The 112,336-nt window shown below is 38.4% G+C and overlaps 1 protein-coding gene and 1 long non-coding RNA gene across 2 annotated transcripts; one reads left to right on the top strand and one right to left on the bottom strand.

Annotated features, from left to right (window-relative positions):
* Positions 1-25,248: 25,248 nt before the first annotated feature.
* Positions 25,249-53,916, bottom strand: LOC124713208. Its single transcript, XR_007005632.1, has 3 exons — positions 53,783-53,916; positions 48,859-49,141; positions 25,249-25,416 (listed from the first exon to the last, which is right to left on the bottom strand). It is a non-coding gene; the product is annotated as an uncharacterized LOC124713208 (long non-coding RNA).
* An 8,070-nt stretch (positions 53,917-61,986) lies between these two features.
* LOC124801834 lies at positions 61,987-65,878 on the top strand. Its single transcript, XM_047263103.1, has 3 exons — positions 61,987-62,034; positions 63,499-63,594; positions 65,213-65,878. Exons 1-3 carry the CDS (start codon positions 61,988-61,990, stop codon positions 65,436-65,438), a joined length of 369 nt encoding a protein of 122 aa, XP_047119059.1. The 5' UTR covers position 61,987; the 3' UTR covers positions 65,439-65,878.
* Positions 65,879-112,336: the final 46,458 nt, after the last annotated feature.

The raw sequence follows: 112,336 nt of genomic DNA, 5'->3' as shown, positions 1-112,336 counted from the left end.
TTTATATGAATTTGCAAAAAATTGAAATTTCACAAAATGTTAAAAATTTCATACACTAATTATTGCACTTGATAAATGTAATTTACTTAATGTTAAAGCCTGTTTTAGATCTAATATGATGCTCAAACTATTGTGTCACAAATATTTATGTTTTACTGACAATGTGTATCACACTGAAAAATTTCTGTAAATTTTTCGTCAATAAAATCCAAGGAAAGAAATAATAAGGAAAAGATTTCTATCTACATCAAAAGAGGCACTACCAAGCATAACCATGCAAGCAACTTGCATAGCCATCCTACCTTTGCCGTGCCGAATTAAACAGCGTACTATGGAAAAATTTTTCATAACCTGTGTCCAATTCTTATTCTTTTCAAAATTTTTCTCCTCAACTTTTGCCTTTTTGCATTACTTGCCTCCCACTGTGATTCATGCAAACAGAAAATATAGGTAATTAATTTTTATAATTCATAACAACGTCATAGAAATTTCGTACTATAACAATAGTTAACAAACATTACTCACGACCGGTGCCCAGAAGTTCTGGAACACAGGTCAACAGTTGTAATATAAAAAAAGGATTTTTGAATAAATTATAATGATTGTGTTGTTAAAATGTTCTGTACTTATTGGTACTCTTTTGGGCATCAGACTGCCTTAAATTTTTGTTGAAGCTGCAGCCAGCGGAGGACTCCAGGGACACCAGCGCTTGTCATAATCACAAAAATCCTCTACCTGTAATTTTCCTCTTCACTTACTTCAATAGAGAAAATGTTTGATACGGTTCTTTAACATTATATTATTCACTCACACACATAATACTTCGAGATCGCAATACTTCATCTCTAAAATCGCACATTCTCATCATCCTTCTACATACAAGAGAGTTAGTTTCTGTCTGTCTAAAACAAAAAACTGTACAATAAATTGAATGAGAAAATGTTTTCATTTGTCTGCGCTTTACTGCACTTTCATAATTATCGTCTTTGTCAACCCTCTTGTTACTCAATGTTTCAAATTTTTTTTATATAAATCTTAATTTTACGGCATCCTGGGGGCCTTGCATCATGTACTTATACAATTGCCCCCACACTGTACATTGACATGTTATGGAGAAAACAGTGTTTTTTTTTTTCGCATAAATTTGCCAATAGGGGTCCTTCTACATAAAAGAGAGTTAGTTTGTGTCTGTCTAAAACAAAAAACTGTACAATAAATTGAATGAGAAAATGTTTTCATTTGTCTGCGCTTTACTGCACTTTCATAATTATCGTCTTTGTCAACCCTCTTGTTACTCAATGTTTCAATTTTTTTTTATATAAATCTTAATTTTACGGCATCCTGGGGGCCTTGCATCATGTACTTATACAATTGCCCCCACACTGTACATTGACATGTTATGGAGAAAACAGTGGTTTTTTTTTTTTGTTTTTTTTCGCATAAATTTGCCAATAGGGGTCCTTCTACATACAAGAGAGTTAGTTTGTGTCTGTCTAAAACAAAAAACTGTACAACAAATTAAATGAGAAAATATTTTCGTTTGTCTGCACCTTACCACAGATTCATATTTAATGTCTTTGCCAACCCCCTGGTTACTCGGTGTTTCAATTTTTTTTTTTTCTTTTTTACAGCGTCCTGGGAGCCTTTCATCGTGTACTTATACACATTGCCTGTCACTCAACAAGGCCTTTTTAACTTTCTTGAATACACTCTGACACTCTTCGATCCAAGCAAAAGACACATTCCTCCAACACAAACAATGCAACAGTGTCACAATCTGGGCTGCGTTGGGTACAAACTGGGTATAATATGTCATCTTCCTGAGAACTGACTACAACTTCATCTTGTTCCACATGGCAGGGAGGTGCTGGACGGCCAGCAAATGTGAGTGAAGGGGATGAACAGCTTGGCCATAAGAACATGGGCCAAGTCCTGAATTTCAGTCTGAAAAAAGGCACATTTGTCCAGATGTCACTTCAAACCTGCAGCTGAAAGTACTTGAAAATGTGTATGAAGGTTACTTATATGTTCCTCTGATGTACATCCTGACACCATGATATTGTCCAAGTAATTTGAATAGAATGGAACTTTTGTAGTAAGGTGTTCTAAGTACTGTTGGAATATGGCAGATCTGGAAGTGCTGCCACAGGGTAAGTGCAAAAATTTGAAGAACCCTAAATGTGCATTGACCATAAACACATTCTGAGACTCCTCATCTAGTGGAATTTGCCAATACACTTTGCATAACAAAGTTTTTGAAAAATAGTGGCCTGCACCTAGCCTGTCCTTTAATTCCTCAGAGTGAGGCAACAAATAAGTATCAATTATTGTTTGTGGATTCACAGTATATTTAAAGTCAACACAAAGATGAAGTCTTCCAGAAGGCTTCAGTAAGATTAATAAGGGAGAAGCCCACTGACTAGCCTGGATAGGAGCAATAACATCATTGTCTTACCAGTCTTTAAGTTCACTTGCAACTCTGTTTTTAAGGGCATGAGGGTCAGGACATGCCTGAAAATACTTAGGTTGTGCATTTTCCTTTATTATAAAGTGCACTACAAAATTATTTGCTCTGCCAAGTCCTTCATAAAATAAATCAGGAAACTCCTTAAGCAAACGAGCAACACACTTTTTTGGGCTGAAAGCAAAAACAGAAAGTACATTGTCCTGAATACAAAGACCAAACAGATCAAATGAACCTAACCCAAAAATATTTTCACAATCTTGTGAACACAAATTGCAAATGTCAGTATTGTAGTGCGAGACTTGAATATGGCAGGCAGACTATATGTACCAAGCACTGGAATGTCCTGACCATTATATGCAGTTAAGTTGCATGCAAGATTTTTACAACTGTGGTGAGCCCAGCTATTTGTAAGGGGCATGATTAAAGAGTGTAATGAAAGCACCCTTGTCTAAATGAATTACACACAGCATCTGGCAATGATGAAGTTCACAAACAGTTTGTTTGACTGTTGTTGCACAGCACTTGAGCAGTTTGAAGACACATCCTGAATTTGAACATTACTGGTACTGGTAGCTGGTTTAGAACAAACTACGTTTACTAAGAGATAAGGCACTCCACACTTATGAGAGTGAATGTGGATAGAGTTCATTTTCTGTTGCCAGGACGCAAAGTATATATGACCTGGCTTTCCACAAGCAAAGCAACTCAGGTTCCATGAAGGGCAATTTTGTCTTTCATGCCTGGAAAAGCAGCAGGGACATGATTTTACAGCAGACACTTGTTTACTGTGTCCATGGCATGGTGGCCTGTTTGAAGGCAGTGGTCAGTTGCAAGGCCATACCTATTTGTCATTCTGTGTTACACTGCAGATGGAAGCTATCTCAAAGCTTTCCACAGTACTATCACAAGAGTCCTTATGTTCAATAATTTGTAACACTTGTTTCAAAATAGGATGAGAATGCTGGAAAATTTGTTCATGAATCCTATTGTCTGGCATATCGTACGTAACTTCGTCTCTGTAGTACTGTCCACAGCTACATTGTAAATGACACTGCTGTTTCAAACACTGATGTTCAGTAACACACTGATTACGCATCTGTTCTGGCTTTTTCTGCAATTGAAAGAACTTGTAACGAGCTGCAGCAACCTCAATCTTCAAAAGCTAGCAACTCTGGCGTACTAGTTGGGAATAACTTCTGACCAAGGCAGTATACTTCTGTGCTGGCCGTTGACAAGAAATAAGAAAGTTACACAGTACCTTGCACTTGATGTGTAGCACAATGAGCAATGAACTGAGTTTACCACTCATTCTGTTCCTCTTGTTATTCAGTGAAATTCTGGAACGGTGGAATGCACAAAGGTGGTGCCGTGGAAGTGGCTGGGCATTGGGGTGGAGTTTATGCAGCATCAGCTTGTATATTAATGAGTTTCTGGACTGCCATCATCAACTGCAAGATTTCATGGTTCTGAAACTGAATAACCTGCATTATATCAAGGCCAGCAGTAGCCAGGGGCATAGGTGCAGGTGGTGTAGGAGATGGGTTAGAGGCCCTTTTAATGAGAGGAGTGCTGCAACGAAAGAGTTAGAAGGAATGCAAATACACAAATAACAGAAGTGTTGGGGCTAGTCTGCAAGAGAGAAAACAAATAGTAACAATGCCTCTCTGAAAGAAAAGGGAGAAATATTAGTGAAATGCTGTGACAGAGCAGTGAAGAGCGAAGATAGCATTGGTTCTGGAATCTGCAGTGCCAGATGTGTTGGCTACTGTGGGAATTAGCATCAACACATACGAGGAAGGAGAGAAGTTGAGATGGCTGGTGGCAGGAATCCAGAATGATCTGCACATACACATTCAAATTAATAGGACACTTTATTTCCAAAAAGAAAAGAAACATAACTTAACTTCTCGATAAGAAGTGGCTTGATGTGCTACTTGTGTCTACTGTATGCAACTACTTATACTCTCTATTACTAAATGCAGAATGCAGGCCAAGTATCATCTTCCTATTTCACAGTAGTGATGCTCTCAAAGTCTGCGAGCGAACTAAGGCTGTCCAGCGACGGGTGGCTGGTTAAGACAGCATTGACATGGGGTGCTGAACTATGTCTCCCTGGAGGTATGGTGCTGCCTGCTCTTTCCACTGGCATTGGGGGCAACGCCTTCTTGATGCCATTTGGCAGTGCTGCACTGGTCAATGTGCAGTCAATGCTTTAGGACTGGACACCCACAACATACAAAGTGTAATTGTCTCTGTAAGGCAATTTTTCATTATTTTGAGTATGCAGTTCAAATCAGTAATGACAATGTGTACAGTATCTCACGACAACAATGAGGTTAGGGGTGTGACAGGCAGAACGGCTAGTCACACCACTTTTGTTGTCATGATGACTGTGTGTCCAGTATCTCAGATCCTTAGCATGTGTGAAAGAATGTGTAAAATTGTCCCTCAGCACATGAAGAAAGTTTCATCATCTTGCACTATGCCACAACTGTATAGGAGACTGCTGAGTTCATCTATAGTAAGTGCAACATTCTTCACAGACCTTCTGTCAGTATTTTGGTATTTGTTTGCACTTTAGCATGTCCTAACACAGTGCTAGTTTGTCTGTGCCTTAACTTTTCACTATATGTGTTCAGCAGTATCTGTATCTTTGTCTCATTCACACTAACACATGACTTTTTAGAAACAAAGTTCACTACATAACAGTTCATCAGTACATATTACTTCTTACAGTACATGCCTTCATGACATCCCCATGGATATCAGTATTTCTAGTAAAATAAAACACGTAGTAAAAATGTTTACAGAACTATTGTATACATCTTCCCGTAGGGAGTAAAGCCATACTCCATTACAGAAATAAGTTTGCAATCATCAAAATCATTTTCTTTTAGAAGTCTGGCCTAACTTTGTAAAGCCCTAGCATTCCCAATGAATCAAAATTTATGTGTAAGGCAGGACATCATCATCTAAACATAGGACAAAATCAACCTTTGCGTAAGTGATATAAGTCAAAATCACTTGAAAAAATTGGCAAAATGTACAGAAAGAACAAAAAACTCACTCAAAACTGAGCAGAACGCTTATTTTGAACTCATGAGATACGAGGACAAATGTAGTCGTTCAAAAAAAGCCAGCTTATATGGCTAATGTTACTATTTAAATGGCTTTGAATACTATTAATAATTAATCATCTTTCCATTCTTACCATATAGAAACATGACATGTTATGCATTTATAAGCAATTGGTAATGAAGTCATGTCTTTCTTGTGCCAGTCTTCCATTTCATTTGTGTTACAAGTACAGGAAAAACACATAAAGAAAAGTTACTTACAGTTGAATATTTGACATTACAAACAAAATAATATACAATTTCCACAGGGAAGAGTCTTGCCGTATATATATTGAGACATAACAGTCCATTACAACACATTTTAAAAAAATATTTTTCGATCATAAACAGAAAATTTCTGACGTAATTACTATAGGGTTGTAGGTAAACATGTACTTGTGGAATAGATACAAAGAAACTAGTTATTACATTATAATTGCATTGAAGGGTATAGGTCCTGTAATTGGTAGGACTATTCCCCTAAGTATGAATCTTCCGTAATTAATAAAAACAACCAAAGTATTGTTAACTCTTGATACCTAAGCATTCGTACAGGCTTAAATTAATAAACACGCTAAGATTCACTCATATGTTTAATATATAAGAGTCAATGTAATTAATGAAATACTGTACTATTTTGGAGAGATGAATTTTCTTTGTTATTTCTTTAAAAAACCATTTACAACAATACAGTGAATTGTTAAAGAATATATAAATAGTGGCAGCCATGTTGGCATGGGAGCTTAAATATTCATTTAACTTTACAGCTATTGACTAAGAATCCAGGACCACGGCTGCATCTGGTAAGGTTGAGTACAAACCCCGATATTAACTTTAACTTCAAAACAAGAAACGTTTCAATATAGAATGTGTTCCTTTTCTTTGCAGAACACTAGAATACTCATCTCAAGTAGAATAGCTCCACAACATGTAGTTTCTATTTATCATAGTGTAGTGCACATGCATTATACATACAGACACTAAAATGTCTTTTGACCTTACATTCCTAGTACCTACTATTTATGTACACATTTCAACTAGTATTTGTGCAACACAGGCAGTTTAGGGCCTAGTAATCAGTTTATTTGACATATACAACTAGTGTAGAAGAGTTCGATCGAACTAAATACTACCAGTCAAAGTTTTTCCCCCTGTAAGAGATGTCTAAGTACCAAGAGTACTAACCACATAGTTTCGTTTCAATCAGTATCGATACCATGCATACATATTATGGCTCCCTAAGTTTCTACAAACATCTCTTATTGAGTTAATTGTTAAATCACATATTATAATCATGTATACATAATTACTTAATTTAATATACAAATAATTTAATATACAAACATAATTAATCATCCACATAGATATTTTTAAATATCCTGGTAGGAATACAATCCCTTAAGTTTGATGGTTTTAGGGTAAGCCACCAAGTGGCTTCCTTTGTATGGAAGCCTGACTATTTTAGAAGGGCCTGTGTAAAGTAGCTGTCACTTACAATTCCTTTTGTGTAGAAGTGAAGATTTTAGGTGAGTTTTCAAAATAATAGTTTGTCCTACCTGAAATCTTTGCATTTGCTGTAATTTCTTGTTAGGTATAATAAGGTTTTCTCATGTGTGCTTGTTCTGTGAGTGTGACTACGGTTTGCCTTACCTTTTCTTCTTGCTGAAGACATGGAAACAGATCTACCCATTCATTCTTTTTCATCTTGCTTACTGGTTCAGCTTGAGTGTATTTTCTTGTGTTCAGTAGCAAATTATTTATGATCTCTTCGAATAACCCCAGATATTCTACACAACGTGTGTTGACTATGTGCATAAGTGCATATAATCCTATTATATTCATGGAAAATTCTCAGTGGGGGGTTGCTTTGTGGGAGAAGTCTAGTATTTGTTTAATCTGGTGTTCATGTAGAAATTTTCTCCATGCTTGGCAAGTGAAGTCTGACGCATTGTCTGACAGCAAGGCAGCAGGCTTGTGAACTGTAGGCATGTAATCATTTACAGTTCTTTCAGTGATTGGGCTTGCTACAGTAGACCTTGCAGCATATACACTGAAGAGCCAGAAAAACTAGTACACCTGCCTAATATTGTGTAGAACCCCACAAGCATGCATATGGGCCACAACACGGCATGACGTGAACTCAACTAATGCCTGAAGTAGTGCTGGTGGGAACTGGCACCATGAATCCTGCAGGCCTTGTGACATTCACCTGCTTTATTTCTTCTTTAATGGTCCTTGGTGTTGATGTACTGCATTGTTATACTGGCTGGAAAATATGGGGTGGGGGTGGTGGAAGTTCAACACTGAATACTTGAAATGATGTAGCCGACAGTTGCACAGTTGTGTTTTGTAGTTCTCTACTTTCACTGTTCACAACCCCCCAATAATACACAATCATATGACTGGTTAACTGTTGGCAAATTTTGATAAGCCACATTAGTAGTTTGCAGCCATGTGTCAGCATATTGCTGCAATAGTTTGGTGTTGAATATATGTGAGCAGTAAAAACTTAACCACACAGTTCACAGTTCTTGCAGAATAATACCGTACATATTGAGCAGACACTGTCATTGTTTTAACACATGGCCTATTTGTGTTACACTTATTTCACAGTTAAGTTGATGCATTGTTTTTGATCTAACCAATACAGGTTCCTCGTCTGAAATTCGGCTGCCGACTGACTGTCTTGGGACCAAAAATTGGGCCATTATATATCATCACAATAATAGGTACTGAAACTACACATTGTTTGATGTTTAAGTTACAGAAATTGCAATAAAAAAATATACCTCTTTCAATTAATTGAATACAAGGAAAAATTCTTTCTTTTTAACAGTTTCTTCTACTACAAGGGTTTAGCCAAATTATTTGTTTAAATGATGAAATTAACAGATATAGTTATACAAACAATACTTTTGACAAACCTGGTAATTACTATGGAATTAATTAAGCACTGGCTTTGCTAACATGTTTTTGAACAGAGCCAAATAGATCCTTTTAGAATACTATTAGTTGTTCCTCCAAATGTTTATATTTGGTACAAAATTTATATTTGTTTATGTCAACAGTAGAATTTAAGTTATGAAATGGTTACTGATTTCACCCTATAACAAAAGATACTAACTAGGAATAGTCAAAATAAATTAGAAAATCAATTACATTCGAACAACTAAGCACAAAATTAGATCTTGTGTTATATTCTTTAAGACTGAAGGACAACCTTTCTCTTTTATGGAAAAGCAGATTATACTCACATATGTTAATGGTAATTAGTCAGACATGAAAAAATAGATTTTAAAGAGGCAGATGGCAAAACAAGAGGGGAAGTAAAAATATCTCTGATTGCTCTGTCACATCACCTCCTCATTGGATTGATCAGATAGATATTGCAAATAGCTAATTAGGCAATTCAATGACCACAAGTGACCTCAGACACACGAAAAAATATTACATAAGAAATCTTATCAAAACTACATTATATATGGTTTTCAAATTTCTACTTACACGAACTGGCCATATGAAAATCCCCATACAAATTATTTACATACACTGTATTTTACAATTGCACAAAATATCTACAAGTTATACTTTTAGTAAAATTTAATCATCTTCATCATAAGTGATGTCCTTTTCAGGTAAACAAGGATTACATTCTAAAATACATATCACTTTATACAAGGCCTGTCTTGCTTAAAAAAATAAATCCTCGTGGGTTGCAAAAAGTTACATTACACTGTGCATTGAAGATCACTTTTTAGACAGAAAATTTCACTTGCTCAAAGTTTAGTATTTTTCACAAGCACTTTCACACTTTTAATGAGCTTTTACACATTTTTTTCACCAAGTTGTCCATGACTTCGACAGGTCCAAGTGGCAGTTTGTTCATTATTGTTTGTTGTATTTGCTCAGGGCAGAGGTCTCATGACACCCATTCAAGTAAATCGTAGATTCATTCACTCAGTTTTTTATTACAGAGGGCAGCTAACTCTCTGACGGAACACGCTGAGCTACTGTGTCAGCAATACCCTACTTTAGTACACTTACTTTTACTTCTGAAGTATAAGAAAAAATGTTCCACACTAAAAATGATAGTTGTTACTTCATAAATAGATACATTACATGGTTCTCATAACATCACAATAATTAGCTCTACAATTGACTATCGTATAAAAGGTGGTGACTAGAAAAAATTTTAAAATCAAGTACGCATTACACTACAAAACACTACTCTAGGTCATAACTCTGTCTGAAACTGATTAAACTTGAAAGATTTGGGTTTCTTTCCCATTTGCAAAATAGCAAAAACTCAAGATGTGCAGCAGCATTGATTTACTAATGATTACATTATACAAAAAGAATAGAGTCACCATCACACAATTTAATTACTATTCAACTCAAAATTAAGGGGATGGGAGTTGTACCAAATCATTGTCCTACTTCTCCACTCGACTCTGAATCTACTCTCATTCAATGAGAAAATTAAATCACCGCAAAATGCTTACCAAATAGTTGGCCTGTCAGAATATTCACACCGCTCTAGCATCACAGTTATCAGTTAATCAGCAAAATTACTTTTCATTGTTCCAGTATTACCACTTTAAGCTCATAATTCCTCAGAACACAAGTGGAAGCTTTCAGATAACCTATAGATCCAATGCTGCAGTATTATATGACTTGTACCTCACCAAAATGGTTCAAATGGCTCTGAGCACTATGGGACCCTCACTAAAATATTGCTCTTTCTGTTAAACTCTCATTCCTAGCTGTAGTGTCATGAATTGCACATTATAAACAGTACCCAATGTTGCCTAGTTCAAAATTTAGATCCTCAATACAGTTACACCACAGTCATTTGTATATGGTTATCTTTTCCATTAATCATGTCAGTCAGCTCCATTAGTTTTCTTACCTTACCTTACCTTACCTTGTTAGCCAGTGTAGTGAATTCTCAAAAAATATCCATACTGCAGAGGTAGGCTCCCTAACCATTAAGACCCTAACATTATCCATTTTTATTATTTCATTATCTAATAAATAAACACCTGCTCTGCTTATCTAATGTAGAACTGATTCTACTGAGAAACACTCCACAGTAACAAATCCTTATGCTAAGGCAAACTTAATTCTCATTACTGATCAAACAAAATTATCACTTAGAAAAACTATTATTTCACTGTATTCCATTAAACTGTTTGAGATTCTAGCCTGAAGAGTGATATCCATATAAATCTTGCTCATTCTTTTCACAGATTACTCCAGGCAACTATGTTTAAAGTCCTATTTCCTTAATGGTAGAAGAGGCTGTACCATGACATACTTCTATACTGATTGCACTGAACACAAACACTTCTATTATACCACAATTAATGTTAAGACCTAGTATCCAAGATGGTTTTTACTCTATACTGCCTCTGCTGTTGCACCAAATTATACTAATTTCACACATGAGCTGATTACTTCAGATGTTAATTATAATCCACGTATGCTGACACCTTTCATTGTCTGTTCACTTTACCTCTTTGTCTGATAGAAATTCTTCAACCATGGTACCAATTTACTTTCTTCAATCCTCTTATAATTCAATTACTTATCACCAACACAACATAATATATACACAGATACACTGGAGAAACTTTTTCTAAAATATTTCCATATTTAACTATCCTGCTGCACAAAATCCAATGAAAGTCAAAGCTAGAATGTTTCTGATTCACTTATAAACTACAGACAGTATAGAAGAAAAATTTGACTGACTCAGGAAACACGAAAAATTAGACAGACAGCTGGGGTAAGCATTATCGCCACATAATGAATCCCACACAGAATGCTGAACTGAACCCGCTACTTACCTGTAGGCATTACTTCTGGTTCAACGCACATTATAGTAAGTTCCTCCTCTCCTTTTATGGAATAAACATTGCTACCCACACCATCATTCAACATCTCACTAAAATTAGAAATTACACTCGTCTTACTATTATCATTTACACTACATTTACCTGTGATTACAGCACTGTTATATACAAGTGGCTCTTCATCATTATCTGCTCTAGTGCGAGCCAAAACTGGAGCATTCTCTAGTTTGAATAGTTTAACCCAGAATTAAAATCATCCTCTTTCATTCCATTTACTCTAATTTCTCCTACCATTTCCGTGCCCATTCTGGCTATCCTCCGCCCAACCATTTCTTGAATTTCTACATAATTAGTCGAGTTCATCCTGTTTACCTGAAATTCTCTCCCTGATTGATTATTGTCATCAAAATTCCTCCTATAGTCATCCACTGAGGGCTCCACCCTCTCCACTTTATCAACGTAATTCAAAAAAATCACTAATATTACCCCTAGGGGCAGGTACAAGCAATTCTCTAGCCCTCTGAGGCAACTTAGTTTCTAAATCCATAATTAAAGGTTCACTACCTAGCTCTTTGTCCAAATATTTTACTCTGTTTATCCAATGCTGACAGAAACCTTGTACAGTACCCTTCCTAGAGTCAAATCTCTCTCCTCACCAAAGTTCACTCAGAATTCTCTGCTGCTTCTCTTTCGACCAACATTCATCTAAAAAGGCTTTCTCAAAGTTTTGATACAGCTATCAGCTACCTGAGCTGCCCATCCATAAGCATCCCCTTTCAAAAAACCTCTCAGAAATGATATTTTCTCTTTGTCATTCCATGTTTCAGGCAAATCATTAAATTCCCTAATGAAATCCAGTGGATGCACTTCCCCATATGGTTCAAATTTATTAACTTTCTTACATCTAACAAATGAACGACAGCTTGGGACACTACCTACTCTATGCTTTAGATTTTGCACCTCTTCCATCTTTTTCTCCATTACAACCAATTTTGAATCTACATTTCCTATACCACTACTGCACACTTGGTTTCTACCTCCATTTCCAAATCATTTTTAATCTGATCGATTTGGTTCTCAAGTTTAACCCTCTTTTCACCACAAAATTTCCTGGCAGCTTTGACTTCATCTTTACACTGTTTCTTGGAAGCCACCACCTTCTTACTGTAGTCATCACAAAGCTACTTTCTCTCTTCTACACATTTACTGCTCATTAATGTTAATTCCTTCTTTATCTTTTCATCACAATCTTTAACTATCACCTCAACCTTCTTATTTAATTCTGAAAAATTACAGTTGACTACCTTAATTTCTTCTTTAATTTCTTTCTTCAGTTCATTCTTTAAGCTAGTCATGTCAGTTCTAATACTACAAATGTCTTCTTTCATACACACACTACTCAAACTACTTAACATTGCTTCCACTTTCCTGTGTGTCATCAATTTTTGCCCTTGCTGACTTTTGCTACTAGGTCCCTCCCCCTTAGCCTTAATGATTTCATCCGCTTCAGCAACTGTTTTCATCCGTTTCGCTCACCTCACCATACATTGTAGATGATGCTTTTATCATTTCATCTACAAAAGGACTTTCATCCCCAGCATTCAAAGTTACATTCATGTCTGATTTTTAACCACTATCATCTACAGAACCAGTACTCCATTGTCCCTTCTCTCCTATCACACTGTCTTGTTTGTTAAGGTCACTCATTATGTATCACATAATATAAACGGCTTTCACTATGTAATTACCTTATTCTTATTCACTCACCTCCTCTGCTGCTGCTGCTGCTGCTGCTGCTGTCATCTCGATTCGTCATCTGCACAGTTGCTGCGAGTTGTAATTTTCTCGGCGAGGCCTATTGTTTATCCCAGTCAGCTGTGCTGATGGGCTGCTCCTATACTCAATAGCTGCTTCCATAAAACCTGCTCGCTGATTGGCTGCTGTCCTACTGTCGCCATGAAACCCAAGTGCTGATTGGCTGTTGCAACTCTTTCATTAAAATCACTGTGCTGTAAATTGCTCTTGAGTTCACTGTTCAAAGTTCATGAGCCCTAGTTTATTGTGCCCAACTACAATAGTCCTCACCCAGGACACCATATGTGACGTTCGCCAGCTTTATTTCTTCTTTGAGGGTCCACGGTGATTAAAATGGGGGGGGGGGCTCAACATTGAATATTTGAAATGATGTAGCCAACAGCTGCACAGTTGCGTTTAATAGTTCTTTACTTTCACTGTTCATAACCCCCAAATAATACACAGTTATATGGCCAGTTAACTACTGGTAAATTTTTATAAGCCTCGTTAATAGTTTGCAGGCATACGTCAGCATACTGCTACAATAGTTTGCTGTTGAATACCTATGAGCAGCAAAAAACTAACCACACAGTTCACAGTTCTTGCAGAATAATAAGGTACACATTCAACAGACACTGTCATTGTTTTAAAACATGGCCTATTTGTGTTACACTTATTTCACAGTTAAGTTGATGCATTGTCATTGTTCTAACCAATTGTTCCTCGTCTGAAACTCGGCTGTGGACTGACTGTCAGGACCAAAAATTGAGCCCTTATATATCATCACAATAATAGCTACTGAAACTATACGTTGTTCAATGTTAAAGTTATAGAAATTACAATTAAAAAACATCCCTCATTCAATTAATTGAATACATGGAAAAATTCTTTCTTTTTAACAGTTTCTTCTACTATAAGGGTTAAGCTGAATTAATTGTGTAAAAAATTAAATTTACAGATCTAGTTAAACAAACAATACTTTTGACAAACCTGGTAATTACTTTGGAATTAATTAAGGATTGGCTTTGCTAACATGTTTTTGAATAGAGCCAAATATATCCTTTTAGAATACTATTATTTGTTCCTCCAAATGTTTATAATTAGTACAGAATTTATATTTGTTTATAAGTCAACAGTAGAATTTAAGTTACGAAACAGTTACTGATTTCACCCTATAACAAAAGATACTGACTAGGAACAGTCAAAATAAATTCGAAAATCAACTACATACATAAAACTAAGAACAAAATTAGATCTTGTGTTATATTCTTTAAGACTGAGGGCCAGCATTTCTCTTTTATGGAAATGCAGGTTATACTAACGTATGTTAATGGTAATCAGTCATACATAAAAAGATGAATTTTAAGGAGGCAGATGGCAAAACAAGAGGGGAAGTAAAAATATCCAAGCTTGCTTCATCACAGGCTGCCCATAAATCTGTAAGAGTCAAAGGGATGGAGACCTCTTCTGAACAGCAAATTGCAGGGCATCCCAGATATGCTCAATAGTGTTCATGTCTGGGGAGTTTAGTGGCCAGCAGAAGTGCTTAAACTCGGAAGAGCATTCCTGGAGCTACTCTGTAGCAATTCTGGACGTGTGGGGTATCGCATTGTCCTGGCGGAATTGCCCAGGTCCGTTGGAATGCACAATGGACATGAATGGACGCAGGTGATCAGACAAGATGTTTACGTATGTGTCACCTGTCAAGAGTCCTATCTAGATGTATGAGGGGTCCCATATTACTCCAACAGCACATGCCCCACACCATTACAGAGCCTCCACCAGCTTGAACAGTCCCCTGCTGACACGCAGGGTCCATGTATTCATGAGGTTCTCTCCATACCTGTACATGTACATCTGCTTGATACAATTTGAAATGAGACTTGTCTGACCAGGCTACATGTATCCAGTCATCAACAGTCCAATGTTGGTGTTGACAGGCCCAGTCCAGGTGTAAAGCTTTGTGTTGCGCCATCATCAATGGTACACGAGTGAGCCTTCAGCTCTGAAAGACCATATTGATGATATTTCATTGAATTATTTACACGCTGACACTTGTTGATGGCCCAGCATTGAAATCTGCAGCAATTTTCAGAAGGATTGCACTTCTGTCACATTGAATGGTTCTCTTCAGTTGTCTTTGGTCCCGTTCTTGCAGGATCTTTTTGCGGCTGCAGCGATGTCCGAGATTTGATGTTTTACTGGATTATTGATGTTCATGGTACACTCATGAAATGGTCGTATGGAAAAATCCCCATTTCATCGCTATTTTGGAGATGCTGTGACCCATCGCTCATGTGCCAACTATAACACCACGTTCAAACTCACTTAAATCTTAGTAACTTGCCATTGTAGCAGCAGTAACTTATCTCACAACTGCACCAGACACTTGTCTTATGCATGCATTGCCAATCCACCGTATTCTGCCTGTTTACATATCTTCGTATCTGAATATGCATGCCTATGCCGGTTTCTTTGGTGCTTCAGTGTAGTTTTATGTATTGTGAGGAAATATCATGAACTGCTACTACACAGTTAACTACACCTCTTGCTGAAGGCAAAAGTTCTGTAATATCAACTGAAATGATTTGTTGTTGTTTTGTTGGTGATGTGGGATGAAATTCTGTATGAAAACATTTGTGTGCAGTTTTGTTTTTTGAGATATACAACATGGTTAAGCAGGTGGCATTCTGTCTCCTCATGTTAGCAAAATAGCAATACAATTAGTCTTCCTTGTACATTTTGTTGTGCCATAGTACCTCCACCAGTGATGAGTGTACCAAATTAAGGTATCCTCATATTCGGCTGGAATGGAAACACATTATGTGTCAGATGGTACAACACATTTATAGAATGGAATCTCATTATGTACTTTGTAATGTTGATTTATTTTTCAGTAAGGTTTTGTGAAAGTAGTGTTTTAACTTTTCACCACTGCTCATCAACATTTTACACCTTGCTGATATTTTTCACGTACCTTAAAGATATTACCTTTCATTATGTCCTTCATTAATAGTACATGGGAATCTGTGGTTTGTTTTGTAAGTTCTGAACACTCCAGTGAACCGTGTGGTAGATGAGATAAAGTGTAGTCCTCAGTAGACCAAATACTGAATTTCTTAGTTCTAATGCCAGATTGTCTAATTTTTGAAATATTTGTTCTGTCTCTAACTTTGACACGCTAATATGAGTATTTAACCTTTCTGTATTACTGTCTTTCTTTTCCAAGAGCTCTTCCTTGACCTTTTCCATTTGTTGTTTGATCTGTTCTTTTTCAACCTGGACTCCCAAATACGAACATTTAACTGTTCAGGTTCATTAGCCATTTCCTCTTGAACTCCTGTTACTTTCTGTGTCATTTCTGTCCAAAGATTATTATCAGCCTGCTCCATTTTATTACTAATTCTACTACATTCACTTACCTCTGTTGTTATCTTAACATTACTAATAGCTCCTATATTACTAATAGCCCCCCTTCCCTGTTCCACTGGCAAATGATGCATAGGAAGAATAATTGTCAATAAGTCTTTGTTCAGCTCTAATTTCTCAAATTTTCTCATCATGGTCATTTTTTCAGATATATGTGGGGGAAGTAATATGTTGTCCAACTCTTCCTGGAGGGTGCTCTCCGAAAATTTCAGTAGTAAATCTGTCATTCACAACACCTTTCTTGCAGCACCTGCCAGTGGAGTTTGTTGGGCATCTTTGTAATGCTCTTGCACTGACTGAATGATCCTGTGGCGAAACACACTACTCTTAGTTGGATCTTCTATATATTTACCATCAATCCCATCTGGTAATGGTCCCAGATTGATTAACAATACTCAAGAATTAGTTGAGCAATCACCTTGTAAGTTACTCTTTCCTAGATGAGCATCAAACAAAGGAAATCCAGGATGGAATGTAACAGTATTATGAAAAGGATAGTTACTACTCACTATTTAGTGGAGGTGCTGAGTTGCAGACAGGAGCAACAAAAAGACTGCCACAAAGTAAGTTTTTGGCCATCAACATGCAAACACAACTCACACACACGTGACTGCAGTCTCTGGCAGCTGAAGCCGCTCTGCTGGATGAGTGCCATTTTCATGTGATTCTTCCTATGGGTTTAGTCTGGCATCTGCTTTTCCTACTATTTGTTTCATTCCACTTAAAATCACTCTGAATAGTTACTCCCAGATATTTTATGGTAGACACTATTTCCAGCAGTTTGTCATCAATAGTGAAGTTGTGAATTTCTTTTCCTATGTATGCTCAGTATTTTACATTTATTGACATTCAGGGTCATCTACCAGAGCCTGCACCATTCATCAATCCTCTGTAGGTCGTTATAAAAAGTGATAGTGCCTTCTGGGATTCCTATTTTTTTTTTAGACAACCACATTATCTGCAAACAGTCATAAAGGCTTCTGATGCTTTCTACTAGACCCTTTATCTACAATGTAAACAGTAACAGTACTACCACACTTCCTTGAGGTACTCCAGAAATTACCTTTATATGTGTTGATTTTGTTCCATCACGAGCAACATGTTGAGTTCTGTCTGCAAGGAATCTTTGAATCCATTCACAAATGTGGTTCTTAACTTGGTGAACTCATATTTTTTTCACTAAATGACAGTGTGGGACAGAGTCAACTGCCTTCCTGAATTCAAGGAACACAGCATAAAGCTGAGTGCCATTGTCTGTGGATCTCATGGATCAACAGAGCAAGCTGAGTTCTGCAAGATCTTTTTTCATGGAATACATGTTGATTTTTATAGAGCAGATTTTTGTTCTACAAAAATGTTATAATTCTTGAGCATAAAACATGTTACATTATACTGCAACAGATTGAAGAAAACAATATAGACCTATAATAATGTGCGTTTGTTCTATGATCCTTTTTGAAAACAAAACTGGTGGGCATTTTTTCCAGTTGTTAGTAACCCTCTGTTATCTCAGTGAACTATGATAAACTGCTGCTAGAAGGAGAGCAATTTCTTTCATATTATCTTTGTAGGATCTTACAGGTATCTCATCTGGTCCTGATCCATTTCCACTGCCAAGCTATTGAAGTTGCTTTTCTATTCTATTATTTTAATATCTGCCATTTCAATGTTTGTATGATGACTGAAAGGAGGGATCTAATTATTAAACAATTTTGGAAGAACAGAGTTCAGTATTTCAGCCTTCTCTCAGTTGTATTTTGTTTCAGTGCCTGTATGGTCACTGATTTTGAACTGCTCACTGATTCTACGAAAGACCAAAACCTGTTAGGGTTTTTAGTCAGATGGATTGACAAATTTTACTTACAAAGTGACTGGATTCATGTCTCATTTCTCTAATTATGCTCATTTTCATGTTACTTAGTTTTTGTTTGTATGCTAGGTTTTGACTTCTCTTGAATATGTGATGAAGCTCTCTTCATTTACATAGAAATTTTCTAATACAGCTATTAAACCACAATGGATCTCTCGCATCCCTTAAGACCTTGCTCAGAATTTACTTGTCTAAGGCATACTGGATGATGCTTTTGAATTTTTTTCCATTTGCGCTCTACATCTTCATCCTTAGCACTGAAGATTTGATGTTTACTACTCATATACTCTGCAATTTGTACCCTGCCACATTTGCTAAGCAACAATTTTTCCTATCTTACTTAACATTCCTTATGATTCCCATAATTATAATCACTTTCACAGCCTTGTGATCACTGATACTGTCCTCTGTGTTAACTGATTAAATAAGCTCTGCTCTGTTTGCTGCTAGGTGGTCTAAGATGTTACCTTCTTGAGTTGGTTTTCTAATTATCCGTTTGAAGTAATTTTTGGATCAGACATTCAGAATAATGTCACACAAATCCCCGTCTCTGGCATCAGTTTTGATAGTATGACTCTACCATTCATGCCTGGCAATTTGAAGTCATCCCATATAATTATATTCTGCAAATTCTTTCTGAAGTGCTCTACCACTACAGCTCCTGATCCATGCACTCTTTTAAATCATCTGATTACCATTTTTGATTGACCTATGTTGCTTGACTTCACCTAGATTACTTCACATTCAGAATCTATGATAACTTCACATGATGTCATCAGATTCCTTACTGCAAACATACGCTGTCACCATTGGTGACTAACCTACCCTTACGAGAAATATTCCAGTCTGATCTTAAAATTTTGTTGCTATTCATTTCTGGTTTCAACCAACTTTCAGTTTCTAATAATATCAGGGCATTATAACCTTCCATAAGTGATACTAATTCTGTGACCTTTCCTTGGTTGTGGGGGGTGGGGGGTTCATCTAACCTTAAAAAAAAAAAAAAAAAAAAAAAAGAATTGCACACCACACATACTTTACTACCATAGAAGCTGCTTCCTGCATGTAATGCATGCCTGACCTATTAAAGGAAACCCTGCAATTCTCCATCCAATAGTGGATGTCAAGAAATTTGCTTCTGGTATCATCACAGAATTGTCTGACCCTCTGCTTTAGATCTCCATCTCTGCTCCAAAGCAGATGATCGCACACAACTCTGGGTATGATGTTACAAATAGTGGGCTTAGCTGGCAGCTTACATGTGGTGCTAGTTACCTTCACCAGATCAGCCATCTGCTGAAAGGAACTGAGGCTTGCCATAGAATTCCAGCAGTAGGGTTCATTTGTGATGTAATGTGCCACTATTTGCAACCAGATGCACCCATTGTGCTCAGTAGTTGCCAGCAGGGCCTGCTCCACATCTTGGAGAAACCCTCCCAGCAAATATACCAAGTACACACTGGCATTTTTTCCCAGCCTGCCAGTTATTTCCCTGAGTGCTAACATTACCTACCTAAGGTTGGAGCTTCCAATGACTAGCATAACCACCCTCTGCATTTATCCGGAATGGACAGGTCTTCCTATTAGGCACTTCTTACATTATACCTGACATTTCTGTTCTCATTTCTGTACTGCTAGCAGCAAAACTATTAGTAAATTCCTTTATTGCATTTTCTTGCCTATCAGCAGTTCCTTTCATTATTTTTCCTTGTCTATCAGCAGTTTTCTCCAAGATCTTTGCTATAGGCTACTAAATATTCAGTAATTTCTTTCATAAATCAGGACATTTCAGAAAAATATCCCTATGTTTTGATTTTGAGCAAATAGTATGGTGGAATATTCCATCAAAAAAGAAAATACTACCCACAACAAAATTTCTTACTATTATTAACAGTCCAGCTAATAGCTTCCTATACTCTCTTCTAGGTCTCTGTTCTCAATGTATCTGTTCAAATCTCCTCCTATCAATCTGACTCACCCCATGTAGAATGTTTTATCGAGTTTGTAGTGGCTGAAGTGCTGCTGGCAGCAGCTGGAACTTGATGGCGAATTACTGCATCTGCCTTGCTGTAACATGTTGTAGGTGAGTTGGTTCAGTGCTGTGGACGCTGATGGCACTGACTCAAAGAACTGGTAGTGGCTGGATGTCTTGGAAGTCCACCTTGCCATATTGTTAGTATCATCTGGACAAAAATATTCCCTTTTTTCCCAAAATAGCTTCTTTTCTTGTTACTTTGCTTGTGTCTTCGTCTTCTTGCTTGTGTCTTGTCTCTTTAGGATGTATCTCTCCTCCCCCCCCCCCCCCCCCTCCCAGCCCACAATTTTTCCCAACTATTTTAGTTCACTTCAATGGACACCACATACAGTAGTGAGGTCTTGTCACATTGGGAACCACATAAAGTGTATATGTATAAACCTCCTGTGAAAGTAATGTAGCAAAGTTGCATTTCTGAGTGCTCTAAGTCTCACCACTTCAGCATTAAATAAGAATGCCAATCCAGTTAATAGTTCACTTTTTACCTGAAGATTGTTTTTATAATTCAATAGATTCTTTTTGTTTGCTAATGTCATAAAATGTGGGCTCAAAATTCTTTAAATAAATGCGGTCAAAAATTTTCAATTATGTTGCTGTGGAATATTAGCACAGTTGATTCTTGCAACTACAGAGACCAGAGATGCTATAACACTGGCTAATTGCTGCTAGCTTTTGTCTGTGTATTATATCAGTTTCACTCAAATATTTCAATATTGTAATTTAAATGTGTTGAGTTTCCCTCTAGCCACTGCTACTATTACTAGGGGTGTTCAATAAATAATGCAACAAATGAGTTTCCAAAAGCATGTTAGGTTTATTTAGAATTCCAGTACACCATATTATTCCTGATTCTTTTGTCTACAAAACCCTATTTTTAAACATAATCTCCATTCAATGCAATGGGCTTATGCCACCATACTGGGAAGGCCTGTATACACACATGGTGCTTCACCAATAACTTCCCCATCATCCACGTACTGCTTCTCACAGAGTGCATCCTTCATTGGGCCAAACAGATGGAATTAGGAAAGTGTGAGATCTGGGCTATAGAGTAGATGAGGAAGAACAGCTCAGTGAAGTTTTGTAAGCTCCTCTCAAGTCCGTAGACTTGCAGGAGGCCTTGCATTGTCATGGAGAAGGAGAAGTTCATTTGCATTTTTGTGATGATAAGCACATTCCAACCTGCAGGAGGCACAACAGTGCGCAACTGGCCAGCACACAAGATATCAGAAGTGTTTGCACAACTTTGCAATGACAGACACCTCGCCCAATGACTCACTGCACTTTTGTTCACTGCTGGGCCTCCATAGACATTCTGCAGGTGTCTGTGAAATATCTGTGATGCTCTGGTTTTCTACCAGAAGAAACCCAATGACAGCTCTCTGCTTGTAATGCACATCAGTTACAGGTGCCAATTTGAAGATTATGTATAGCACTGCCACCTATCAAAACTTCATGAATCTATAGCGGCTGAAGAAGGACTAGCCCAGAATGTCTGATAACAAATTCTATATTCTTTCAACTGAAATTGGCTGAGGAAAAAATTCAGTTGCATTGCTTACTGAATGCCCCTCATAATTGCACCATGTTGCAATATGTCAAACCAATTCACTGAGACTGTTAAGAAGAGTTCCAGTAAGTCTACTCCCGACATATGTCACACAAGCTACATCAATCACCCAAATTCAGACTGATCCCACAACTACAAGATTACTATAATCTATTGGAATGAAACTCAATGTGCGAGGAAACCTCTGAAGCAACACATACCCTACCTTCTCTAACAGCCTCAACAAAGAGAGAGAGAGCGCTAGCCTGAATTGATGGAAGAACTGGATATGGCATGGAGTGGTCAGGAGGCCTGGAGACTGTTAAATAAACTGAACAGAGATCCAATTATGAGTAATACCCTCTCGGATATAACAGTCAAGCAAACTGCCAATCAACTTCTCCTAGGTCACAAAATATAACAAGAATCCAAAACCAAGCCACTCCTAATTAAATTAAGGAGTTGTTAGCAGTTGAATAATGTAGCAGACTAATCTTTATTTTTAAATGACCATGACTGTTTCACTTCACTTAACCCAAATTAATAAAATAGCTATCACTACAGAATACAGTCAGTAATCCTCATGAGCATACCAAAATCAAACAGTAACATCAATGTTCACAATTTTATCAAAGCTATTTAAATGAGATATACACCATAAATCAATAAACATATAAAACTATAATTCACAATAAATAGTCCCCATAAAATTGCTGTTGTCTGCTACATTCACTGTTCAGTTGTGTAAATATGCACACTTAAATCTACCATACTTTACAGCAAAATTTCGAAAAATACCGAAAACATTGTTTATAAATATATGAATTAATGCAGAACACAATTTGAAATCTGTTATGTATTCTGAAGATCGTGTGATATTGGTTATTATAGTGCCAGCAGGTCATCTTCACTCATCCATTGATGCCATGCAAGTCCTCATGTTTATGACAGCTGATGTGGTTGTGCCTTTTTTTACATTTGTGCTGGTCACATCATATGTCTCAGTTGGGGTGTCATGCTCTGGGACAATCTGCATGATGTACCAATGATGCTGTTGTCTGGCACAGTGGTCATAGTTCACAGATAGTCACTCGATGGAGCTGTGGGCCCTGAAGTTCATAGAGCCATTGCCAGGTGACACTACTGCTGTATCAGTTTGGAGTTTCATCATTAGAAATCAAGGTCAGCACATGGCATTTCTAGTTCTGACACTTGAAGTCACTACTACCACACAGAGTTGTGTAAATCATCTGCAATGTCCAAAATCCTTGATCAGGTCTAGCATGGTGTAGAATATCTTTGCCACTCTCTACTGTTTAGCTCAGCTTCTCTGAGCACCCACATGATGTCACCCAACAATTGTGTCATTATCAGAACTCGCATGGGTCCATAAACTGATACTAGCAATTTAAAAAGCAATTTTGGGCATAAAATCACTAGAAAAACATCTCTAATATGTTCATGGTGAATATTTTATCTGTTTCATCGCAATAAGTCCACACATGTCTTTCTTTAACACGTGAATTTCACAGTTTTACATGCAGACTTTCACATTCACACTATCAGATACTGTTCTTTGACACTATTCATTAACATTCCTCCTGCTGTTTGATATCATGAAAACTACTTCATTCACAATATGCAAGCTATTACTGCATTATACTATATGATGATGATTCTTCCCACTTTTTTTTAAATTTCAAAATTAGATTTTATCACTCTCTCCACAGTTTAATATTCATTATAATTTGATCCAAAGAACAGGGCTTGGACACAGTAGCCAATATGAAACACTACTGTGCCTAATTACTATTGTTCACTGCAAATCTGATGTCATTTCATGTGTCGCCAAGATGAAAAGTTACTGTTCCTGTCACAGTCACCAAGATGAAACACCCGACTTGAATTAAAGTATTATTATGGGTTGAATACTGTACCAACCTGACCTTTATTTTTAAATGACCATGACCTAATTGATAAGTGCTAATTGATACTGACTGCTATGAGAATCATTTCAGTCAGAGTTTGGCTGTTCAGTAATACTATTTCAAAGAACATGTTTTTGTATTAATCACAGTCATGAAAAGGTTTCATTAAACACCAAAGAGACAGTCACTATTATTGTCATACATTTCTATTTACGTTTAATCTCAACACAGGTTAAATGCATAGAAATACCGTCACACGCTATTGTAAAAATCTGCACATCCTATCCTTCACTACAATCACTGGCCAGCATGGTAGACATAAACACATAACATTGGCACAATGTATTTATAATCACTTCTTAGCAAAAAACTTGTAACACTTTTAACAACCTCCTTTGTTACACACATTGTATGACCATTAATCGTAATAAATTTTCATGGAGTAAAATTATTGTTGGCTGGATCTTGTGGTAGTATTAAAGAAAAAATACTCATCATGTTTTTTTAAGGATCTCCTTCGATCTGTTGCTTGAATTTCTTCTGTCTGGAAGGTAGGTTCTCTTGTAGGTCTGGAAACCCTATAGGATGACGTGTTTCTTGAAATAACATAGATGAGAAACTGATTCATATGTAATTTCCAGGTTTAATAGTCCTAGATGCCTTGCTGCCAATAGTTTCAATGTTCATTCAGTGAAATACAATCCATTTGTAGGCACTCCAGAAAAACTTTACATCTCTCCTTCCTTCCTTCCCACCACACAACCTGGAAGCAAACTGCACCCAGTTAACATCATTCCAAAGTACATCAGTAAAGATATAGTCATACTAAGATTGAAACAGAGAACATTAAATAGTAGATAATTTACAAAAAATGAAATTTACTGAACAGCACAATAGAACAATTATGATAACATATATTTACATAAACAAAAATATCTTTTTTATAGTACAGTAATTTTATGAAATTTGATTTTTAAATTACAGGGGTTAATTGTGTTATCACGACATATACTGCTACACAGTCAGACTTTAAGACATTTCAAATATGATCGAAAAAGGATAAGATCATAAATCTGATAATAAACATGATCTAGACAGCTTATCGCATGTTACACACCCTCCAAGGGTTTCGCTTGCATCCCACTGTGAGAGAAAGTCTCGCAGGCATGCACAGTGTTTACAAATTTGAAAAGTAGAACATGCAGTAACACACATGTTCATGAAATTGTAGGTTTCTGTGGTCTGAATAGTTGAAGGTTGGTAAAAGGAGGTGTCTGGTGTGCACTGAATTGGAGGGTGGTGTCCGATGGTCCTTCATACTGCTGATGGTCTTGATGATTTTTTTGGTGTGGCCACAGCTCCCAGAGTATTTCCTACAACATTTTGCAGTGTATCAGCTTCAGAATCCAAGGTTACATAATCACATATTTGAAATACTTCACGAGAGAAATTGCAAGATAAACAAAGGCTCAAAAAAAGAAAAAAAAAAGAAACCAGAGAAACGTCAAAATGACGTCTTAACTGATTTGAAGTTAAGTGAAAAGAATACTTGGCAAACCCTTAGGCAAAAGCAAATACTAAGTTATCTTGAAAAAAATAATATTGAAAAAGGTTACTTCTCTCAAAAATAATTTTAGATTTTGTCAATTGTAATTATGCTACTGAATTTTGTACAAATACTAATTAGCAATATTAAAAAAAATACTTATACTAAGACAAAATTGTAAAGCAAATATTAATGCATTAGGGATAATAAGACTGAAACTAACACTGAACAATCAGTAAATTTTAATTTGGATGCAGAAAACAATAAGATAAATGATTTGTTATCTTATACAATTGACTTCCTAAAGTTACTCAATTTTTTGAAAAGTTAATACTAATTTAGAGACAGTCTTTTCTATTATTTTGATCATAACTGTAAAATATGATACCACTTGCAATATTGTAGATTACCATACCAATTATACTACCGAAAAATGTGATACCATATCTCAGAAGCAAGTCCTCTGTGCTTTTTGGCGCTACCACAGCTCACAGTACCATTTTATATTGTTGATAGTTCATGTAATACTGTGTGCAGCATAGACACTACTAAAACATCAGAGCATTTGATAAATTCTGTGTGCTACATAAGCACTACCAGTTCCAGGATACTAGATTATGTGTATAGTAGTTTCAAATATAAGTCCACTGTGCCAACATGGCACAACTTCAATTGGGAATACCATATGGTAAAATCTATCACATAACTAAAAGTTCCTTATGACAATTTAAGTTCAAGTCCAGTTGAAGGTAACATGTTCACTATCAATTTGGTTCAACTCATGGTTGAGAATAGTATACAACATCAATGAAATAACTTATGTTTATAAGCACTATGGTGAATGTCCATAGAAACATGTCATGTAAATAACACTTTAAGCACAAAAATGAAAATGTTGGCCCCAGATCATGGAGTTGTCTGAAATTTACACGCCATTTCTTGTTGAAAATTCACTTAAAGCTAGATAGAATTGGAAAATGTCTATTTAGATAACACACAATATTATATACTATACACAGATGATATTATGTATGAAATTTTTGGAAAACAAGCGCCCACAGATTTCAATAACTCTCCTGATATCTTTTACACACTTCAGGGAAGATAAGATTTGTTTGTTTCAGAATTCTGTGTCATTGACATTTACATAAAATTTCATGGTGCATTCTGCACTGTTTACAATTATTTCAAAGACAAAGAGTAGTATACAGGGTGGTCCATTGATAGTGACAGGGCCAAATATCTCACGAAATAAGCATCAAACGAAAAAACTGCAAAGAACGAAACTCGTCTAGCTTGAAGGGGGAAACCAGATGGGGCTATGGTTGGCCCGCTAGATCATGCTGCCATAGGTCAAACGGATATCAACTGCGTTTTTTTCAAATAGGAACCCCCATTTTTTATTACATATTCGTGTAGTACGTAAAGAAATATGAATGTTTTAGTTGGACCACTTTTTTCGCTTTGTGATAGATGGTGCTGTAATAGTCACAAATGTATAAGTACGTGGTATCACGTAACATTCCGCCAGTGCGGACGGTATTTGCTTCGTGATACATTACCCGTGTTAAAATGGACCATTTACCAATTACGGAAAAGGTCGATATCGTGTTGATGTATGGCTATTGTGATCAAAATGCCCAATGGCAGTGTGCTATGTATGCTGCTCGGTATCCTGGACCACATCATCCAAGTGTCCAGATAGTTCATTGGATAGTTACATTATTTAAGGAAACAGGAAGTGTTCAGCCAAATGTGAAATGTCAACCACGACCTGCAACAAATGATGATGCCCAAGTAGGTGTTTTAGCTGCTGTTGCGGCTAATCCATACATTAGTAGCATACAAATTGTGCGAGAACCAGGAATCTCAAAAACGTCAGTGTTGAGAATGCTACATCAATTTCCATTACACCCGTACCATATTTCTATGCACCAGGAATTGCATGGCGATGAATCTGAACGTCGTGTACAGTTCTGCCATTTGGCACAAGATAAATTACGGGACGATGACAGATTTTTTGAATGTGTTCTATTTAGCGACAAAGCGTCATTCACCAATAGCGGTAACGTGAATCGGCATAATATGCACTATTGGGCAACAGAAAATCCACGATGGCTGCGACAAGTAAAACATCAGCGACCTTGGTGGCTTAATGTATTGTGCGGCATTATGGGAGGAAGGATAATTGGCCCCCATTGTATTGATGGCAATCTAGATGGTGCAATGTATGCTGATTTTCAGCGTAATGTTCTACCAATGTTACTACAAGAGCATGACACAATGCTGATGTACTTCCAACATGATGGACGTCCAGCACATAGCTCGCGTGCGGCTGAAGCGGTGAATAGCATATTTCATGACAGGTGAATTGGTCGTCGAAGCACCATACCGTGGCCCGCACATTCACCGCATCTGACGTCCCCGGATTTCTTTCTGTGGGGAAAGTTGAAGGATATTTGCTATAGTGATCCACCAACAACACCTGACAACATGCATTGTCAATGCATGTGCGAACATTATGGAAGACGAACTACTCGCTGTTGAGAGGAATGTCGTTATGTGTATTGCCAAATGCATTGAGGTTGACAGACATCATTTTGAGCATTTATTGCATTAATGTGGTATTTACAGGTAATCACGCTGTAACAGCATGCGTTCTCAGAAATGCTAAGTTCACAAAGGTACATATATCACACTGGAACAACTGAAATAAAATGTTCAAACATACCTAGGTTCTGTATTTTAATTTAAAAAAACCTACCTGTTACCATCTGTTTGGTTAAAATTGTGAGCCATATGTTTGTGATTATTACAGCGCCATCTATCACAAAGCGAAAAAAGTGGTCCAACGAATTCATATTTCTTTATGTACTACACGAATATGTAATAAAAAATGAGGGTTCCTATTTTGAAAAAACACAGTTGATATCCGTTTGACCTATGGCAGCGTGATCTAGCGGGCCAACCATAGCCCCATCTGGTTTCCCCCTTCAAGCTAAGCAAGTTTCGTTTTTTGCAGTTTTTTGTTTGACGCTTATTTTGTGAGATATTTGGCCCGGTCACGATCAATGGACCACCCTGTATATATGTTACTAGTTATCAGACAGTATCTTCAAGGTATTTATAGAAATTATAAAATATTATGCAGTTTTTATGGGGTGTGAGTATAGTATTCAGTGGCAAAGTGGTCTTTGTACCTGTTTAGTATCTTTCAAGAAGGCCCCCATACTCATAGTTGGTCACATGAATAACAAAACATCAAAGAAAATATGTAATAGCAGTAAGATATTTACAACTCATTGTGTGAGATATGGTTGTGTTGAAACACTCAAAAACTAGAATTTCTGTACAGATAAGTGTTGATCATTACATGTTTCAGTAAGTCACTAAATGGTTGTATCACTTGGTGCACATCAAGCACAAAACTAATTCAGTATAAATTCTCCCATCTGGGGTAGCATGTTTCAAAAACTTAGTATATACCTCATCATGTTTTAAGAAAATTAACAAAATAACTCCCACCTCTCATTAGATATCTGTCTCAAGTGTATAGTCTGATAAAATAAGTAGTTCAACTCATACAGCCTTTTGAGTACAGAATACATCAACCATCAAGTATTCTAATATGTTGTCCTGACTTTCCTTATATGATTTAGTGTAAATATAAAAAATTTCATAATATCAGAAGTAAACAGTTTTCACTCCTCATTACCTTTCAGCAGTGTACAAGTATGTAGTGGTGTATTGGTGCAATTATTAAGTCACTAAAAACATTCTCCAGTTAACTTCCTATTTTCAAGTGTCATGTTTTTCACCTTAATTACCAGCAAGATGATTGACCACTTTGCAGTGTACGGATTATTGACATGTTACTTAATTACAAAACATGTCACACTGCACATAGAATCAAACTTTCTGTATAAATACAATTGAGTTTTACTTCCATCTGTTACTTCAAATCAAAAACAACTTGCATTACAAACCTTGCTGACTAAGTGTGTCCTTCATAAACTTTCTCCACAGTAATAAAAGACAGGTTCCATAACCAGTCCCTCCCTAACAGCATTCTCCTCATTGCATCAACATAATAATTTCACCTCATTACTCCACTAAATACTCCATAACAATAATCACCTAAGAAAATTCACCTGCTTCATATTACACAATAGATCAACCTCACAAAATAAGACCACATAGCAGCAGACCTCACAAGTAGTATAACTTTTTTCTAACAACAGAATCACACATTATACTGTTTACATATTTTATTATTTTACTGTATGTAATCATTGCATTGCTTGCACAACTCATTACTGTATACAATCTTATTACTATAACTTATGGGTCAGAAAGGTAATACTCCCCACAATCACTTCATTACTTTCAAATATATTTCACTATGCAACTGCATTTTCCCCTGTTGCATTATACAAACAGTTTGAAAACTAGTGTATGACACAAAACATCTCAGGTCTACTCTTCTTATATATATATATACAGGAATGGGATTACCTTGGCAAACTTTGTATATAGTGTTGTCTGAAAGCTGACGCAGTCCCTCAGCCACATACTCCCAACAATCATGTACCACGGTCGTGGAACCCTTGTCCGCCGGAAGAATGAAGATGGTTTGGTCAGCCTTCCGATCATGGATAGCTTGGGCTATCAACATACTATCAACATACCAACACTTTCATTTGGTAAGTTACAGCATATATCCGTCCACACATATACAGGCACAAGCAGACATATTTAAAGGCAAAGAGTTTGGGCCGAGATGTCAGTCGAGGGGGAAGTGCAGAGGCAAGGATGTTGTTGACTGACAGATGAGGTATGAGTGGCGGCACCTTGAAATTAGCGGAGATTGAGGCCTGGTGGATAACGGGAAGAGAGGATATATTGAAGGGCAAGTTCTCATCTCCAGAGTTCGGATAGGTTGGTGTTAGTGGGAAGTGTCCAGATAACCCGGACGGTGTAACACTGTGCCAAGATGTGCTGGCCATGCACCAAGGCAAGTTTAGCCACCGGGTGATCCTCATTACCAACAAACACTGTCTGCCTGTTTCCATTCATGCGAATGGACAGTTCGTTGCTGGTCATTCCCACATAGAAAGTGTCACAGTGTAGGCAGGTCAGTTGCCTGCCTGGAACAGTTCCGTCCTCCATCACAGCGGGACCCACCTCCTCTTCCTCAAAATCACCCTCTCCAAACCTTCCAGGAATTTCTCACTTCCAGCCTTGCCTCTCAATCTTTCTTGAAAAACCTTAATCCTACTCCCAACATCACCACAGCCAAAGCCAAGGCTATCCGTGATCTGAAAGCTGACCGATCCATATGTGGCTGAAGGACTGCATCAGCTTTCAGACAACACTACATACAAAGTTAGCCAAGGTAATCCCATTCCTGATGTCCAGGCGGAGCTTCAAGGAATCCTCAGAACCTTAGGCCCCCTACAAAACCTTTTGCCTGACTCCATCAACCTCCTGACCCCACCGACACCTCGCACTCCTAGCTTCTACCTACTTCCTAAAATTCACAAACCCAAACATCCCGGCCGTCCCATTGTAGCTGGTTACCAAGCCCCCACAGAACATATCTCTGCCTATGTAGATCAGCACCTTCAACCCATTACATGCAGTGTCCCATCCTTCATCAAAGACACCAACCACTTTCTCAAACGCCTGGAATCCTTACCCAGTCTGTTACCCCTGGAAACCGTCCTTGTAACCATTGATGCCACTTCCCTGTACACAAATATCCCACACGTCCAGGGCCTCGCTGCAATGGAGCACTTCCTTTCACGCCAATCACCTGCCACCCTACCTAAAACCTCTTTCCTCATCACCTTAGCCAGCTTCATCCTGACTCACAACTCCTTCACTTTTGAAGGCCAGACATACCAACAACTAAAGGGAACAGCCATGGGTACCAGGATGGCCCCCTCATATGCCAACCTCTTTATGGGTCACTTAGAGGAAGCCTTCTTGGTTACCCAAGCCTGCCAACCCAAAGTTTGGTACGGATTTATTGATGACATCTTCATGATCTGCACTCACAGTGAAGAAGAACTCCATAATTTCCTCTCCAACCTCAACTCCTTTGGTTCCATCTGATTCACCTGGTCCTACTCCAAATCCCATGCCACTTTCCTTGACTTTGACCCCCATCTGTCCAATGGCCAGCTACACACATCCGTCCACATCAAACCCACCAACAAGCAACAGTACCTCCATTATGACAGCTGCCACCCATTCCATATCAAAACAGTCCCTTCCCTACAGCCTAGGCCTTCATGGCAAACGAATCTGCTCCAGTCCTGAATCCCTGAACCATTACACCAACAACCTGAAAACAGCTTTCGCATCCTGCAGCTACCCTCCTGACCTGGTACAGAAGCAAATAACCAGAGCCACTTCCTCATCCCCTCAAACCCAGAACCTCCCACAGAAGAACCCCAAAAGTGCCCCACTTGTGACAGGATACTTCCCGGGACTGGATCAGACTCTGAATGTGGCTCTCCAGCAGGGATATGACTTCCTCAAATCCTGCCCCGAAATGAGATCCATCCTTCATGAAATCCTCCCCACTCCACCAAGAGTGTCTTTCCGCCGTCCACCTAACCTTCGTAACCTCTTGGTTCATCCCTATGAAATCCCCAAACCACCTTCGCTACCCGCTGGCTCCTACCCTTGTAACCGCCCCCGGTGTTAAACCTGTCCCATGCACCCTCCCACCACCACCTACTCCAGTCCTGTTACCCGGAAGGTGTACACGATCAAAGGCAGAACCACGTGTGAAAGCACCCACGTGATTTACCAACTGACCTGCCTACACTGTGATGCTTTCTATGTGGGAATGACCAGCAATAAACTGTCCATTCGCATGAATGGAAACAGGCAGACAGTGTTTGTTGGTAATGAGGATCACCCTGTGGCTAAACATGCCTTGGTGCACGGCCAGCACATCTTGGCACAGTGTTACACCGTCCGGGTTATCTGGATACTTCCCACTAACACCAACCTATCTGAACTCCGGAGATGGGAACTCGCCCTTCAATATATCCTCTCTTCCCGTTATCCACCAGGCCTCAATCTCCGCTAATTTCAAGTTGCCGCCACTCATACCTCACCTGTCATTCAACAACATCTTGGCCCCTGCACTTCCGCCTCGACTGACATCTCTGCCCAAACTCTTTGCCTTTAAATATGTCTGCTTTTGTCTGTATATGTGTGGACAGATATGTGTGTGTGTGTGTGAGTGTATACCTGTCCTTTTTTCCCCCTAAGGTAAGTCTTTCCGCTCCCGGGACTGGAGTGACTCCTTACCCTCTCCCTTAAAACCCACATCCTTTCATCTTTCCCTGTCCTTCCCTCTTTCCTGACAAAGCAACCGTGGGTTGCAAAAGCTTGAAATTTTGTGTGTGTGTTTTTTTATTGTGCCTATCTACCAGCGCTTTCCCGTAGATGCTGTAACTTACCAAACGAAAGCGTTGGTATGTTGATAGGATGTTGACAGCCCAGGCTATCTGGGATCGGAATGCTGACGAATCCATCTTCATTCTTCTGGCGGACAAGGGTTCCACGACCGTCGTACATGATTGTTGGGAGTATGTGGCTGAGGGACTGCGTCAGCTTTCAGACAACACCACATACAAAGTTTGCCAAGGTAATCCCATTCCTGATGTCCAGGCGGAGCTTCAAGGAATTCTCACAATGTTAAGCCCCCTACAAAACCTTTCACATGACTCCATCAACCTCCTGACCCCACCGACACCCCGCACGCCTACCTTCTACCTACTTCCTAAAATTCACAAACCGAATCATCCCGGCTGCCCCATTGTAGCTGGTTACCAAGCCCCCACAGAACGTATCTCTGCCTACGTAGATCAACACCTTCAACCCATTACATGCAGTCTCCCATCCTTCATCAAAGACACCAACCACTTTCTCGAACACCTGGAATCGTTACCGAATCTGTTACCCCCGAAAACCATCCTTGTAACCATTGATGCCACTTCCTTATACACAAATATTCCGCACGTCCAGGGCCTCGCTGCAATGGAGCACTTCCTTTCATGCCAATCACCTGCCACCCTACCTAAAGCCACTTTCCTCATTACCTTAGCCAGCTTCATCCTGACTCACAACTTCTTCACTTTCGAAGGCCAGACATACTAATAATTAAAGGGAAAAGCCATGGGTACCAGGATGGCTCCCTCGTACGCCAACCTATTTATGGGTCGCTTAGAGGAACCCTTCTTGGTTACCCAGGCCTGCCAACCCAAAGTTTGGTACAGATTTATTGATGACATCTTCATGATCTGGACTCACAGTGAGGAAGAACTCCATAATTTCCTCTCCAACCTCAACTCCTTTGGTTCCATCTGATTCACCTGGTCCTACTCCAAATCCTATGCCACTTTCCTTGACTTTGACCCCCATCTGTCCAATGGCCAGCTTCACACATCCGTCCACATCAAACCCACCAACAAGCAACAGTACCTCCATTATGACAGCTGCCACCCATTCCATATCAAACGGTCCCTTCCCTACAGCCTAGGTCCTCGTGGCAAACGAATCTTCTCCAGTCCTGAATACCTGAACCATTACACCAACAACCTGAAAACAGCTTTCGCATCCCGCAACTACCCTCCCGACCTGGTACAGAAGCAAATAACCAGAGCCACTTCCTCATCCCCTCAAACCCAGAACCTCCCACAGAAGAACCCCAAAAGTGCTCCACTTGTGACAGGATACTTTCTGGGACTGGATCAGACTCTGAATGTGGCTCTCCAGCAGGGATACGACTTCCTCAAATCCTGCCCTGAAATGAGATCCATCCTTCATGAAATCCTCCCCACTCCACCAAGAGTGTCTTTCCGCCTTCCACCCAACCTTCGTAACCTCTTGGTTCATCCCTATGCAATCACCAAACCACCTTCCCTGCCCTGTGGCTCCTACTCATGTAACCGCCCCTGGTGTAAAACCTGTCCCATGCACCCTCCCACCACCACCTACTCCAGTCCTGTAACCCGGAAGGTGTACACGATCAAAGGCAGAGCCACGTGTGAATGCACCCATGTGATATACCAACTGACCTGCCTTCACTGAGAAGCTTTCTATGTGGGAATGACCAGCAATAAACTGTCCATTCGCATGAACGGACACAGGCAGACAGTGTTTGTTGGTAATGAGGATCACCCTGTGGCTAAAAATGCCTTGGTGCACAGCCAGCACATCTTGGTACAGTGTTACACCGTCCAGGTTATCTGGATACTTCCCACTAACACCAACCGATCAGAACTCCGGAGATGGGAACTTGCCCTTCAATATATCCTCTCTTCCCATTACCCACCAGGCTTCAACCTCCGCTAATTTCAAGTTGCCGCCGCTCATACCTCACTTGTCATTCAACATCTTTGCCTCTGTACTACCGCCTCGACTGACATCTCTGCCCAAACTCTTTGCCTTTACATATGTCAGCTTGTGTCTGTATATGTGCGGATGGATGTGTGTGTGTGTGGGGGGAGGGGGGGGGGTGCGCATGTGCGTGTGCGTGTGTGTGTGCGCACGCGAGTGTATACCTGTCCGTTTTCCCCCCTAAGGTAAGTCTTTCTGCTGCCGGGATTGGAATGGCTCCTTACCCTCTCCCTTAAAACCCACATCCTTTCGTCTTTCCCACTCCTTCCCTCTTTCCTGATGAAGCAACTGTGGGTTGCGAAAGCTTGAATTTTATGAGTGTGTTTGTGTTTGTTTGTGTCTCTATCAACATATCAACAGTTTCGTTTGTTAAGTTACACCATCTTTGTTTTTAGATATATACTAATCTCATTACTCCTGCAATTATATAACCTTCTACACTTTCATGTTTACTGTTTACTTAGGATGTTCAACATAGTTTGATATACTTGTACATTTTGTAAAATTCCATTATCTTTCATTTTGGTATAATCAATATACTTTTCTTTCACTACAAATAGGGAAACAACCTCCTGCATTATAATAAAATAGGTATTAACTCTCAACCTTTAACATAATCAGTGTTGTATAGGTTTTATGTTTCTGTTTACTGCCAAAAATGACTGTTCACCCATGTTTCTGCCAACGAGAGGGTTTCAGTTTAACCTATCACCTCTACTATCATTATCTCACATACTTGTGGGGGACTGGTTATTATTTGTCCACTGCCCACCTCTATTTTCAAAATTCCTATCACCATTTCTATTCCCAGAGTTTCTATTCTCATAAAACTGTTGATCCCCACGGTTTGGTTCTACATTCCGATAATTTCTAAAACTATTTGGATTCCTGTTATTCCTCCCTAGGATGGTGGTGTTATTAGCTTAAAATTGACATTATTATCAATATTTCTATCATGATTATGGTTATTCCAGTTTGGCCTCCTGAAATCAGTACTTTGTTGGCCAAACACATTATATGCCCTGTCCAACTTTTCTACATATTTTAGGAACTGGTCAACAGATCATCTGGCCCATAAACTAAAAATGGTTCAAATGGCTCTGAGCACTATGGGACTTAACATCTGTGGTCATCAGTCCCCTAGAACTTAGAACTACTTAAACCTAACTAACCTAAGGACATCACACACATCCATGCCCGAGGCAGGATTCGAACCTGCGACCGTAGCAGTCCCGCGGTTCCGGACTGAGTGCCTAGACCCATAAACTAACCCTATATGAATTCTTTCTGGTAGCCTTCTCTTAAGTGCATCTATTTGAGTTAATTCATCAAAAGGTTGGTCTAAGTGTGCAAGTTTCATGATCTGGTCTTTGCAAAATTCTTTCATACCCGCTCTCTGCTCCTTGTACGTCGGACCATTGAAAAACTCCCTCTTTATCTTTGCCTGTTCAGTATCGGACCAAACTTTTTCAAAAAACACTTTTCAAATTCATCTATGGATAAATTGCTCCAGTCAAATTGGTTGACCCATGAAAAGGTTTCCCCCTCTAATGATCTTTACATAAACTTAATTTTTAATTCATCACTCATACCTGGGAGAAAACTATCATGTTCGTCACCAGAGAAACACTTTAGTGGCATAGTAGGATAGCTTTGGTGTCCTACACTACATAATGTTTTTAGATATGCTCCATCTTGTAACTGTTGTACTTGTTTCTTGATAATTTTGACATCACTATGCAAGTCTGACACATTTGAGTCTGCTATCTCAGCTATCTTCTGAACTTATTCATCTACATCTGAGGCGCAGATGTCCATTTTTTCATTTAGCTTATTTATAAAGGCTACAGCTTGTTTACTAGTGTCTCCAACCGCATCTTTACATCTAACTTCACCAGTATCTATCTCAGATCTGAAATCCTTGTCTACTTCCCCTATTTTTGTCTCTAAAGACTGTGTTTTGGATTCTGAAGCCTCTACCCTCCCCTCTAGTGTTTTCACATGTTCATCTATAGCTTTCACTTGAGAAAACACACCAACTAAGTCTTTTTTAACATTAGAAATTTGTGCATTAAGCTCTGCTCTAATGAGATTACATTCTGAGACTATTTACTTTTCAAGTTTTTCACAAGGTTTTTTCCCATTGATGACAGTTTCTTTTTAAGTTTTTCACTATTTTTTCCATTGATGACATTAATGTAGTAAACATATCTTGTAAATTTAACTGTTTGGGTTTTTCACTAAGCATTATTTCACCTACGTGCGACTGTACTTGTTTCTCACAGTCTGGACTCGAACCTAACATGCTACTGTCTGAAAATCCCAAGTCTGCACTGATTTCATTTAATAGTTTTGGTTGACAATTGTCTAATACATCCTGAAACATGTCTTTATCGACTATGTCCTGTTTAAAGACAATAGTTGAAGTTTGTAGGTTTGGCATATTTATTTTATTGTTCTGATCATGATGCATTTTTAGTAAATTTGTTCATAAATTATCAATGCAAAAAAAAAAAAGAAAAAAAAAATAAACTGGCCAATGTTCACACAACACTGCACTGAGAAAATACAAAAAGAAATGTTTTAATTGATTGGGTTGGATTGGGTTGTTTTGGGGAAGGAGACCAGACAGCGAGGTCATCGGTCTCATCGGATTGGGGGAGGATGGGGAAGGAAGATGGCCGTGCCCTTTCAGAGGAACCATCCCGGCATTTGCCTGGAGTGATTTAGGGAAATCACGGAAAACCTAAATCAGGATGGCCGGACGCGGGATTGAACCATCGTCCTCCCGAATGCGAGTCCAGTGTCTAACCACTGCGCCACCTCGCTCGGTTTTAATTGGTCCTTAGCTTATTTTTGTCCTGGATTGGGTAGTTGGCATCAACTTTAGTAATAATGCTTCAACCTTTTGCAACTATGTATGTCCATAGTGTTGCATCATTCCAAAACTTCTCCACTTGTATTATGTCAAATTATATTAGGTTTAAAATCATTTCACTTTGCAACACAGTTTTATGCTTTTTGGTCACCTGAAACATAAACACTGTCAAAAATCCAAACATAAAAGTATCATGGTCACAATGGCACCACTTTAACCTCCTCCTTTGTTACACACATTGGATGATCATTATCTGTAAAAAATGTTCATGGAGTAAAATTATTGTTGGCCAGGTCTAGTGGTAGTTTTAAGGATATCCTTCGATCTGTTGCTTGAATTTCTTCTGTCTGGAGGGTAGCTTCTCTTGTAGGTCTGGAAACCCTATAGGATGACGTGTTTCTTGAAATAACATAGATGAGAAACTGATTCGTATGTAATTTTCAGGTTTAATAGTCCTAGATGCCTTGCTGCCATCAGTTTCAATGTTCATTCAGTGAAATACAATCCATTTGTATGCACTCCAGAAAAACTTTACATCTCTCTTTCCTTACTTCCCGCCACACAACATGCAAGCAAATCGCACCCAGTTAACATCGTTCCAGATTACAGGGTAATCATAATTAAAGTTAACCTTTCAAACAGCTGTAGAAATAACACCATTGGTCAGAATGACTTCAAATTGAGATGGAATATTATCAGAGAAGGGGTAAACATATGGCAGAAGAAAAATAAATAGTTACAAAATGTAGCAATACCTGGCACTATAAGTATCATAATTTAATAGTGATTGACTACAAATGACAAATGAATCATACAACAATACCTAAGGCATAGTTTGACATTAAACAAACTGTAGTGCTCAGTGTGCATGGCTGTACAGAACTGATACCGTTAGTTACGTAAGCCCATCCACCACGGCAAGGTCATATCACATCGGATGGGCAAAATCAGTTTTTAATAGTCCTGAGGCCAAAAACCACATAAAAAAGTATCAATCAAAATCAAATCAGATTATTAATTTCCATGTGACTGGCGCAAAACATGTTCAGTATGCTGTCCACTATTTTCTGGAACAAGTTGAAATCAAGAAGCAGTATGTTCCACAACTGATCGAAGTGTTTCGGGGATTACCTTCAGAATGTGTTGTGCAATGCATGCCTTCAATGTAGCTAAGTTTGCAATCAGAACACTGAACACAACATCTTTCAGACAGCGCCACAGCCACAAGTCACATGGATTAAGGTCAGGTGACCGGGACGGCCAGCGGCCAGGCTGTAGCAAAATGGTGGCTGATAATTCTAGCATTTCCGAAATGGTGTTTCAGCAACAGCTTAACCAGACATGCAATGTATGGATGTGCGCCATCTTGCACATCTTGCATAAAAATTGTCCCATCCACACATCCATGCTGTTGGAGGACTGGAATGATGTGGTTGCATAAAAGATACTCATGGCACTTACCAGTGACAGTACAGGTAACTGGACTGGAAGCACCTGTCTCTTCGAAAAAATATGGCTCTATGATAAATGCCGTAAACCCACACCACACAGTGACCTTTTCAGGATGAAGTGGTACTGGTTGATTTGCATGTGGATTGTATGTTGCCCATATTCGACAATTCTGCGTATTGACATACCCTATCAGGTGTAATTGGGCTTCGTCTGTCCACAAAATCTTCCACAGCCAATCATTGTCCACTTCCATGAGCGCAAGGTCTCTCTTTCTGGCAGGTCAACAGGAAGTAGCTCGTGCACCAGTGGTGTTATTTCTACAGCGTTTTGAAAGTTTAACTTTAATTATACTAGGATTACAAAAAAAAAACATTAAATAAAAATAATTTACAGACAATGAAATTTACACAACAGCACAATAGAACAATTATGATAACATATATTTGCATAAACAAAAATATATCTTTTTAGTAGTACAGTAAATTTATGAAATTTGATTTTTAAATCACAGGGGTTAATTGTGGTAGCATGACATATGCTACTATGCAGTTGGAGTTGATTTCAAATAAGATCAAAAAAAGGATAAGATCGTAAATTTGAGAATATACATGATCTAGACGGCTTACTGCACATTACACAGTTCAGTATAATTCAGTTTTCTAAGGGGGGGAGGGGGGGGGGGGGCAACCCATCATGATGGAGACACACTCTCAACCTGTACAATATTCTACCTCCCTCTATGCTGTTACAACCATAACTCAACAATCCCCACTCCTCAACTGTTCTCTCAGTGCTTGACCATCGATTCTTGACCTATGCCCAACCTGTACAAGTAAAATATGGTTATCTTTAAGTAAGGGACTATGGTTCCCTTGCAAATAAGTACAATGAAACATATAAATTTGTGCAGTATTTTAACATGATTGAATTGGAAAATGCAATAATCAAGTGCAAATTTGGTAAAGCTGCTGGTTTGTATGATATTTGGGTAGCAAAAGTAAAGAAATTTGGAAGGTCTATGAGTGACTAGTTGCTACAGCTTTATAAAAACTGCCTAAAAACATCCAAGATCATAAAATCATGAGGGAACAGTGGAGACCCAATGAGCTATAGACTACTATCTCTCCTATGCCTCCAATATAAAGTTTTCAACGGACTGCTATTTGACCAACAGACTCATCCGGGCTATTGACCAAAATTCATTCGACAAAAGCAGGTTTTAGGATGGGCATAAATGTTGTCACACAAGTTCTCAACCTTACTCCCTGCATTGAGGATGGATTTGAAAACTGACAAATCACAGGAATAGCTTTCATTGACATCAGTGCTGCATATGATACAGTAAACCACCATATCCTGTTACAGAAGATGTTTGCACTCGCAAAGAACTCCAAAATCACCAAACTGATGTCGATCTTGTTAAATGATTGCAGATATTATGTCGACTTCCTAGGTCAACAAAGTAAATAGAGAGTGCAGAAAAATGGATGGCTCCCAAAGAACCATACCGGCTCCTTTACTATTCAGTATTTACACTAATGATCAACCACTCCCAAACAACATAATAAGTTTTACCTATGCAAATGACCTTGCACTAGATTGTTAGGGCACACCCTTCAAATAGGTAGAACTTGCCTAACCAACTACAGTCAAATCCATCAAAATCCCAACACTGTATTTTCCACATCAGGAATGGAGAGACTTCAAGGATATTAAATATTTACTGGAATAAAACATCGTTTCTCCCCAAAGCACCCAGAATAATACTAGATCACTCCCTAACTTTTAGAACAAATTGCTCCAAGATCAAGCATAAATTCGGTGCCAGAACTAACATCCAGAAGAAGTTAAGAGGTACAAATTGGAGTGCAAACCCACAAGTTCTTAGAACCACAGCATTGGCTCTGGGCTACTTTGCTGCAAAACATGCATCCCCTGTGTAGTATAGGTCAACTCATGCCAATACTGTGGATCCTGCCTTGAATGAAGCTTTCAGCTTAACCACCAGATGCTTAAAACCCATCTCTATTAAAAAGATATGTGTCTTCCTGGCACTGCACTTCCAAAAGTTCACTACTTATCAAGAATGACTCAAGGGTGAGGATGCTGAATCTCATCCACTGTTTGGCCATCAAACACTCAACCTCAGATGAAAAGGAATAGTTTCCTCCAGACATCAAAGCCTTTAGTAGTACTTCCAGATAAGGTGAGACTTTTATCATGGAAATCTAAGCCCTCTCTGCCCATTTTCATGCCCAGCACAAGATCTATTACTTGACACTGACGATGCCCGAGATGTGGCTCAGTTTTGGAGAAAAGCTCTTTGTCTTCCTCTTATAACTCAGTACTGCTTAGGACTGGAGCAACTGAATTTAATTCTCCATTCTCTGCAAGGGTTTCAGCTACCTCTTATGATGCCCTGAAATGAGAACTGTCCTGCCACAATCCTTCCCATCACTACCACAGTGGAATTCCGCCATCCACCAAACCTACACAATATGCTCATCCATCCCTACACAATCCTTGCTCCCAACCCCTTGCCTTATCCCTGTAATAGACCTGGATGCAGGACCTGTCCCATACATCCCCCCACCACCACCTACTCCAGTCCAGTTATAAACATCACCTATCCCATCAAAGGCAGGGCTACCTGTGAAATCAATCATGTGATCTACAAGCTAAGCTGCAACCAATGTGCTGCATTCTATGTGGGCATGACAACCAACAAGCTGTCCGTCCACATGAATGACCACTGACAAACTGTGACCAAGAAACAAGTGGACCGCACTGTTGCTGAGCATGCTGCCCAACACGACATCCATCATTTCAGTGAGTGCTTCACAGCATGTACCATATGGATCTTCCCCCCAACACCAGTTTTTCTAAATTGCACAGGTGGGAATTCCCCTGCAGTATATCCTATGTTCCCATAACCCTCCTGACCTCAACCTTCATTAGTTATTGTTCTCACCCACGCAGCCCTTTCTCTGTTCCCATTCCAGCACTAGATAGTTCTCATTACACCAATGTACCCATTCTTTTTACTTCTCTCCCTTTCTTCACCTCATCCCTGCATGCTCCCCAGCAGCTCTTCATTATATCCCACCCTACCCTACTATCCCTCCCCCTCCCCACCCCAGCCTCCTCCATCACCCACCCAGTTGCCACTCCCATCATGCACTACTGCTGCTGCTTGCAGTGTGGCTTCAGCTACCAGAGGCTGCAGTCATGTGTGTGTGTGTGTGTGTGTGTGTGTGTGTGTGTGTGTGTGTGTGTGTTCATCTATTTTGGGCAAATGCCTAGTTGGCTGAAAGCTTATTTGTGGCAGTCTTTTTGTTGTGCCTATCTGCGACTCAGCAGCTCCGCTATATGGTGAGCAGCAACTTTCCTTTTCATATTATTGTAAACATATAAAAAATATTTTTTAGTCTTTTAAATTTAAATAACTATAATATATTAACCAACATAAAAATAAATGGTAAATATGGCTTACCATATATCATAGTGGCTCCCCAACTACTGAATTATGTAACAATTTACGATGTATCATTAGAATAATTCCACAACATCCCTATCATCCTATGTCACAAATGCTTAACTGTAAGATATATTTTGTGGACAGTAATTATATTGCCAATATTTATATATTTTTATACCAGTTACGGATCAAATATTTTGTATATATCAGGTAATTAATTTCAGTCTGTAATGACCATCTTTGGATCTGAGTACACACAGTTTGCTAATCAGATTGGGACAACATATGTAAAAATGGTACAGTCACAACAATGACACAAACAGCCATTGTCATATATAGTACACATGTGTGATCCACCTGTAAAACTAAGTGTAGCAAAGTTGCATATCTGAGTGTAATACTTTGCACAGATATGAAATGGAATGATCACATAGACTCAGTTGTGAGTAAAGTAGATGGCAGACTTCGGTTTATTGATAGAATACTTGGGCAGAGAAGTCATTCTATAAAGGAGATTGCTTACAAATCACTTGTGCAACCCATTCTAGAATACTGTTCAAGTTTATGTGACCCATACCAAAGAGAACTAATAGAGGTTATTGAGTGTATACAGAAAAGGGCAGGACAAATGGTCACAGATTTGTTTGACCAATGGGAGAGTGTTACAGTGATGCTGAAGAAAGCGAACTGGTAGACTTTTGAAGACCAGTGTAAACTACCTACATCTACATCTACATAGATACTCCACAAGCAAACACATGGTGCATGGTGGAGGGGACGCTGCATGACTACTTGTAATCTCCCTCCAGTTTGACTAGCAAATAGAGCAAGGGAAAAACGACTGTCTGTATACCTCCTGAGAAAGTCTACTAACAAAACTTCAACAACCAGCTGTAAATGATGATACTAAGAATATACACCCACTATATATCACTCACATGGGGATCATGAGGACAAGATTAGAGTAGTTACAGCACACACAGATGCATTCTAACAATCAGTCTTCCCACACTCCGTACATGAATGAAATGGGAAGAAAACCTAATAACTGGTACAATGTGATGCACACTTCACGGTGTTTTGCAGGGTATGGATGTAGATGTAAATGTATAGTTTGGCTGCTGTACAGCAGTGACACCAAATGTGCCATACTAAAGGCACGTCAGTCATTGCCACATGGCAATCTAATAAGTTTCTTCATATAGTCCGTATGTCTATTACAACTCTGCATAGGGTACTTAAATTTTCTATGTACGCACTATAGGTGACATACTCATCAGGAGAAAAATCAGCAATTGTATTGATATTATAAAATTGCTGTATTATTTGTTTTTCAGTTTGACTAGTTTTGATATCCTTGGATCATTTTTCAGATCTAAAAACAAAACTAAATGTATACTATCAATTATTTTACAAAAAATAGAGAAGTGTTGTACATAACTGTTGAATTTACTTTTTATAATTTTAGCAAAAGACTCTTTTTAAAGAAATTACTATAATGTTTTACTCAGTGTAAACCCATTATGTTCCTGACACTTCCTCTTGCAATCCCTGCCTTCTCTCCTCCCTCTCAATCCCCTTTGCTCCACTTTTTCTCCCCTCTTCCTTCTTCTTTCTGTCTCCCCATCTCCCGCAGTTACCTATCTAAAACAAAGACCACGGTTGCATACCTCATTATTCTGATGTGTAGTTCTGATGCAGACATGATGGGTTGCTGATGCAACTGTTGTGATATAACATATTACTTTGGTAAAGTGATGTATCGTACAATATCTATAGCACTGACAAATTATGATCACCATCACGGAAATTTCTTTTAGTTTGAATAGTGAGTTTAGTCTGGGAGTTATATCTCACTTGTACATGAAATTTGGTATGGATGAAATGGCATTTCTGCAGAGTGGAACAAAGTATAGCTGCTTTATCATGCTTCATGGTATCTGCTGGTTTGGGCAGTTTATTCCATGTAGTCTCGACCCACCTTTATCTCTGCATTTTCTTCTGCAGTCGTAGCTGAAATGTTTTTGCAGTTCTCTAGAGCTCTACTAAATTATCTACACCATTTCTCCAGAAACACTCATATATTGACTCTTGTTTACAATCAGGAAACTCTTTGTAACTATTCATGCTAATTCATGTAGTCCGTCTGACATGATACGTTGTGAATGACATATGTCTCAAATCTTAATGACAGTTCATCTTAGTTTCTTGTTCACATGATGCCATACCAAATGTCAATTTCTCCTTGCTCCATGAGGTGTGGTGCAGATCAGAGGCTGGGCAAGACTGCATGGAATAAAGTATGCAAACTAGCAGGTACCATGAAGTGCAATGAAGCAGCTGTAGTCACCCCATCTTGCAGAAATTTCATGCACATATGAGATAAACCTCCCAATCAATATGCCAGTTGGAACATTGTTTATGTGGTTTCTGGTACGATGGTGCCCACACTATATACGATCTGTCACCTTTCAGATGTGTATCCCAACTTTTAACTTAGAAAGTATCTTCGATCATGATTCTTGAAATTATTTGTTGTAGTGGACCTGCTGTGCAGTGCCACTGAACGTTGCTGTTGGACTATTTCATCTTGTTGTGATGTGTGGGTGATAGGAGAAGAGCTCTGATCCATTCAAGCTACTAAATGACAAACTCACTTCTTTGTGAGCTATTCTATATTTACAACATAATCTTAATGCTTTGCAAACTTGACTAGAATTTCTGGTGAACAGATCTTTTGTTATCTGTAGCTCTCAATTGGTAATGATACATATCTAATCAACATGACATTTTAGAGCGAGAGACAGATCTGCTCTATGTCTGCAACTGTTTCGGCACTTACATTGTTGAACACACCCAAGCCACATCACCCAAAGAATAAGCATTCTGTAACAGCTGATGGAGAAGTTTATTCACTGCTGCACCTTGTCGATGTCTGCAGCTGACATCTTTTATAGCTCATCTGTATATATAACAGAGCAGATCACGCACAGTGGGGTGTTCTACATGCAATGTTACTATTTATTTGTTCCTGAAACTCCAATTGCTTTGTGACATAACATCAACTTATTTAAACTGAGATGACTTTACATAATTTGCTGCAGTTGAAATGATATAAACTTGCTTCAATTTTAAACTCAGTGATATATGGACAGTCCTTATGAGTGATGCATCTCAGGATAATTAACTTGATATCTCACTGTCCCAGAATTCTTCCTGAGAACTGGATTCACATTTTAAACCCATTCAGCACGTTGGGCATCAACATCGATGCCCAGTAAGCTAACTCTCATTGTTATATACCCTTTTAAACAATGTGTTAGTTCTTAATATTACATTTTTGATATTACAACTAAAAATTACCACAACATATCAATTTGATGTACATACAAAATAGTTTCAAATGTACTTAACAGTTTTAGACATACACTTCTGCCAAATTACAGTGTTATTACAGAAGCTAACATCAAATGTGTAAAACAAACAATGAATTTATTAGTTTTCTAAATTTCATGAAAATATAACTAGGTTGAACGTTCCTGCCATGTTTTTGATGTATATGTGATTAGATGTTTCTATCAGAACAAGCAATAGTCCAGTCCTTCAGGTTAAAAGTACTTTTTGACAATTATTGTGACATGTGGTAAGCTGCATTATGCTGCAAACTATTTTAATTACTATGAAAATTAAATACATATATCACGTACATTTTTATAGATTGACTGTAGTAGTTCAGATGTTATATATATATATATATATATATATATATATATATATATATATATATATATATATATAAAAAGAAAGATGATGAAACTTACCAAACAAAAGCGCTGGCAGGTCGATAGACACACAAACAAACACAAACATACACACAAAATTCTAGCTTTCGCAACCAATGGTTGCCTCGTCAGGAAAGAGGGAAGGAGAAGGAAAGACAAAAAAATTAAAACCCATATCCTTTTGTCTTTCCTTCTCCTTCCCTCTTTCCTGACGAGGCACCATTGGTTGCGAAAGCTAGAATTTTGTGTGTATGTTTGTGTTTGTTTGTGTGTCTATCGACCTGCCAGCGCTTTTGTTTGGTAAGTTTCATCATCTTTCTTTTTAGATATATTTTTCCCATGTGGAATGTTTCCCTCTATTATATATATATATATATATATATATATATATATATATATATATATATATATATATTATAATTTCTGACATTCCTATCAATTGACTAGATTCTATAAATAAGATGTTTTGATGTTTCATAGTTATTTACATTTTATATCATTCTCAATGTAAAGATTACTGGTTCCAACATTGTTCTGATATTATTATTATCATCCTGTAAATTGAAATCGGGGTAATTACATGTCCTAAATGTACTAATAGTTGTATTGATCAGTGCAATATGCTTCCAAGACTTGTTTGTTACATATGACACATTTAACAACTAAGGTAAACAATATTTCTTGATTACACAAACACGTTTTGTCAACCTGAGTGGTCAGATGTCAAACATGGTATTCCATAGGACAGGGATGCTACACCACACAGTTTTAATTAACTATTCAAACTAAAAAATATTTTCATGGTGGAGATCATCATTCTTCAGTACTACAGAGAGTGTGGAACACATCACTTTACAAAAGTAATGTTACACCACACTAGATAGATAAATTCTACAGTTACATACAATGTTTTCCTACTTTTTGTAAAATAATAGATACAGTTTCAAATACAGCAATTTCTAGCTCTTATCCAGCTAATCTGTGACCTACATGCCTCATCAGCAAATTTCCACTCTACCAGACTTCTCTCCTTCCACAAAATCCTGCAGTTATCTGCCCCTCATGTCTCCTTGAATGGTATCATCCACCAAGCCAACTTCAAACTGCAACAACATGCCAGATTTCACCTCAAAAAGCTATCTCACCTTCTCCTAAGCTACCTGAACAGTGGTGTTTCCCTTCCTGTCCCTCTGCAACTCCCTGTAGTGTCACACCATCAACCACCACTCCTCTCCTGGAAACTGAACTTGGCCAACCTCCTTAACATCGCACAGCCTTCACTACTGCCTCCCAGACCAATAATAACCCATAATCCCAAGAACCAGTCACAGCAGTACAGCGTCCTTCACCTCTCATCTAAAGCACTATCCCCTCCAGAATTATCTGTATTATCTAAGGGCCTCACTTTCAGTCCTAAACCTGGATTTGATCATGCTGCTTTGGTGAAGGACCTACTTTCCTTCACGATCCAATCCCAAAACCTTTCCAACAGCAAACCTGACATTGAACCCTGCCTCAAACAGTTCAGACCACAATCCCAAATTGGTCCACCACCACAACCTCAAAATCATCCCTTAATCCCTCACATCCAGCACTGCTTCACAATCCTTCCTCAGGCCCCTACAACATGACCCTAAACTGCCCTCTGCAGAACTCCAGGCTCTATGTTCCCTAAAAGCTGATGACACCATCATTATCCTCCCAGCAGACAAAGGCTCTATCACCATGGTATATGACTGAAAGGAGTATGTCAGTGAAGGTCTATGCCAACTGTCTGACACCTCTACACACACCATCTGCCATCAAGATCCCATCCCTGTGATTCATACTGACCTGCTGTCCCTTCTTAAAACCTCAGGGCCCCACCACAAGGATTAACACCTCAATCCACAGAACTCGCCCCACCCAAACCATGCACACCCATCTTTTACTTTCTTCTTAAGATCCACAAACCCAGTCATCCTGGCCGTCCTATAGTTGCTAGCTTCAAAGCACCCAATGAACATATATCTGCCTTAGTTGATCAGCACCTGCAATCCTTAGCACAGAGATTCCCCCCTCCATCAAAGATACCAACCATTTGCTACATCATCTCAAATCCATGCCTGTCCCTCTCCCACCACACACCTTGCTTTTCACTATTGATGCCACCTTCCTCTATACGAACATCTCCCACATACATGGTTTGTCTGCTAATGAACATTTCCTCAGTCAGTGCCCACCTGATTCCAAATGTATGACATCCTTCCTACTCACCTTAATCAACTTCATACTTGTATCTTCTGAGACTCATGAAGCACCCCTCACAAGTAAACAACCCATTCACCATAGACTGCAGTTCATGAGCACACACTTGAAGAAACCAGTGTCACAGAGTTCTGACTTGCTCTGCATAGTAAGGATGGAGCAACTGTTCGTGAGGGACTGTCCAGGCAACAGACTTCTGCAATGCCTTCCACTGCAGCTGTCCTTCAGACACTCCTTCCCGTGTTGTCCTCTTGTTGCTCCATATCAGGTGAGTGAGTTGTCTGTCTTGGTCCTATGTTCATGGTGCAAAGGATCAACAAATTAGAACAGCGTTGGACAAAGTGTATAAGTCTAAAAGGAGACTGTGTCAAAAAGTAAAAAGGTTTACTCCAAACACGTAAGTAGTTTTTATTTTTGCACGCACTTTTCAAACTCCCCTTGTAGTTTTTAAAATACCTGGCAAATTCAGGTGTTGTGAGACATATTGTCATACTGTAACCAGAATCAAGTCCAAATCCAAAAGCACGGTAATCAGTGAAGTACAACATTCACCACTGAAAGCATGTTTATTAAAAACACCAATGTGTAGCCAGAACAGAACAGAACTTAACTCCAATGACAGAGAGTGCTACTATTTATAAAGATATCCAGTATTTCAGAACATACAAACATAATAACTTCTGATAACATTCTAAAAATGGTAAATAGTAAATAACAAATCATTTCTAGGGGTTTGGAGTTACAATATGACCCAAGAATTTAATCTGGTTTCTTCCAAATTTGGATTTCGCTAAATTAACCGTAACTCCATACTATAGGAATTTTTCAAATACACGATTCATCAACTCAGTGTGTTCTTCCAATGTCTCTGTGGCGATCAATAAGTTGTCAACATATACCGTGACCCGCTCTAGTAACCTCAGACTGAGCACTGTATCTAAAGCAGTTATAAAAACACTACCACTAATGTTCAGCCCAAACGGCATTACTTTAATTTGGTAAGTATGTCCTAGATAAATGAATGCCGTATACTTCTTTGATTCTTTAGATATCATAGTTTGCCAATATGAACTTCGGAGGTCAAGGGAGGTCAGGAACTTCACCCCGTGAAGATTCTGTAATAGTCCTTCTAAATCTCCGGGTGAGTCCTTACAGGCTTAATAACCTTATTAATACCACGAGCGTCTAAGACTAGCCGAATGTCACCGTTAGGCTTAGTCACTGCCAATAATGGGCTTGAGTATTCAGATGTGGAAGTCTCAATAATTCCCCAGTCTATCATCTTTTTTATCTCTTTAGTTACAGCTTCTCTCTTCGGCCAAGGGACTAAATACGTAGTTTCACAAAAAGTGCCAGTCTCGGTCCGGCACACAGTTTTAATCTGTCAGGAAGTTTCATATCAGCGCACACTCCGCTGCAGAGTGAAAATCTCATTTCTGATAAAAGGAATGTTTGAGTTTTGTAATATTTGCACCACTGGAATAAATGTTTATTTTATTTTCAAAGAGTGCATAATCAAACAAATTCAGATTCTGTTGAATGCTTTGACAAATTTCAAACATTACAGGAAGCAGAAGTTTCCCTAATTTTACACCATTAGATTGTTTAGGAAAGTTAAAAGCAGTGGAACCCTCCCTGACATGTAATGTAAGAAATATATTGGCATTCCTTGTTATAAAAGATTATTTATCCCATCAAGAATTATAATTTGTAAATGTTACACTCTGTGGTACTTTGGGATTGTCACTGACATAAATACAACATAGCATTATATAAAGATTTTCAGTATGTCACATCTTGCAGCTCTCAGATATTGAAGAATTGTTTGCACTAAAGCTGCTATTTATTCATTTATTGGATAACTAGATTCAGGCTTTTCCCCATTTTCAAAAGCCATATATTTTGCATGCAGGGTATAGCTGAAGTGGACAGTTCTACCTATGTCACCACACTTTGGATGTAGCCCAGATCCCCATTATCCAGAATGACCTGATCCATTTGACAGCAATATTTAATATATAACGGAGAATTTGTTCTCCATGGAGTTCACAGTGTATCATGGCAGCATTTTCTTTGCAACAATATCTATCAAATTCACAATAACACCTATGAAAAGTAAGCCAGTGTGACACTCAGTGAACTTCAGTAAGAACAAATTTTCCATTATATGTGAAATATCATTGTCATGTGGATCAAATCATGTTGGACAATGAAGATCCAAGCTATGCCTGAAGTGTGATGATATAAACAGAACTGTTCACACCAAATATATCCCGACTTCTTAGAATACTAAGAAAGTGACAATTCTAATTTTCTTAATAAGGAACTAATATTTGAAAGTTGCTGGGTAGAGCTAGAACAACATATTATCATCTCAGTATAAAGGATTCCAGGTAGTGGAGTGACTAAACTACGTTTAGAGAAATTCCACCGTCTCCTACATAAATTCACAAAAGAAAATAGAAAAAAATAGTAACTGCTGCTGATTGTAACATAGATATGGTGAGTGAAATAAACTTGTCAACTAAGTTTGTTGGCTTAATTAAAAAATATGCCTTTAGACTAAATTTCACTAATTTCACCAGAGTAAATTAACAAACTGCAACGTGTACAGACAATATTCTAACAAATTATGTATTTAATGGCACTGCCAAATGCTCTTTTGACCTAGATATCTCAGATCGCTCTGCTTTGCTTATTGAATTACTAAATGTAAATAAAGAAAATGGAAGGATATGTTTCGTGAAAAGACAGTTCAGTGAAGAAAGCACACACTCTTTCAGTTGTAGACTGAGTGAGGTAAACTGGCTATTACAACATGAAAGCTCATATTCAAAAAATTTTAAACAGTTTTTTTACAAGTTTTCAATGAAACTTTTTGACCCATAGTCTGTCACAGAAAGGCAAGTGATAAACTAAACTGGATTACTACTGGCATAATAATATCTAGTAATCGATACATACTCAGCTGAAAGCCAATAACACTCCTGAGTTCATTAACTATGTTAATCATATAACAAAATATTTAGGAAAGTTGTAAAAGCAGCAAAGAAAATGGCAAATACTAAACTTATCAGCAAAAACAGAAATAAATCCAAGGCTGAAGGAGTTGTCAAATCTGAACTTGAAATCAATCCTAGCCACAAGGAAATTTCTAAAATAAAGACAAAATAATAGTAAATCCTGGTCAAATATCAGAAAATTTTAACAAATTATTTATAATGGTAGCAAAATCTGATGTTGATGTAGACTCCTATCAAGTTAATGTCAGAGCAAGAATCAGAGTCTAATTAAATTTGACAAAGTAACAGTAAAAGATGTAGAAAAAACTGTATTCAACCTAAAAAATAAAAATTCTGTGGCATGGGATGAAATATCTGCAACATCATCAAAGCAGCTTCAATTATAACAGCACATCCACTGTCTGAAATAATAAATCAATCACTTGAAGAAGGCTGCTTTCCAGACATACTAAAATATGTCAAAGTGAAACCATTATTTAAGAAAGCCTCTAAAAAGATATGGCAAATTACCATCCTGTTTCCCTTCTTCCTGTGTTTTTTAAAATATTTGAAATGATCTTTGCAATCTAGATTCCAAATTTTTGTCACAAATTTAATATAATCTCAAAAAGGCAAAAGTACAATTCATGCAATTAATAAATTCATAAATAAAGTTAGTTTCACCTTAGATAAATCACAAAAAGTTGCAGGAATCTTCTGTGACTTATCCAAAGTGTTTGACTGTATGAAGTGCTCATTATTATTATATAAAATGCAAAAATATGGAATTACAGGCAGAGTCTTAAAATGATGTAAATCATATTTGACAGAGAGACAGCAAAGGGTATTGATAACATCCGATAAAGGAAAATACTCCTTGAAAAGGAGAACTATCTCGCATGGGGTACCAAAAGGATCTGTTCTAGGCCCAGTACGACTTCTTTTTTATATAAATGACTTATCCGTAAATATACAGTAAATCATCATTCAGTTTTATTTGCTAATGACACATCAGTACTGATAGAAAATAAAAATGCAGAAGAAATTCCCAAAAATGTCATAGATGTGTGGTTTCATATAAATGGCGTAAAACTAAATATTTCAAAGCCACAGCTTATGCAGTTTCAGACAAAACAGTCAAAAATAAATGATACCATATTCAAATTATGCATGGATGTCTGGAACTAAAGGAAACAGAAGGTTTTAAATTCTTAGGAATGCAGTTGGGCAGAAATCTGTCATGGTCCTCTCATATAGACTATTTAAAAAATAAACAGAGCAGACTGGCATTTGCTATGTTAATCTTAGCCAATGTCACTGCCCTAGACACAAAAAAGGCAGTGTACCATAGCTACTTTGAGGCAATAGCGAGATACAGCGTTGTCTTTTGTGGAAATGTTAGAAATTTGTCGAAAATATTAATTTTACAGAAAAAATTTATAATTCTCTTCACAAATAATAATCCGGAATTGTTTGCTCCAAGTAACTTCCGGCATTCATATGGAACTAGAAACAATGAAAGTTTCATGCTTCCTACACATAGAGACAATATCTTCGTGCAGACCTCACAATCTACAGGAATGAAAATATAGAATAATTTAAAAAACACATAGTAAAAAGAATATTATATAGCAATCTGGTACAAAAATGATCTGACCATTTGAGCAGGATAAAAATTAATGGTATATATAATCAGATACTTTATAGTTCTAGTCAAGAATCAAGAATTTTATTCACCATAGATCATTTTACGATATTGACTTCGTCATACAGGATGTAGTATAATAATAAAATAAACTAATGTCAATATATTACAGCATACATTTTAAGCACGGCAGTGAATAAAATTACACCGTTTCTAAAATTTAATGCAATAATCTATACTATAACATTTAATATAATATAGAATAATATAGCATATTATAGTATACCTTGTACATAGTGATGGCAATGGGCTTGCCGCAGTGGATACACTGGTTCCCGTCAGATCAACGAAGCTAAGTGCTGTCGGGCATGGCTGGCACTTGGATGGGTGACCATCCGGGCCGCCATGCACTGTTGCCATTTTTCGGGGTCCACTCAGCCTCGTGATGCCAACTGAGGAGCTACTTGACCAAACAGTAGTGGCTCCAGTCAAGGAAAACCATCATAACAACCAGGATAGCGGTGTGCTGGAATGAGATTTTCACTCTGCAGCGGAGTGTGCGCTGATATAAACTTCCTGGTGAATTAAAACTGTGTGCCAGACCAAGACTCGAACTTGGGACCTAGGAGACAAGGTACTGGTGGAACTGAAGCTGTGAGGATGGGTCGTGAGTCGTGCTTGGGTAGCTCAGTTGGTAGAGCACTTGCCTGCGAAAGGCAAAGATCCCGAGTTCGAGTCTCAGTCTGGCAGACAGTTTTAATCTGCCAGGAAGTTTCAGAGCAGTGTGCTGACCACACGCCCCTCCTATCCACATCCTCAGCTGAGGATGATACGGCAGTTGGATGGTCCCGAAGGGCCACTTGTGGCCTGAAGACAGAGTGCTTGTACGTAGTGTATTGTATATACTATGTAATTAAACACAACTTAACCACAGCACACAATAATGTGCTTAACTACAGAAAGCTTTTAAATGCTAATATCCTCCTCAGGCACCTCAAAGAAATCATTAATGTCATAAAATGGATGATCTGACAGCCAGCTATACCACTTAATTTTATATCCATGGACTGAACACGAATTGACAGTTCACTGAACATTTTGAGTTGGTTTAATTTGTGGGAATTTTTTAGTCTTGCTAATCTGTGGTATGGTATGTCTAAATTACCCTTAGCTCTGGTGTTGTTTTCTTGTATTTCCTCGCTGGCAACAAATTCTGAAATGTTATTTTTAATATAGAGTACAGACACATAAATGTATAAATTTATAATTGTGAGTATTCTGAGTCTGGAATAAAAGAGGACAGCACTGCTCCCTATGACTTCTTTTACATACTGTGCATAAGACTTTTTTCTTTAATTTCAAAATGTTCTTAATGTGAGGGGAGTACCTCATATAATCAGACCATATGAAACATGAGACTGGAATAGCCCAAACTTTGTCACCCTAAGGTACTCCAAGCTCACTATCTCCCTTAGTGATTGATTTGTTCCTCCCAACAGAGTTTTGAGTCAATGTAAATACCTAAGAGTTTTACTGACTTATTGCCTTCTTTATTTGATATTTCCAATAAAAGTTGTTGGATTTTATCAGGATTGCACATGAGCTTATTGACTGCAAACCAGCCCAGGGCCTTATCAAGTGTTTCTTTTATAATGCTATTCACATCTGAAATGTTCTGATGTGTGGTAAGTAGAATTGTATCATCAGCATAGCATACGACAGGGTGGACTATGTTATTAGCAAAATCATTGATAGCTACAATGAAGGAATGTTGTAAATGTTGTATTCCATGTCAACCTATTACAGTTATAAGCTTGACGAGTCTCCTGTACAAGAAATCAACGATTTGAAATGTATGCTATAACACAATAAAATTCTGATTCTATGAAAATGGGTGAAGCCCAAAACTAGTCAGCAAATTAATAAATAGCAGCTTTGGCAGAAAGAATGAAAAATTCTTTTCTGCAGCATAGCGTGATATTATTGTTCAATCTGTGTGACCTTAGGACCATTGCCACTATTCTGTTAGACATGACAATAGAATATTTGCCTTATGCTATTTGTCATGTACATGCTGTTTCTGATCATCCTACAACAACAACAAGAAGAAGAATTTTTTAGGAGGGAGGGAGAGTGAGGGGAGGGGAGGGGGAGGGGGAGGGGGAGGGGAGGGGAGGAGGGGGGGGGGGGAGAGAGAGAGAGAGAGAGAGAGAGAGAGAGAGAGAGAGAGAGAGAGAGAGACTTTTTTATTATTTTGATTTTTTCAAAACTGATGATAATGTTTTAAAGTTCGATCACTTCAAATATCAGTTTTCTTGTTATAATCATATGCTCAAGGACCTATGAAATTACCTGCTCTGACTTGCTCTGTTATGAATCAAGTCTGTTGCCACTAGTTCCTTGTTTTTTTTAAGTAAATTATTATGCATTGAAAAGAATAACACTGAAGTTGCAAATTGTAGAGAGCAGGAACTCAAGTGTCATCCCTCAATTCCCAAAATAAGACTAGGTTATTATTCTGGACTATTACTGATTCAGCCACGACTAACATGGGGAACTATCTTGCCCTATGTCCATTTCAGCTTTGGACAAGAGGTTGTCCTTTTCCACCTGCTCTACCATAATTAAGTTCACCTTCTTCATCTTTGCTGTCATTGAGGAAGTACTGTAAAAACTGGAAACAACAAAAAGAGGAACTGAAGTTGTTACATGATCCAAAATGGTAAAAATGATCTGAAAAACTAATTTTTAAAAAACAGGTGAGCTATAACAGATTTTGACACACACCTGCAAAGGTGATTACAGTACCAGGTCAGACAGTGACACACATGTTAATCATTGAAACACCACATTAAGCCAAATAGGTGTATATCATGCAGGAACAAAACAACACAACAGATTACCAATACATATAAAATCTCTTCCTGAACTACAGAGCTTTAAAAAGTCTGTGACAGCCTACTTTCTGAAAAACTGCTACTATTCAATCTCACAGTATCCTATGGAAGAAAAAAATGTAATTTGTACCTTTAACTGTAGAAATAAGTTATAAAAATACAGTATTTAAAAAAATTGTCATTATTAACTGTTACAAAGATTTAAATAATGCATGTTTGACATTTGAAAAACCAATAGATAAAAAGGGTTTCTGTCCAATATCCTGTGTACGATGTATGTACTGCAAAAGAGATTTATATGGACAAATAAGTAAATACATAAAGAAAAACATAAAATTTCCAATATAGCAGGGAAATATAAAACAAAACACAAAACTTTAAGCCTAAGTACGCATTTTTTATGCCTTTGTGAGTTTATTTGAAAGTAATTTGTTTTCAGAATGTTAGCTAGCCATTTTGTCCCACCACAGTATTACAAATCTGAAGACTTCCAAAGTTTAGAATCCCATAAAATGAAAACAGAGAGAAATTAAACTGTGAAGTTTTGTATGGATATTTACCACTGTATGCAGAACAAATAAGCCAAGTTTCATTCAAATCTGAGGTAAAGGATGAGATGAATGGGTTGACTTGATACTGAATTAGCCTTCCCACATGCAGGGCAGGCAGAAAAGTCTGGAAAGTATGAAATGTGTATTGGCAGACTGAAGGTGTGGATCAGATCTGGGTAGCTAAATTAGCAAGAACATTGCTCTCAACCACAAGACACAACATTCAGGGCTGGATTACCATCAATGCACATGTTCTTATTCTGTTAGGAAGCTTATTAAAAACATATACACTACTGCAGTGCAACATTCATTCAGTTAAAATCTGAATGTTACACCAGCTGCAGCCTTGATCCAGTGCATCTATTGCAGTGGTGCTTTTACCTGGATGTCTAATGCTATTAATGATGCAACATTACCATCATTACACAAGTAACAAAGGGAAAGAAAAATCATTGAAGTAGTCTGATAAAATTGCAACATCATGTAGGGTATACCAAAGTCAATACATCACCTCTTATCAAAAGGATGTGTCCTTTCAACACAATGTTACTAAAAAAAAAGATCAGTTTTTGAAAATGTAACATAACTGGAAAGGTAAAATAATTAAAAAAAAGATTACAGTACTCAACTGCCGGCAGCAAGAGAACACACACATAAAGATACTCAAATCGGGAAACCTTGTTCCAAGTAATTTGCCTTCTCTGAGAGAACTACAATGTTGTTGACAAACCTCAACCTTTTATTTCTTCTCTTTGAACTTTAATTCCCATTCCAAATGTGTCTGTGATTTATTTTACTCCTTGCTCAAAATACAGATTGAATAACACTAAGGAGCCAGAAAGGTACATGAAATGAGAAACACAATGACTGTAATGCCTTATTGGGTACATTAAAGATGTAATATTTTCAAAGTCATATAGAAATGACCACAGCCGCAAGGGGTTAGGTGTTAGGTACTGAATGGGATTCTTCTTCGTATAAAATATGTATTGTAAATTTTATAAAATGAACCAGGGATTATTTGTAGGTAGATGCTAAGTAAGTGATTAAAGAGACCAAACAGTGAAGGTCATCAGTCTCCTATTCACCAGACAGGACAGAAGCAGTGTACCCAATCTCTCTACATATGGAGTATATTCTGCTTGCAAGTGTGAGAAAGTGTATTAAATATTTGTGTAGTGTGTACCTGAGGTGGAACATGAGAACCTGCCCATTATTCGCCACGTCGTATGTAGGAAACTGCATACCACTCTGTCCTGGAAGTGCTTGCATTAAGGCATGTGGCTCCCCATGTGGGTTAGTTGTAGTTGTGGAAGCATAAGATTTATTATGAACTCACTGAAATCATTCTAGTAAGAGGAAATTTCATGGTATGTTAGTGCACTAACAATGATTCTGCTGCCAGCAGAATGTCTATATGTCTATTCAAACATTGTGTTGTACACTGAAGAGCCAAAGAAACTGGTACAGGCACACACATTCAAATATAGAGATATATAAACAGGTAGAATATGGCCCTGCAGTCGGCAATGCCTATATAAGACAACAAGTGTCTGGTGCAGTTGTTAGATCAGTTACCAGTCTAGCAGTGGTCGGTTTTAGAGATTTAGGTGAGCTTGAATGTGGTGTTATAGCTGGCACATGAGTAATGGGACACAGCATCTCAGAGGTAGCAATGAAGGGTGGATTTTCGCATACGAGTGTACCGTGAATATTAGGAAACCAGTAAAAAAATCAACTCTCTGACATTACTGTGGCCAGAAAAAGATCATGCAAGAACGGGACCAACGACAACTGAAGAGAATCGTTCAGCGTGACAGAAATGCAACACTTCCACAAATTTCCGCAGATTTCAATGCTTCGCCATCAACAAGTGTCAGCGTTTGAACTATTCAATAAAACATCATCAATATGGGATTTCAGAGCCAAAGGCCCACTTCTGTACCCTTGATGACTGCACAACACAAAGCTTTACACCTCACTTGGGCCCATCAACACCAACATTAGACTGTTGATGACTGGCAACATGTTGCCTGATTGGATGAGTCTCATTTCAGATTGTATCGGGAGGATGGATGTGTATTGGTATGAAGACAACCTCATGAATTCATGGACCCTGCATGTCAACAGGGGACTGTTCAGGCCAGTGGAGGCTCTGTAATGGTGTGGGGCGTGTGGAGTTGTAGTAATATGGGACCCCTGATACTCTAGATAAGACTCTGACGGGTGTCAAGTACGTAAGCATTCTGTTTGACCACTTGCATCCACTCGTATCCATTGGCATTCCAACAGACCTGGGCAAGTCCAACAGGACAATGCGGCACCCCACACATCCAGAATTGCTACAGTGTGGCCCCAGGAACACTCTTCTGAGTTTAAACACTTCTGCTGGCCATCGATCTCCCCAGATATGAACATTATTGAGCATATCTGGGATGCCTTGCAACGTGCTGTTCAGAATAGTTCTCCACTTCCTTATACTCTTACGGATTTATGGACAGCCCTGCAGAATTCATGGTGTCAGCTCCCTCCAGCACTGCTTCAGACATTAGTCGAGCCCATGCCGTGTCATTTTTGGGGCAGTTCTGCGTGCTCACGGGGACCCTACATGATATTGGGCAGGTGTACCAATTTCTTTGACTCTTCACTGTATAACGTAATTGGATAGATTAAAAAAGAAATCTACTCACCAAGTGGCGGCAAGAGAACAAACATATAAAGATATTGAAATCGACAAGCTTTCCAAGCCAGTAACTTTTTCTTCTGGCAGAAGGGTTGACGGAGAAGGAAGGGCGGTGTCCTTTCCCTTCCCTCCATAATATGCTGAAATTCAGTTTAAAACCAATTGACATTATATACGATTATCACTTATCGGTAATGTTCTATAATATTGTACTACCTGTAAGTAAGTTTATTTGGATGGCCATCTTACACAGCAGTTGTTATGTAACAATTATTACTCGGATTTTCCTGTATTAAGCGGCCTGCAAACTAAAGTTTTTCACCAAACGCATTTCGCTTAATGGTAAATCATCATGAGTGGAGATTCTGCAAACATCTTGCATATGAAACTTATTTTTCCATTTCAATTGCCATAGAGGTAAAAGCAGTTTTGTTTCTGATTGTGATGCGCAAATAAACAATAAAACAGTATTCTTTGGTGTGAATACTGTACTACAAGCAACTCTGATTCTTTACAAGTAACTAGGGACAAAACTGTGTTGAACGACGCAATTTTCAAATACCAGTACCTCATACTACAGTTTTGCGACGTTATTACGTCGGTCAAATGCAAGTTGTTGAGTCTTACAAGATTTTAGCGTCGTCATTTGCATCATATGTTAATCTTATGTAATTACACATTTTTTCTACATTTATTCCGTTCACCAAGTAATATGTGCAATGGATTTATTATGTTTCTTATAGTGCCTCAAATTGTAGGGTTTTGTTTACACTACCTGTTACCATAGAAATTTACTGGATAGCGCCTACTGAAATATGTTTCTATTAACTTTATTTTACTGTCTGTCCTTTATTGTATCAAACTGTCTGTTTATTTGACGATTACTTTGTATCTAGATAAATAAACGAAATAAAAACTATTATTCATGCCAAATGCATACAGAATGAGGATCTTACTCTGCACCACGTTTAATACAGCGTAAAGCCAGTACCGTAGTTCGTCCCTTCGTATATTTCTCTACTTCAAATTCGATTACAGACACTTGCACTCGAATGCTCGCGAGTAGTCGAATGAAGCGGTAGACTGGTGACAGCAAGTGTATTTTGTCTCGTGACGCTGTTCTTAGTCGGGTTAAGAACCATATTCGTATTTTGTTATGCCTCTCCATGCAGCCGGCATGCCAGTTTTCTGTTCTCCACAACTGCGATGATGCAAGGGGGCAACACTCGGAGATTCTATTAACAGGAGATTTGGTAGATATGTACGATTACCATGAAAAAAAGTCCACTTTCGAATAAATTTTCTCATTCCCTTAATCTAGGAGTATTCGTTTAAATATTAAGGTATGTCCACGCGATGCCTCTCTCCTCGTGCGCAGTCGCAATCGCAGAGGCACGGGAATAAAAGGCCATGCACAAAAGTGTGTGAAAAGGACGCATGTGCTCATGAGCTTTCTCGTAATCACGTGTTGGCTCATTGCGCAACCACTCTGCGCAGTGCTTATTCCCGAAACAGGGTGATACTTACGGGGGTTTCTTAGTCGTTACGTGAAGTAATTAATTTTCAATGTGTAATTTGTTTTATTTTTTAAAAAAGTTGTGTACATGATTTTAATCATCAAATACTGTAATATCCTCGGACTCGGCAAATTTGGGAATATCGTAGACGCAAAAATCCACTAGGACGGAGGTTATATTTTCTAGTTTTGTATTTGCCACATCATCAGTGTCCGTCGTTGCTATTTCTAGTAGTTTGCAGGGGAGTTACACATACCCCATCATTTCTTTTCTTGATATATCACTCCAAAATTATACATACATGCGCCCAGCTGCCTGTCGTCTGCTAAAAAGTGTTAAGTATTCCCACCAAAGGTGAGAAGCAATGCGTTGACGGCATTTCCAGGAAAATACGCATTCGCAAATGCGCACACGTAGCTGCGCTGCTGGAAATTTATGCGCATGCGTAAAGTAGAACAGCGAAAATGGCATCGCGTGGACGCACCTACCGCATACACTAGTTGGCCTCTGCAAACTGCGCACTTTAAATTTTTCCTGTAAATATAAGAGCCTGAAATATATCAGTAGTATGCAGACACATTTCAAGTTAATTTTTAAATCTGAGAAGACCCGCAAACGCTGATAAGCAAATACTTCTAACGAACGTCCTATGACATACCGTACATTTATTCCGTACAACTTCGATCTTACAAGACGCAAAATAGAAAAATTTTCAGCTTCTAGGCACAATTTCTCAGACATCTCCAACTCAATTGCAACGGAAATTAGGAGTTATCATGGGGATGACAGCGACGACTGACTGTCTTTCACCAAGATATCAAATCTTCACGTTTACAACCAACTATGCAGACTTCATTGCAGTTTTCCAGTCGTGGTCTTGAGGTTGCTTGGTAAGGCGTGTATCGTCGCATTCTGGGCTCGAGTGTGATTAAGTTTTTCACCATCAGATTTACTCCGTGTTGCGATAAAATTAGATTACTTTAAAAATAATGGAGCATATGGTAACACTTTCTGATACCCCTATGTGCGGGTCGTATGCTTCACATACGGTATGATAGTTAAAAAGGAGAAAAAAGAGGGGGAAATTGCTTGTCGTTCGTTAGAAAAACTTCAGTACTGGTAACATTTAGTGTTGACAATGTAGGTACACTACAGACTCATCACGTTGAAAGTGCCCATCAGCTCAAAGAAGGAAAAATATTCGTATAATCAGTATGGTTGTAAATAATTAAAGTGACTGTGTCGTATGTGCTTTTACGCTAAGTTGCAATTTTTGAACCTGCGACAATAGAATAAAATGCCGACGCATCCAGGTAATAATTTTATGTTTAAAGTGTCAGAAGCCTAAGCTAACTCCATACAGTGCTCATGATTTTTAAAGGGATTAAAAATTACTAAGGCCCCGTATACACAAACGTTAAGTCATTAGAATAAATTTATCGCGGTTCGAAGGATAAAGTGAAGGTTCCAAAATACCTTTACATTTGCGCCGATCTTTCATTTTGATACAGGAAACTGTTTTTCTTGAGAGGACAGTACACTAAAAACTCTATCTTTGCTACACTTTCATCGAAAAATTTCCGCGAAAAATCGTCTGTGAATGAGTTATCAACACGTTATGTCGTACTGAGAGCTATTTCGTTCTGCTAAATTTTGACGTACATTGATTGAGAGAGGGTTAAACAGGTCATGGAAAGCAATTAATTCCGAAATAAAAATGTGAAACATAGCAACCACCGTCAAAGACAGCTGATTATTAGGCATAGTAACTATGGCTTAATATAGCCACATCGCTGTGTCGCATTCTTCGATACGAAATGGAAAGAATGGTGTTAATGAGCTATTAATAACGCTGGGGAAGTGGTTGGATTGAGACCGAACATAAGAACTTTTTCGGTATGGCGGATCTGATAACGCTGCCGATTTTCTTAACTTGCGCAGCACTGTGAATCCCACTTCGAAACGAAGAATATAGACATTCCCCACTGAGCTGGCTGCCAAACCCATCACGGACGAATCGCGAAATTTCCATTATATCGAGGTACAGGTACTTAAGGCGAACTCTGAAAAGTAAGGAGTTTTTCCGTATAGGGTCTGCGAGAGTCGACACGAAAAGGGTGATCTGTAGGTAATGCTATTTAACTACTATCCTTTACCCTTCACTCGATTGTTGGAGAGGGTAAAGAAATTCCTACAGAAACCTTGACTGCGATGCTTTACACGCCAGAAACAAACCGTTCAAAAGTGAAATACTGATATATACTTTAGTTTCTAAGACATACGTAGGATGACGCCACCGTAGATTACGGACGGCTGAAGTTGTGTTGGAAGTAACCGTATTTCCCCATTTCCAGCGGCGAGTCGTACGGGATACATCGTGGACGAAGCATGGAAGACGCGTTTGACGTTCTGGGGCATTTGGTACCCGAAGTATCTATCAAAATTCTGAGGTAAATTGTTAAAAATACAATTAGTAGGTTATTTAAGGAACATAGTAAGAGTTCATGTATAGTGATAGCTGACAAAGCCTTTAATCTAATGAATGTTGAGCCCATCGAAAGTGCACGTGGTCCTCCAGACATGGGTATTACGTACGTTTCACACGTTGTCTTATGAAAGGTTGGAATTCAGTTGTTGCTGAAGTCACCGTTCTTTCTTGATGAACAAGTGACGGCAAATTAAAAAATAAATAAATAAATAAATACCTGTAGCAATCTGAACTTCGTCGCCCCCTGCAATGTTTCATTTTATTCATAGCGCAAGAATTTTAGGTATAAGAGCAGATATTTTTAGTAAATGAAGCGAATAATTATTGATGAAGGAAATAGGCGTTGGGATTCACGTAGATCTGAAAATAGCAGGATCATAGCCATTATCTTATTACGCCAGATAAGATAAACAAATTAGAAGTCACCAGTTAGAAACTCCTGCTATACGATACATGGACTAAAAGATTTGGTATAGTTGCGATATAAACTTGTAGAGCTTCCATAGTAACCCTTTGCTGTAACTACTAGATAACACGCAAATGTGGACATGTATAGGGAGTTGAGGGAGGAAACGGTGATCAGAAAGAGCGCCCATGAATTTCATGACTGCAAATTGCTAGCAACTTTGATACTCAAAACATTGATTAGTTGATTACATATGGTTGTACAAACATTACAACCGAAATACCGTCAAACCTATGTTGAATGTGCCTTGGCCCTCACATGTACCCATATTTGGGCAGGTCAGAAAATATAAATGAATATTAAATTACACACCACCTTAGGAAAAATGTTTCCCAGAATTTTATGTGGTAATTCACTGACAATGGGATAATAGGACAGGTTTTACTGTTACATGAAAAGTGACAGGAATTGCAACGCTGCCTGAGTTATGCAGTCTATTACTCATATAGCTACAGACTAACACTACCCCCCTTCACGACCACTACCACTCCTATCTTTCGACCTCCTCCTCCGGTTGCTGTAGAATATAATAGATTCTGGTGCTTGTGAAATGCTGTTAAGTAGGTTTAGTTCACTAAATTGAAGTTCACAGTAGTGTTAAGCACTGTAGTTACAGTGTGATGATGTGAGAATGCCCACCTTCCTCTCCCTTACCAACCTGCACTGAAATCTTGATAGTGGCGACAGGTTCATCTGTAGCGAAGCCAGACATCCTGGTTAGATTAGGTGACAGTTTTATTGAACATTCAGAAAGCAACAAATATAAATGTGAAATAAGGGTCATCGTAACAGTGATATGTAACATAGCTAGATATCTTAAGTTTATGTATATTTGGTTAGTTTTGCAACATTAAATACACTGTTTGTTACTAGTATTAAAGTAAAACTGCAAAGTCTATACAAGATAATAGAAAAGTCTTAAGTTTTTCAGTGCATATTGTGTAAGTATTGTTGATAAAGTACAAGAATACAAGAGAGTTCATTAGGTAAGTCTTGTTGCACTCTAAATCTCTCAGTACATATATAAAAGCTTTGATTCTATGTGATCTCTTAAGATTTCTGTTTAAAAACACAAGTAATTCATGTTTTAACCATTAATTTTTTAATTCTGCAGGATGCTGGATATGAAATCACTTGGGTCCGCAAGCAAGGTTTGCAAACAGTGGAGGGCACTATGCTATAGGGATACTATCCTGAAGCGAAGAATGAAAAGATTTAGGGAGCTGCAAGTACTGAAGAAGAAGCTGCGGAGAGTTAGAAAAAAACTCGCGTATATTAAGAATGAAATAGCAGAATTAGGAAATAACCACAGCCTTAAACTAGTTTTTATGGAATCGTAGTGCCAGGAATCTAATTTTAGTTAGCTCTTGACTAATAACAAAGCAGTGACTGAATCTCTGCAGTAATTTTGTACGGATGATGAGACTGTACTTTGGAATAACATGCACCACTATTGTACCGTAACTCGAGTAAGAGGGGTCTTGAGCAAACTGAGATTTCAAGAATTGCTTCTGCTAGAGAACAGCTGCAATGCTGACTTTGACTAAAGGGAAGAATTTGTTGAAGTGGAAAATATTGATCGTGAAGTGTGTTGCGTAACTGCCTGAATAAGCAGTTTCACCATACTTGTTTGTGAACTTCCATTTGCATCATTTGGGATTTTCACCAACTTCTGAAATGCAGTCCTTACTATAGTTTGTGATCAGGTGCCCTTGAATACAGGGCATCAATTTGTGACAATGTGTAATGGTTTTAACTTTATTTTGTACGTTTATTTGTATTTGAGGAAATAAAGTAATTATTTCTGTCTGATCTCAATATGTTTGTTCTTCTGGAGTACGTAATGTTATTTGTTACTATCAACCATACTAGGTTTCATCTGTATTGAGTCTTTTTCCAGAACAAATTTATTATCATTTAATGTAGAGATATTTCCACTGTGTTACATCATACATTGCACAGCAGTAGCAAGACCAGCAAATTAATCAATACTTAGTTTATGAGTGATTTTTATTTAGCAATGGGACACACAAATTTTTCTTGTGAGTGAAGGCTTTGGAGATAACGGTCTATTTTTAATTTTTGCAACAAGTGTTTGAGAAACGTTCTAAACCCTGTCATATTTTCTGATTAAGGGAATGTCTTCATCCACAGACAACATATAAAAAAAAAATCCATTTCTGACAGCAATGTAACTCATTGGATGAGTTTTGAAGATGGTATAGTTAGTTTAATGTTCTTTCGATTACTTGCACAGTTGACCCTAATGTGGTGACTGCCAGTGGTGCAGCAGTCACCTGCTTGGCTGTCATCTGGCACATTTCACTCAACTTGTTACTGTCATAAAAAATACTCATTATAAGGTATCTTTTTAAATAAAAAAATGTGAAATAGTAACTTGTACCCATTAAAGATTACACAAATAGAAATTCTTCAGAATAGCAGTTGTCAAAGTCAAACTGTTAAAATTTGTTGTAAAATTTAATTTTCCTGTCTGTCAGACATTTTATATCAGTGGGTAATTTATTGACAACAAAGTTCATGAAGGAATAAATAGAATGCGAAGAAGTAAGCAAAACTCGTAACTCATGACAGACAAAATCCAATTGTGGGTGAACACCACATAGTATTCTTACAGCACATTTTTTGAGCAATGAAAGCTTTTTCTTAAAAATGTTACCCCAGAACATTATTCCATATATTATCTCTCCCCAAGATTTGCTGCATTTTCTAGTGCAAATGTGTGTGAACAGAGTTTTAGGATTTGAAATTTTTCTGCAGTTTAAGTTCTCACCAATATGAACATCTAGAATTTTTTAAGTTGCTCCAGAGTCATTTGTCTGTGTGTGATTGTGATATTCCAATACTTGTCATCTGCAAAATGAAATATTTCTGCTGCTTGTGTATTGAGATGGAGGATTGCTTACACATATGAGAAACAATAGTGGACATAAGATTGAGACCTAAGGAGTTCTCTAAGTGATATCACATCCCCTTCATTCCTACTCCTGGTCATAATAATCTCCCTTGTGCCCATTGGTTTAATTATTAAGTATAACTTTTCAATAATGGAAATTCCATGTTGGAATATCAACAATGAAAAGTATAGATTGCTATTTATCGTAAAGATGAAACTAGTTGCAAACAGGCACATGGAAAAAGACTGTTACACACTGTGCTTTCAGACAGTCTTCTTCAGAGAAGAAGAGAAAACGCACACATTCACACAAGCAGGCATACCTCACACACACATGACCATTATCTCTGGCCAGAGCAGCTGGAGATAGCGATCACGTGCATGAGGTGTGCCTGCTTATGTGAATGTGAATATATATGTATTTACTCTTCATTTTAGAAGGCTTTCAAAGCTCAAGGTGTAACAGTCTTTTCATTGTGACCGTCTGCAATTCAAGCGTTATCTTTATGGTGAGTACCAGTCTATCTCTTTCACAATTAAGTACAACTTTTTACAGTCTTTTTGTTAGATATGACACATTAGTTTGGTCAGCATCAATTTCATAAAACCCCAGTTTGAGTAGAATGATTGTGTGATCCACACAATCAAACGCCTTAGATAGGGAAGGAAAATAGCCAAAATACCTACACATTAGTGCTTGTAAAATTTTGTGAGTGAATGTGTAAATGGCATTCTCATTTCAGTACTCTTCTGAAATCCAAACTGTGATTTACTGAGGATATTATTGTTCAGGTGGGGTACCATACTACAGTACATTACCTTCTCAAACCTTTTGGATAATGATGCAAACTGTGAAATAGACCAGTAATTATTGACATCTTTATCACATATCTTATAGAGGGGTTTAACAATGGCATATTTTAATCCATCTGGAAAAATATCATGAGTTATTGGTACATAATTAAGTAAAGGTGACACTTATTAGGCAGGAAGAAATCTTTACAATGACACCTGTACTCCGCAAACCATCATGAAATGCATGGCAGAGGGTACATCCCATTGTACCAGTTTCTTCATGTAGCATTTACATTTGGAGCACGGGAAGAATGATTGAATGCCTCTGTGCATCCTGTAATTATTCTAATCCTATCCTCACGATCACCACTTGAGTTTGTAGTATATTCCTAGAGTCATCATTTAAAACCAATTCTTGGAATTTTTTTAGTAGGTTCTCTTAGGATAGTTTGCCAACTTCAGGAGTTTGTGAGTTCCGTTTCTTCAGTAACTCTGTGACACTCCCACAGATCAAACAAACCTGTGACCATTGGTGCAGCATCTCTGTGTAGGTTCAATATTCCCCATTAGTCCTATTTTGAATGGCCATACACTTGAGCAGTATTCTAAAACTGGTCACATGAGCAATTTGTAAGCAGTCTCTTTTGTAGACTGGTTGTCCTGCTCCGGTATTCTACCAATAAGCTAAAGTTTACCACCTGCTTTACCCACAACTGAGCCTACATGATTGTTAAATTTCATATCCCTAAAAAGTGTTACACCCAGGTATTTTTGTAAGTTGAGGAGTTCAAGAGTGACTCAGTGGTAGTCATAGGATACTATGGTGGTTTTTTTTTTTTTGTGAAGTGAAAAATTTTACATTTTTGACATTTAGAGCAGGTTGCCGATCTCTGCACCACATTGAAATCTTATCAAGATCTGACAATATTTTTGCAGCTTCTTTCAAATAGTACTTAATTATAGATAACTGCATCATCTGCAAAACACCTGATTTTACTATTAATATTGTCTGCACGGCCATTAATATACAATATGAACAGAAAGGGTCCCAACACACTTCCCTGGGGCACACTCAAAGTTACTTCTACATCTGGTGATGACTCCATCCAAGATAAGATGCTGTGTCCTCCCTATCAAAAAGTCCTCAGTCCAGTCACAAGTTTCACTTGATACCCTTTGTGATCATGCTTTTGACAATAAGTGTAAGTGTGATACTAACTCAAATACTTTTCAGAAATCAAGAAATATGGCATCTACCTGACTGCCTTGACCAAAAGCTTTCAGCATGTTATGTGAGAAAAGTGCAAGTTGCGTTTCACATGATCGATATTTTCGGAATCCATGGTGGTTGGTATGGAGGCAGTCATTCTGTTCATGATATCTCATTATGTTTGAGCTCAGAATACGTTCTAAGATTCTACAACAAATCAGTGTCAAGGATATTGGAAGATAGTTTTGTGAATCACTTGTACTACTCTTCTTGTAGACAGGTGGGACCTATCCTTTTTCTAAGAACTGGGCATGGTCTTTTGTTCAAGTGATGTACAATAGTCTATAGTTAGAAGAGGGAATAACTCAGCCACCATTTCTGTATATAATCTGATGGGAATTTCATTGTGCCCTGGAGCTTCATCGAATTTTAATGATTTCGGCAATTTCTCAATACCATGGGCACTTAACACTTGATCCACTAACTTTCCCAGTTGTATGAGGATTAAAATAAGGCAATTCTCCTTGGTTTTTCTTTGTAAAGGAACACTTGAAAATGGAATTAAACATTTATGCTTTTGCTTTGCTAACCCCCAATTCCAGTTCCCGTCTCCTCCATAAGCAACTGGACACTAATTTTGTTGCTACTTACAGCCTTTACATATGATCAGAATTTCTTTGGATTTTGTGAAATATCACTCAACAAAATTCTGCTGTGGTAGTCATCTGAAGGCTTCATGCACTACTCTCTTGACGGCCAAATGCATTTCATTCTGTATCTCCCTATCCATATCCCTATGCAGTAGTTTCTGTTTCTTTATAAATTTCTTTACAGTGACTATACCATTGAGGTTCCCTCCCATTATGAACTGTGGTCAATTACTCTTTTAAACATGAGATAGAGTCCTCTAGATGCTCCTGCCCTTTGCTGAAAGTTTAAAGTTCCTCATTGAGACATGACATTACAGTTTTTTATTTAGTTTACTTAACAGGTATGTCTTTCTGCTTCTTTTAGCCATTCTTTTTATTTTGATAATCATTGTTCCTCCCCCCCATGAACCATGGACCTTGCCGTTGGTGGGGAGGCTTGCGTGCCTACCACGACGGAGGGGTATCTGTTGAGAGGCCAGACAAACGTGTGGTTCCTGAAGAGGGGCAGCAACCTTTTCAGTAGTTGCAGGGGCAACAGTCTGGATGATTGACTGATCTGGCCTTGTAACATTAATCAAAATGGCCTTGCTGTTCTGGTACTGTGAACGGCTGAAAGCAAGGGGAAACTAAGGCCGTAATTTTTCCCGAGGGCATGCAGCTTTACTGTATGATTAAATGATGATAGCATTTTCTTGGGTAAAATATTCCGGAGGTAAAATAGTCCCCCATTCGGATCTCCGGGCGGGGACTACTCAAGAGAACGTCGTTATCAGGAGAAAGAAAACTGGCGTTCTACGGATCGGAGCATGGAATGTCAGATCCATTAATCGGGCAGGTAGGTTGGAAAATTTAAAAAGGGAAATGGATAGGTTAAAGTTAGATATAGTGGGAATTAGTGAAGTTCGGTGGCAGGAGCAACAGGACTTCTGGTCAGGTGAGTACAGGGTTATAAATACAAAATCAAATAGGGGTAATGCAGGAGTAGGTTTAATAATGAATAAAAAAATAGGTGTATGGGTAAGCTACTACAAACAGCATAGTGAACGCATTATTGTGGCTAAGATAGACACGAAGCCCACACCTACTACAGTAGTACAAGTTTATATGCCAACTAGCTCTGCAGATGACGAAGAAATTGATGAAATGTATGATGAGATAAGAGAAATTATTCAGGTAGTGAAGGGAGGCGAAAATTTAATAGTCATGGGTGACTGGAATTCATCAGTAGGAAAAGGGAGAGAAGGAAACATAGTAGGTGAATATGGATTGGGGCTAAGAAATGAAAGAGGAAGCCATCTGGTAGAATTTTGCACAGAGCATAACTTAATCATAGCTAATACTTGGTTTAAGAATCATAAAAGAAGGCTGTATACATGGAACAACCCTGGAGATATTAAAAGGCATCAGATAGATTATATAATGGTAAGACAGAGATTTAGGAACCAGGTTTTAAATTGTAAGACATTTCCAGGGGCAGATGTGGACTCTGACCACAATCTATTGGTTATGAACTGTAGATTAAAACTGAAGAAACTGCAAAAAGGTGGGAATTTAAGAAGATGGGACCTGGATAAACTGACTAAACCAGAGGTTGTACAGAGTTTCAGGGAGAGCATAAGGGAACAATTGACAGGAATGGGGGAAAGAAATACAGTAGAAGAAGAATGGGTAGCTTTGAGGGATGAAGTAGTGAAGGCAGCAGAGGATCAAATAGGTAAAAAGATGAGGAGTAGTAGAAGCCCTTGGGTAACAGAAGAAATATTGAATTTAATTGATGAAAGGAGAAAATATAAAAATGCAGTAAATGAAACAGGCAAAAAGGAGTACAAACGTCTCAAAAATGATATTGACAGGAAGTGCAAAATTGCTAAGCAGGGATGGCCAGAGGACAAATGTAAGGATGTAGAGGCTTATCTCACTAGGGGTAAGATAGATACTGCCTACAGGAAAATTAAAGAGACCTTTGGAGAAAGGAGAACCACTTGCATGAATATCAAGAGCTTTGACGGAAACCCAGTTCTAAGCAAAGAAGGGAAAGCAGAAAGTTGGAAGGAGTATATAGAGGGCCTATACAAGGGCGATGTACTTGAGGACAATATTATGGAAATGGAAGAGGATGTAGATGAAGATGAAATGGGAGATATGATATTTCGTGAGGCGTTTGACAGAGTACTGAAAGACCTGAGTCGAAACAAGGCCCCCGGAGTAGACAACATTCCATTAGAACTACTGACAACCTTGGGAGAGCCCTGACAAAACTCTACCATCTGGTGAGCAAGATGTATGAGACGAGCGAAATACCCTCAGACTTCAAGAAGAATATAATAATCCCAATCCCAAAGAAAGCAGGTGTTGACAGATGTGAAAATTACTGAACTATCAGTTTAATAAGTCACAGCTGCAAAATACTAACGCGAATTATTTACAGACGAATGGAAAAACTGATAGAAGCTGACCTCGGGGAAGATCAGTTTGGATTCCGTAGAAATGTTGAAATATGTGAGGCAATACTGACCCTACGACTTATCTTAGAAGAAAGATTAAGGAAAGGCAAACCTATGTTTCTAGCATTTGTAGACTTAGAGAAAGATTTTGACAATTTTGGTTGGAATACTCTCTTTCAAATTCTGAAGATGGCAGGGATAAAATACAGAGAGCAAAAGGCTATTTACAATTTGTGCAGAAAGCAGATGGCAGTTTATAAGAGTTGAGGGGTATGAAAGGGAAGCAGTGGTTGGCAAGGGAGTGAGACAGGGTTGTAGCCTATCCCCGATTCTATTCAATCTGTATATTGAGCAAGCAATAAAGGAAACAAATGAAAAGTTCGGAGTAGGTATTAAAATCCATGGAGAAGAAATAAAAACTTTGAGGTTTGCCGATGACATTGTAATTCTTCAGAGACAGCAACGGACTTGGAAGAGCAGTTGAAGGGAATGGACAGTGTCTTGGAAGGAGGGTATAAGATGAACATCAACAAAAGCAAAACGAGGATAATGGAATGTAGTCGAATTAAGTCGGGTGATGCTGAGGGAATTAGATTAGGAAATGAGACACTTAAAGTAGTAAAGGAGTTTTGCTATTTGGGGAGCAAAAAAACTAATGATGGTTGAAGTAGAGAGGATATAAAATGTAGACTGGCAATGGCAAGGAAAGCATTTCTGAAGAAGAGAAATTTGTTAAGATCGAGTATTGATTTAAGTGTCAGGAAGTCGTTTCTCAAAGTATTTGTATGGAGTGTAGCCATGTATGGAAGTGAAACGTGGTTGATAAATAGCTTAGACAAGAAGAGAATAGAAGCTTTTGAAATGTGGTGCTACAGAAGAATGCTGAAGATTAGATGGGTAGATCACATAACTAATGAGGAGGTATTGAATAGAATTGGGGAGAAGAGGAGCTTGTGGCACAGCTTGACTAGAAGAAGGGATCGGTTGGTACGACATGTTCTGAGACATCGAGGGATCACCAATTTAGTATTGGAGAGCAGCGTGGAGGGTAAAAATCGTAGAGGGAGACAAAGAGATAAATACACTAAACAGATTCAGAAGGATGTAGGTTGCAGTAGGTACTGGGAGATGAAGAAGCTTGCACAGGATGGAGTAGCATAGAGAGCTGCATCAAACCAGTCTCAGGACTGAAGATCACAACAACAACAACAATCATTGTTATCACAACTACGTCATGGGCACTGATACTAGTTTCAGTGTGGACATCCACAAAGAGGCCAGGTCTAATTGTTGGAATTAGATTCAATGTATTTCCATCACTAATGTGTTTCCAAACTATCTGCTCTAGGTAGCTTTCAGAGAAGGCTTTTAAGTATGTTTCACAGAATGTCTTACCAGGCCCGTCAGTAATAAAACTGTAATTTTTTTTCAAGTGATTGTTGGATGATTAAAAGTCTCCACCGATGATTACAGTATGATTGAAGAACTTATCTATGAGTGAACTGAGGTTTTCTGTAAAGTTTTTGGTTACATCAGGAGAGGAGACTGGTGGGCAATAGAAGTGTCCAGTTGTCGTTTTATGACCACCCTTCATATGGAGTCATGCCCAAATAGTCCCACATGCAACTTCAATTCTCAGTGGATTTGAGTTTCTTGTCTGTTGCCTTTTTTACTTCAGTATTTTGTAAGAAACATTGTCAGATCCAGATGAGTTTTCATTTTTGAAAGAATATACAATTTTCTTAATTTTAGAAGAGGATGTTGATGAGATCCATATGGTTAAATTTCATGTGACTTGCTTATTCAACATATTATTGTGATATCTATTGAATTGCCACATGTAAGAACTAATTATATCTGTTGTCTGTGACTGACCATTTATATCAATTCCATTTAAAAGACCAGTGATTTTATCCTGTTCTGTGACCTTTTGTACTGCCCGTCATTTCACAGCATTCTGCATAGGCGTAAGTCTGTTGTTGGAATTAATGATTTGTGCAATAACGTGCATGCCCATTGATTTGTCAATAACTTTTCTTAAAATTTTGAGTATTTTTAATGTCCTTTTCGATTAGTTTTTGAAGAAAGATATTCTCAAATTATGATACAAATCCACTACGGATAACTGAGCTGGATATAGGATTGATTCATGTGCAGAATTATTTGTAGTGATATACAAAAATGAGCAAAGAGGCTGTACCTCATCCTTCTATCTGCTTGCCATCAACTTTTGTATCACTTCTTCAACACATTAATCCATTACAAGTTTGTTTCTTTGCTCTGGGAGAAGGAAGCAGGTCTTGTCTCAGCAGCCAATGTGCTGTTAGCCTATTGTAAGCTTTTGCTCCCAGCATCCTCTGCTCAGGAGCAAAGTTACAGTATGCAGTCTATACTCACTCACCTTTGTTGTTGTTGTGATTGTTATTGTTGTCGAGGTCTTCAGTCTAAAGGCTGGTGTGGCGTGGTGCAGTTCTCTACACTGGTCTACACTGTGCAAGCCTCTTCATCTCTGCATAGCTACTACACCCTATGTTCACCTTGAATTTCCTTACTGTATTCACACCCTGTACTATTTTTACCCACCGTATTTCCCTCCATTACCAAATACACTATTCCTTGATGCCTTAGGATGTGTTCTATCAACATCTAATCTTTGGAATGCTTTTGTATCATCACATTTCAAAAGTTCCTATTCTCCTCCTTTCTGAGCTGCTTATCATTCATGTTTCACTTCTGTACAAGGCTTCACTCTAGGCAAATACTTTCAGACTTCCTAATACTTTAATTTATGTTAGCTGTTAACAAATTCCTCTTTCTCAAAAATGCTTTCCTTGCTATTACCGGTCTACATTTTCTTCAGCCCTCATCAGTTATCATGATGCCCAAATAGCAGAACTTATCTACTTATTTCAGTGTCTCATTTTCTAATCTAATTCCATGTTAACATCCCCTGATTTAAGCTATTTAAATTGACTACATTCCATTACCCTTGTTTTAGTTTTGTTGATATTCATCTTATGATCTCTTTTGAAGACACCATCCATTCCATTAAAATGCTCTTCTAAACCATTTGCCATATCTGACAGAGCTACAATGTTATGGCTCATAATGGCTCATAGTCTTTTTTTTTTTTTTTTGTCTGTGAACTTTAATTCCCCTTCCGTCAAAAGTGATAATATGTAGTAAATTTATGAGTTAAAATGTAACTATCAATGGAAATGACAGAAATACATACTTCTAACATAGCCATTGCCACACTAAATCCCAAGGAAGGATTGGAAAATTGTACTTTTTTCGTCTTGTCTAGTTTCGTGTTTTGCATTTGTTTGCTAACACATTATTACCATGTACAGTGAATCTTGCTCATGTGGACAATTCCATATCACACACAATTATTACTGATGCTAAAGGGAGAAGGTAAATGCCAGAACAGATCCTCTGAAGTGGACATGGGTGACTTCTTTCTCTAATTGAAGCATGTAATGGCATCATTGATGGGATGTGAAACCCATAATATTCCCTTTTCCTTCCAAATTTATTATATTTCCCAATGACATAAATAATCATCCACAATTTTTCAGCTGATAAAATTTGCACTGTGTAGAGAACCAGAGTCATGTATGTATCTATCCGAACCCAGTTTCTTCTCATAATAGTGTTCTCTTTACAAGAAAGACCATTTCTCCAATACTTGTGTAATGTTTGTCAATTCATCTGTGCTTCGATTTTGAATAAGTATCTCCTGAGAGTGACAACTAAATTCAATATTTTACTGGCTTCAGTCTAAAAGGTTTGACTACAAGATTTAAAACCTTTTCCACCACCATAACTGGGAGTGGAGGGGAGGATGGGTTTGTAAGGGGGATAATTCAAGTTCACAGAGATTATTTTGGAAGCCAGTATTACATTTAAAAATACAAAGACATACACATCAGGATACAATGTTCCCAGCCTTATGCTGCACAAGGTTTCCAGGACAACTTATTTTGAGTGGTGAGTACCTTTTTCATAGTCACTGTTTGTACAACATCCAATTTCTCATAAACAACTGTGCTGTTCTCATCAGGACATTAATAATCCAAATTATCATGCTGTTATTAAAGCAGAGAGTCACAATAACCTCAGTTTGTAAGCAATGTAACTGTGATTCAACCATAAATTATAACCTACAGTGCAACCAATTTGATTTATTGTTTATTTCTTTATGCCTTTAAATCAGTTATGACAGTAAGCTCATGGAGAAGTCTAATAATATTTTTTGATGTAACACTACAAAACTTGTTTATTAATCAGAATTATAAAGTAGGCAACTAAATCATATTCATGGGCTGTTTGGTCCCCAGGACAAGGGAAAATAATGGCAGACTATTAATTTTTCCAAAGGAGTTACATAGCTCACCAATATAACAACAAAACAATCAATTATTGATAACATTATTTAATTGGATGGATAAAAAGTCTACTTACCAAGCGGTAGAACACACACATAAAAGACTCTTGTGATTGGCAAGCTTTCGGAGACAGTGGCGTCTTCCTCAGGCAGAAGGGTTGAAGGTGAAGGAAGAAGGGTGAAGGAGGAAAGGAGGAGGACTGGAGAGGTCTAGGAAAAGGGGTAGATTTTGGGAAAGTCACCCAGAACCACGGGTGAGGGGAGACTTACTGTACGGGATGAGTAGGAAAGCCACTGGCTCCGAAAGCTTTCCAATCACAGCAGTCTTTTATGTGTGTGTTCTGCCACCATGTGGTGAGTAGATTTTTTATCTATCGAATTAAATGATAGCTCATCAATAGTTAAATGAATGTGCAATGGTCTTTATAGCAGAAGGATAATGTCATTAAAACTAGCATCTGTAGTTAGATGGCAGTATTGCTGAATTTAAGGGAGCACACTGTTAAATAAGGTGCTCCTAAAAACACCATATACAATAATAAAAGGTGACTGAATAAATAGAATCTAGAGCTCAGCTGAAGACAGTATTTATGCAAATGCAGAAGTCACAAAATCCTGGGACACTAGAGTTTGTCATCCTGTGGATTCTACTTTTCTTCAGTAAGAATGTTAACAGAAATAATTTTAAGAATGGGGGTTCACCTGTTGTGTTGTAAATACTTCTTTATATATTTATATTTAAAAACAAAGATGATGTGACTTACCATACGAAAGCGCTGGCAGGTCGATAGAAACACAAACAAACACATACATACACACAAAATTCTAGCTTTCGCAACCAATGGTTGCTTCATCAGGAAAGAGGGAAGGAGAGGGAAAGACGAAAGGATGTGGGTTTTAAGGGAGAGGGTAAGGAGTCATTCCAATCCCGGGAGCGGAAAGACTTACCTTAGGGGGAAAAAAGGACAGGTATACACTCGCACACACACACACATATCCATCCGCACATACACAGACACAAGCAGACATTTGTAAAGGCAAAGAGTTTAGGCAGAGATGAAATGTCTGCTTGTGTCTGTGTATGTGCGGATGCATATGTGTGTGCGTGCGAGTGTATACCTGTCCTTTTTTCCCCCTAAGATAAGTCTTTCCGCTCCCGGGATTGGAATGACTCCTTACCCTCTCCCTTAAAACCCACATCCTTTCGTCTTTCCCTCTCCTTCCCTCTTTCCTGACGAAGCAACCATTGGTTGCGAAAGCTAGAATTTTGTGTGTATGTATATGTTTGTTTGTGTCTCTATCGACCTGCCAGCGCTTTCGTATGGTAAGTCACATCATCTTTGTTTTTAAATATATTTTTCCCACGTGGAATGTTTCCCTCTATTATATTCATATCTTTATATGTTTACACAGACATGATTTGATAGTCTGAACCATCAATCAGTAAAGGGATTTGAAATTTTATATTTAAAAGTTTAGCACTCATTTTCATTAATACAATATCATATGAGAAATAGACCTACACTTTTTGCTATTACTATCTTGTTCTTCACTTTGCTTTTGACCTTAATTTCTAAAGTAGAGCATTTATTCATTGTGCTTGTACAGCATTCCATCAGCAACAAAACTTAGGCCCAGTGCACCAAATCATATAACTGACTTCAGTAGTGTGTTGTATGAGAATTTTCCACTGCATTTTTTTCCTATGTTGTTCTTTTATGAAGGCTACCTTTTCCTGTTGTGGCACTAGACTTTTTTTGAAAATGAAAAGAGGTAAATTTCCCTGTATACATTGACCTTAACAACACCATTTTCACATTAGTGCCATGCAAAAATTTAAACTTATTTTTCCAAGTGCCATATGTGTATGTTTTCATGTATCATTTCCGTAGGAAATGCTACGACATATTGGTGGAGCAATAAAATGTTAACCACTAAGTACTTAGTAGATCTATTATGAGGTTTATACTAGATGAGTTTACCTGTTTCGTGTTCTGGTGATCCATGATGTGAATATATCACAGGATATGGAATGTGTCAATTTTTATTAGTTTGTTGTGGTTACATTCTGTGGACTTATGTAAATAACACTGATCATTTTCATATTAAAGTATGTACAACTTGGGTTCTATTGCAGAAAAATAAATAGGTTTACAGTAATAAATCAATACACACAAAAATAAGACTCTGGAAATGTATTTGAGAGTTACAGGTGCATGGATACTATACACTGTGGTCCAGAAACTATTCTGTGGTGTAAAATGACCTTGGCAATATCAACTGCACATGTTTTTTAAACACAGGATGATAATCCACTAAACACTTAATTTGTAAAGGGAGGGTATTAAAAATCTTAGTCACTGAAATGGAACCCCTTCTGTACCACACTCAGGTTTGTATGCTCATAGTGTATATAATCTTTTCTTCCAGTATTATGACAATGACAGACACTATTAGGTTGAGAAAAGGAGCCTTTTTCCTTATGAAACACTTCAGGGAGAGTATATATTGTGCACTGGATGCAAAGATTTCAAATCTCGTAAAGATATATTGTTTCCATATTCCTATAAGAGAAAACAATGTGTAAAGCATGTCACAGAATGCAGTCTTTTGCACAAATTCCAGGTATGATTTGATCTGTTTAGTTTGCTATCAACATGCAAGCCCAGATAGTTTGAAGTATACACCCTAGCTAAATGCCAGTCACCCAATTTCTCCCCTAATTCTTCAACTTTGGAGGTTGGGAGAAACTGAATAAAGTTTGTTTTATCATAATTAACAGGAGGATGATTTATATTAAACCAGTTCACAATACCCTAAAAACCTTATTAGCTGACACCTCAAGTTTGTCCAATGAATTGTCAATAAGTACCATACTGTCACCAACCTCTGCAACTGAGGGATCAATGGAAGGACACTGATGTTACGGAGTCAGGTTCGATACTTGGTACTGCCAGGGAGTTTTCCTTCGTGGAATGACTGAACCAGAGTTCACTCAGCCATTTGATGCCAATTGAGGAGCTACGTGATTGAGAGGTAGTGGCTCCAAGGTCAAAACTTTGACAATGGGCAGGAGTGTGATGTACTGGCCCCATGCCCTGCATATCATATCCAACAATTATTAATTGATGATAACGTGGTGGTCGGTTGAGTCTCGTGTGGTCTTCAGTGCCTGATTGTAGGGTTTCCCTTTTTTAGCCATCAACAAAGACGTTGAATTTACAATATTCTGTGCAAGTAAATAGATCATTTGTAAAAGTAATAAGAAGTAGGGAGCCTATAACAGAGCCCTGAGGCACTTCACATGTGATAGCAGCCCATTGTGATGTTGCTGAAACATCTTCTTGACTATCCAATACAACTCTCTGTTAGAAAGGTATGAATCGAGCCACTGCCCTGCCGTACTACTTTTATCTAGATAGGTAGTGTTGTGTAAAAGTATTTGGCAACTGATACAGTCAAATGATTTTGTTAGGCCAAAAAATATTGCAACCATCTTAATTTTGTTATTCATGGATTCCAAAACATTGCCAGAAAACTCAAATACTGCATCTTCTGTTGATAACCTTTTCTGAAATCCAAACTGACTTTCACTGAAGACATTTTCGTCACTAAGGTGCTTAACAATCCTGGCATTCATTAGTTTCTCTAAAACCTTTGAGAACTTGTGGGCACTGATATTGGCCAACAGTTATCAGTGTCTGCCTTGTCTCCTTTCTTATACAGTGATTTTACAACCGCATACTTAAGCTTTTCAGGAACTAGTGACAAATCATAAATATGGTAAAGGATTTTACTTACATGACAACAAAAATCTCAGTAGTCAAAAGAACATTAGAATATGAAAGAGCTTTCATTGTTAGCACAAATATTGAGCTAATGTGATTTTCTATGTTCCATTGTCAATAATAAAAGGTGGGAGAAAAAAGTCCACATTTCAAGATGCAGCTAACAATGGTTGGTGTGTGTGTTTGGCGGGGGGAAGTCAACTTGAATGTAGAAGAATGACATGGTCTTTGGTCATATGTTTTGGAGAGAGTTCCCATTTCAGGGGGACACCCACAATTATTCCTGCTCAGAATATTTTGTAACAAAAATGATACAATGAGAAAAAAATTACTGCATGAGAGTTGCATTTTCTTTTTCAGAGTTCAAGAGCACCCTAAATATTCTAGGATCTAGAACACTAAGAACAGTTCATGAATACTTAGGTGTCACTAATTGACATGACAGTTGGCTCCATGGTTCACTGGCAATTCAACTTTGGGGGCAAAAAAAATTTCATTTCCTACAAAGACCAGAAACCTGACTACTATTCTTCTACATACCCAACATGTTGTGACTCAAGAATACTAAGTAACACACTGCTTGTCTGAAGATATTGCTCTTTTAGACTTTGAATTATGTAACACAATGGATAATTCACGATGGAATAACAACAATATTATGAAAAGGATAGACTGCCAGTCACTATATAGAGGAGACATGGAGTCACAGACAAGCACTACAAAAAGACTGCTGTACATTTTAGCTTTTGGTGAAAAGGCTTTCTTCTGATGCAGAAAACACACACATATTCACACGAACACAACTCACGCACATGGCCACTGTCTCTAGCTGCTGTGACCTTACTGAGTTGTAACTGACCCGATGGTTGTAACTTTTTTTCCATAATGTGTAGGATAGTTGAAGTAATTGTAGTATTAAAGGAAATAGTAAAAGTGTTAGAGACTGCTAAACAGAACTTGAAATGTGAAAGAATATAGCAGATGACTCTAAACCTAGTAGGTGTCAATCTGCTCAATCCTCAAAGAATGTGAATTGATTTGATGAAGAGTGACAATTAATTTCCATTTGTCTGTGCCTGTGGTACTGAAAATGTACTGTAGGATGCATTTCTGGATACATCAATCGACTCACACTCATCTATTTGCTTACTACAGGCTCAAAGTAATTGACACGCTACTTCAAACATGTGTTTTCATTTCTTTTTTGTGTTACACAAATACTTAAAGTCAATACCTGATATAGTATAGAGTATTAGGTAAATATATAGCTATATTTGGCACTGTCCTTTTCTTCTTCTTCGCGGATGGATCACTTAGCACCACACGTAATCAACATTTGCTGGACATCTTTTTCGCCCAATATTCCTTCATACGCAATGAATGGGCTAGTTTTTGTTGCACAAACCACGTATGTCAGTTAGTTTTTCCCTCTCCTTCCTCAAAACCCCATGTATTTGTGATTTTTCTGATTTCATTTCTGTCTTGTAGATTTGGAGACCCTAATTCTCTCAGGTCTTTTTCCACCTGTTTGTACCAGTTTGGTCTTGTAGTTTTGTTATTTGAAAATGTATGGATTTTGTGCGTTAACCTGTTTGAGTCCATTCTTTCTAAATGCCTCATGAATTGGATTCTTCTCATGCGCATTGTGTCTGTTATTTTGGAGATATATTTATATATTTCTGCATTGGGTTTTGGATAATGCACACCATAGTTCTTGGTCCTAGGGTTTTCCTCATTATTTTACGCTCTTTCACTTCTATCTCCCCTTTTAGTGTTCTGTGTTGAAGATTTAGTGTCTACATCTACATCTATATACATACTCCGCAATCCACCATACGGTGCATGGCAGAGGGTACCTCGTACCACAACTAGCATCTTCTCTCCCTGTTCCACTCCAAAACAGAATGAGGGAAAAACGACTGCCTATATGCCTCTGTACAAGCCCTAATCTCTATTATCTTATCTTTGTGGTCTTTCCGCGAAATGTAAGTTGGCGGCAGTAAAACTGTACTGCAGTCAGTCTCAAATGCTGGTTCTCTAAATTTGCTCAGTAGTGATTCAAGAAAAGAACGCCTCCTTTCTTCTAGAGACTCCCACCTGAGTTCCTGAAGCATTTCCGTAACACTCGCATGATGATCAAACCTACCAGTAACAAATCTAGCAGCCCACCTCTGAATTGCTTCTATGTCCTCCCTCAATTTGACCTGATAGGGATCCCAAATGCTCAAGCAGTACTCAAGAATAAGTCGTATTAGTGTTTTATAAGCAATCTCCTTTACAGATGAACCACATCTTCCCAAAATTCTACCAATGAACCAAAGACGACTCTCCACCTTCCCCACAACTGCCATTACATGCTTGTCCCACTTCATATCGCTCTGCAATGTTACCCCCAAATATTTAATCGATGTTACTGTGTCAAGCGCTACACTACTAATGGACTATTCGAACATTACAGGATTCTTTTTCCTATTCATCTGCATTAATTTACATTTATCTATATTTAGAGTTAGCTGCCATTCTGTACACCAATCACAAATCCTGTCCAAGTCATCTTGTATCCTCCTACAGTCACTCAATGACGACACCTTCCCGTACACCACAGCATCATCAGCAAACAGCCCCACATTGAGATGATACCCTCACCTCCGATGTACACTCACCATCGAGGACAACGTACTGAGTTCTATTACTTAAGAAGTCTTCGAACCACTCACATACTTGGGAACCAATCCCATATGCTCGTACCTTAGTTAGGAGTCTGCAGTGGGTCACTGAGTCAAATGCTTTCTGGAAGTCAAGGAATATGGCATCTGTCTGATACCCTTCATCCACGGTTCGCAAGATATAGTGTGAAAACAGGGCGACTTGCGTTTCGCAGGAGCGATGCTTTCTAAAGCCGTGCTGATGCATGGATAGCAACTTCTCTGTCTCAAGGAAATTCATTATATTCGAACTGAGAATATGTTCGAGAATCCTGCAACAAACCGATGTTAAGGATATTGGTCTGTAATTTTGAGGGTCCATCCTTCTACCCTTCTTATATACAGGCATCACCTGCACTTTTTTCCAGTCACTTGGGACTTTACTTGAGCAAGAGATTCGCGATAAATGCAAGCTAAGTAAGGAGACAATGCAGTAGAGTGCTCTCTGTAAAACTGAATTGGAATCCCATTAGGACCTGGCGATTTATTTATTTTCAACTCATTCAGCTGCTTCACAACCCCAGGGATGTCTATCACTATGTCCTCCATATGGGAATCTGTACGAGACGCAAACGGCGGTATGTTTGTACGATCCTCTTGCGTGAAAGATTTCTCAAATGCTAAATTTAAAATTTCAGCTTTCATTTTGCTGTCTTTCGCTGCCAGGCCAGACTGATCAGTGAGTGACTGGACGGAAGCCTTCGACCCACTTACCGATTTTACGTAAGACCAGAATTTCCTTGGGTTTTCAGCAAGATCTTTTGCTAAGGTATGACGGTGGTAGTGGTTGAATGCTTTGCACATCGCTCTTTTTACAGCAGCACGGATCTCTACTAACTTTTGCCTGTCCTCATTCTCCCGATCTTTCTTGTACCGCGAGTGCAACTGCCTTTGCTTCCTGAGCATTCTCCGAATTGCGCTGTTAAACCACCGTTGGTCTTTCCATCCGTAACCCACTTACTTGTCCAATGCGTGATTTACAATCTGTTTAAAATTTGCCCACAATTCTTCCACGTCCATTGTACCAGAAGTAAATGAAGTCGATTCATTTACTAAGTGGGATGCTAACAACTGCTTATCTGCTCTTTTGAGTAAGAATACTCTCCTAGCCTTCTTGACTGACTTTTTAACTTTCGTAACCATAGTCGTAATGACAACATCATGATCACTAATCCCTGTCTCAACACTGACACCATCGATGAGCTCTGGTCTGTTCGTGGCTACCAGATCTAAAATATTTCCATTATGCATTGGCTGTCGATTTAGCTGCTCAAGACAGTTTTCAGATAATGTGTTCAAAAGTAATTCACACGACGGCTTGTCTGTACTACCTGTAATGAATCCATAGACATCCCAGTCGCCTCCAACTAATATAGCATGATCCGGGTACTTCTGCAATACAGAATGTAGACTCCCTTTGAATGATTCTAGAACTGTCACGGTGGAACCTGGTGGCCGGTAATAACACCCCACAATTAACTTTATTTCCCCTAGCCCTGTTAAACGTGTCCAGATAACTCCACAATCACACTCTACTTCGACCTCGGTAGACACAATATTTTTGTCAACTGTAATGAAGACACCACCTCCTACGGTGTCTAATCTGTCTTTCCGATACACGTTCAAACCCTCACCAAATATTTCAGAACTTCCTATCTCAGGGTCCAGCCAGGTCTCAGTCCCAAGAACAATTTGCGCCACATGCTTCCTGGAGGGCAGTAAATTCCGAAGACTCTGAAAATTTAGTGATAATATCTTGATAGCTGGAGTTTCTTTACACTGAGCGCGTCCTGATTTCCCTGCCTGCACGTCGACTGGTGAGTGTTCGTCAGGACTTCTCACACTACTACCTAGCCTAAAAAACCCCCATGTGCATGCCACAAGTACTCTGCTACCCGAGTAGCCGCTTCCTGTGTGTTGTGCACCCCTGACCTATCTAGGGGCGTCCTACAATTCCCCACCCAATAGCGCAAGTCTAGAAATCTGCAGCCAAGACCATCACAGAGTCGACGAAGCCTCTGGTTGAGACCCTCCACTCGGCTCCAAACCAAAGGACCCTGATCCACTCTGGTTACGATGCTGCAAATAGAGAGCTCTGCTTGCACCCCACGTGCGAGGCCAGCGGTCTTCACCAAATCCGCCAGCCGCCTGTACGAACTGAGGATCACCTCAGAACCCAAGCGACAGGCATCATTGGTGCCGACGTGAGCAACTACTTGCAGATGACTGCACCATGTACGCTCGATAGCCGCAGGCAAGACCGCCTCCACATCTCGGATGAGGCCCCCCGGCAGACAAACCGAGTGCACATTGGATTTCTTTCCAACCCTGTACGCTATTTCCCTAAGGGGCTCCATCACCCGCCTAATATTGGAGCTCCCAATAACCAGCAACCCTTTGCTCCCATGTGCCTGCTTGGGCCCCGCTGAAGGAGCAACCACCTGCCCACTGACAGGATGAACGGGCGAGGCCAGCCGGCCAGCCTCCACATTGGCCCTCCCCCTCGCGTGACACGAATGCATTGCAGTCTGCCACTCACCCTGAGGTGAGGGCGGCCCCAACGCACCGGTACACTAGAAGGTGCCTTGGCGGCTGATTCAGCGGACGCAGCAAGCAACACCTAGGTGTCTCAAGCAACGTGCCAGACCCTCCGCCATTGCTGCCTCTCGAGGCAGCAGCCTGAAGGCGGCTGATGGTGGCCAACAGCACACTCAGCTGCTCGCAAACCACGGCCAGTTCCTCCTGTGCCTGCACACAGCACGCACTCACCCTATCCATCCTACTGCTAATATCTAACAACTCCACAAATTTATACTCTACGTCTATCAATAAGCAATATTACTCCTCTCAAATATGAGAATATGCAAGGATTTTATGTAATTAAATATGCAAGCGCACAAACACTCGGTAAGAAATTAAGAATCAAACTACAAAACAAATATGAAAGCTAAATATGCGACTCGCTACTGCACTGCTGCTGCACTGATACTTCACCAGTGGCTGCTCAAGGCTCACTGATGTGTAGAAAGCTTCGGGTTTAACTACTGTTGTGTAGCGTCATATTTTGCATTTTCACAAGAGACTCTTTTTGTTGTAAATGTTTGTTGTTTACTGAAATGCCATCTTCATTTTCTGGGCTCTTGATCTGACAGATTTCTTTTCATTACAATTTTTTGCAATCTATTCACCTAAATATTTAAATTCTTTTGCTCGAGAGATGTAGTTATTAATAATTTTGAGATCAGAAGGTGCATCTTTGATGTCAGTCATAAATTTTGTTTTTTCTTTTCATAATTAATCACTTTACTAGATGTTAACGTTAAGTTGTCTGTACTAAATTTCATGAAAATATGAGGCAGGTCATATAAATTAACACCAAAATTACCATACATGTTGTTTAAATTGCCACCAAAAGTCAATTAACAACTTAAATCCACATATTCTTTGCGAAATTGTTGACTACATTTTAGCAGATGCATGTCCCCCAGTTCAACCGCAGTCGTTTTTTTTAGTATTATTTTTATTTATTTTTCAGTCATCTGTCTTCTGACTGGTTTGATGCACCTGCCACAAACGCTTCTCCTGTGCCAACCACTTCATCTCAGGGTAGCACTTGCAACAAATGTCCTCAATTATTTGCTGGGTGTATTTCAATCTCTGTCTTCCTCCACAGTTTTTACCTCTACAGCTTCCTCCGGTACCCTGGAAGTTATTCCATGATGTCTTAACAGATGCCCCAACATCCTGTCCCTTCTTCTTGCCAGTGTTTTCCACTTATTCCTTTCCCCTATGATTCTGCACCTTACCAGTTCACCTCATTTTCAACATTTGTCTGTATCATCACATCTCATATGCTTTGATTCTCTTCTGTTCCGATTTTCCCACAGTCCATGTTTCACTACCATACAATGCTGTGCTCCAAGCATACATTCTCAGAAATTTCTTCCTCACATTAAGGCCCATGTTTGATACCAGTAGAATTCTCTTAGCAAGGAATACCTTTTTTGCCAGTGCTAGTCTCCTTTTGGTGTCCTCCTTGTGCAATCCGTCATTGGTTATTTTGCTGCCTAGGTAGTAGAATTCCGTAATTTCATCTACTTTGTGAACGTCAATCCTGATGTTAAGTTTCTTGCTGTTTTCATTTCTGCTACTTCTTATTACTTTCATCTTTCCTTGATTTACTCTCAGTCCTTATTCTGTACTCATTAGACTGTTCATTCCATTTAACAGATCGTGTAATTCTTCTTCACTTTCGCCGAGGATAGCAATGTCATCAGCAAATCATATCATTTATATCCTTTCATCTTGAATTTTAATTCCAGACCTGAACCTCCCCTTTTACTTCCATCATTGCTTCTTCAATGTAAAGATTTTACAGTAGGAGTGAAAGACTACATCCCTGTCTTACACCTATTTCAATCCAAGCACTTCGTTCTTGGTCTCCTTCTGTTGTTATTTCCTCTTAGCTCTAGTACATGTTGCATATTACATGCATATCCATATATCTTAGCTCTATTTTCCTCAGAATTTTGAACATCTTGCATCATTTGACATTGTTGAATGCTTTTTCCAGGTTGACATATCTTATGAACGTGTCTTGATTTTTCTTTAGTCTTGCTTCCATTATCAACCGCAATGTCAGAATTGCCTCTCTGGTGTCTCTACCTTTTTCATCTGCAATATATCAACATGAAATAATTTTTCCAAATTGACTTATCAACTACCATTTCTGGGGAAAAAGATGTGTTATTAGTTAACTCCATTTTGGTTCTATCTATCTTATCTGTGGATTCAGGTGTAATGGCAGTTGTCTTTATTTTGTTTTTTTCTATTAACCTTAGAATGCCCAAGTCTTCTTCTTCTTCTTCTTTTTTTTTTTTTGGTAACATGCAAGCTGTGTGGCAAGTTGCAGTGTCCTGCTGATAGATGTCATCATGTCAAGAAAAAACAAACTGGATGTAGGGATGGACATGGTCCTTGAGGATAAAGGCCTTCTTGAGTTGATCCACTGTGCCTTCCAGAATCACGAGATCGCCCAGGAAATGCCACAAAAATGTCCGCAAACCATAATGCTTCCACCTCCATCCTTGATCCTTCCAACAACTGTTGCTGCTTTCAAATGTTTCATGCTGTACATGACAGTGGCGGTTGGTATGATAAGAGCATAAAATGTGATTCATCTCAAAAATCCACCTGTTGCGAGACAGTGGATGTCCTGTTGCAGTGCTGGTGTGCAAATTCCAGCCTTCAACGCTGATGAACAGCAGTCAGGATGGGTGTATGAACCAGGTACCTGCTGCAGAGGCCCATACACAACAATGTTCACTCAACAGTCATTGACGAGATACTGTTAGTGGTCAGCTGCTCACCAATTGCACATCTATTCACGCACACACATCTCTGCAGCTGTCATCTTTGGACTGTGGTGCACCATAGTTGCCTCTGTGCCAGTTTTGGATAGTGCCATTTTGCCATGCACAGTATACTTTAACCATGTTTGCACATGAACAGTTTACAGACTTAGCCATTTTGAAATGCTTCCACACTTGGCCCGAAAGCCAATGATCATGTCCTTTAGGACATCAGATAAATCACTCCATTTCTGCACCATAACAATGGCTGCACTGCTCTCTGCATCCCCCTGACAGTTTATATACCCTCCACTACTAGAGCTGTCACCTGCTGTCGGCCTGTGGTTATTGCACATTGATATTGAACATAAGTGGTGGCCACTTTATTGTGACTGGACCATGGAAAAAGTTCCTTGAAACTTTCTCTTTGCATAATATCCTTGTAAACAGGATGACCCATTAGGTTTGACCAGAAATTAAGTACATCGACAGAAGTGCCCTTTTTCACCCATAAGTATCAGGATTTCTATAAAGGCAAACAATTCTTTCTCCTTAGTAGAAGTGACATTTCGCCTCATGGCCTTTTCATTTGAATGTTTCATAACATCCATGATGTTAGGTGTGAAAAGTAACATTACGGCTTCTCCAAGAGAATGGTAAACATGGTTGGAGTTGAAAACTTCCTGGCAGATTAAAAGTGTGCGCCAGACTGAGACTCGAACTTGGGACCTTTGGCTTTCGCGGGCAAGTAGTCTACCACCTGAGCTACCCAAGCACAACTCACGACCCATCCTCACAGCTTCAATTCTGCCAGTACCTCATCTCCTACCTGCCAAACTCCACAGAAGCTCTTCTGCGAACCTTGCAGAACTAGCACTCTTGGAAGAAAGCATATTGCAGAGACATGGCTTAGCCACTGCCTGTTGGTGTTTCCAGAATGAGATTTTCACTCTGCAGTGGAGTGTGCGCTGATATGAAACTTCTTGGCAAATTAAAACTGTGTGCCAGACTGAGACTCGAACTCGAGACTGAAGCTGTGAGGATGGGAAATGAGTCATGCTTGGGTAGCTCAGTTGGTAGAGCACTTGCCCGCGAAAGGTAAAGGTCCCGAGTTTGAGTCTCGGTCTGGCCCACAGTTTTAATCTGCCAGGAAGTTTCATATCAGTGCACACACTGCTGCAGAGTGAAGATCTCCTTCATGGTTGGAGTTAGTCTTGCCTGCTCCTTCACAATATTTGCAAGAGATTGCTCAGGTATTCTGTGCTGTGTGATTCCATACCTTCCTCCAGAGTTGGCCACTGTCAGTTCTAAGGGTCAGTACCTGAAGCTACACTATCTTCATCATCTTCACTTTCTCTAACAGTCACATCACTTTTGTGATTTGAATAATACTCCATAACATTGACCTCATCTTCACTTTCATTCCCTGCATTAGAATCCTCATCTTAAATTTCATTTAGAACTTCTTCTGAAGATGATTCATATATTCTTCTAAACATTCCTCAGTCTCACAGTGAAAAGCAGTGAACTGAACAAACTTTGTGGAGGTACGCAAGATAAATAGCAGCTGCATGTCATCAACAATCACCTACTCTGAAAATTAACTAATTGTTGAGAACATCAGAATGCCAGCCAACAAGAAACATAGACTTGCTTTGCTGTAGATGTGGGAAATAAAAAATTTTTGTCACATAGAAACCAAAGGGAGGGGGGAGTTGTTGATCCGATAATAAAAGTTCCATTTTTTTCGTTCAAATGAGTGTGTGTGTGTGTCTATAAATTGTATTTATATTATATGTGCCCAGTACTTTGCAACCTCCAAGGCGCTTGGAGTGGCTTGCAGGAGATCAATCTTCATGCAGGATGTAGGGCACAAAAGGCACTGGAGCATGTGGCTTGTGGTTTGTTCTTGTCCACAATCACAGGACGTATCTTCTGTTACGAAGCCCCATCTCTTCAGGTGTCTCTGGATTGTCCAACTCCTGATCGTAATCTGTTTAAAGATTCGTACACCAGCCAGCTCTCGTTGTGTCCAGGTGGTAGTTCTTCAGCTTCTGGCGTCTTCAGGTGAGGCGTTGACTTCTTCCATAACTAAAGCCTTGCCTTCTCTGGTGAGCTTCTCGGATGTTCTCAGGATGCTCTTTCACGATCTCAGCTGTTGCTGTGGTGGATTATGTCTGTGTAGTGGATGGGCACTGTCCTGTTCCACTTTCAGTCTCTCCTTGTTGGCATCCATGGTGGTGCTATTCCAGCCAGGCAGTAGAGCTTATCAATTGGGGTAGGTCTTAAGCAACCTGTGATCAACCTGCAGGTTTCGTTGAGAGCAATGTCTACTTGTATGGCATGAGATGACCTGTACCAGACTGGGGAAGCATATTCAGCAGTAGAAAAGCACAGTGCCATTGCAGAAGAGCGAATAGTTTGTGGATATGATCCCCACTGTCCCCCCACTAGTTTGGAATTAGGTTGTTTCAAGCGGAGATTTTCATTTTGGTGTTCTTGCAGTGTGTTTTGAATGTCAAGAGTACTATCAAGAGTGACTCCCAAGTATTTAGGTGTGTGATGATGCTGGAGTTGGATGCCTGACCATGAAATATGTAGCTCACGATTAGCTTCCCTGTTCCTTAAATGAAAGGCACACACTTGTGTCTTCGAAGGATTTGGTCTGAGTTGGTTCCGATTGTAGTAGCTTGATAGTGTTCTAAGTGCTGTTGTCAGGTTTCTTTCCACTCTTCCAAAGCATGAGCTCTGCATAGCAAGGGCTAGGTCATCTGCGTATAAGAATCTCCTTGTGCCTGGTGTCAATGGCTGGTCATTGGTATAGATGTTGAAGAGAAGTGGAGCCAAGATGCTTCCCTGAGGTAGACCATTTTTCTGCACTCTCCAGCGACTACGTTGTCCTTGAAATTCAACAAAAAACCTGCAGTTTTGGAGGAGGGTGCTGAGTAGTCTAACGAGGTGGGGGTTGTTAATCATATTGTATAGTTTTGCATGGAGTAACCGATGATGGACAGTATCATACGCTGCTGCCACGAAGATTGCAATGATTTCCGACCAAGATAAGACTTGCAATCGGGCGTACCCTGGGTGTCAGGTTTCTCTGGCGGCTGATCCTTTCACACCAGAAACATCATCTTGGTCCTTTTCAGGACCACAGTTGACCATCATATCGATGAATATAAAATTTATTGACACTTATTTTTCATACAATATTCAATAAACGACTCAAAGGGAAAACATTTTATATTTACACACACACACACACACACACACACACACACACACACACACACACACACACACACTCACTCACTCTCTCTCTCTCTCTCTCTCTCTCTCTCTCTCTCTCTCTGTCCCCCCTCCCCTCCTCATCTGCCGTCCTATGTTTAAGTCACAAACATGTCCATCCAAAGCTGCAACACTATATGTTATAAAAGCAATCACATCAGCCTCCTTACTGTGCTCTGAAACTTGAGAACTGACTAGTGTGTCTGAGATTCAGATTCTTTGCTTCATAATTTTTTTGTTCAGGTAGATTTTTAAGTGGTTTAATTGCATTATTTACTTCCCTAAATTATCGATCCTTACTGCAAACTAAATCATATTGTTTAAGTACCTCAGCATTTGACTCCTCTCTTACACCATATATTGTTATTTGTGATTGCAACATTTGGTTATTTATTTGCATTTTACACTGATCGAGATTAACATTAGTTGATTTTATTTCTGCTTTTAATGCGAAAGCATTTAAATCAGTTGAAGTTATCTTCAACATAGTCTGTACAGCACATAGTGTAGGTTTAAATTTTTTGCTGAATCTTCTAAACCATTTGGGGAGGTTAGCCTCCTTATTTCTGGTCACAACAGACATTCAGTGGTAAAGACAATAACTTATAACTAGTCTAAATCAATTGTTCATTGTTACAGTGTCAAAATCCTTATAACAAAATCAATAAACAGACAGTCAAACTGCTCATCATGACCAAACTGCACACACCACCACCCCAGTTTTCACAGAAGAAATGACTGAAAGCTACACAGACACAACTCACCAAACAGCTTGCTTCACTCTTGTTCTTACAACATTGACACATTACAGTGATGATGTGCTATGCAAGTTGCATTGCTGAAGGTGAGTGCATCTGATTTAGTCACCAATGCTGGATGGGATGAGTGGGCGAGAGAATGGCAGTCGGCCATACAGGATGTCAGTGATATACAGCCAATGTCTTCCAACTCGAGGCTTCTTTAAAAAATTCTTCGTCATAAATGAGGTTGATAAATTATAAATTGGTTCCCCAAACAATTAATTCATCTTTTTTTCCTCAACTACAGTACTAATATCAGCCTATGCACAGTGGCAAGTGCTGTGTAATAGCACAAGACAACATGAACACCCTAACTTTCAACACCTTGCGGATTTATTGGTTATTTTTCTTTGAATACTGTTAAACATAACATAAATGCTACAGACTGAAAGATACAGCACTTGACTGTACTGCTCTTTTAGACTCCGTGAAATTTGACATCAAGGTCGCAAGCACACCTTCAGTTGTGCATGAGCCAAATACATACGGATTTGATAAACAACATGCACAGATCATGATGTGCACAGCTAATGATGTGCACAACTAGCTCTTGCTGCTCAACTAGAAGTTTACGTCAGTGCCGCCCAGTGGTAGTACACTGCGGCAGACTTTTATCTCGGTTTGCTCGGCATAAATCCTGATAGATGGTAGCACACTCTTCAGATATGCTAATTCACTCACTGTGTAGTAAAATTAGATTGGACATCACTATATGTTAAAGTTATACTGACAATAAATTTATTTTTTGGGTTTCTGAGTGAGTTATTGTATGTACAAGTCATGAATTTTATCATACAGTAATGCACTTGAGGCACTGAGAATCATAAGGGCCTACGGCACATCACTGTCAGTTGAGAGAGTGTAGCATTTATTTATGCTTCTGAAATCTGTTGACCTTTATGGTGAGTACATTTTCTCTGCACTGTAGGCCCAAACTGTATATACAAAAATACATGAAAAGCTGTATCACTGCTTTCTCTGATACCCACTTAAATGTTGGATCGATGGCGGTGTGCTTTGGGCTCTTACGGATCTCCACATATCATTTGTGTTCTAGTCAAGTGACAATGTTGATAGACATTACTACTTGAGTTTAATCAAACTCATTTCCACAAATGGCAGTTTGTATTTGGAATTGGCTGTTTACTGTGCAGGAATCAGTTTTCGTATGCAGTGTAAATATGAACTTTGTTGGATCTGTTTTAAAATCTAACAGAAAACTAATGCTCAGAGGACGGGTTGTGAGTTGTGCTTGGTAGAGCACTTGCCCGCGAAAGGCAAAGGTCCCAAATTTGAGTCTTGGTCCAGAACACAGCTTTAATCTGCCAGGAAGTTTCATATCAGTGTACACTCTGCTGGAAACAGAAAATTAAATTACAATGAAAAGTTAGCCGTGAAGGAACTACGGCCTCCAAGAACAGTTCCTTTGATTGAGAGAGTGACGAAATCAAATAAGTGTGACTACAAGCAAACATTTAACAAGGAAGTGTACAATTAACACAAGTTGTTGTGTAGATGCAGCATAAGAATGCATGATTTTCAGCCCAGAAGTAAATTCGTGAACTAATACATCTCTTAGCGATCTTGTACATTTGTCCGAAAAAGTGGAAAAGCATGAAAACTCCCACTTTATTTCATTATTACCCTAAATTTTACTTAATTATGTTATTCCCCATGAACCATTGACCTTGCTGTTGGTGGGGAGGCTTGCGTGCCTCAGCGATACAGATGGCCGTACCGTAGGTGCAACCACAACGGAGGAGTATCTGTAGAGAGGCCAGACAAACGTGTGGTTCCTGAAGAGGGGCAGCAGCCTTTCAGTAGTTGCAGGGGCAACAGTCTGGATGATTGACTGACCTGGCCTTGCAACATTAACCAAAATGGCCTTGCTGTGCTGGTACTGCGAACGGCTGAAAGCAAGGGGAAACTAAGGCCGTAATTTTTCCCGAGGTCATGCAACTTTACTGTATGGATAAATACTGATGGCGTCCTTTTGGGTAAAATATTCCGGAGGTAAAATAGTCCCCTATTCGGATCTCCGGGCGGGGACTACTCAAGAGAACGTCGTTATCAGGAAAAGGAAAACTGGCGTTCTACGGATCGGAGCGTGGAACGTCATATCCCTTAACCGGGCAGGTAGATTAGAAAATTTAAAAAGGGAAATGGATAGGTTAAAGTTAGATATAGTGGGAATTAGTGAAGTTCGGTGGCAGGAGGAATAAGACTTTTGGTCAGGTGAATATAGGGTTATAAACACAAAATCAAATAGGGGTAATGCAGGAGTAGGTTTAATAATGAATAAAAAAAATAGGGGTGCGGGTAAGCTACTACAAACAGCATAGTGAATGCATTATTGTGGCCAAGATAGACACGAAGCCCATTCATACTACAGTAGTACAAGTTTATATGCCAACTAGCTCTGCAGGTGACGAAGAAATTGAAGAAATGTATGATGAGATAAAAGAAATTATTCAGGTAGTGAAGGGAAGCGAAAATTTAATAGTCACGGGTGACTGGAATTCGTCAGTAGGAAAAGGGAGAGAAGGAAACGTAGTAGGTGCATATGGATTGGGGCTAAGAAATGAAAGAGGAAGCCGCATGGTAGAATTTTGCACAGAGCACAACTTAATCATAGCTAACACTAGGTTCAAGAATCATGAAATAATGTTGTATACATGGAAGAACCCTGGAGATACTGACAGGTTTCAGACAGATTATATAATGGTAAGACAGAGATTTAGGAACCAGGTTTTAAATTGTAAGACATTTCCAGGGGCAGATGTGGACTCTGACCACAATCTATTGGTTATGAACTGTAGATTAAAACTGAAGAAACTGCAAAAAGGTGGGAATTTGAGGAGATGGGACCTGGATAAACTGAAAGAACCAGAGGTTGTACAGAGTTTCAGGGAGAGCATTAGGGGAGAATTGACAGGAATGGGGGAAACAAGTACAGTAGAAGAAGAATGGGTAGCTCTGAGGGATGAAGTAGTGAAGGCAGCATAGGATCAAGTAGGTAAAAAGACGAGGGCTAGTAGAAACCCTTGGGTAACAGAAGAAATATTGAACTTAATTGATGAAAGGAGAAAATATAAAAATGTAGTAAATGAAGCAGGCAAAAAGGAATACAGACGTCTCAAAAATGAGATCGAAAGGAAGTGCAAAATGGCTAAGCAGGGATAGCTAGAGGACAAATGTAAGGATGTAGAGGCTTATCTCACTAGGGGTAAGATAGATACTGCCTACAGGAAAATTAAAGAGACCTTTGGAGATAAGAGAACCACTTGTATGACTATCAAGAGCTCAGATGGAAACGCAGTTCTAACCAAAGAAGGGAAAGCAGAAAGGTGGAAGGAGTATATAGAGGGTCTATACAAGGGCGATGTACTTGAGGACAATATTATGGAAATGGAAGAGGATGTAGATGAAGATGAAATGCGAGATATGATACTGCGTGAAGAGTTTGACAGAGCACTGAAAGACCTGAGTCGAAACAAAGCCCCGGGAGTAGACAACATTCCATTAGAACTACTGACGGCCTTGGGTGAGCCAGTCCTGATAACTCTACCATCTGGTGAGCAAGATGTATGAGATGAGCGAAATACCCTCAGACTTCAAGAAGAATATAATAATTCCAATCCCAAAGAAAGCAGGTGCTGACAGATGTGAAAATTACCGAACTATCAGTTAATAAGTCACAGCTGCAAAATACTAACGCAAATTCTTTACAGACGAATGGAAGAACTGGTAGAAGCCGACCTCAGGGAAGATCAGTTTGGATTCTGTAGAAATGTTGGAACACGTGAGGGAATACTGACCTTACGACTTATCTTAGAAGAAAGGTTAAGGAAAGGCAAACCTACGTTTCTAGCATTTGTAGGGGTAAAATACAGGGAGCGAAAGGCTATTTTCAATTTTTACAGAAACCAGATGGCAGTTATAAGAGTCGAGGGGCATGAAAGGGAAGCAGTGGTTGGGAAGGGAGTGAGACAGGGTTGTAGCCTCTCCCCGATGTTATTCAATCTGTATATTGAGCAAGCAGTAAAGGAAACAAAAGAAAAATTTGGAGCAGGTATTAAAATCCATGGAGAAGAAATAAAAACTTTGAGGTTCGCCGATGACACTGTAATTCTATCAGAGACAGCAAAGGACTTGGAAGAGCAGTTGAATGGAATGGACAGTGTCTTGAAAGGAGAATATAAGGTGAACATCAACAAAAGCAAAACAAGTATAATGGAATGTGGTCGAATTAAGTCGGGTGATGCTGAGGGAATTAGATTAGAAAATGAGACACTTAAAGTAGTAAAGGAGTTTTGCTATTTGGGGAGCAAAATAACTGATGATGATCGAAGTAGAGAAGATATAAAATGCAGACTGGCAATGGCAAGGAAAGTGTTTCTGAAGAAGAGAAATTTGTTAACATCAAGTATAGATTTGAGTGTGAGGAAGTCGTTTCTGAAAGTATTTGTATGGAGTGTAGCCATGTATGGAAGTGAAGCATGGATGATAAATAGTTTGGACAAGGAGAGAATAGAAGCTTTCGAAATGTGGTGCTACAGAAGAATGCTGAAGATTAGATGGGTAGATCACATAACTAATGAGGAAGTATTGAAAAGAATTGGGGATAAGAGGAGTATGTGGCACAACTTGAGAAAAAGAAGGGACCAGTTAGTAGGACATGTTCTGAGGCATCAAGGGATCACAAATTTAGCATTGGAGGGCAGCGTGGAGGGTAAAAATCGTAGAGGGAGACCAAGAGATGAATACACTATGCAGATTCAGAAGGATGTTGGTTGCAGTAACTACTGGGAGATGAAGAAGCTTGCACAGGATAGGGTAGCATGGAGAGCTGCATCAAACCAGTCTCAGGACTGAATACCACAACAACAACAACAACAACAACAACAAGCAAAACTTTTATACGTCCAAAATGTATACCCACGAGCTTGACTTACTATGCACTGCAGCAAAGCTGGTCGTTTATCGTGGGCAAACATGAAATATTTTGATGAAAAACTTCAATTTCATTTTATTTTAACTCATTGATTTTCTCTTCAATACAGAAATGTCTTGTGTTCTGTCATGGTCGCCAAAATGGTACGTTGCCTGCTGTATTTGATGACTGTTCAAAGGAGGGATTTTGTGCAATAATTCTGATGCAGTGATGCTCAGATCTGTAGTTACTGACTCATTTATCTAGAGTATTTGCCCTCTTAATATCTTCTTTTTTTGGACTTCGTCTCCTGTGTAGTCTGGCCTGTGCTGGAGATGAAAATTGTGCTTATCTATGTCCAACAAGCTATCAATTAACTGAAATCATTTTTTGACGATGTGCACCCATTCATCCCAGTTTTACAGCTTTGGAAAATTCCATATGCAACTGTCTGCAGTTTCACTTTACAATTACATCAAATAATACAAATTTATAGACAGTTCAACATTCACTCTCTAACAGGCTTCAGAGAATATTCTCCAGCTGAACTGTCTTCTTTCTTTTCATGACTTAGTCTATTGTCAAGAGATGAACTACTCCATGGGGTGCAGTGTGTCTCCGAGGCAGGAGTGCAGCTGCATGGAGTAACTGCCAAATCAGCAGGTGCCGCAAAGTGTGATGAAACTACCAGTGTTGCCACCTTCTCGCAGAACGCTGCGTCCATCACGCTCATTTTCACGTACAAACAATGCAAATTCTTCACACAATATATGTAGCCAAACTCCCTAAACCTACCAATAAAAATTAAATGTATATTTGGTGATTAAAAATTGTTACTACTATAAAACATCTTTTCATTGAAGTGATATTTTTCACCTCACTATATTGGCATTCGTCTCATGCAATATAAAATAACAAAAAGAATCATTAATACTGATGGCCAGACAATTGTTAGAATCCCTTGTCTTATAGGAAGGAACAGAACTCTGTGGTCTTTGAGACACAATAAATAGATTACAAGAAAAAGGAATTCTGTAATCAGTCGCAAATCCAATCTGATTTTTTGTACTCCATATCTAGATTCAGAGTTCAAAAAATCAGATTGGATTTGCGACTGATTACAGAATTTTTTTGTACTCCATATCTAGATTTACCCCCCCCCCCCCCCCCCATGAACCATGGACCTTGCCGTTGGTGGGGAGGCTTGCATGCCTCAGCGATACAGATAGCCGTATCGTAGGTGCAACCACAACGGAGGGGTATCTGTTGAGAGGCCAGACAAATGTGTGGTTCCTGAAGAGGGGCAGCAACCTTTTCAGTAGTTGCAGGGGCAACAGTCTGGATGATTGACTGACCTGACCTTGCAACATTAACCAAAATGGCCTTGCTGTGCTGGTACTGCGAACGGCTGAAAGCAAGGGGAAACTAAGGCCGTAATTTTTCCCGAGGTCATGCAACTTTACTGTATGGTTAAATGATGATGGTGTCCTCTTGGGTAAAATATTCCGGAGGTAAAATAGTCCCCCATTCGGATCTCCGGGCGAGGTCTACTCAGGAGGACGTCGTTATCAGGAGAAAGAAAACTGGCGTTCTACGGATCGGAGTGTGGAATGTCAGATCCCTTAATCGGGCAGGTAAGTTAGAAAATTTAAAAAGGGAAATCGATAGGTTAAAGTTAGATATAGTGGGAATTAGTGAAGTTCGATGGCAGGAGGAACAAGACTTTTGGTCAGGCGAATACAGGGTTATAAATACAAAATCAAAACGGGGGAATGCAAGAGTAGGTTTAATAATGAATAAAAAAAATAGGGGTGCGGGTAAGCTACTACAAACAGCATAGTGAACGCACTATTGTGGCCAAGATAGACACGAAGCCCATGCCTACTACAGTAGTACAAGTTTATATGCGAACTAGCTCTGCGGATGATGAAGAAATTGAAGAAATGTATGATGAGATAAAAGAAATTATTCAGGTAGTGAAGGGAGATGAAAATTTAATAGTCATGGGTGACTGGAATTTGATAGTAGGAAAAGGAAGAGAAGGAAACGTAGTAGGCGAATATGGATTGGGGCTAAGAAATGAAAGAGGAAGCCGTCTAGTAGAATTTTGCATAGAGCACAACTTAACAATAGCTAACACTTGGTTCAAGAATCAGAAAAGAAGGTTGTATACATGGAAGAAGCCTGGAGATACTGACAGGTTTCAGATAGATTATATAATGGTAAGACAGAGATTTAGGAACCAGGTTTTAAATTGTAAGACGTTTCCAGGGGCAGATGTGGACTCTGACCACAATTTAAGGAGATGGGACCTGGATAAACTGAAAGAACCAGAGGTTGTACAGAGTTTCAGGGAGAGCAATAATGAACGATTGACAAGAATGGGGGAAAGAAATACAGTAGAAGAAGAATGGGTAGCTTTGAGGGATGAAGTAGTGAAGGCAGCAGAGGATAAAGTAGGTAAAAAGACGAGGGTTAGTAGAAATCCTTGGGTAACAGAGGAAATATCGAATTTAATTGATGAAAGGAGAAAATATAAAAATGCAGTAAATGAAGCAGGCAAAAAGGAATACAAACGTCTCAAAAATGATATCAACAGGAAGTGCAAAATGGCTAAGTAGGGATGGCTAGAGGACAAATGTAAGGATGTAGAGGCTTATCTCACCAGGGGTAAGATAGATACTGCCTACAGGAAAATTAAAGAGACCTTTGGAGAAAAGAGAACCACTTATACGAATATCAAGAGCTCAGATGGAAACCCAGTTCTAAGCAAAGAAGGGAATGCAGAAAGGTGGAAGGAGTATATAGAGGGTCTATACAAGGGTGATGTACTTGAGGACAATATTATGGAAATGGAAAAAGATGTAGATGAAGATGAAATGGGAGATATGGTACTGCGTGATGAGTTTGACAGAGCACTGAGAGACCTGAGTCGAAACAAGGCCCCGGGAGTAGACAACATTCCATTAGAACTACTGACAGCCTTGGGAGAGCCAGTCCTGACAAAACTCTACCATCTGGTGAGCAAGATATATGAGACAGGCGAAATACCCTCAGACTTCAAGAAGAATATAATAATTCCAATCCCAAAGAAAGCAGGTGTTGACAGATGTGAAAATTACCGAACTATCAGTTTAATAAGTCATGGCTGCAAAATACTAACACGAATTCTTTACAGACAAATGGAAAAACTAGTAGAAGCTGACCTTGGGGAAGATCAGTTTGGATTCCGTAGAAATATTGGAACACGTGAGGCAATACTGACCTTACGACTTATCTTAGAAGCTAGATTAAGGAAAGGCAAACCTACGTTTCTAGCATTTGTAGACTTAGAGAAAGCTTTTGACAATGTTGACTGGAATGCTCTCTTTCAAATTCTGAAGGTGGCAGGGGTAAAATACAGGGAGCGAAAGGCTATTTACAACTTGTAAAGAAACCAGATGGCAGTTATAAGAGTCGAGGGACGTGAAAGGGAAGCAGTGGTTGGGAAGGGAGTGAGACAGGGTTGTAGCCTCTCTCCGATGTTATTCAGTCTGTATATTGAGCAAGCAGTGAAGGAAACAAAAGAAAAATTCGGAGTAGGTATTAAGATCCAAGGAGAAGAAATAAAAACTTTGAGGTTTGCTGATGACATTGTATGTCTGTCAGAGACAGCAAAGGACTTGGAAGAGCAGTTGAACGGAATGGATAGTGTCTTGAAAGGATGATATAAGATGAACATCAACAAAAGTAAAACGAGGATAATGGAATGTAGTCGAATTAAGTCGGGTGATGCTGAGGGAATTACATTAGGAAATGAGACACTTAAAGTAGTAAAGGAGTTTTGCTATGTGGGGAGCAAAATAACTGATGATGTTCGAAGTAGAGAGGATATAAAATGTAGACTGGCAATGGCAAGGAAAGCGTTTCTGAAGAAGAGAAATTTGTTAACATCGAGTATAGATTTAAATATCAGGAAGTCGTTTCTGAAAGTATTTGTATGGAGTGTAGCCATGTATGGAAGTGAAACATGGACAATAAATAGTTTGGACAAGAAGAGAGTCGAAGCTTTTGAAATGTGGTGCTACAGAAGAATGCTGAAGATTAGATGGGTAGATCACATAACTAATGAGGAGGTATTGAATAGGATTGGGGAGAAGAGAAATTTGTGGCACAACTTGACTAGTAGAAAGGATCGGTTGGTATGACATGTTCTGAGGCATCAAGGGATCACCAATTTAGTACTGGAGGGCAGCGTGGAGGGTAAAAGTCGTAGAGGGAGACCAAGAGATGAATACACTAAGCAGATTCAGAAGGATTTAGGTTGCAGTAGTTACTGGGAGATGAAGCAGCTTGCACAGGATAGAGTAGCATGGAGAGCTGCATCAAACCAGTCTCAGGACTGAAGACCACAACAACAACATCTAGATTTAAGCTACTGAATAGCTATCTTAAGTGTATTCAAATACGGTCATACAGACTCGTCAAGCTTTTGACAACATGCTATATGACTTGACCTGAATGGAGTAAAGATGGCTGTTCAATTGTTGAAATCTGTATCTGTAGTAAAAAGCTACAGATTGGATTTGCTTTGCTGAATCCCTTTTCCCATTTTGAAACACAGTCTGCAGTCACTGTGCACAGTGGTTCCAATGGAATCGGATAAACATATTCACTGGCATCTTAATGATAGCTGCCTCCCTTTAGATATTGTACCTGCAAGTTATATTCAGTGTCTTAGAACAGACTATTTGTGGGGGTTGAAGTAGACAGTTTCATTCACACACCGGTTTATGTCCTTGGCAGGCAAACTCTGGCTTTCAACTGAAGCTACAGTTTCATTTTTCAAAGGCTGCTGCTATTTTGAGAGCCAGTGGGCTTCAGTGCTCATGCTACTTACCTGCAGTCTTGAACTATCATTCAAAGTCGAGGAAGGTTGGTGTGGTTTCCTCTGCATCTGACCAGTTTAGCACACTTAAAATATAAAGAAAAATTGTTTAAATGATCTTGAAGGATACACAGAAATAACAATCAAAGGCTATCCCAAACAGAATTATAGCTTGTAGTAGAAATGAAGTAGTTTCAGACGGTCACATTTTAATTCCAGAGAAATGACCGATGTCCTTATAAAATACAGGTCCAAAGTAGTTGTGTGCTTTGGATGGCTGATCAAAGTCAAATTATCCCTTTTGATAGTCAATCAGACACACAGTCAGGTGTTAATTATTCATTATTGTTTCTGATTGTTGTAAATGCAGGCTTGGAATAACATTGTTAGTGCATTGTTAATTGTGCTGTAACTGTATTGAGACAGCAGTCGGAAATTTGCACAATTTCAAGTACTAGTTGCAATGAAAATTCATCTGCAAAATCTGGAAACAGTTCAAGGAAAAGGAAGGTTCATGGGCCAGTTTCAGATGCTCCAAAATACATTTGAGACATGAGCCATAATACTGGTGATGACTGTTTGTGGTCAAGCCTGAAATGTTTTGTAAGTACAATTAGCACAGAAAGAAAGGCATTTACTAAAGAGTTTAATGGTGTACTATCTTATGATAAACAAAATGCACTTCAATGCCTCATCACTTTGAAATGTTCTCTTGTCACTACAGGGAAAGCATATGTCGAGTCCAGGGATAACATGGTAACAGGTCACACAAACTTAAGCGTGAAACAATAGTCAAAGTTCATGAACTTGTACTGCCAATTACAGTTTGCATGACAGTACGAAAGTCTTTATTTGAAGACCTTAATGTGGAGAAGTTACATCAGATACATCCAAGTTCCCAGACAACCCAACAGCCTATGAACAATATTGTTTAAATTTTATGACACAATATAACAAGGTTTTGCTACCCAAGGATGATATCCACAGCATATGTGATAATTTCAAGCCAATGTTACTCTGCTTGATTCACGGATAGCTAGCGGCCACAATGAGATTTCTCTAGAGGACCTGATTAAGAAGAGAAAACATTTATCTGTTTGAAATGAATGACACAAAAGAAAGGCTGACAAGTTTAATGAAATAAAGTGGACTGAGTGGTGAAAGTGTACAAAAATCGTAAACAGAGTTGCAATTACGATGGATTACAATAAAAATCTCCCACTTCTCAATATTACAACAAATGAGGCTTACTGCAATGGCAGTTGTCATTTTATTCATTTCACATACATCGCCTTACAATAGAGAAGTCTGGTTCTATACCTATGATCATTTCAAACAGAGGTTCAGATGAAGTCCGCTCTATGCTATGGCATTACTGTATTGAAGTCAAACCCAGCATTGTACGTGAACTTAGTGCATTCTGTGATTCTTGCTCAGGACAGGACAAGAAAGACAGCATGTTTTGTTTCTGTATGCTATAGGAAGGTTTGATTGCATCCATATAACTTTTCCAGTCAAAAGTCATTACTATCTTGAATGTGACAAAAGTACATGCATAGTAAATACAAAGACAATATGTGAAATGTCAAGTGACTGGACCAAGTAATTGAAAACTCAAGAAGACTCCCAGAACCCCCTGTGGTAGGGGACTGTAAGCAAGACTTTTTTTTTTTCTTCAGTGAGGACAATTTCTGAGTGAAGGTTACAAGAAGACATGCCTTTTTGCTCAAAGAACTATCTCACGATTTCTCAAGTTGTTGAATGACAAACTAGCTCACCTGCTGCTGTCATACTTTGGTCCATATGAAACCTACAAGATCACTGATGCTCCTCAGCTTAAAGAAGCCCCTACCTCCACACAGACACTTAAAACTACTTGGCATTCCTAGAGTAAAATATGATTATTTACAAATTTTGAAGTAATTTTGTGGCGGAGAAGCTCAACAATGTTTCACTTCGTTATCACGGAATGCACCTTAATTATGACGGAAAAAGTATTATGTGCCATCACATCAGTGAAATAATTAAAAAAAGAATATTACGAAATAGATCAGTCTATCAGCTTCCTGTAAGACTTACAAGCAAAAATGAGGAAAGCAAATTCGACAAGAACGAAGAAAGCAGGAAAGAGGAGACATCAGAAGATCCACAAAGGATTGCAGCAGCTACACCTATAAGAGTAAATTTAAGATCAAGGCGGAATATACCCAAGGAGGAGGATTTTTTCTATCCCCCTCTGAGGAAAGAAAAAACTTAGCATCATCAAACAAGTTAAAGATACACCATAAAACTGGCAAAGGACTCCATCAGCAAATTGTAGTAAATAAGGTAAAGTCTGAACCTCCTCACCAATGTGTAAAAAAATTAAACAAAAAAATTCTTGATCTAAAAGTATACATCCATAATGTACAAGGGCTCAAAACCAAACTTAATGAATTAGAAATGTTGTTATCAAGTGCAAGTGAACTGTCAGATACAAAGATATTATGTATTAATGAACATTTCATGAGGTCTTTTGAAATAGAAAGTGTTGTGATACCAAATTTCAAACTCGTGAGTCACTTCTCAAGAACATCTTACAGAGGTGGAGGCAGTTGCATATTTGTAAAAGACAACATTACTGCTACACCTCTTGATATTTGCAGTTCGTATAGTATTGAAAAAGATATAGAACTGTCAGGTGTAGAGCTTACAGATCTAAATGTTTATATAATAGCACTTTACAGGTCACCCTCTGGTAACATAGGGACTTTCTACAAAAATCTAGCACCAGTAACAGAAAATCTAAGTAAAAGAAAATCATATAGTGTTCTAATATGTGGTGACTATAATATAGATTTTCTCTCAGAAAACTCTAGCCATCTAAGCATTAAAAATTTTATGAACAGCTACAACCTAGACCTAATGGTTAACACTCCAACCAGGATAACAAATCACAGTACCACTTGTCTGGATCAAGTAGCAAGCAATATAAATTGTACTGTATCCTCCGTCAAACTAGGATTTTCAGACCACAATGCATTAATCATGCAGGTCTGGTTGCAAAATAACAGCCACAAACACAATAAAATCACTGTACAGAGGAGAAACTTCAATAAAACCCACATGCATACTTTCCTCTTTGATATACAAAATGAAAACTGGCAAAATGTATACGAGGCTCAAACAGTAGACAGCAAATATGAAGCATTCTGTTATTATTTTAATTGCCACTTTCCCTTACAAACAAAATGTATCACCAAAGATAGAAAATTCTCCAGCTGGATCACCCCAGGAATCATTAGATCATCACAAAGAAAAAGAGAACTTTTTTACATGAGCAAATCCAAACTAGGCAGTAGTGAAGCATTTAAGTCATACTTTACTCTATATAAAAAGATAATAAAGAACGTAGTAAATGCAGCCAAAAAGCTACAGAATGATAACTACCTGAAATTGTCATCAAATAAGAGCAAAAGCATGTGGCAACTTATTAATATGAATACTAATAGAGGAAAACAGCTACAAAGTGATATTAGCTTAAAAATAAATGGAAAATTAGTCTCTAGTGGGAAAGAAACAGCAGAGGAATTCAATAACTACTTTACAGAAACAGTAGAAAACCTGGCTAACCATCTTAAAAATAGCTGTCCCTTACAACTAGAACCAAACTTATGCTCTGATACTCTATTTTTAAGGCCTACATCTGAAATTGAAATTGAAAAGGCACTTCACAGCAAAATTAAAAAAAAAATCATCTGCTGGACAAGATCAAATCCCATGCTTCCTCCTTCATAATTGCAGTAACTTTATCAGTAAACCCCTAGCTCACATAATAAACTTCTCATTCCTGAATGGTACATTTCCTGGTATGCTCAAAATTGCAGAAATTATACCTGTCCACAAAAAAGGAAGCAAAGAAGATCCCAGTAATTATCGACCCATTGCACTACTTTCAACTTTTAGTAAAGTATTTGAATATATAATGGCCACCAGAATCATGTCCTTTCTAGACAAAGAAAATATCCTGTCACCTGCTCAGTTTGGCTTCCAAAGTAAGAAAGCTACAACAGATGCAATACAAGAATTTCTAGATCATGCACTGGAGCTTGTGGACAAAAAACTCCCAGCCATAGGTATCTTCCTAGATCTAACAAAGGCATTCGACATGGTTAATGATAGTATACTTCTGCAAAAGGTGCATTCCTATGGAATAAGAGGAAATGCCTATGACTGGTTTAAAAGCTATCTGGAAGATCGACAGCAGTATGTCGAATTAAATGAAACTAAGCTCTCAGGTACAGCTAGCACTGTACACTCCTCCATACGTACCATAAAGCAAGGCGTTCCCCAAGGCTCCATCCTGGGCCCTTTGCTGTTCTTACTTTACATAAATGACCTTCCTCAGAGCCTACCAAACACAAAAACCCTTTTATTTGCTGACGACACCTCTATACTCATATCTGTGCCCGAACAAATTCTCCAATCTAATATAGATAGAACCACAGATCAAATAAGTCGATGGCTTCAAAGTAACAGGCTGCTGATTAATGCAAAAAAGACAATTGGAATAACCTTTCACACTGCCCAAAACAGAAATCCATTACTACCAACTATATCACTGGAAAAAAATAATGTTAAACTTGAAAATGAAATAAAATTTTTGGGGGTCACTATTATTGATACGATCACATGGAAAAGGCACATTGACGTTACCAGCACAAAACTTAGTAGAGTATGCTTCATGATTAGATCAATAAGGAAAGTCACTAACACAAGTACCCTAACCACAATGTACCATGCACTCTTTCACTCTGTACTTAACTACGGAATCATCTTCTGGGGCCAAAATTCTGAATCAATTAAGATATTCAAACTGCAAAAGAAGATAGTCAGAACAATTATGTTCAAAAAACAGAGAGACACTAGTAAACCATTATTTAAGAAACTAAATATTTTGCCCCTCCCATGCCAATATATACTAGAATTATTATTCTTTACCAAAAAAAGTATCAACAAAATTAGCAAAAATATGGACTACCACGATTATGACACAAGATTAAAAACCTCTCTAAGAATACTTCCCCACTCAACAAAACTGTACAGTGATGGTGTCAAGTGCATGGGAATAAAATTATATAATCATCTTCCAACTTTTATACAAGAAATCCAAGAAATAAATAAATTCAAACAGGCAGTGAAATCTCTTTTAATAAAAGAATGCTTTTATACCATCCAGGAATATTTGGAATCAAAATTGTCTTAGTGCATGATAATGTATCAAAGCTGAATGTTGTTAAGTCAGTCTTGTCACATCATGTAACAATTCTCTGTAAAGCTGTAACTTTAAGTAACATAATTTGGTAGGTAATGTAAAATAATCTTTCTTCTATACTCTTGTTTACTATTTTAGACTCCTGTAAACTGTATATTTGTATTGACTTATCCCATATCAGTTGTACAAGCCATTGTACTGATTTGATCTACGGGACAAATAATAAATAAAATAAAAATAAAATCAGTTGGTGAAACCAATGATTAAGATTAGTAACATAACGTTTCATAATATTAAAGACTTTTTTTTTGTCGTTTTATATACCAGTATTAATTAACGTTACTGTTTTATATTATTTATTTTAACTCGCAAAATTAATTCTGTGTATCATTCTATTAATTTTTTTCACAGTTATACTGCATTATTACAAATACACCTACTATTATGTGAAGGTAAAAAGATTGTTTTATTAATTATATCTTATTTGCCAGTATGAAGATGACATAGTGGTAGTAATATTCAGAAAAGTAACTTATAAGCTTTTAAATTCATTTATGAATGACTTTGACCATTTTTACATTGCAGATTTTGTTTATTGTTGTATTGATACATTTTTCATTGTTTACTGCTCTATTCTAAGTGGTTATTATACCATTAAAATAGATAATAATTAGGGAATAAAATCTACACATTATTTATAATTAACACCTGACAACAGTTCTCAAAGTTTAAATTTTTTCTCAGAATTTCTCAAACTGAACTTGGATCATTATTCCTGTGTATCCTACATTTGGATGTGTCAATTGACAGTGTCATGCACGTAATGAAAGAATCACCTAGTTCTTCACAGCATGGGAGTAATTCTTGAAGCGTATTGAGTGATTTCTGGTCCAAGATGGCTTCCTTCAGTTTAAGAACATACACTAGTATCTGATGGGGCCCAATAGGAGAGTATATTTGGTGCACTTAGTTTAATTTATGCTCATAAAATCCTGAAGTACTAAAATTCACTGATATCTCCAAATTGATATTTTCCTCGGTACCTGTACTTTAACAGACAGATTGTAATATACACTTTTTTGCTCCACTGAACTCTGATGTGTGCTCCAGATCATAATGCCTGTAACACCAAGTGGTCTGACGTTCAGTGTTGGTGATTCAATACATGTTTCACTATAGTTAGAATCGTGTTTACATGTGTGGACAAATCTGAATACTGTGGGTATAACCAGCACAATGCCGCATCTTTTAATTGTAATTTTGTTTTCTGTTCAAAGTTTTTCTTATACACAGCATCACTGAGATTCTTTCGTAGGTAATTCACCTCATTAGTCCATATTTATTAGAGCACACTGCAACAAGTCATCTGTGTTTAAGTTTCAACTATTACTGTGTTTTCAGTGATTTTTGGGATTTTTACCCTTTGGTGAATTTACCTTTCAGTACCAGGGCATTTTACATGTCAACAAGTTTAATGAATAAGCTTGCTAATAATATCTGTCCCCTATTTGTAATTTGCCACAGAGATATGTCAAACAATCTGAGGACTTGCTAGCTATTTTTGTGCACTGGCACCAATTAGTTAAATAATTCAGACTGCCACTGGCAACCATGCCTATTCATCTATCTCAGCCCACACTACAATGTGTGTGTCACACACTCATTCATGCCAGACTTCTGACAGTGTTGCGCAATTGATTGTGGAGTATGCCCAATTTCTATCTGGACCACACTGTCAGTAATGTACACTAACCACTTGAAACAATACAAAGAAAAAAATGTCATTAAAGCAGGCAAGCACACTGGACACAGAATGAGTCTTATTCAACCCAATTACATCTATACTCTGTGAACCACTGTGAAATGCATGGCAGATTGCACATACCATTGTATCAGTTATTAGAGAATTTTTCTGTTCCAGTCAAGTATGGAATAGGAAAGATATCTGTTTAAATGCCTCTGTGCATACTGTAATTAACCTAATCTTATCCTCTCAATCACTATGGAAGTCGTATGTAGGGGCAGTAGTATATTCTTAGAGATGTCATTTAAAGCCAATTCTTGAAACTACGTCAGAAGACGTTCTCAGGATAGTTTCCATCTACCTTCACGAGTCTGCCCATTCAGTTCTTTCAGCATCTCAGTGACACACTCCCAAGGGTCAAACAATCCTTCTCTGTATATGTTCGGTATTCACTGCAAGTTCTATTTGGTAGTTCCCACACACTTGAACAATCTTCTAGTGTGGTTTGCGTTAACGATTTTTAAGCAATTACCTTTTTAGGCTGAGTGCATTTCCCAAATATTCTACCAATAAACCAAAGTGTGCTACCTGCTTTACCCACAAATATTTGTATGGGTTTACAGATTCCAACTGTAACTCACTCATATTATATTCATATGATAGTACGTTTTATCCATTTTGTGAAGTGCACAATTTTACATTTAATATTTAAAGCAAGTTTCCCATCATTGGTATTTTATCAAGGTTTGATTGCATATTTTTACAGCTTCATTCAGACTATGATTGGTTGAAGATAACTACATCATATCTGTGAAATATCTGAGGTTATTATTAATACTGACTGCAAGTGGCCTAACACACTTCCCTGGGATACAACCCAAGTTACCTCCTCCCTACCAAGAAATCCTCAATCCAGTCACACATATCTGAAACCCTGTATGATTGTACTTTTGATAATAAGCATAGGTGCTGTGCAGAAACATATGCTTATCGGAAATTGAGAAATACTACCTCTACCTGGCTGCCTTGATCCATGGCTTTCAGGATGTCACTTGAGAAAAGGGCAAGTTGGGTTTCACACAATCTATGTTTTCAAAATCCAAGCTGGTTGGCACGGAGGAGTTCATTCTGTTCAAGATACCTCATTATGCTTCAGCTTAGAGTATGTTCCAAGATTCTACATAAAACAGATGTCAAGGATATTGGATAGTAGTTCTGCAGGTCACCTCTACTATCTCTCTTTTAGGCAGGTGTGGCTGTGCTTTCTTCAAGCTACTGGGCATAGATTTTTGTTCCATGGATCTATGATACATTATAGTTAACATAGGGGCTGATTCAGCCACAAACTGGTTACAGAAACTGATAGGAATTCCATTGGGCCCTGGGGCTTTGTTCAATTTTAAAGATTTCAGCTATTTCTCAATGTCATGACGCTAACATCTATTTCACTCATCTTTTCAGGGTGTGAGATGAATTAGGACAATATTCCTGGGTTTTCATTTGTAAAGGAACATTAGGAAACTTAGTTACACATTTCTGCTTTTTCTTTGCAACTCTAAATTTCAGTTCATGTCTTGTCCATGAGTGACCAGATCTAGCCAACATTCACCACAGCTAAGACCTAGCTGTGCTTGTCCTTCAAGAGACAATTGTTGTAACTCCATTACTGTCCATCACAGATCACTATACACAGCAAGCAAACCTCTCCAGATTGATGACTACCTATTTCTTGAAGGAATCAGTAAATTCCAGCAAAGGTGTCGTGGTGTGAATTTTTTTTGTTACAAAACTAATGGTTGTGCATGTCCAGAACAAATCTTTCACTCTGCAGCCAAGTGTGTGCTATTTTGAAACATTTTGGCAGATTGAAACTTTGAGCCTGATCAACTTGAAAACTGAAACCTTGCCCTTTGCAGGCAATTATCTTCCCAACTAATTTATCAAAACATGCCACACTGTCTGCTTTCACTTCTGGCAGTACAACTCTCACTCTCCAAATTTAACAGGAGCTCTCTTGCATACCTTGTACTACTCGTAGAACTTCTGGGAAAACGTATATTGTGGAGAAATAGAGCAGTGTTACAGCATCTTTCACTCTGCTGTGGAGTGAGCACTGTTTGGAAACTTCCTAGGAGATTAAACCAATGAGTCAGACCTGCATAGCTGTCAGTAAAGAACATTGCGTGTGAAAGTCAAGATTCTGGTACAGATTGTAGTTATGTTGGTCAGTGAGGTCCTAAACCACTTTGAAAGCCTAAGTCACTATTAGTACACATTTATATCCACTTGCAAGAAGATGTTTAGTATTTCAGCCAACATGTTTGTCACAAGAAACAGCAACTGTAAAAAATTTCTCAATTATTATTTGATTTCTGTGTACATTTTTTAAAGACATGATGTGTTTTGATATCACTGGATCATCTTTACATTTACACTCGTATTTACACATAACAGAATATTTACAAAATAAATAAAAGAAAGTAGAAGTCAAAACTTATAGTTACAAAATCAATTCATCATAACAAAACAAAGTAAGCTGTTTAGCTCCAGCAATGGAATAAATGTGTGATAGTTGCTACTTCCTGTTGCCATTACTAAGGAATCTTATTAGTTCATTAATTTCTCAGACTGCTTTTTATTTAATATAACACACCACTGAAATTATTCCTTCTGAATAGAAATATCTAAAATACAGAAATATTTTTTGGCTAAAATAGTGAGTGAAATATACCAAGGTACATGAAATCCTGTATGTACATTTAAACATGAAATGAAAGTACTGAATTTCATACTAATCTTTCCTAACTGCATCAACCAATTGATCAGATTGAAAACAATGACTTTTTTTTTAACTTGAATTCTATCAGCTTCTAAATACACTCCTTGTGTCAACTAAAAGGTCAGAACTTTATTTAGTATAGCCCTAGGTTAATACTATATTAGACCATGAGAACGTTGTTTAAACTGCTGCCCAAGAAAAAGGTCATGACATATTATTTTTATTGGCACATAAATATTCAGTTTCTATAGAGTGGTTAAATTTTCAAATGATACAATAAGCATCAACATTTTATTACATATGCATCAATCACTATCCATAGT

Source organism: Schistocerca piceifrons, chromosome 1 (assembly GCF_021461385.2).
Source record: "Schistocerca piceifrons isolate TAMUIC-IGC-003096 chromosome 1, iqSchPice1.1, whole genome shotgun sequence".
Taxonomy (NCBI): domain Eukaryota; kingdom Metazoa; phylum Arthropoda; class Insecta; order Orthoptera; family Acrididae; genus Schistocerca; species Schistocerca piceifrons.
The sequence above is the reverse complement of the archived record's forward strand: the minus strand, read 5'-3'. Positions and strand labels throughout refer to the sequence as shown.

Bases quoted from the DNA above. Each gene is read 5' to 3' on its own strand.
- LOC124801834 (XM_047263103.1), top strand. From the start codon at position 61,988: ATGCAGACTTCATTGCAGTTTTCCAGTCGTGGTCTTGAGGTTGCTTG. The intron at 62,035-63,498 runs GTAAGGCGTGTA...CCCCATTTCCAG, and splicing joins CGTGGTCTTGAGGTTGCTTG to CGGCGAGTCGTACGGGATAC. The intron at 63,595-65,212 runs GTAAATTGTTAA...TTAATTCTGCAG, and splicing joins GTATCTATCAAAATTCTGAG to GATGCTGGATATGAAATCAC.